A 135,791-nucleotide genomic window follows, 5' to 3' on the forward strand; every position below is an offset into this window, starting at 1 on the left:
ACATGAAACTTAACACTCTATTTTTGAAAGATTTAAATGAAAATTTAATAAAATTTTTAGATAAGTACATGGGAAAATCAAGTGTTTGGTGGTCCTCCAAAGTAATGTAGGTGTATCTAATATGTTGCACAGCAAGTGTTGAGTGATATATATACATAAAATCAGAAAAGAAAAAGTAACCGCTTCATAAATCTTATAAATTGTGCCTTTTTACACTTTTTAAAAATATTTCAGCTTTTAATTTATTTGATTAGAAGCATTTGAGAGACTGATTTCTTGATATGAAATGCAAGTACACTCATTAGTGATCATGGTCAAGACCAAATGGTCAGTTTCTGCCAGCAAACGATTAGCTTTGATGACAGATGTGTAAACCAAAAATAATTAAATTATTTGGTAATCATTCTTCCTTGCTGTAGGCATTAAATAGTATTAGATCTTTAGGCATGAAATATATTTAATCCAGTTGTTAGATATAGTTACATTTTCAAAGCTGGATGAATCTTGTATTCTCACTGAGTACAGTTCTTCAACTGATGTGTCAAGGATGATGCTTGTATCATCAATCACAGGAGGGAAATCCTCTGTGATTAATGCGTGGAGGAGAAAATACTATGCTTTTCCCTGTGGGTGCAGGGCATGTTTCTACACACCCACATTGTGTGGGAGGCAGAATGGTTATACTTGCCCTTCTTGGATTTCTTCTCAAGGCAAGACCCTGGCCTCATCCTCCAAATGCATGTTCCAGTCCCTCTCTCACATCAGGGGTGCTTATGACACTGACTTGGATAACTTTTGCAAAATATACTTGCCTGGCCCACTGTCTCCCCATTGGACATTTGCTTCATGAGGAGTATCATTTCTAGGGTAAAGGCAAGGATTTTGAAACAAAAATTTTTTTCTTTGCCATTTTTTCAGAAGAATCATATTTAATGAAATTAAAAATAAAAATAGGTGATTTTGATGTTCACCCTAGGCTAAGAGGACCACTGCTGTCTTTGAGGCATTTACAGACATATGGAAATCTGACGCATACTTAGAGTTGTGGGTTCTTTCTCTGTAACTCTTTTGAACTGGGCATAAACCTCAAATGGAGTGTAAAATGCAGAGTGTTGTCAACTTATCACTCCAAGAATATTTTTTTGCACTTTTTTAGTTTGGAAGGGTCAAATTGAGATGACAGAGGAATAGTGGATAAGAGCTATAGTGCTATTAAATTACATTCTAGAGTTGGGAAAATCGAGACCCATAATCCTAGGAATTATTAATGATAAGAGCTAACACTTTCTGAGTGCTTGCCACATGCCAGGCCCTATACTGAATGCATCATGTCCATTTTCTCATTTGATCCTGACAACCACCTGTGAGGCCTCATTTTAAAGACAAGCAAGCTGAGGCTCAGACCTTGGATTTGTCCAAGGTCACCCAGTTGGTCATTTACAGAGCCCTGATTCAAACTCTCTTTTGCTTGATTACAAAGCCATTGCTCTAAAAGATTAGATTATACCGTCTGTATTTGCTTCTGGGAGCTTATGGAATTCACTCCTATCTGTTCTCACAAGGAACTCTATTGGGTTTTGAAAAAGGCTGAAGAATTGAAAAGAAACTTTGTAGGCTGGGAAACATAGTGTCCTTTGAGCAGTGAGATAGGCTAAGCTCAGAGGACTGGGTTCTGGAATGTGGAAAGGAGACGTGTCCACTGGAGAGCAAGTCAGAACTTTCGTGAGCCCTGCTCCAGGTCCCAGGAGAAAGTGCCAGCCATGAGGATTGGAGTATTGCCTGGTAAGGAGAAGATTATTATTTTATCTAACATGTTCTTCTATAATGCTCTATATGCTAGGCACTGGTCTGCACTGCTCTAAGCACTTTATAAATATTAACTCCTTTACATCTTATAACACCTCCCTGAAAATAGGCGTTATTATTACCCCCATAATACACATGAGTAAACTGAGGTTCAGAGATGTTAAGTAACTTGTTCAAGGTCACACAGCTGGTTAAGTGCCAGAGCCAGGCTTTGAACCTAGGCAGTCTGGATCTAGTGGCTGTGTTATATTGCTTCTCAACAGAAACTTGATTTTTCTTTCTTCTGTGTTCATCATCCTTTCTCAATCACTCCTGGGCAAGTCTACTTTGCTAGCAAATTTCCCTTACCCCTTTGGCTTTTTTTTTCACCCATGAATCCTCTAATGTTTTCTGCAGCTTCTTTGATCTCATTCTTTATCCTCCACACTGCCTTCTTTGGCATCACTCATGAACGACATGCTCTTTTCATTTGCCAAATATTTTTTCCATAAATTATCCCATCTCAACTTGGGAAGTCACAATGGGAAGTATTGTTCCTATTTTGTGAATGAGGCAACTAAGGCAAGCAACTTTCCTGAAGTCTCACACAACCATCTAGTGGCAAATTGGACTAGAATCCAGATTCTCTGATTCTGAATCTAATGTTCTTGTCCATTGCATCATCTGATGGAATTTATCTATTCATTAATTTGTTTATTCATTAATATTGTAAAAATATACTGAGTGTCTTGCTGTATGTTAAGGCACTGGCTGCAAAAGTCGGTATAAAAATTGTTGCTCTTAAGCAACAGACAACACAATGAGATAAGGTCTCACCATAAAAAGTTAAATAGCAGCACATATACTAAGTGCCAACTGAGTGGTCTGGTCACATCGTACAAGAATTTTGATGCTGGCCATGTAGCATCAAAGACCGCTCTATGAGAAAGGTGAGACTTGAATTTGGCATAGAAGGGTACTTAGAACTTAGAGAAGAGAGTGGAGCAGCACTTTCCAAACCGTGGGAATGGTGTGCATTAAAGCAGTCCTTCACAACCTTTATTGTGTCATGGCATGCAGAGAAAAGCATAGTATTTGTAAAGCACACTAGGATGAATGGAGGAAGCAGTTTGACATCTAGAGGCAAGCATCCTAGGAGTTTCAACAGCACTGCCTCTGGGCTCAGCTGAGGAGAGAGGAGAAATCTCATAGGCTTAGACACTTGTAATATGTTTGGGAAGGTCTGCACTAGGTATTGGGGCACACTGTGGTCATGGTGGGTCTAAAGACCACTGACAAGGTCACAGGGATGAAATGAAGGGAATTTCCAGAGAAGCCATAGTAGATACCATTGGAAGGAAAAGTTATGGGCAAATGATGAAGGGCTGTTGAATTTTATTCTGTGGACCTACAGAATAGGTAGGCAAAATATACATAGCACTGTTTTAGAAAGATTCCACTGGTTTCCATATGGAAGATTAACTAGAGGGAAGAAGAGTAGTCAAGAGGCTATTACTGTTGTCTAGATGGGAGGTGATGTTATCTTGAACTAGATTGATAGTAACAGAGACAGAGAATGGTGGGCAGAATTGAGTTATATTTTGAAGGTAAGAAAGTCAGGGTTTGTTAATGGAATTGCACAATGGAGAGTAGAAGGGAGGTGACAAAGAGGATTTCAAATTTTCAAGTTTGAGCAAATGCTTATGAATAGTGATGCCATTCTCTAAGATAGAGAGCCCAGGAGAAGTAGAAAGTTTTTTTGGAGGGAAAGGACAAATGAGATGATGATTTTCAAGTTGACGTTTGGAAGCAAGGAAACCAGTTAGGAGGCTATTTTAAAAGCCAAGTAAGACAAGGTGAGATCCTGGACTATAATGGTAGCAGTGGGAATGGAAGGAAAATGGTGAATTGAGAGACATTATATAGGAAGAATTGACAGGATTTTGTCATGGACTAACTTCTGGAGTTGAAAGGTAGAGGAAGGTTTAAAGCCTAAGATCTCTTCTGTCCTTCATCTTCTTAGTGATGCTCTGATCTTCGTGGCTTAATATACTATCTATTTGCTGATGAGTCACAAATCTGTATCTCCATACTTATATGCCCAACTGCCTGCTGGACATATCAACTTGCATGCCTAACAGGTATCTTACCTAATAGTAATAGTAATTTACCATGTTCAAAAATGCCCCTGCCCACCACCCCCAATAAAACCTGCTGCACTCACAAAATCTGCTCCTCACAGTCTTCGCCAACTCCCTAAATACCAATTTCATTCTTCCAGTTGCTCAGGCAGAAGACCTAGGAATCAATCTTGATTTTTCCCTCTTTCATATCCTAAATTTATTTGATCAGCAAATCTTATTGGTTCTACCTTCAGAATATATCTAGAATCTGACCATTTTTTCATTGCTACTATCCTGGTTTATATCACAATGATCTGCTTCCTGGATTATATTGCACTAGCCTCCCAACTGTTCTCCTTGCTTCTGTTCTTGCCACCATCACTTAAGTCTATTATTCTCTCACTGCTTTTTGGAACCAGGATAATTTTATTATGTGAATGTCAGATCATGTCATTCCTCTGCTCAAAACTCCTCCAATGGCTTCCCATCTGACACTCAGTAAAAACAAAACCCCTCATAATGGCCCATCATGCTGTATACAACCCAGATATTGACATATTCACGTCCTTCAGGTGATGGATCAAATATCCAACTTGGTAAAATCTTCTCTGACTACCATATTCAGTATTGCAAGTGCCTTCTCGCCATTTTCTATCTGCCTTCCATGTTTTATTTCTTTATACTTTGAATACTACCAGATGATATGTGTTTATCTATTTATTTGTTTATCATCTATCTCCTTCTGCTAAAACAGGAGCTGGAAAACTTTTTCTGTAAAGGTCCAGATAATAAATATTTTAGGCTTTGTGAGTCACGCAGTCTTTAACACAACTACCTACCTCTATTATTGTTATACAAAAGCTGCCATAGATGAGCATGACTGTGTTCCAATAAAACTATATTTACCAAAACAGGGGGCAGGCTAGATTTGGCTAATGGACCATAGTGTACTGACCCCTCCTAGAATGTAAATTCCAGGAGGGCAAGGACTTTTGTTTGCTGCTATATCTCCAACATCTAGTATAGTACCTGGCACATAGTAGGCACATGATATATTTTACTGAATGAATGAATCAGTGGGAGATTGGAGAGCTGTGGAATAAAAAATATATATAACAGAGTCATTGATGGTGCAGAATCCTGAGCAGAATCTAGCTTTGGATGGGTTTGCGGCATATCAATTCTCGTTCCTTCTTTTTCCCCTCATCCCTACACTAACAGTTAAACTTGTCATATAAAGTAAAAGTTGCTTTCATTGCCTGTGCAACTCTCCTGATGTGTGAAATTTCATCTGACTTCCTTTACTGTTGTCATTTGTCTATTTAACCCTCCTGACTCAGACTCCCGCTAATAACAATAATAACTCAAATACTCTGTACTAAAACCAGAACGCTGAAATCAGTATTTTTAATTAATTTGAAACAACTGCTAGCAATAGCTTCTATTGACAACTCTACACTTTTCAACACTTAATCATATTCTGAAGTACTCCCAGAAGCTAGGCAACTGTTACTGTTATGATATGAGTTGTTATTTTCCTTCCATGCATTTAATGTGAATGGTTTGTTCTGAAAAACTTCAGCTTTCATGTACTCCTAATGGTAAGAATCACATGGTAGGAAATATGATAAATGAAGTATTTACCAGTTCTTACTGACTATTCTTTCATACTTCCCTGGATCTCTTACAGGCACTAAAGATATCCTGTAGTTATATGACTTCCTATTGAAAATGCACATTCATTCATTCATTATTTTATATAGTCTTCCACACATTGTTAACATTTACCAAACATTCACTATGTATGTGGTATTGTGCTGGGGGCTTTATATATATTTATTCATTTAATTCTTATAAAACACCTAAGTGATATATACTATCATAATTTTATAGATGAAGGAACTGAGGTACCAAAAGCTGAAGTAATTTGCTCAAGGCCCCACAACCAGCAGAAAAGGAAGTTAGTATTTCAATCCAGGTCTGCCTAACTCTAGAGCCAAGATTTATCCATTGTTTTTCATCACCTCCACAAATATTTACCATATGCCATGCAGCACACTAGGCAGTACCTACAAGGATGAATAGGGCATGATCTCCTTAGCCTTCCAGAGGTAACACTAATTGGGGCTATATGGATGGGAATGCAGTGTCAGATGCAGAAGCTAAGGAATTTTCTGTTTACAAACAGGTGGGTGAGAAAGTAGACACAGCACTGTGAATTTGTGGAGTTTTGAAAAATGGACCGAGGGCTACAGACTGAGAGTGAATAGGGCCACCAACTCTAGAATTAAGGTCAACCGATAGGGTAGAAACATGCCATTCTCAGGGGCTTAAGCTGACAAAGAAATTGCCCACTGTAGAAATGAGATTGGCTGCCCACAGAAAAGTATTTACTGATAGATAAGGGACCTCCCTATATGTCATTAAGAAGTAATGCTCTAAAATGTAATCAGTGGAAAACACAACTGTAGCCTTGGAAATGCTATGGCTGGGAAAGTCCATATAACTAAGACGGGGTTCATGATATTGTGACATGTACAAACAAGTTATTTGACCATTATAGAAAGAAAAATAAAAATAATTAGAAAGAGAAGTTGCTTTTATTACTCTGTGCCCTGGCCTACTGACACATTTATTGGCTTTCTGATAGGATGATGGATGGATGCAACAGACTGAATAAACTACATGACTCCATCTTTTCAGATCACCCAACATAATATACTATCTCTTCACTCACCAGTAATAACAGTCACCATACAACTAGTGCCTACATTGAGCCAAACACTTTACATAAATTATCTTATTTAATCCTCAAAGCAACTCTATGATATCATAGAGTTCTATTATTAGTTCCATTTTCAAATGACAAAACTGAGGCTCAGAGAGGTTATGTGACTTAAGCCCATAAAACGAAATGAGTGGTATATTAGTTTACTGTGACTGCCATAACAAATTGCTACAAACTTGGTGGCTTAAAACAGCAGATATTTATACTGTCACAGTTCTGGAGGCCAGAAGTTCAAAATCAAGGTGTTGGCAGGGCCATGCTCCCTACACAGGCTCTAGGGGAGATTCTGTTACTTGCCTCTTCCTAGCGGTTCCAGGTGTTGCTTGGCTTGTGGTAGCATCATTCCAATCCCTGCCTCTGTCTTCAGATGGGCTTCTTCCTTGTCTCTGTGCCCTGTCTCTTATAGGGACACTTATCATTGGATTTAGAGCCCACCCTAATCCAGGATGATCTCATGTAGAAATCCTTATCTTACATACATCAATCAGCAAAGAGTCATATTCTAAATAAGTCCACATTTTGCGGTTCCAGTTGGATGTAACTTTTGGGGGCGGGGACACAATTCAACCCACTACATATAGCCTAGCTGGGACTTTAGCCTATCTGACTCCAAAACTCTGGCTCTTTCCACTAACTAAAGCAGGCTGCTCCCACCAAACAAACAGCCTTTTGTCTTTATTTGGTTTCCTAAGTAGATTTCCTACTGGGATTTATGAAGATGAATTAATCAATTGACATTTTGGCTTCCAAATTATTGCCTTATAAGTTTAGGTTGTGTGAAATTTGTCCTGTAGAGCCTGATCAATCCCTGGTTAAAATGGACAAAATTGAGTTTTGGAACCTGTGAAGCTGATGAATGGATCCTGAGGACCAAAGTCCATTTAGAGTGTAAGCATCCCACAGCCTACCAGCCATACTAATTTCTTGACTATATATGTGACCATAATATAATGGTATAGCACAATATTCTGAGTCTACAGAAGAATGTCTAATCATCTAAGAGCTTACAGGGTGAATTTTTATGTACCTTTATATCATATCCAGAAATATTCCCAGTAGTGCCTACTGTATTTGTTCCCGAGCCTTAGCTCCCTGCATCAAGTCACAAGGAAGATGTCTCTAGGAGTTCATTATCACATTAAGACAAGGATTCTGTAGAAAAATGGGAATCTAGAAACAGTAGGGACTTCTTGTACCTCTACATCAGTGTCTTTGCAGGGCAATTGCCCTAGCTGACCAGTTGACACTGTCCTGCTCACACCTTAATTATGAATAAAATATTCCTAGGGATGTCTTTCTCAGATTGTGATCAGTTTGTGGGCCACCTATTGTGGGGGTCCACTGAGTGACACCTGGGGAGCTAGTTAAAAATGTCAGTTTCCTGGTCCTTGTAGTAGGCCTACTGAGTTAGTATATCTGAAGATAGGGTCAGGAGCCTGTATTTTAAAACAAGATTCTGGAATAATTCTGATACACATTCAAGTTTGAGAATCATTGCCTTCTGGTGAAATCAGGCTTCCATGACATTGAAATACAGAATAAACTCCAAATGTTCATTTGCAATTCCAGCCAATAATCACTCACCATATTGCATTCTTGCAGCATGATCTGTATGCTTTAGTTCATGTGACAATATCATTTCATATGACTTAATTTAAATGAAAGCAAAGGCAGTTATGGCAAGATTTCTTAATCCTGCTCTCCTGAGACAATTTACATAATAACTTTTGGGGAGAATGCAATAACCTCTCTCTAATATCTTAAACTGATCTCTAAGGTTCCTTTTGGCTCCAACATTCTGATTCTAAGAATGTTCCTAGGGTTTCAAATCTGTTTGTGCAAAACACATTGCTTGTTACAGACTGAACCTATTTTCCTTCTTCCAGGCAAGAAATTTCTGAAGAAAATTAGTTGCTCATGATCTTTCTGGGTGTTTTCTAATAACATATACCTTCTCACAATATTAGTACATAGAGTGAGTGAGGTAATATATGCAAAGTGCCAAGCATAGTGCCTGACACAAGGAAGTGGTTAGTAAATACGCATACTGCTTCCAGTGCGTTGTGACAATACTATCTCTTGAATTATTGAAAATATAACATCAGGAAACTTCAGCTGAAAACTAGGGAATTAGCTGTATTGACAATATTAGGTTTATTTGGCTTTAGGGGAACTAGATAGAACCGAGATAGAACCGAAATCTCTGCGGACTGGCTCAGCTGCGGAATAGTGAGATGGCCTGGGGAGGACATGTGTTGGCTCCTGCCATGCATATTGTCTTGGAGAAAAGCTGCTGTGACTCTGGCCCAACAAAGGTTTTGTCCTAAAAGTCAGCTTCCAATCCCCAACATGCTTCTTAAGCTAGCATTTCTCAAAATGTATTCCATGGAGTACTAGTTTCTGAGGATCAATGTTGACAGTATTATGTAAAGAGCTCCATGAACAAGCAATGTTACAAACCACTGGATTAGTCAAATGTGGTCTACTGGCTGCGAGAATATTCAGAGTCCTTAATAGGTCAACAGATAATGTGAATCTCCAAAAACTAATGAGGTTACTGGATTTAAAAATTTTTGTGACAGGGATGGTGGTGAGGGACTAGTGGTTCTGAGAAATGCAATTATGAGAACACTACTCCAATGTGACTAGTGACTTGCTAACAAAGTGACTTGCTAACAAGAATGGACACTTTGCAGCCCTTACATGATAGAAGTTAAGAGAACAATTATATGCTAAACCACAGAGTGCTGACCCTCAACTCCCTAGTGTCTCCATTTTCTTCTTTGCTCAGCTTAGATTCTATATCCATCCTTAAAGTCACTATTTAGCTTACACCCTAGCTTCCCTGGGCTCTCTCTGCTTTCGTGTGATTGGAATAACAGACATCCAATCGTTGTTAAATCCTACTCTCTGTATTCCCAACCTGCCCCAGCACCTGAATGAGATTGGATAAAAGCTTATAACCGTGCTAACCAGTCTTGCTTAGATTCATGACCACTAACTTCAAATGGGCCCTTAGTACTATCCGCTAACTTCACTACAGTTATTTCATCCATTCATTCCTGAATGCTCCTGGATGACTGTTTTACATCTTTCCTTTCCTCAAACTTCCAACACTTCTTTCTACATTTTCCCTTTCAGCTGCTACGTTGCTTCCTATTTCACTGAGAAAATAGAAGTTGTCAGAAAAGAACTCCCACCAACCTATTTGTATTTGTATCCACACACTCTGCCTTCCCTCTTGTCACTGTGAGTGAACTGTCTGGGATTCCACTGAATGCTGACTCCTCTACTTATGCACTAGATTTTATTTCTTTTTGCCTAATCAAGGTCATTACTCAAGTCATTCACTCCTCCCTCATGACATCAATTTTTCTTTCATTGAACAACGTCTTCAATGTTTAAAAAATCTGTTCTTTTCACCCAAGCCACAGCCCCATTTCTGTCTTCCTTAGAGCAAAAATTCTGGAATGAGTTGTCGCTGCTCATTAGTTCCAATTTCTCTCCTCTCATTTTCTTTTGAATCCTCTCCAGTCAGGCTTTTGCCATCATCACTCCACCAAAATGATTCATATCAAGGTCAACAATATCTCCTCAGTATTAAATTCAATGGTCATTTTACGATTCTCATTTTTTTTTTTCACCCAACAGCGCCATTTGACACAGTTTATCACTCTCTCCTTGAAACACTTTTTTCTTCCACTTGGCTTCCAGGACACCGTGCAATTCTTGGCTCTCTTTCTACTTCACTAGCTACTATTTCTTAATATCCTCTACAGGTATGTCTTCATTTTCCTGATAACTAGGTTGTCTGATTGGCATCTCAACTTGAAATTATCCAAGGCCAAAGTGACTATTTTCCTTATACCTGCTTCTCCCACAGCCTTCTTTATCCATTCTTCTGGTTATTTAGGCCAGCCTTGGAGTCTGCCTTGACTCCCTTTTTCTCTCACACTCCAGATCCTATCCATCAGCAATACTTTCAGCTGAATAGTTCAAAATTTATTTATTTAGAAATAGCATCTCACGCTGTCACCCAGGCTGGAATGGAGTGGCACAATCATAGCTCACTATAACTTCAGGCTCCTGGGCTCAAGGGATCCTCCCACCTCCGATTTCCCAGTAGTTGGAACTACAGGTACTCACCACAGTACCTGGCTAATTATTATTATTGTTGTTATTGTTATTGTTATTATTTTGTAGAAACAGACCTCTTGCTTTGTTGCCCAGTCTGGTCTTGAACTTCTGGCCTAAAGTTATTTTCCCACCTCAGCCTCTCAAATTGTTGGGATTACAGGTATGAACCACTGTACCTGGCCTAAAAGTATATTTAGAATCTGAACACGTCTCTACTGCTATAACCTTAATCCAAGCCAGCATCATTTCTTACTTGGATCATTACAAAATCCATTAAACATGTAAATCAGATCATGTCATGCTCCTGCTCAAAACCCTCTGTGGCCTTTTATATTGTTCACAATAAAAGCCAAAATCTTTAGAATGACCTACAGGATTCTACATGAGCTACCTTCATTCCTATTACCTCTCTGACCTCATGCCCCGCCACTCTCCTCTTTGATTACTGAGACCAGCCATATGGCTTACTTGCTGTTTCTCAGACATACCAAGAAAACTCCCAGAGGTCCACTGCTTTTCCCTCTAACTAGGATGTTTCTTCCTCATAGAGTGTCATGCTTACTCACTTGCTTCTGTCAAATCTCTGTGCAAATGACACTTTATCAGTGATACTTTCTTTACCATCTTTTTAAAAAATTGCCACTCTCTGCATGCTTCCTACCATTTTACCCTGCTTTATTTTTTTCTCCATAGTACTTGTCATTTTCTGATATAATAATATTGCTTGTTTATTGTCTATCTTCACCACTAGCATGTAAGCTTCAGGAAGGCAGGAATTTTATTTTGTTGCGTGTATCCCCAGTGTGTAATGTGGTGGCTAGCACATAATAGATGCTCAATACATTTCAACTTATTATAATAAAGAATGATTCCAAGTGCAATAGGAATTCCAAGATTCCTGGCATCTTCAGATGGACACAGATATCCTTCATCATCTACAGCAATCCCCCTTCCAGTGCCAAACTCTGTGACACTGCATGTCTGGTAGTGAGTTAATCTTTACATGAGGACTTCCAGGAAGTTCCATACATTCTTAAGCAAAGTACTCCATTATTGAAGCTATTTAATTCCTAAAAAGATCTTTGCGGCCGGGTGCGGTGGCTCACGCCTGTAATCACAGCACTATGGGAGGTTGAGGTGGGCAGATCAGGAAGTCAGGAAATCAAGACCATCCTGGCTGACAGAGTGAAACCCCATCTCTACTAAAATACAAAAATTCAGCCAGGTGTGGTGGCACATGCCTGTGGTCCTAGCTACTTGGTAGGCTGTGGTGGGAGAATCACTTGAACCCAGGGGGCAGAGGTTGAAGTGAGCAGAGATGGCACCACTGCACTACAGCCTGGGCAACAGAGCAAGACTCTGTCTCAAGAACAAAAACAAAAACAAAAACAAAAACAAAGAAAGAAAGAAAAGAAAAAGAAAGATCTTTCCCAAGGGTCCTTTTCTGATACATAATATTTTTTGAATAGGTATTAGGTATACATGATACAAAGTGCCAAATGTTCAAACAGCAAGTAGTGAAAAGTATATTCTACCACCTCCCGCTACTACCAACTTATTCCAAGCCACCAGCATTTTTAAACCGGAATTAAGGCACAATTTTTTTTAGAAACAGAAGTTAGATGATGTCACTCCTCTGCTGACATCAGCCTGGGGCATGTGATCACACTCAAGGTAAAAGCTAGAGTCTCCCTCTGCCCCCAGACACCAAGATCCCTTCCTGGAGGCAAACACTCTTACTAGTTTATTGTGAAATTTTTAGAGATAGCATATATATTATACACACATACCTCTGTGTGTATAATTCATTTTTAAGCTGTACACACTATTTTTTACATTTCTTTTTTCTCACTTTATTCTACCTCATTCTTTTTAATAGCTACAGTTGTATCAGTATGGCTACTGTATTCTCCAGAGATTCTTAGTCTGGAGTCCATGTATGGGTTTCATTGGGTCTATGAATCTCCTGAAACTGCATGTTGACAGCTGTGTGCATGTGTACGTGTACATCTTTTAGCAGAGCAGGCCCATATCTTTGATCAGATTGAAAGGAATCTGAGACCCAAAATGTGTAAGAACCACTGTATTGAGTCTGAATCTGCCTTCCTGAAACACCTACCCTTTAGCCCTATTTCCACTTTTTGGAGCAGTTCTGTCAGGACCTGGTACATAGAGGACATACAACAGGTAACTTGTGAAATGGATGAAGGGACAACATAAAATGAATCTATTCTCTCTCTCTCTTTTTAATTTTTTAAAAAATTGTTATGTATTTATTTATTTTTAAAGACAGTATCACTCTTGTCACCCAGGCTGGAGTGCAATGGCACAATATCGGTTCACTGCAAACTCTGGCTCCCAGGTTCAAGTGATTCTCCTGCCTCAGCCTCCCCAGTAGCTAGGATTACAGGCACCTGCCACCATGCCTGGCTAATTTTTGTATTTTTAGTAGAGACAGGGTTTCACCATGTTGGCCAGGCTGGTCACGAACTCCTGACCTCACGTGATCCACCGCTTCAGCCTCCAAAAGTGCTGGGATTACAAGCGTGAGCCACTGTGCCCGGCCTATTCTCTCTTCTTTATGTTAGCTTTTGGTTAGCCTGAGGAAACCATCATTTTCTAAGTCATCCCTTTTCTAAAGTTAATGACTTAATTTTCTTAACTTTTCCTAATTTGACCTGGTTTCCAAACCTGTAGGCTTTCCCTCCATGCTCTAATGTGGGTTTCTTCCTCAAATGCCATCGGGGCAAGTTGATAATTTTAAAAAGTGAAGTGGATCAGATGTGAGACAATGGCAAGTGGTGGGACCTGTGGAGTCCACCTGGCGAAGATGTTCACATTCAAACTCACGTATAACACATCCATAATCAAACAAAAAATATTTTCAGGACAGTTTTGGACTATGGGCAGGCAGCTTGCAAATCTAAAAATTTGGACCTCCTACAGTTTGTTGATACTCCTTTCACATCTTCTGCACTCTATCAATTACTTTTGTCCTCCCCATAGGCCTGACAATTTAATCAAACTAAGGTAGTGCCTGCATCTCAAATACCCCTTAAGATTCCTTGCTATTATTCCCTTGCCAATATGGCTCTCTCTGTATAAAATGCCTTTGTGGAATATTCTTTATTTGCCCCTCAAGATCCACTTTTAAAAATAGACTATTTTTTAGAGCAGTTTTAGGTTAACAGCAAAATTGAGAGGAACATAGAGAGTTCCCATATGGCCCTTAAAGATCCAGTTTTCACCTTTCTTCACCCTCTTTGTGTACCTCCCAAGACTGACCTTTATAGACTGCATTAAAAACTATTTTTAGTTATTGTGGGTACATAGTTGGTGTATATATTTTTGGGGCACATGAGATGTTCTGATACAGGCATGCAATGTGAAATAAGCACATCATGAAGAATGGGGTATCCATACCCTGAAGCATTTACTCATTGAGTTGCAAACAATCCAATTACAGTCCTTAAATTATTTTTAAATGTACAGTTATCACTGGCTATAGTCACCCTGTTGTGCTATCAAATAGTAGATCTTATTCATTCTTTCTATTTTTTGTACACATTGACCATCCCCAACTCCCCGCAGCCACCCACTACCTTCCCAGCCTCTGATAACCATATGAATTGGCTTCCTTGTCCTCTGAATTCTTCTTGGATATGGCCAGTGTAAGGCACTAACAGGGAATTGGAGATCAGAGACAGGTTAAAGTCTGGGTATTTCTTCTCCTGGCTCCCTCTTTATGGAGTGCGTGCAGCTTGGCTTCAGCCTGTTAGAAGGATCTGCTGTGAGTATAGCTACGGCTAGGTTCTGGTTAACTGCTCTCTCCCTTTGGCTCTTCAGGTCTCAGGGTGGTAAGCGCTCTCTGGGGTGCTTCACCATCCTTTCTGCTTTCCCTTGACAATGCTCACACTGTTATAAACAGTCCCTTCATTAAACTCCACTCACTTCCCTGTTGAATATGCCCTCAATTTCCTACTAGATCCTTTACTATTACAAATGCCTTCAACTCCCTTGTGTACTTGGTATATTCCCCATTGTTAAGGTCCCAGCTCCTGGGACAATGTGGTGCATTCCTAGATATCATTTCCTCTGAGAAAGTTAACTATTCCCCCACCTCCTTGAGAACATTTTTTACAACACCCTGTGTTTAGATCTTGGGTTTCTTATCATTGGGAATGAAGCCTATTCATTATTGTTTTCTCAACTCCTGGCCAAGTAGATGTTTGGTGAGTATTGGTTATCTTTTTTGCTTTGTGAGGAGGATATAAAATCAAGGAAGGAGGATATTTGCTTTTTATTTATTTCAAATTATTTGATTTTAAAAGAAACGCCTACACATTATTTTTTTAAAATTAAAATGAAAAGAAAAAAGTAATAAAAGTGGCACTGCCCTTCACATCCATGCTAGAAGTAACAGTGGTAATGGTTTTTGCTGTGCGTCCTTCCAGTATACTTTTATGCACATAAAGGCTTAAGTTTGTGTACATAAAATGTAGACTCACATATTTTTCTGTTCCTTGCTTTTTTTTTTTTTTGCTTAACAACACGGCTGTATTTCTATATCAGTCCATGTAAGTATACAGACCTACTTCGTTATATTTTATGGATGCACTGTATTTCATTTGATGAATTTGCTGTAATTTATTTAACGAATTATCTATTATTAGTTTATCTAATATTTTCACTGTTAAAAGCAACACAGCTTAAAACACAGAGACATACTGGATCAAATTTAATCCCAAAAATATATGGCTGAACTCCAGAAGCAAGAAAGGAAAACTGTCAGATTCCGGAGACCAGAGAAAACTCACAGTCACAGCAATGAGCATAAATTGAAATGTCACCACTCACAGGAAAAATGGGACCAGGTATATTCCTTAAAGGATGAGGTTATAAGTCTTCTGTAGGGCTTAGAATTGAGTTAGAATTGTTCTTCCTGCGTAAAACAAGGAGTAGAAGGATGCTGCCCCATTTATTATTTAAAAGCAGATTTCTCAAATAGTCAGGGGCACAATAATAACAAATCTTATTTAGTACTTACTATGTGCCAAGCATTGTTCTACATGTTTTACATGTATTTATTTATTTAACCATCACAGAAACCCTATGATATTAGGTACTATTATAGATTCCATTTTATAAGTAGGGAATAAAACATTTAAGTAACTTGCCCAGCTAGGAGGTGGCAGATGTAAAATTCAGACGCAGGCATCCTGACTCTAGGACCATGCCTGTAAGTAAATGTGCTATACTGCTTCTCCACAAACAGGATGTAGGTCATCTTCCTTAGGATGAGGTGGAAATAAACTCACCCATAAGAAGTTTAAAACTTTAAATCTGAGCTGCACACTAGTATGAAACCAAAATTCGCAGTACCCACATAAGGCAGGCACCCTGGGGTGAGAACTTAAGATAAAACCTGGCTCAGAGCAGGAACACAATGAAACTCTAGCACAGGCAAATGAAAAACCGCCTGTAGGCCCACCTCCATAACTCAGAGTCCAATTCTCACAGCAGGGTTCTAACAGAAAACAGTTCCTGCAGAAGATAAGCTCACATGCAAAAAAAAGATAAAGCACATGAGGAAATTGACTGGAATTAGTTAGTTGCTATATACAAGAAATGGGAGAATTATGTCCCAAGGAACTACAGATAATACAGTAATCTGAAAGGACTTTATTTTTTGGGTTTTTCCCTTCTTTTCATAGCCCTCATGTTGTATGTTTGAAGGTTTCAAGATGTAAAACAGGAACACAATACATAAGGCAAGAGCACAACTTTCCTCAGTGTGTGTACACCAAATAAATAGGCCAGAAATGAAGAATATAGAAAATTTGGGATGAGCATTGTAAGATTTTAGTTCTAGCCTCAATGAAATATTTAAAAAGCCAATTGACAGTTTAAACTACAAATACGTTATGAGTGAAGAGAGAACAAATGGAATAACAAATAGAGCTGAGATAATCATAGAATATAGCATGGCACTATAAAAATGCTAAATATGAAAGGGAAAATAGAAGACACACATGATATAACAAGAAACTTCACATTCATCTAATAAAGCTCCAGAAAAAATAGGAAGAGATAATGTTCAAAGAGAAATAGCTGTTAATTTTCTAAAACTGAACAGGACATTAGTCCTGAGATTAAAACCATGTACCTAGTTCTAAGCAGAGTAAAGACAAATTGATACCCTGTAGATGCAACAGGGTGAAACTGTAGAACATCAAAGATAAAATGAAAATCTTGAAACCTACTATAGACAAACAATGCTGCAAAATATTTCTGTAGAATAGATTCCTAAACATGGAATTTCTGGGCCAGGGTACATGCACATTAAAAAAGTGAGTATGTTTTAAATGCATGAGTGAGTGAACTAATGAGTCTAGTATTATTTCTCTCAATCTAAACATATATTTATTTAGTACAACCTGAGATTGGATCCCCCAGCTATCTATTTATTTATATATTTGTAACTGTATCACCACTATTGATTTCTATTAAGCATAAGACCAATTAAAATCCCCAGGACTTTTTCAAATGAAAGGCTATCAAATGAGGTCCTCTTTAACATGTACTTAGGCAATTAATCTTTAAAACTTAGAAGCAGGGTTATTAAGATATTGGTGAGATCATTGAGAGCTAGAGCTGTTAAAGAAGGTTTCATAAAGGAAGTAGGACTTAGGCTGCATAGAATTTATTTTCAGTGGAGGGTGCAAAGGACAGCTTCTGTGTTTGTGGGATGGAGGTAAGAAGAGTGATAAGGTGCATGAATAGACCATAGGATAGGAAATGAGCTTGGGGTGGTTATGTGGAGGGTGGGTGAGTAAAGAGATAAGGTTCAAGGGAAGGGGTGGGGCAAGATTATGGAGGGCCTAGGAAGCCAGGGAGAGTGTCTGCATATGATATTATACATGGGCAATTGGAAGTCCCTTCAGCCTTTTTAAAGGAAATTATGTGCTATCTGACTGGCCAGAGAAAGGTTAACTAATACAGGAAGGAGGAAGGAGGCTGGGTGAAGTAATGCAGGCCCCTAGTTCTCCTGTTTCTACGTTACTGGATAGGTTATATAGCAAGTAGTCACGCTTAACAAATAGCTCAGGGACACTAGGGTGACTTGATGTTAAACTGCCTGACTAGTGAGAACTAAGTGTAATAAAACTGGAATTGCAAGACTAAAAATGGTATTTAGGCAGAATACTCTACTAGCAAATTCAGGGTGCTTTAGAGCTGAGTGGGAAATATAAGAAGGAAAGATGCTGGATGTAGGGGAACGAGAGATAGAATGAGAAAGTGGAATATACACTGGAATGAGCAACAGGAACCCTTAGTTCTAGTCTCAGCTCTACCCCTACTAACCGCACAACCTTGTGCAGATTACTTAAACACTGAGGCTAGTTTCTTTCTCTGCAAACAACCTAGAATACAAACTCTAGAGGGTGGCAACCAGATCTGCCATGTTCATCATTGTATCTTTAGTCACTGGTACAGGGCCTAGCACATAGTAGGGGCTCAGTAAATTTTGGATGAATAGATGAATGAATGAATGAATCAATTAGAGCCTGCCCTGCCTGCCTCACAGAGTTATTATAAGCTTCAAATGAAATCAGGGATGGGGAAATATTACATGAACTTAAAACACTGAGCTGTCCAATGGTAAAATACTACAGCTACTACTCACAATTATTATTTTTTAAATTAAATTAGAATGCTATTTGTAGTACTTTAAGGGTGAAATCATAAGTGGGCTAATGATTTCAAGTTTTCTTAGCATGGAAAGTAAGAAGAAAAGGAAAAGTATAAGACATTTTGAGTGAGGTAAATAACACATCAGGATCTGTGTTCTGAACCATGTTCTGTCATTTGCATGCAATGTGTTCATGGTAGGGCTAATATTGATGTCAGTTCTAGTTACCATTCATTGACTACATACAGTAATGCTATGTCTTGTCTGTCCTTAAAAAAAACAAAACAAAACAGAAAACCCTTCAAAGAAGGTAGTAGTATTCTCATTTTAGTGATATGGAAACTGAGATTCAGAAAGGTGAAATGACTTGCTTAAAACCATGGTAAGGAGGTTGCAGAACCAGACATTTTCTCCCAAATCTTTTTGTCTCTGAAGCCAGTGGGAAAAAACTGCAGATAAATAGATTTCTTTACACCATAAGGATGCCTTTGCTAAGAGACAGCAATTCAAAGATGGAATGGGCTGCCTCCTGAGCTAATGAGTTTCTCATCACTAGACGCAGGATTGCTATGTAATTTGCAGGGCCCAGTGCAAAATGAAATGGCCTTATGTCCAGGAAGCTGGTCTTGACTGGTAGTTTGCAAGCAGAAGTTAGCCTGCCTCCAGACAGGGATGTCAGAGTGAGGCGTCAGCATGAGCTGATGCACAGGACCAGATGGCCTTCATCTGATACTCCATGGCTCTATTCTATTAGCACTACTGGGTTAAGGGAGCATCCCAAGGTAGCTAACATGACACTTTAGAGGCTTCAGATGAGAAAGAATTTTATAAGAGGACTCGGAGAAAGTCATGGTGCTATGATCATCTGGGACACAGAAAACATGCTCTGCCCTATGAGGCAGCACCAACACTCAAAAGAAAACAAAAAAGAAACTCTTTTAGTGAAGGTGAAGTGTAATGAAAAGAATTACACAGATGTGGGTTCAAATCCTGGCTCTGGCAATTACTAGCTAGCTATTTGCTTTTGAACAAATCACTTAAACCTCCCTGCGACTGTTCTGTCATCTAGAGTATGATCATAGTACCTGCCTTGCAGGGGTGTGGGGAAGGAGGCAAGTCAGGTGTATCTGGCACTGGGTAAGCCCTCCATAAATGTTAACTGTTGGTTGTGTTTTTAAGCCGTTGGGAGTGGCGATGGTGTGACATTGGATCATTTGCCTTTCCTTGAGCACTTAATGGACCAATAGCCAAATCTGCCAGACCCACCTAGGGGCATGGAAACCACTTCCCACTCTAATGCTGCTAACTACAGCACTGCAGTAGTGGTAGGCAGTGGGTGAAAGTGGAGTGGGATCACTAGTAGATAGTAATAACAATAAACTTTCCAGGAGAACAGGGCCCTCAAGCTTTTCTCCTAGCCTTGAAGATACTCACAGGAGATAACTGCCCAAGTCCAATCTTGGAATCCTGCTAGTTGAGTGTTTTACCCACAAGGACATTTCATGAGATCAGGACTAAGAATAAAATTCACTCATGCCCAGTAGAGCTATATGCATTAGTCACTTGGAATAGCAACAACCTTAATATCTTTCTATTTGTCTGCAAACCCCACCATCCCACCTCTTTAAAATTCTGTGAAATGGCCAGAATAGCGTAACACCGATACCTACAGTTTTCCAGGAACTTCATTGTCCCTTACACAACATAGAAAGAATGGTATGAGAACTAAGGGAACATTGCAGTAAATCACTGAATTTCTTGGCTTTCTTTTTTTCTTTTTAATAATAAAAAGCACTCCAATCAAACTAGTAATTAACTTGGAAAAGGCTGGAACCGTTATGTACTAATCCCCGCCCATGTCCATGTGCTGCACAGTATTTTCTTACTCAGGACTGGTGGAACATTTCTTTTACTTTTGTTTGAAAAATTACTTTTTATTTGGCCTTGGGCTGCTATCATAACTTCTCTTTTCACTAGATTGCATAAGCCATACATCTGCACACATTTTTGATTTGTACAGGGAGTTTGAATTTTAATATCTACCTCCATCTTGAAAACCTCTCCTCTTTTGTCCTTTTCTTCAAGATCCTGATTTCCTTGTGGACATTCATTTTGAAATCTTACATAAATCTTGCGTTATTCTGCCCATTTTTTTGGCTACAAGGCTCAGCTGTGGTGCTATAAATGTTAAATATTTCTATCATAACCTATCTTTGGGTATGGGAAGGTCCTTAATGTTGGAGGGAGGAAAAAAGTAGGTCATGGAAGTTCATTGAATAATTACTTATTTTAATAGATGTTTATTTTCATTCACATTTCTCCCTCCACTCCATCCCTTGTGGCAGTACCCTAGTTCAGCTCTTCATCCACTCTCTCCTTGACTGTTGCGATAGCCTCCTAAACAGTCACTCCACATCCAATCTCCCCATATCCAAAGTATCCTAAACATAGCTACCAGTCATCTCTCTAAACCACAGCTTTTGGCAAAAGATCCTTAAAGTTTCCCTTTTGCCTAATGAGTAACGTACTAGTTCCTCATCCTGGCATTCAAAGCTTTCTATGTTTATATGTTTGCCTATCTTTCTTTTCCACCTTCTTTCCCATTACTCGTCTGCACGTAGCTTTAGCTTCTGCCAAACGACCATTCTTTGTTTTCAGAACACACCTTATATTTTCTAGCATCAGTGTTTCTTCCATCTGGAATTAACTACCTGCCACAGAGATCTCTGTTCATCAGCCTATTCATTCTTTAATGCCCAAGACACATGCCACCAATTTCATTTGAATGGTCCTTAGAGACACTGAAATGGCGCCTGCTGTACACCCGTCCACCCTCGACTCCCGCTTCCCACTGCTGGCTCTGCCAGTCTTGTGAAACATTAACCTTTCCTAACAGCAAACACAGCTTCTCCATGGAGAAGACACTGAAATGGCACCTGCTGGACACCCGTCCACCCCCACCCCTGCTGCCCACTGCTGCCTCTGCCAGGCTCGTGAAACATTAACCTCTCCTAACAGCAAGCACAGCTTCTCCATGGGGCCTGCTCACTCTGGCCGTCTGGTCCCACCATTTTTCTCACTACTCAAATAAAGTTTGGAGACCTTTCCCTGATTTTTAAAGAACATGCTAGCTCTTTCGTGATACTCATTATCATACCACCCCCATCTGCTTTTCATTGTACCTTTCAATTGCTCTCTAGTGTTCCATTCTTGATTGTTTTCCATTTCTATTATAGTTTTCAAGGAGAGTCTTTACTTGGCCTACTTTCTTAGTAAATGGTTTGGTGAGATTCTGATTTTCATCTGATATTAATTCTTTCTCCATGAGGAACAGAGAAAAACAAAAAAAAAATCTTGCCTTCAGTTATTCTTTTCATATTCTTTGAAATTCTGAGTCACAGAAGTCTTCTGTTAGGCTGCTACCTTCATTTTAAGAGACTTTCCTCCGTGACAAATTGTGACTTCAGAACTAAAGAACATGGCAGCCTCTCGTGGCTTTCTGCTGAGCCCTATTTTTCTTTTCTGGATCCACTCCGGGCCTTCTTTAAAGTGACTCAACTTCCCAAGCTTGTGATTTTATGTATTTTAAAAACAAGTCTTGTTTTTTCAACTCATTCCGAAATGTGGCTGCCAAAGTAAATACCCAGCCCTCTCTAACACATACATACCCTCTTTCACACACACATGCACATGTAAACATACTCCTGAGGGATGAGGAAAGCAATGGTAAATGGGGAAGCAAAAAAGGACCATTTTTCATTTAGACAGACTTCCCAGTACTGATGAACTAAAATTCAGGGATTTGTGATTTGAAATGCATGGATGGCCTTTGAATGGTCTTTTCAAATCCCCTAAACATATCAATTTAATAATTTATTGAGCGTCTACCATTTGATGAGTGCTGGGTAGATGTAGCTATATATATCATATAATTTATTTCTCGCTACAACTTTCAGAAGAGATTATTATAATTCTTATTTACAGATGAGGAAACTGAGTCTCTGCGAGAGGAAATGACTTGCCCAACATCTCTCAGTCAGTAAGCAGCAAATCTGACTTTGAAACACGGGTCTGATTCCTTATCCCCATCAGATTTCCCAGGCATTCTGGTACAGTTGGTATTTCAACAGATGGGAATGGGGCAGGGTGAGAAAGATAGTATGCATAAAGGTACAGACATGGGAAAATGTAGCTACACATAGGACAGTAGTAGGAATTAAGGTCGCAAAATTGTGTTCGGGACAGAACACACAAGGATTAGAAACTTGAACTTCCTTCCATTGTCTTGAAGGGGCAGTAAAACATTTTGTAGTAGGAAAACAACATAATCAGAGAGCCAAATCAAGAATGCAATCCATTTACAACAGTCATACAAAAAAATTTAAGTACCTAGGAATACATCTAACCAAAGAGGTGAAAGATCTCTACAGGGAGAATTACCATACACTGCTGAAAGAAATCAGAGACAACACAGATAAATGGAAAAACATTCCATACTCATTAATCAGAAGAATCAATATTGTTAAAATGGCCATACTGCTCAAAGCAATCTACAAATTCAACGCTATTCCTATCAAATAACTAATGTCACTTTTCACAGATTTAAAGAAAGATTTTAAAATTCATATGGAATTTAAAAAGAGCCCACATAGTCAAAGTAAACCAAAGCCAAAAGAACAAAGCTGGAGGCATCACATTACCCAACTTCAAACTATACTACAAGGCTACAGGAACCAAAATAGCATGTTGCTGGTACAGAAAAAGACATATAGATCAATGGAACAAGATAGAGAATGCAGAAACAAAGCCACACACCTACAACCAAGTAATCTTTGACAAAGTTGATTAAAAATAAGCAATGGGGACAGGACTCTCTCTGCAATAAATGGTGCTGGGATAACTGGCTAGCCATATGCAGAAGATTGAAACTGGATCTCTAGCTATCACCATATACAAAAATTAACTCAAGATTGATTAAAGACTTAAATGTAAGACTTCAAACTATAAAAATTCTAGAAGAAAACCTAGGAAATACCCTTTAGACATCAGCCTAGGCAAAGAATTTATGACTAAGTCATCAAAAGCAGTTACAACAAAAGCAAAAATTGACAAGTGGGATCTAATTAAACCAAAGAGCTTCTGCACAGCAAAAGAAGCTATCGACAGAGTAAACAGATACCCTACAGAACTGGATAAAATATTCGTAAACTATGCATCCGACAAAGGACTAATATCCAGAATCTATAAGGAACTTAAGTCAACAAGCAAAAAACAACCCCACTGAAAAGAGGGCCAAGGACATGAACAGACACTTTTCAAAAGAAGACATACAAGTGGCCAACAAACATGAAAAAATGTTCATCATTACTAATTATCAGAGAAATGCAAATCAAAACCACAATGAGATACCATCTCACACCAGTCAGAATGGCAAAACATCAAAAACAGCAGATGCTGAAGAGGTTGCAGAGAAAAGGGAATGCTTATACATTGTTGGTGGCAATGTAAGTTAGTTCAGCCACTGTGGAAAGCAGTTAAAGATTTCTCAAAGATCTAAAAATAGAAATACCATTTGATCCAGCAGTCCTCTTACTGAGTATACATCCAAAGGAAAATAAATCATTCTACCAAAAAGACACCTGAACTTGTATGTTCATCACAGCACTATTCACAATAGTAAAGACATGGAGTCAACATAGGTGCCCATCGATAGTGGATTGGATAAAGAAAATGTGGTACACCTGCACCATGGAATACTACCCAGTCATAAAAATTAACAAAATCATGTCCTTTATGGGAACATGGATGTGCTGAAGGCCATTATCCTAAGCAAATTAATGCAAAAAAATCAAAATATCACATATTCTCACTTATAAGTGGGAGCTAAACCTTGGGTACACATGGACATAAAGATGAGAACGATAGACATTAAGGACTCCAAAAACTATCTGGGTGATGGAATCAATAGAAGCCCAAACCTTAGCATCATGCAATATACCCTTGTAATAAACCTGCACATGTACCCCCTGAATCTAAAATAAAAATTAAAAAAAAATAAACAGGTGCATTTTAGGCAGATTAATCTGATTTAAGTCTGAATCTACGCTGTTGATAGTATTTTTAAAAATTCTTTCCTAAGAATTCTTTATTCACTCCAGGCCTATGCTTTGGTCAGAATTCTCTCTTTGTTTTTCAATACTTTAGTGAAAATTCAGACGGCCATGTGGAAAAAACATAGAAGAAACAAACCACACACAAACACAAGATAATTATATACAAGTCTGGGAAGAAAGAGCACAATGGGTCATGATGAACTTTATTGAACAGAGGGTGAATAAGCAATGTTCTAATTGTACAGGAAAAAAAACAACCCAGCAACCCAAACACCACCGACAACAATAAGAAACAAAGGCAGCCAGGATCTGGGAGACATGGATGAAGCTTGTGAAAATGGCACTTTAATACTTTCTGATTCCCTTTCTTAAAATAGCAGAAGAGAAACTAAAAAGGATGAAGTGGAGAACCATGGATTTGAAGGTTAAACTAAAAGGAAAAGTAGAAAGGAAATAGGAAGGAAGGGTGTAACTCATAGCTGGTTTTGATATATCATTGCAGTCTGACAACCAAGGCCGTCTCCCTGCATTAGAAGGCCACACTAAAAGTAGATGAGTTGAGAACAAACCTCCCACTGGTCATTAGTTTGGCAAATTAGTGGGTTATCTCTTAGAGTCCTCTCTTTTTCTCCTTCCCTTTTCCTCTGCATTCAATTTGTCACCCATTCCTACAAGTCTACCCCAGAAGGGTTGCCTGAATCAAAGCCCTTCTCCCCATTTCCACTCACGGGGCCACTGTGTTAATTGAATTCCATGTCATTTCTCAGCTGGACCAGGCTTCCTGCCTCTGATTAGTTTCTTCCTTCCTCTAGTTGAGGCTTCAATCTGCCCCAATATTGAGCTTCCTATACTCTCTGGCTTATAAACCTTCTTTGGTGACCCATGGCCTATAAGGTACAGTAGAACTCACTCAGTTTTACATGATGCAGTGGGAGCGGAATCAAAGGGTTCCCCTAGACCCACGGATGAAGAGACGACTAAGGAGCTAAGTCTGGGATCAGAAACTCTTGCAAAAAGCCAACTAATAGCTTTTTCCTCCTCATCTCAGAACCACCCCTCTTCCCAGAGTGCGTGTATATGAGATGAGTTACTTAAGATTGCACCCAACCTGATGGTAGATTGGAGAAGGTTATCTGTCCCTTTCTCAGTTGAATATAAGAGGGTCTTCTTCCCAGGAGGCTTGCCCACAACAGTCTTCTTTTCCACCATGGCCCATCTCCTTTCCAAAGAGTATACATTTCACACCCTCCTCCCTTCAAGAACTCCTATCTTTGCTTAGCAAAATTCATTTCCCAAGCTTGGAGAGAGGAAAGGGGCCTTTTCCCAAATCAGGGGTAAATAAAAAGGGGCAGAATCTTACAGTAGACATCATATTAGAGCTCATTTTAATGAATTCTTCTACTGTATATAAGGTCCTCACTTTCTTATTACTCAGTCTACCACTCCAGTTTCATCTTCCACTTTTACTGCTTCTCCCCACCCCTTCACAATCCTGACATACCCTAAACTCCAGTCATACTGAACTTTCCAACATTCCTCAGATAAATCAAGCCTTTGCAGAAATTCATGCACAAGCTGTTTCTTCTCCTTAGGACATCCTTACTCTTATCTCGCCAGTAAATTCCTACTCTCCTTTAAGACCCTGCGCAACTATTGCCTCTTCTGGGAACTCTTTCCAGACTGTTCCAGATAGAATTAATTAATCCTCCTTTGAGCTCTCATAGCATTTTTCCATGTCCCTATGATAGCACCATCCTTATCATGGCAAAACAATATAACAACTAAAGGGATGGGCTCTGGAGGCAGACTGCCTGGGTTTGAGTTCTTACTCTGCCACTTATAAGCTATGTGATGTTGAGCCAATTACTTCGCCTCTCTTTGATTCAGCTTCGTCATGTATAAAACAGAGTAAATAAGATGATACTTGTAAAGCCTTTAGGACAGAACCTGACACATTGCAAATGTTAGTAAATATTATACATCATCATTTCTTCTATTGTTTCACTGTTATCATATATTTAACCTACTTGTATATGTAATATACATGTGTTATTATATAGCACTATTATAGCATTACTTAACTTTTGTTGTGTCTGTGTCTTGTCTTCCAAGCTGGTTTAAAGTGTTTTGAGGGCAGAACCGTTGTATTACTCTCTCCCCCATAGTGCCTGGTGTTAAATATGGGCTCATTAAACATTTGTTGGGGTCAGTATATTATAGTGAAAAAAGCACTGGAATCTGAGAGATTTGGGTTTGGATCTTGATTCTGCTCATAATTGTATGACCTCAATCCTCCTGAGCTCCAGTTTCCTCATCTATAAAATGAGGGTAATAATAAGAGTACCTACCTCACAGGGATATTTTAAGAATTAAATAACTTAGTACATATAAAGCGTAGCACATAGTAAGCACTCATTAAATGGTTTTTATTGCCAACTTTGTATCCCTTTGCATTTAACTTAATAAATACTTTTACTTGAATGAATGAACCCAGCCATCTTCTGGAACTTGAGGATCAAGGGATTCCAGGCAGATACTCTGTTTGTTCCTAGGAATCCAGAGGAAAATGTGAGTCATCTCCATTCTATATCATGGCTCACTCTGAACTGGGTCACCATCCTCCAGAAGGTGACAGATGTGGCTGGCTGAGTCACTATAAGAGCTTTTCTATAAGGATTTGCCCAACCCCCCACCATAGCTCATTGGACATAGTATCTTTCATATTAGGTGCAAGGTGCATACCCTTCCTGAAATGGGCAAAATAAAGAGGTGCAAAACACCTGGGGAATCAGAATGGCTATGTATTCACCCCTCTTTCTTATTCTGTTGCCTCTTTCCTTTGTTTGGTTTATTTGCTAACCAGCTTTCCACACACTCACATCTAGTGTAGCCCAAGTCTGTGCAGAGAAGACACTTTGAAAGCCTAATACTCTATCATAGTTCCAGCAGAATAATAGAAAAATAACAAGTGTTGACTATTCAGTTCCGATGTAGCACTGTATTGAAGAACATAACACTCTAGATCCAGAGGGCCTGAATTTGAATCCCAGCTCCACCACCAACTAGCTGTGAGACCTCAGGCAATTACTTTAAACATTTGCATCCCTCCATTTCTCCATCTGTCAAATAGAAACAATAAAAGTACTTACCTACCTCTTAGGATTTTGTGAGGGTTAAATGAGTTAATACATACAGAACACTTAAAAGAATGTCTGGCACGTGGTAGGTGCTATACAAATATTAGCTTTTAAAAACAGCTTTATTGAGATATAATTCACATACTGTAAAACCACAAAATTCACCTATTTAAAGTGTACGGTTCAGTCATTTTTAGTATTTCACAGAGTTGTATAACCATCACCATAATCTAATTTTTAGAAAATATTCATTACCCCAAAAAGGAACCTCATACCCACTGGCAGCCATTTCCGTCCCTGCAGCTCCCTCTCCCCCTTCCCAGCTCCAGGTAATCACTAACCTACTTTCTGTCTCTACAGATTTGCCTCTTCTGGACATTTTGTATAAATGAACTCATACAATAGGTGGTCTTCTATGACTAGCTTCTCTCACTTAGCATAACTGTCTTTTTAAAAATTGCAACTTGCATTTTAGATTCAGGGTGTACATGTCCAGGTTTGTTACATGGGTATATTGCATGATGCTGAGATTTGGGGTGCAGCTGATCCCATCACCCAGAGAGTAAGCATCCAATAGGTAGTTTTTCAGGCCTTGCCCAGCTCCCTCCCTCCCCCGTCTAGTAGTCTCCAGTGTCTGTCGTTCCCATATTTATGTCCATGTGTACCCAATGTTTAGCTTCCACTTACAAGTGAGAACATAGCATAATGTTTTAAAGGTTCATCCATGTTGTATATGTATTAGAGCTTACTTCCTTTTTAAGGCTGAATAATAGTTCATTATATGAATATATCACTTTTTTTTCCATTTTATCAGTTGATTGACATTTTGGATTGGTTCTATCTTTTGGCTAGTATGAATAATGCTGCTATGAATATTCATTTACAAGTTTTTGTGTAAAGGTATGTTTTTAAATCTCTTGGGTATATATCTGGGAGTGGAATTGCTGGATCATATGGTAACACTATGTTTAATGGTTTGAGGAACCACCAAACTATTTTCCAAAGAGCCTGCACTCTTTAAAATTTCCTCCAGTAGTGGGAATGAGGGTTTCAATTTTTCCACATCTTCACCAACACTTGTTGTTTTATTTTATTTTATTATTATAGCCATCCTACTGTGTGTAAAGTAGTATCTCATTGTGGTTTTGATTTGCATTTCCATGATGGCTAATGAGGTTGAGTATCTTTTCATGTGCTTATTGGCCATTCTTATGTCTACTTTGGAGAAATGTCCCTACAAATTCTTTGCCCATTTTAAAACTGGGTTGTCTTTTTATTATTGAGCTGTAACAGTTCTTATATATTCTGCATGCAAATCTCTTGTCAGATACGTTTGTGAATATTCTGTCATTCTGTGAATTGTTTTTGAATTTTCTTGAAGCTATTATTATTAAATAGACATTTATAAGTTCACATATAATAAAGAGGACAGATTGTATTGGAAAGAATGAGATCTAAAATCACCTGATGTACCCTATGGTACACTACCCTGCTCCTGCACTCCTTTGAAATTAAATTCAAAACAGATCAAGCTTCTCCACTGTGCCAGGCACTGTGGGGGAATAAGACCTAACCTCTATTCTCAAAAAGCTTTGTAACTCAGAAGAGAAGATGCAAACATGTGGAAACTTAAATAATTAGAACATATTTAAATAGCAGTTCAGGACCACAACAGAAAAGATGCCACAGGGCACTGTATGATTAATTTCCAAATGAATTGCATGGAAAAGGATTGCTATGGGAACTCAAGGGAGGGAGAAAGCACTTGGGGCTGAGGTGGTCGGGGAAAGCTTTAAGGAGAAGGGATCTAAGCAGTCTATAATTAACTACAGCCATGCCTGTGTAATACTAAACAAAGACTTGAAGAGAAAAAAAAATTGACTGTTTTTGAGATGAGGCATATTAATGATTAAATTGATACCACCATTTCTTTTCAACCTCTCCAGAAATCCCCACAGTCCCACCTTTCCAGTGAAGACTTACATGGCCTCTGTCTAGTCCAGAGGTTACCAATTAACAAAGTTAACAAGCCACATCTGGCTTACAGACACATTTGGTTTGGCCCAATTAAAATATTAGAACTAGCTGCTAAAACATTTAAGTGGACAAATTTCACATAAAATATTAATTTCCAGTTTCTCTAGAAAAATCAGAAGACCTGGCCACCCTGCATTGGAACATGCATTCTCTAGGACCATGGCCAATGGCATCCCTGCTTGCACCTGCAGAATTCAATTTGAGACTTCCTAACTTCCTAGAATCATAGTTCTTAGACTAAAAGGTATCTTAAGAGTGCATCTGTTTCTATTCCCTGCCTTTGGGGATGTATGGTATTATAATATTACTCTTAATTTACAACTTGATTTAGAATATCAACTAAAACCCGCAGAGATTTTGACTTGCCGCAGGCCACAGGGCTATTAACTGGAAGAGGGAGGGCTAAAACCCATGTTCTCTACTTCTCAACGGAATGTTCTTTCAACAATCTGTCTTTACAGTCTGGATGCATATTGTTCAGTAGCATTCTTCTGGCACTTCCTAATTACTGCTTTGTGTTGTTGGACGATTTTTGATATGATCGTTATCTCTCTTCAATGACATTGTAACATCCCAAACTGCAGAGGAACCCACATCAAGTTTTTCTATGAAAGCCCGTGACATGGAGCACAATGCTTTGTACTAAATAGGCACTGAGGTGATATTTGTTATTGATTGATAGGATTGTGAAGAGCTCAGTATGTAACCATCCTTCCAAACCTAGGTGTGTTAAAATGTGTTTATTGTTCAGAGACAAAGGTCTGGTACCTTTAAGAAGTCTCAGCTTTGCAATGAGTTTGTGGGGCAGCTTCTTGGCATAGATCCTGGGGAGGGACAGGGAGGAGACCATTATGCAGGCACATGTCGCTAGGATGTACCTTACTTTGTCTTGGCTGTTTTCTGAATGGTAAGAGGAAGGATGAAATAATAGCAGGTATAGGAAAAGTGATTTAAAGCCTTGCCTTAGAAGATCAGTGGTTCTCAGGCATGAGGGTGCATCAAAAGCCCCTGGAGGGCTTCTTAAAACACAGATTGCTATATCCCACCCCTGAGTTTCTGATTCAGTAGGTCTGAAGTGAGTGGGGTCCACAAATATGCAGTTCTAATAAGTTCTCAGGTGATGCTGATGATTCTGGTCCAGGGACCACACTTTAAGAACCATTGCTCTGCCAGGTAATTGGCTCAAGAGTAGCTAATTAGAGAAATCTGAGCACAGTTAGCAACTGGAAGCAAAAAGTCCATGAGGAAACTGTGTGATGTATGTAGTGGGGAGAGTGTGAATTGGCTAGGAAACCAGAATGGTCGGATTCCAGTACCAGGGGTATCATATCTTTTTAAGCAGTGTCCAAAGAATAAGTACTTTTTAATTCACATATTCCTGATTCATTTTACTAGTGTTTCCCAAAATGTGCACTGTGGAACCCTAGAAGATATTAATAGGTATGCAATGAGATTAAAAAGGATCCATAGTCAAAGAAGTTGGAACATTTTGAGTTAAAGAAAATTGAACAGGGTTCTTTATGGCTTCTAAGAGCCTTTAAAATGTGAATGAATGCACTGCAAATCTCCAAGGAAATACAGAATATGCAGTATTTATTTTATTAATTTATGCAGAATATTCAGACTTAGTTGACAAAAGATCCTTTGTTAACTGTTTTTCTGTAAAATGTTGTTTAGGAAACCCTCATTAGTTTACACCTGAAATGCCACAATATTTTATCAATAGATGAGGTTGCTTGCAACAGTGGAAACAGCACTGGACTGAGAGTCAAAACATCTGGGATTTTGTTCTGTCTCTGCCACTTAGGTCTGCCACAAGTTGGCTTGCTACCATGAAAAAGATGGGTATGACTGAAATTTATCATCCCTTTGCAAATGGTAGCAGCCAGTAGCTCCAGCCAAAATAAGTAAATAAAATCTCACGTAGTCAATTTTTTAAAATCTAGTTTACCATACCCTTAAGGTTATTCAATCTCTTTTTGCTTTTTTTTTTCTCATGTCACCTTGGGTAACAGCTATTCAACCTTCAAAGCCAGAAACATGAGAAGCTTTATGCTGAGAGTTTGGTAGAAAGGAAGGGAGAAAGGGAGAAAGTAGAAAGGGAGAAAAGGAGGAAGGGAGGAAGGGAGGAAAGGAGGAAGGGAGGGAGGGAGGAGAGGAGGAACAGCAGAAAGAAGGAAGGAAGGAAAAATAAGAAGTCAGACAGTCGGGTCATTACAGACCATGATTCCATCTGAAAACAAAAGGCTGAGAAGCATAGATACATCCTGTGTTTATTTGATTCCTGGCTCTAGGAGAAAGTTTTATTTCACCAAGGACACTGAGTCAGCTCGCTTGTTTACCACAGAGTATTGGAAGTGTGTGAAGTGTGTTTGTCCCCCAATTAACCATTAGTTGTTTTTCTTCACTTGAACAAGATACAAACTTGATCCAATGGAGAAACATTGCAAGTTATATGTGGCAGGATGCCATAAAAGATCTACATTGATATTTAAATAAAACACATGCCTACATTAAACAATGTTTGAAAAGAAACTGATGGGATTCAAGGCTGAATTATATTTACTGAATTCCTACAAGGTACATAAATATATGAAACATGGAGTCCCTTGTAGATCCATAATGAAAACCTATTTTTTTTAAACACAAGGGTCAATTCAAGTTGAAAAATAAAATAAATGTTTACAAGCTTTCTGCCTTTTTTAAAATTTCAAAGTAAAAATAATATTTAATTGCATTGAAATATATACATATATTTTAATAACTCTGATTACCTATTTGATTGCATAAAAGAATGACGAGAACATCAACACTGCTTTTAACCACAATATTTGAGAAGTAGCAGCTCAGAAGTGTTTTTTAAAATATTTTATCTTGAAATCAGATCTCATCTACGTAGGTGAACTTGAATATGCCCACAGAGGATCTCAGGGGGACTCTCCACTGCTGTAGATCCAAAAAGCAGAGGGCTAAATAGAAATCTCACATGCTGTCGTCCAGCAAAATAGAGATGGCTCTGCTGAGTTCTTAGATCATGTTTAGTTTCAGGAGGGGTTGAGCTGTAATGACAAAATTATCTGGTCACTCTAAACAAACAGTTAATTAATCTAGTCAAACAAACTTATCAGTCATGAAGGTGAAATTGTTCTTTCATCTAGAATTTGATCATAAGGGCTTCCAAGAAGGAAGCTTCTTGTGTCTCCCTTGTAAATCCTTTCTGTAGTATGCCTTTCTTTCCCACGACTGTTGAAAATTATTTATTCTTGAACCAGCTTCAGTGGTGAACAGCAGCTGGTTGCTACCTTCTCATACCCATTTTTTGGTCAACTGCAACATGGTTATTCAGCATAGCCTCGACTTCAAAAGGTGCCTGATTTACTCTGGGATTGGGAATGGAAAGAATAATTTTGAAGCTCTTTCTCTTTGCCTGTTTCCTTCCTTCCTTCCAGAACTTTGGGTTATTTTCTAGTGATCTTCAGTGTTAAAAGGTGTACTGAAAGCTCTTTTCTCCCAGGCTGATTTTCAGCCTGTCTACTGAGCTTTTTTGGGTTTGGTTTTATAGAAGGAAGTCCCCTTTTTTGGTTTTCCCCACATTCACGCTGAGGCTGTGAATGTCCACCAACTCAATTCTGAGCTACAGTTGAATAGTGTATTAAGAATACATGTGACTGCCACATGGGCCCTGGACTGCTGAATTCATGATCAAATCATTGTTTTCCCAACCATCATGCTTGGGGGCACCACATCAGTCTACAGTGAACATGGATTAATAAGTGCTGATTTAGACTAAATAGTTTTCTGATAAGTGGTACATTAAAGATTTCTCTTCCCCCTTTCTATGATTTGTATAGTAGCCACAATTTTCTCTAACATTATTGCAGCCTCCCAGTACTACCTTAATGTAGAAATCTTGCACATTCCTACTTCTGGCTTTTGCTCAGACTACGACTCTATGGCAGTGGCAGAACCGTTTTAGGAATGTCTTCTGCTGTAATTTTCTCTTCCTCCCACCACTTCCACTTTAAACTTCTGGTATATTCCCTAATCAAAGAGGCATCTAAGTTGTATTTAGTGAGAAACCATCTATATATACAAAGCCATAACATGTGAATGAAAAGGACATACTGTCAACTCTCTTGTGCCAGACACCCAGATGTTGGCAAGTAGTACTTGGACCGAACAGCCTAGTCATTGAACAGCATCCTCTTCCCCTTTTTTAATTCATCCAGATGTTTTGGCATCATAAACACATAACCAGATTTCATCCCTGATTTTGTCAAAGGCTTAAAAAACGTGAAAAATATTATGCTTCTCCTGTGATGAACAGTTACCAATGAACTCTGTTCAAAAGGGAAAACAGATAATGTTTCATTTTAAAAGACCAATAATATTGAATTAAGATAAAGTTCCCATGAGAGTATATTTTACATTCTCATGAATCGTGGATGAGTTTATTATGATCCATGCTTGTAGGAAAGACTGACAAATAAATTCATATTGATTTGACATTTAAAATAGCATGTCTAAAAATGTACAGCATCACATTAAGTGTCAAGTAATTATTCAACTATCAGCTTCAAATGTACATGGGAGAAAATGGGTCCAGAACCCAAAATGTAGTGAAAGATTTAAATGCTCACATTTCTACCACAGGTGTTTTGTTTCGTTTTGTTTTGTTTTGTTTTGTTTTTTGAGACAAGGTCTCACTCTATCACCCAGTCTGTGTGCAATGGTGTAATCATGGCTCACCGCAGCCTCAAACTCCTGGGCTCAAGTGATCCTCCCACCTCAGCCTCCCAAGTAGTTAGAACTTACAGTCATGTGCCATCATGTCTGGCTAATTTATTTTATTTTTATTTTTGTAGAGACAAGGCCTTGCTTTGGTGTCCAGGTTGGTCTTGAACTCCTGGCCTCAAGCAGTCCTCTCACTTCGGCCTCCCAAAGGACTAGGATTATAGGCATGAGCCACTGTGCCCAGCCTTCTACCACAATTTTTAAAGAAGCCAATAGCATACATTAATACATTTACAAGGGCTCACGCAAGAGTGCCTTTTGAGCCTGTGTTTGACAGGAAATTTATATTCAGATCATTGTGCCCAGGGTATATAGAGGGGTTACAGCAAAGTGCTGTACTTTGGGTTACAGTAAAGTGACTCAATTGATGTACCAAGATATTGATCATTTACACCCTTTAGGCCTGAAAAATATATTTTTCTTTGTGTTCCATGAAATTAAAAAGGCAAGGAAGCATTAAAGAGACAGCAATAAAAAGACTTGATGGTATATATATGTGAGTTTGAGTGTTTGAGCTGGGGTTGTGAGTTTGTGGGTGGATTAGAAAGCATATGGCTAAAGACATGTGCAACAGATGTAAGGGCCTGGGCTTTAGCCTTCCCTCTGAAACTTCTTTATGGGGACATGTGCAGAAACAAGCCTTGCTTCCTGGATTAAGACCACATTTGCACAATTTGCACATTGTCCCTCTTCTTGGGCCTGCTTCCCACCGGAGATTGCATCTCCCATGAAAACAAGGCAAGAACTAAAGCACTTAAGAGAGCTGATTGTGAAGTCCAACTACATGGGTTCAAATCCTGGTACCGTCATTAATTAGCTGGGTTGTTTTGGACCAGTTAACTTCCAGGACCCTCACTTTCCTCATCTACACAAAGGGCTAATAACAGTATTTACCTCATAGTTGTTATGAGAAATTAATAAATTAAGGCATGTAAAGTGCTTATCCCAGAGCCTGGCAGAGAGCAGACCCTAGTTGATCATTATTATTATTGAGCAATTACTATGTACCAGGTGCTTTATTTTCATCTCTAATCCTCACAACAGCCCTACAAGGCAGATACTATTATCTTCAGTTTACAAGTGAGGAGGCTGAAGCTCAGTGAGATAAAGTACACTGCTCAAGGTCACACAACCAGGAAGAGCAGAAACCAGGCTCCAAGCCCCTCTGTCCCTCACTCCTAAGGCCTGTGCTATTTGCCATATCATCATCCCACTGGTGCTTCTAAAAGTTTCTTCTTCTGGAGTTCATCCCTCTTCTCTCTTCATCCGCCTCTTGGCCTACCCTGGCCTGAGAACTACTTGGCACAAACCTATACAGCAGGTCCTTGAATAATGTTGTTTTGTTCAAAGCCCTTTAATTATAATGTTAATGGGGAAAATTTGGTTTTCCCCAGGGCCACTGTCCATGGACAGGATGGCGTCCTGTCCAGGGTGGTTCCCACCTTTCGTGCTCCTTGTGTTGCCAGGATGGGCTCTGGCCACCTGTGACCCCGAACTGGAATAAGCCGGTTAGAAAATAACTGAATGAGTGAATACAAATTATTGGAAAATGAAAACTTGTAAAGTACACAATGACCATACAAACCCATGACAATAAATGACACGATAGGAAAGCGCTTAGTGAGTTGCCACTTTTGTGATTCTTCTGGAAATACTGGGTGGCAGGAGGGGCTCCTTATGATTTTACTTTGCAAATGTTTATTCCTTGACCTGACCCGCCATCGCTACAACCGCTGTCACTCATTGATTCACCAAAAATTAGGAAAATAATTCTCTTACTTGTTCTTATTAATCTTTCCTAAATGTATGTGTAGCTTACACTTATTGTTAACGTTTAATTAACTTATTAATGTTTAATATTATAAGTGTTTGGATGGTTTTTGTTTATTTGGTTTTTTTTGTTTGTTTTTGAGACAGGGTCTCACTCCTCTCACCCAGGCTGGAGTGTAGTGGCGCAATCACAGCTCACTGCAGCTGCAACCTCCCAGGATTCAGGTGATCCCCCCACCTCAGCCTCCTGAGTAGCTGGGACTACAGACATGTGCCACCATGCCTGGCTAAATTTTTGTATTTTTAGTAGAGACAGGGTTTCACCATGTTGCCCAGGCTGGTGTTTGGATCTTTATTTAGAAGTTTGGTGATATTTTTTGTGATCAGAAACAAGCCGTGGGTACTTAACTCTTGTTTACATCAATTAACCTACAGTAAAATTAGTTTGGTTATTCGTTGTTTCACTTAAAGTCCAGTTCCCAAGAACCTGTCAAGGACGTTCAGTGAGGACTTACTGTACTCAGAGACAGCAGAGAGCAAAGGGCAAGAAGGCCGGGCTGAAGGACGAGGAGGCCTAGAGCCCCTTGCCGGCTTTTGCGCATGCATCTGCTCCTGGTGGATGACTCACTTAACCTCTCCGTGCTTCTGCCTTCTCAACTGGAAAATGGAATCTGTAAGTTGCGGCACCAGGGTTGCTTCTGTAACATTCTACTTGGCCTCCAGGAAGAGGAGGCCATCCCTCTATATGTCCAGCCAGCATATGGGGGATAGTGGGGCTGTGTGTGATTCAGCCGGTGGTGTGCCAGCCTCAGGCAGCCCTAGGCTTATACTCCCAGATCCTGAGCTAGCAGCTGGAGCTTTGGGATCTGGAACTGTTACAGGGCCAAAGAACCTGCTCAGTTTCAGGGCTGTTTCTAGATAACTGCCAGGGTGTGGGAAAAGCATTTGTCATGGAAGGTGGGGAGTGTGTGTAGGTTGTTTCAGGGGCTGCTTTGTGGGAAGCCAAACGTTTTGGCAATGGGCTCAGAACTGGCTTTCTTTTTTGGGTGTCCTCTAAATTTCGAGGGTGCCCCCAAACCAGAGGGTGTCCACTTCTGCTCTCCCTAGCCTAGTGGGGAGATGAATCTGATCTTTTGTCTCAAAGCCCACATTGAAGAGGACCATTGCATGCTTCATCACCGGGCTGTGATTCCGAGACCTCAACTCCTGTCTTTTCCCCTCTTCACCAGGGCAGAGGCTAGACTGTTTCCTCTCCTCTCCCTGAACAATAGCAGTGCCCAGATTTTGGAGGACATACCACCTACCTGGCACTGTGCTAAGTACTTTGCCTGCGTTTCCTTGGTAATCCTCATGTCATCCTACAAGGGAAGTACCATTTTGTCATGATTTAACAGAAGAGGATACAAAAGCTCAGAGCCTGGAGGTGACTTGCTCAAAGTCACACTGATAGTAAGTGATAAAGCGGGGATTGAAACACAGGTCTAAATTTTGAGACAATCTTTTTTTTTTTTTTTTCTCTATTTCAATTACATAATCCTGTGCATGTTTGAGGGGGAGAGACAGGTGAGAGAGTGAGATGGCAATTTGCTTGTGACCTAAGGAGGCCCTGAAATCTCCTGGGGATAAGGATGGGGGTCCTACATGAGTTGCTCAGGAAACTGGTAATGCAGCCCACACCAGAAGTCAGTGATCTCCAATGTGGAGGGCTCCAGGTCTGCCTAGCTGCTGGCCACTGGAGGCCAGTAAAAGACAGCTCCAGTGTCCTTCTAGACTGGAGGTGGTTCTTGCCTCCAGGGCTTATGGAAGAACTTTTCAGACAAAACTCTGCCTTTCCAAGCAGAAAAGTACTTTACAAAGAACATAGAGAGGTGAAGTGGGCACTTTTCAATTTTTGTCTGATTATCTAATATCCAAATGCCTTTTCTTCACTTTGGAATCCTGACTTGACCTGTTTTGTGCCCCGTCCGCCCACCACCACTGAGTCAAAGCTCAGGGCCTGGCATCCAGTATTAGTCATACTATTTGTTGCCTGAATGAATGGGGCTGAACCCTGGTCTGACTCTAAAATACATGCTTGAAAAAAGTTATTATGGAAATTTTCAAATACATACACAAAAGTAAAAAATATAGTAAAATGAACCCCCAGGTATCCATCACCCAGATTCAACATCTATCATGATTTTCTATGTTAGCTTTACCTACCTCTTTTTCTTTTTCCCTTTTATGCTTTACCCTTACATGTTTCATTATGCAACTCAAAAATAGGGATATTTTTACATACAATGATAAAATTATTATCCCCCTGTCACAAAACTAACAATAATTCCCTTCAAACCATGCTCTTGAGCACTACACTGGAGTTCCTCCATTCTACTTTCTTTCCCAGTCCCCAACAGGAAGCATTTCTCAGGCATCTCCTCTTGTACCTCCTCAGAGCTAGAATTACAGTTTGATGTGTATTGGGTACTCAAAATGTGCCCTTTTAGGTAAGCAGGCGGCCAGATTCCCCTCTCCCTGTTTTATAAAGAAGAATGGAGACACAGAGCTATTAAGGGCCTTGTACAAGGTCACACAGTCAATTAGTGACTGATAAATGGGACTCAAGCACTGTGGCTGGGTCTATACAGCCCCAAACACAGTTTGCAAGGAAATTAAGTGAAGGGACTCGTGTCCTGGGGACAGTACCATGTGTTTTCTGTTGCTGTTGAAGTCATTGCACTTCACCCATCAGAACAGCCTGATTGATGGGATCAGTTGGATGCCTATGTTTGTTTTCCTCCATCTGACTGGATTGCAACAACCACCTACAGGCAGGCTGGCCACACCCATGAGTTTTTCTCTTCTTTTTTCCATGTTCCTGGAGCTGACTCGAGAGCCCTCATTTCTCCTCTCTTTCTAGGCTTGGACTAGCTCTCTGCCAAAGCAGATGACTCCCAGAGCAGCCACAGTCTGGGACAGGGCAAATGTGAGAAGCAGAAGGACTAGCTTAACTGCTTTTCTGTTCCTGCCTCCTTCTTGTTCCAAAGACTTACTTTTATGTGCTGGGCTCTCCTGAGCTTGACCTCCATGTCTAATTCTCTAGACCTCTTCCACTCCCCTGATATCCCAGCCAGAATTTTCCAAGTAAGTCTCTCAGAGCCTTGTGTTCCAAAATACAAACTAGCTAGTGGAAAGAAGGAATCATTGCTGTTGGCGAGTAGATGACTGATCAGTCTGAGTCCAACCAGGAAAATAGAAATCACTGAGTATTTATTTAAGGGAAAAGGAATTCAATGCAGGGAATTGATTACACAGGTGATGGAAAAGCTGTGATGCCAAGCAGAGGACAATGAAGCAACCTAGAGATTAGTCACAGCAGGGAGCTGCTACTGTTCCTTGGCTAGAACCTCAGGGCTGGGACACTTAGTAGAAACTTGAGCCACAGTAACCTGGTCAGCAGAGCCAGAGCCACAAAAAGAGACACAGTCACTGCTGGGGACACCACATGAAGCAGAGGGGGAGGGAGAGAGAAATACCCTGGTTTCTCTCTCCCTTTTGCTTTCTAATATCCTAACAGTGCCTTCCATTGGCCAAACCCATCAGAGCCTGGGGAACAGCCTGCAAAGGCCAACCTGCCCCAACCGCTTCCCTGCTACAAGAGCAGAGATGTGAAAAGGAAGGAATGGACTTGGGGCGCAAACAGGCCTGAACATAGCACGGGTCTCCTCCTCCCCGCCAACCCCAAGTAACTTATTTGGATATGTTAGGGTCTATTTGGAAACAGTGCATTTGCTCAACAGAATGATTCTAAAGCTGACAAGAAAGAGTTGTAAGGAAAAGGGGGTGGGTGGAGCACGAACCCGCTTCCTTGACTACCTGCAAGTCTTATCATCCAGATTCTACCCCAGTCCTCTTATTTCACTTCCTCCTGCATGCTCCATCCCGCCTCCTCCCACGCATAGGCTGACTCCAACAAAGGCAAGTCGGCCATTTTGCTTTCTGGCAGTGTGTGATGCATTCATTGGCTCCCAGGACTGTGTAATCCCAACCTTCTTGCCTGCAGGGCTTCAGCTTGGCAGCCAGGCTCTGAACTGCAATGCTGTCAGGCAGGTAAACCTGCTGGCACCACAGTCCCGAAAACATATCTCCTGATTCCTCAGGTGTTCTACAAGCTTGAATGTGTAGGTGAAGGGAGATGGCTGGGAGGGGGAAAAGAAAGACATCAAACTACTTATGTGCTTCCCCACACCTTATTTCGTTTACTCTCCACAACTCCTCAAGGCAGATGCCCTTCTGCCCATTAAAAAATAAATTTTTAAATCTTAGAATAATTTTAGATTTACAGGACAGTTGAAAAGAGAGTACAGAGAATCCCTATGTATCCTTCACTCAGTTTCTCCTGATGTTAACATCTTACAAAATCATCTTATGTCTGTTTTTACAATTGATAAACTGGGGCTCAGAGAGGTTAGTGACTTGCCCAAGGTCATAGAGCTAGGACACAGCAGAAGAAACAGGCATAAATCCAGTTGATCTTAACTGTATCACAACACCAAGTTGAATTATTTGTTTCCAACTCATTATATTAAGTCACTCTCTGAACCTTGAACCCTTCACTTCACCTCATAGTTGGGTTGTAAACATTATCAGAGAGGATTTCTCCCATAGATCCATAGTATGTTAACACTAAAAGGTACATCTAAGACCATTTAATCTAGGGAAGGCAAATAAGTTTCATTTCATTTGCCAACTTTAATTGAGCAGTAGAGACTGTTTGGAATCCAGTGCTGAGAATGATTCTAAATCTATGTCTTTGCTCATTAGGAAAAAAATGCTATGATTGATTACTGATGCCTGCCATAGATGTTGACTAGGAGAGTGGTGGAACTCGTGTTACCTATTAGCCATCTCTCAGTGAATGTCTCTGCCTCATTAGTGGTACAGCTCAGAACAGAACTCAGGCTCCTGACTCATGGTCTCTTGTTCTTTCTGGTTTAAAATGGACTCACAATAACAATAATAATATAATACAGTGTATCACCTAATGAGTGTCTACTCATTGCCAGGTACTCTCCTAAGCATATTCCACTTTCTGTACCTTACTTTTAATTCTCACAACAACCCTTCAAGGTAGGTACGTTTATCCCCAAACTTAGAAATGCAGAAGTCTAGGCTAAGTGAATTTTTAAAACTTACCTAAGGTCCACAGTGAGCAAGTGGTAAAGCTGGAATTTAAATGTAGGCTGGTCTGGCTCCAAAGCCTAAACCTTGTGGTCTCACTTCCTGCAAACACAATGTTGAATTTGCCCTCACAGCAGGTGGAGATGACCTTGGTCCCATTGCTTCGATTAAGACTAAACTGGAGTGAAAAAAATCATTTTTGTGCTTACTAATTTTCTTAAAAAGATTTGTCCACAGGTCATTACTTAGATGGAACTGATTTCTTTGGGCTGTTTCATATTAGATGTGATAAAAATTGACATGTTAGGAGAGCTGATGTGAAAGGCGACCTGGTTCACTTACAAATAAATGATTAATATAATCTCATTGTGTGGCTAGTCCGCATTACTGATTCTCTCACTTGGGAGGCTCAGAAAAACAACAGGTCAGAGAATAAAATCCTTGCTAGCATAAGACTATAGTGTGGGATGACCATGGATGAGTCAGGGAGAATAAGACGATAATTAACTAAGAGGGAGTTCTATGGAGTTTGAAGATAATTAAAAAATGTTCCTTCTCTATCCTAAGAATATCTGACATTATTAGCAAAGGCAATGAATAAGATAAGGGGAAGAGGTGAGTTAATTAGAATCATGAGATACAACATTTCAAAGAAATTGACAGGGATCACATTTCAAAGGAAAGACAGTCAATTCAACTGACTTCATTAGAGCAATTCAACATTGATTAGGGACATGTTATGTGTGTGGCTGTGCTCTGTGTGCTTACAGGAGCTACTGAGATGCTGTAATCTTCTTTCCTGACATTCTACTGAATAGATACCCAAGTTTTGGCAGCACAGTGAAGAATCTCTTACACACAGATTTGGGTGCAATTTCTAAAACTGTTTCTGCAAAATAGTATTACGTGCCACTGAGTAGATAACTTGTATGCCAGATATTACTGTTCCTGTCAGGCTAAATGTTCAAACAACATGGAAGCCTCAGTGATAGCCAATCCATTATTTATCTACCTATATTCACTTCAGTTGTCAAAACTATTCTAAATATAAGGAATCCCTTCCTTAGAGGCCCCAATATGGTTTTCCTTACTGTTCTGAGTCCTTTCTAATTGGTTAATGCCCATGCCATATTGGTTATCATAAATTTTGAATATCATCTTTTCTCTGCTCAGAGGTGTCACTCAGTAATACCCTACCTCTTCTGACTCCTCCTCCAGTGTAATCTCTCACCAGTCCTCACTACGTCCTGAACTGATGTTCCAGCTCCACTTAAATCTGTCATGTTTTGTCCCTTAACATATGGTATTCCCTTTACTTGGAATACACTCTCTTTTCTTGTCTGCCTAACAATTGCTGCTTGTCTCGCAAATATTTTCTCTGTGAAGCTTTCTCAGTGCCCTTAGGTACCATCAGAGCCCTCCTAAATTTATCTCTATTATAATGTTTTATATTGTATGGCAAGAGTTTGTTGGATCTTTGCCCACTTGAATGTGAGCTCCTTGAGAACAGGGACTATTTTATTTATGTCTGAGTCTCTAGGGCACAAAAGAGGGATTCAGGGATTATGTGGTAAATGAATCAATGAATGTTCCCAGTTCTTCGTCATCTTTAGAGGCTACTTCCAGAGCTTTTAAATTTGGACTCCCTTTTCTTCCAAGAGGTGGTGAAGAGCAGGGTAGATGGACATGATATTTAATGAATTTCTTTTAAGTACCAGACATTGTGCTGAGCCAAACAATCATACATCTCAAGTCGATGTTTTTATTTTCATCCTCGTTTTACAGATGAAAGTGGAAAATTTAGACCAGTCACTTGCCACATTCAGAGGAGTAACAAAGATACATAGCAAGTAGGCTGCAAAGCTAGGATTTGAACCTAGGCTCCAACACCTGCATCAGCTCCCTTGCACTGTGCACTCTTCCCTCGCTTGTGTGTATGGCGAGCAGAGTCAGCTCTGGGCAAAATGGTGAAATAAGCCAAGTTTGTCTTTAGCGTCTTCAGACTCCCAGTCTGTCTCGGGGACTCGGTGCTACAGTGCCACCTACACACTGCAACACCTACTATGGCTCCTACAGCCCATCCTGCTGAGAGCGTCTCCTTCCCAACTCCTTTAGGACCTTGACCTCTGGTTTGTGTTTTCTGAAGGTAAACTGCCTTAACCTAACCTTTTCCAGAGCACATATTACATTTATTGATACCCTCCCAGAAAGCAGTCTTTAGCTTAGGAGCAGGCAGCTCCCACGGGAGGCATGTAGGTGTTTCTGTGTTGTGGTAAGGGGAAGGGGTTGCCTGGGGGCCTCTATCAAGATACACCAGGGAGGCTCCCCCTACAACCAAAAGGTGTTTGGCCCCTTTCTCAGATGGCTGAGGGCCCTGGAGTCAGATCAATAAGCATTTGAATCTTGGCTCTGCCATTCACTGATTGTGTGATTTCCCACAATTAATCTCAGTGAGCCTTTGTTTCCTCCCCTGTAAAATGGATCTAATAATAGTTCTCATCTCCTAGATGTGTTGTGATGATGACATGAGATAACACAGTTACGGTGTCCAGTACAAAATAAGCATGTAAAAATGTTAACTGTTCCCTTAAATTCATTTTTACTAGTCTTCTGCCTCACCCCCATAACCACCCAGGGCTCTCTTTGCTTCTTTGTTTCTTTTCCTCTTCTCACCAACAAGTATCTTTCTTCAAAGTCTCCCTTTCCTTTCCCAACTCCCTTCCTCCAGTATGCTCAACCTTTGGCAACCCTCTGTCCCACACTCTCCAGCTCAATCCCAATTCCAGATAATCTCTCTTGATATCCAACTGCATGACCTGATTTGAATGGGAAAACAGAGTGAAACAGAATCCCTTCCTCTGAGGAATGTTGCTATGGTCTCTCTTAGATCAAGAAGACAAGAGCTGACTTGGTGGCCCTACATCACAATCTGATGAGCACTAAGAAGGCTCACCTTGCCTATAAATATTTCTTTTTTGCCTATGAGTGATGCCAGAAACCGTCATGGTTGGCATACAATTCCTTTGAGTCAAATTGCAAGGTTTGTCTGTCAGGGTTGCCTTGGTAAGGCAGGGTTATTATTTATATCTGAGTGCAAATTCCTTGATCAGAGCCTTTCCTGTCAGGGAGAGGAGACAGAGGGGTTCCAGGGAGGCTACTCCCCAAGGAAGAGGAAGGCTGTGCTAGCATGGGTGGGGCATGTGAGTGTGGGAGCTCAGCTGACTGAGAGCTGTGTCCCCAGCTCCAATTTGCCTAGGGGTGGGCCCTGTGTGTTGCAACAGATGTGTGCTTTGGAGTCACCAAGGTTGGGAAGCCAGGCCTCAGAGGGAGTGGCTGGAGGCTGATCTCATCCTGAAATATGTGGGCTTGGATTCCCAGAGGGTGGAGAGGAGGACCAGTCCAGAGAGGAGGACATGCTTTTAGAGGGAGGTCTAAAGACAAAAAGAGGGCTTTAGTTATTTTTTTGAGCTTAGGTATAGGTGATAGTTGGGGGTAAGTGACAAAAGAAAATAGTTTCTGAAAGGGGGGTGTCTCCTTTCATGATTAGGAACAGAAGAATGAGCTCAAGGACTTCCCCCTTTTCTTCAGGAAGCAAACAACTTCTGAGGGTGTGACAGGGTTCAGTGGGTGTTCCCCTTTAAGGGAGGTTAGCCCCTACGTGAAGCTGCTTGGCTGGTAGAGGATAATTGGGTGTTCCCCAATCCAGATAAGCAGAAGCTCAGGTGCCCCTCCCTGTAGGCTTTTCAGCTTTCTTTATCACTAGCTAGGCAGGCTCTGCCATCCTTGGGAGTAGGTATGAGAGAGGGAGTTGGGAGGCCAGGCTTTCCCTGCCCCTGCTCTTCACAGAACACAGCTGAAAAAGGAAGGCCAGAGATGCGACACCCCCCAACCCCAGGGATTCCACCACACATTGCAAACCTCACAGAGGATGCTTATTCTACAAAATTTGTGGGGATATTCATAGGGACTATGGAGCTAAATAATTTGAAAACAATAACAAAACCCATTTACTGATTATTTGGTTGATAAAGACCTCATTCTTTCAAAGCATGTTGCTAGGAGCCAATGAAAGTGGACTTGACCTGAGGAGCAGCAGGGAGCTTCCTCCTACTGTATACACGGACACACACAGACATACACACACACGCGTGCGCGCGTGCACACACACACATGCACATGCCCGGCTCCTCCAAACATGTCCATGATACCAGGGCAGCAGAATTGGGGCACATTAGAGACACAGTCTCTGCCCGCATTCTGAAGCTCCCTGTCATTCCCAGATCCTGGTGCTGGGCCAGACTCCCCTTACCCAGACTCATAGTCTCATAGCTATCATTCCAAAAACCCAAAAGCTCTGGAAACTGAGAGCCTTTGTAAGTTTATGACAAACTCATTTGGCAGCGCAACTTGAACTGGCATGAGGTTATTTATAGTCTTTATTTTTCACACCCTGTGTGAATATTCATGTGTTTTTGCTTCAGAAATATCAATGTACGTGATTACTGGGTACTGCCTCAGACCCTACTGGAGGTGATATATATGTGCCATATACACCCTATCACCTTTTAAAAGTCCAAAGCATTCTGAATTCCTTCAATTATACTATGCCTCCCACTGTCTTATAATGATCTGTTTGGCATGTCTCCCTCATTAGCCTGTGAACTTCTTCTCCGGTGCTCAGTACACAGTCCAGCATGGGGTGGAAGCTCGACTAATGTTTTAGGAATGAAGAACGAACAGTCTTTAGTGATTCAGGAGACTTGTTGTCATGTTCTTTCTTACATCTAAACTAAAGTACGTCATGCTACCATTCGTTTATTCTGTGCCATCAATAGCGAGGAAGAACAGTTGGTCAGGCTCCTTCATTTTTTCCCTCTTGAGGCTAAATCGTCCTTATAATCCTAATACCTTTAACCTTTTCCCCTAGATCCTCTTTTCCAATCCCTTAATCATCTTCCTTGCTGTCTTCTGAAGTCTTTACAGGTTCTTTCCTTCTGAAATAGTGGCCTAGTGCTTAGGATAGGGTTGCAAAGAGCCCAGCTATTACACATAATAGGTCTCTGGTTTCTATGGTGCTTTTCCAATCAGTTTCATTTGGCTGGGCTAAGAAGCTTTGCCTTTAAAAATACACTTGCAGGACAAACTCTAGGGGCATGAATGACTTTCTCCTGAGCATGCTGGTTGGTAATAGGAAGGGAAAACAGCACTGTCTGATCATAAGAAACTGTAATTACAAAAGCTGAAAGCAACAGGTAACACCTGCAATAGGCACCTGCATACAAAAACCACTGTTGATAATTACGGTACCTCAGCCTATTATTTTTTACCTTGGGAGAACCAGCCTTGTTTGTGCGCATCATGTGCCTTTTCTCTAATAAGGTTCCTAAAGGCCATTTCTGACCATTTCCCATTAAATTCAGGGAGTGAACCTGATTCTGTCAGGGTTGCTGCAAAATCACCGGATTAAGTTAAACTCACTAATTAAGCCTGTTAGACTTCCTGTAACTCACAATTTTTCTTGGCATAAGTAAAAACATTTGACTCAGAAGCAAAATGTATTATATTAATAACCAGGAAACAACAAAATACACATAGTAGCATTTTCGGAAGCAAATTCTGTCATCCGCATTCTGTTGAAACTGCCATTGTCATTTCTCCTAATAGCCTAAAGTGTTTACTTTTGGGGTGGAAACTATACATACTGTGATGGAGATTCAGAGATACAGTTCTGTCAGTTACATTCGAAAAATATATTCCGGTGTGCTTGTTGCTTCCCCCAAGCATGAGTCAGAGCCTTTTGTGGGGTTTTGTGTAAATGTATTTTCTAAGAGGCACTGTTGGGATTTTGCATACAGGTCATTCTTTTTAAAAAGGTCAAATTGCAATTTTTCTATCCTTTCTTGTGTTGTTATCCCTCAGGCAAGAAGATGTAGAATGCCAAATTGCAAAGGGAGCTTGTAAAGCGGGGAATATTAAAATTGGATGACCAAGAGCTCCCAGAGAGGGCCTCAATGGCTGAAAGGAGCCCCTCCTGGGCAAGTGGGTGGCAGCATAAAGCCAAATTAACCTAGGAGAAGGTATGGAACTTTTAGAGAAACGCTTTGTTTACCTCACCATCTTACCACGTCCAGCTGGCTGTTTCTCCAAGAATGTTAGTGCTCCAGAAGGGAGGGAAACCTGTCCCCATTGCTAATAGAAGAGGTTGGAATTTTCTTTCAGAGTTTCCAGATGTCCTTGGCAAATGCTAGTGATAGTCATTCTCTGTCTTTTAATGATTATAATAAGCTGCTTTTTAAGGGAACATTAACTGTGTGACAGGCTCTATGCTAAGTGTTTTATATAAGGTATCTCTATTAATCTTCACGATGATCCTTCCAAAAAGGTATTGCTATTACCCTCAATTTCCATAGGAAGAAACTGGCTCAGAGAAGATGGACAACATGGGCAAGATCACCCAGCTAGTAAGTGGAGGAGCCAGAACTTAAACCCAGATCCACCTGACACCAACACCTGGTTCTGAACCATGGTGTGCAAGTCCTTGTAAAGTCAAACAGCCCCTTTAATAAGCTCGACTATATTTTCTCTTTTACCAAATCGCAGAACATCTGGTCTGCTTAATTTTATGAGACTGTAATTACAGTAACGAAAAGGATGTTAGCTTACTCTGAAAACCCTAGCTGAAGGGCTTTCTATTGCTTTGTTTAGAGATTTGTTCTTTTCACTCCACCTCCACCCCCTACTCCCCAAATTGGATAGTAAGTTCTTTAAGGAAGGTTCTGGAAAGTTTTTTTGTTTTTGTTTTTGTTTTTTCCTTTAAGTTCTGGGTTACATGTGCAGAACTTGCAGTTTTGTTACTTAGGTATACGCGTGCCATGGTGGTTTGCTGCACCCATCAACCCATCACCTACATTAGATATTTCTCCTAATGTTATCTCTCCCCTAGACCCCCACACCCCACAGGCCCCTCCTTGTTTCCATGTGTTCTCATTGTTCAGCTCCCACTTATGAGTGAGAACATGCGGTGTTTGGTTTTCTGATCTTGTGATAGTTTGCTGAGAATGGTGGTTTCCAGCTTCATCCATGTCCCTGCAAAGGATGTGAACTCATTCTTTTTTATGGCTGCATAATATTCCATGGTGTATATGTGCCACATTTTCTTTATCCAGTCTATCATTGATGGACATTTGGGTTGGTTCCAAGTCTTTGCTATTGTGAACAGTGCTGCAATAAACATATGTGTGCATGTGTCTTTATCGTAGAATGATTTGTAATCCTTTGCGTATATGCCCAGTAATGGGATTGTTGGGTCAAATGGTATTTCTAGTTCTAGATCCTTGAGGAATCGCCACAGTGTCTTCCACAATGGTTGAACTAATTTACACTCCCACCAACAGTGTAAAAGTGTTCTTCTTTTTGGTTCTGGAAAGTCTTATGCTCCTCTGCTTTCTATAGTTCTTATAGGGCCTGGCATACAGTGTGTACTCCATAAATATTGACTGATTGATGAATGTGTGGACGTTTCGTGCAATAGTTTTTGGGTTGTTCAACACCATTTCTTAATGCTAAGCAAATAGGTTAGAACCTTCAAGATGTCTGTTGTCTTAATCTAGCTGCTTGCACTGAGATAACTTTTTAATATCATCTCTGCACAGGAGCTGAATGCCTTCTTTGGCACCTGGATGATTGATTGTGTTTTTCTCCTTTTCCTCGGAAAGCTCTGGTATTGTGCAGATGCTGCTTTAGGTGATTAACAATGCTGCCAATTTCACCAGCCACCTTTGCAGACAATTCTTGAATTTTATAGGAAAGTGGAAACCTGTTTAAGTATAGTTTCTAGTTAATTCTGCTTCCCCATCCTGGTTTTCTCAATGCTACATAACAGATTTTCTTTGTGGAATGAGACAGAATAGAAAAAATAAAAATACATTCTTGATGGCTGAGAGAAGAGAGTCCTTAAGATTTTACCAGCTTGGTATTTCTCACTGTTGGAACTTCAACCCAGGATGCAGATTCATCCTAGTGAGCCCCACAGGAACCTCTGCTTTGGTCTAGAAGATACAGTGGAAATATATAGGATAGGACAGATAAGGTCAGCAGAAGCCAGTTTTCAGCACATACCATGTGATTGCTAGAATAATAAAGATAACAACCATTTACTAGCAGATTACTACGTGGCAGGTACTGTGTTAAGCATCTTATAGACATTCATTGTTGTTGCCATTTTTCCAGGTGAGCAAACTGCAGCTCAGAGAGTCTAAGTGAATTTCTTTGTCTTTAAGCAGTATGAGATAGACCCTGGACTTGAACTCAGGTCCGCCTGATTCCAGAGTACATAGTCTTTTTGCTACAGTGCTTTGCAGGGAACTGTGCTGGCTTCTCAAATGGTTTGGGGCTATCTGCGTGAGGCTGACAAGAAAACTATTTAAAGGCTGGTAGAAGAGGGCCCTAACAGAAGGTCTGACTCTCATTTTCTTTCTATTTGCAGAAGATAATTATTCCCTGTTTCAATATCAGAAGGGGATCTAGTTGAAGGCAAAAGGCCACAGGGTTCTGGTGAGGCACAAGTTCAAACCTTGCTGTAGTTGGACCTGTTCTACTGACTATCAACAACCTGGGTCCATGGGTGATGATAGTGTCTGGGGACTGGAGATTGGAGGTTCAGAGTGGAAGAGGTGGCATATGCCGCAAAATGCACCCTCTTGGGATGGAGCAGGAAACTCAACTGCAGCTGTTTAGTGGGGCACCCAAAGAGAGTGGCCACAACAGATACCAATTTAGAGAAGCTCTTGACTTTGGTGAAAGCAGAGGTCCTGCCCAGCCTAGCTGAACTGAGCAGGAGTAGGTGAGGCTTAGGAATCCTACCAGGTGCTAGTAGCAAGGATGGGACTCTAGTCCTTGGAGGCAAGGGTGAAGGAGTTCGGAGCCTGGGAAGAACCAGACAAAACCCCAGTCCCACTGAAACTGAATGACTAGACTGGTGGCGCTCAACTGAGACAATACTGCCCCCTAGGGGACTTTTGGAAAATGCAAGAGGATATTCAGAGGACTGGAAATGGGGATGCTAGATGTTCTCAAATGCCCACAACAGACTTGCAAAATGAAAAATAGTGTAGCATCCCGAATGATTTTTGAATGTTCTGCTGGACTTCTATGGAGCTGAAATCTGCTTTTCTAATTATCTAAACTTTTACTATAAATGTTTTATACCTAAGTACAAAGAGTTTTGCTTCCCCCGCCCCGACCTGACAGTTTTAATGAACTATTCTGTAAAAATATGGAATATTACACGGTTACAGAGGTTCATACAGACTCATTCATTCGCCATTTCAGGAAATCGTGTCAACAGTTGTGATGTTGCTTTTGGAATTGATCAATACAGCATATCAGTTTGTGTCCATAACTGTTGCATTCATGGGGATTCTATATAAAGGCACAAGCTTCTGACCACTTCATTTAATCTTTCAATGTAGTCCTGTGTGAGCATTTACATAATTAAATACATAGTGTTTTATTATGGATTGCTTTATTTTCTCTTTCTATGGCAGGACATATATCTATCTTTTTGAACTTATGAGTGTAGGTAGATTATAGTACCTAGAAATTTAATTTCAGGATAGTAAAGGGGTGAAGCAAAAGCAGATTTATTATAAAAAAGAGGATGTTAAGTCTGATAAGGTTGAACACCACTGTGCTAGCCTGATGGCTTCGTGAGGGTCAGGACCATGTCTGTTTTGCTTCCGTTTGGCCTAATTAACTGAGGTGCTTATAAATAATGAATAATGAATGTGTATGCAAGCACACAGCTGGAGTCAGGCATGTAGGTCAGCATAGTCGGGGTGTATAACACTGGCAGGAGATGGGGACTTTTAAGCACCAAAAGAGGGCAGGATCCCAGTTATCAGAAGAGAAACTGTAGTTCTGAGTTTGCCTCAAAGCTAGAGCGTCCTAATGTCAAGGCCCAGGGCTTCTTACAGTCCTCTTATCTCGAGACATGCTGGAGCCAAGGGACTGACGTCAGATGGTCCCAGTAGTGAAGAGTTGTGTTTACATTCTCACTTGCTGGTATCAATCATAGGGGCCCAAAGACCTCACTGCCTAAAAAGAGGGCTGTTTTCCAGCTTGGCTGTACCTCTTTGCATTGTTTTGTCTGGCCAAGACAGAGAGGATACCAGGGAAAATGAGGCTCGAGTATTGTATGTATAATCTGTCAATGCCCTCCATGCTCCCATTAAGATCTCAGGCTGTTTTGGCCTTCAGGCAGATCCAGCCCCCTTATTTTTCTGTTGTTGCTGCTGCTGGTTTTTTTTTTTTTCCCCACTCCCCTGATCCCATAAATAATATGTGTACTCCTTCCTTCTGGGTCCTGTCCTCAAAGGTAACTGCTAAATATCTGACAAATGAATCGCTAAAGCCTTCAGGGCTCCTGATGAGAGAATGGGCTCCCACTTAGCATGAAGGGCAGGGGGCAGCACCTCACTTAGAGATATGATGCATAAGTACAGAGGGAGGTATTGAACCGCCTGTTGTCAGGAGCAGAAGGGACCCTGAGGTCATCTGGTTCACTAGATCCCAAACCTGGCTGTACAATGGAATTACCAGGAATGCTGGTGAAATACAGATACAGTGTGGCTCCTAATCCTCAGAGTCTGATTCAGTAAGTCTGAGATGAGGACTTGAATTATCTGCATATTATTAACAGTATCACTGGTGATTTCGATGAGGAACCTAGTTAGGGCAACCACTCAAACTGACTTCCTCATTTTATGGGTAGCCAGCTGAGTCACCGAAGGGATGATGACTTGCCCCGGGTCACATAGCAAGTCATGGCAGAATTGGAAATGGAACTCAGAGTTTTTTCTCCACTGTATTGGTGGTGGGACGATCTGACATTATTAGTGTAGGAAGAAGGACCTTAAATTTCACTGTACAAGCTGCTGCTCACTCTGCCTAGAGGTAGAGGACAGAGGGCATCTTAAAGGTTGTTTCTCCTTATAATAAGCAGTACATTTACTTCAGAGTTTGGAAGTGAATCAACAAAATACCCATCAAGATTAGTAGGACAAGAAGAACTCGCCAATATCTTTGACGATGTCTATCCATAAAAAGCCAAGTGAAATAATGGAGGTAATTATCCACCTATTTTGTTCGAACAGTTTGACCGAAAATCTCCTGGTAACTGAAGGAAAATAGAAGCTTTTAAAAATTGTTGTCTCAAGTAGCCTGAATGTCATCAACTCCCACTTCACTTTTCTTTTTCTGTGGAGATGCTCTCCCAGATGCCTGTCTCCTGGGGGTAGCAGCTTTCCACAGACAAAATGTCCACAGCTTTGGGAAGTATGGAGGGAGAAGGGAAATATTAAGTGAAATGGGATGTCAGGTCAAGCTGCGTTGGTTTTGATGTAGTCACCTGTCCTTTCAAGATAACCTTTTGGATCCTAGATCTGTTGTAGCTGGGGCCTTGGGACAAGTCCCGGCAGCCTCCAAGCCACAAGCTTATCATTTTGGCATAATTCAAGGCAGCCTCCTTGAAAGGCTCCACGATGGCAGCTGCTCCATTAGCAACTGGATGAAAGCAATGCCAAATCTCTCTATTTAAAATTAGACACTTCCTATTTTGGTTCCTAAATGGCAAATTTATCTGCTCTCTGCCTCCAGTCTTCTGTGTCCAAAGCTGCCTTAATGTGAGGTATTTCAGCAGCAATCAGCAAGTGTCTGCCTATTTATAAGCAACAGAGCTGCCATGGGTCACTGCACTTGTATCTCTGAGCAAGAGAAGTCAGGGGGTCCATTGGAAAGGAAAAATGCTGTGGCCTCTGGCAGTGAACCTTGGCGTGGGTCAGGGAAGACAGTTCAAGTGCACCAGAGAATGGAGCTGTAATGAGTTCAGTTGTGTATCACTGGCATGGAAGTCAGCAGTCCCAAGATCTAGGAAGAGTTTGGTCACCACTAATTTGCTACATGACCCTGGGCAAGAGTTGCCCCTTCTTGGGCCTCAGCCTCAACATTTCTGGGGAAAAGGATGCACAATTTAATGCATGGTGCCATTTACTGTGACAACCAGCCTGCCATCAAAATATAAAGCTGAATCTTTATCTCACTCCTTATTCCAAAATATAATCCAATTAGGTCAGATTTAGATGTTAAAAAGAGAACCATTAAAAGATTAGAAGAAGGCATAAGAGAATATTGAGGTAGGGAGTCTTTGCAAAGCAACAAGAAACTGAATGATAGATTTGACTATGCAAAATTTTAACAACTTGAGTATGGTGAAAGATATCTCATGCAAAGTGGAAAGACAACATATAAACCAGGATAAAGTCACAACATAGAAGGAAGACAATGGTTTATTATTCAGAATACTCCAACAGCTCCATTGTAAGAGGTGTGTTATTTTCTTTACAGTACTTACCATGATTTGCAATGACATGATTTAGCTGTTTGCTTTTCTATTATTTCCTCTGCTTACATGTTAGCTTCATGAAAGCTCAGGCTTTGCTTACTCACTATTATATTTCTAGTGCTAGACTGGTGCCTGGCATACAGTAGGTACTCAGTAAATACTTGTTGAAGGAATGAATAAATGAGCTTCTATAGATCAGTGAGAAAATGATGAACAATTCACTAGCAAAATGCTCAAAGAATAATGAACAGGCAATTCACAGAGGAAACCCAAAGGGCCTATGCCCTATTAAAAGGAATTCCAATCAGTAATAATTAAGAAATGCAAATTAAAACAATATCGAGATGACTGAGATGTCAGTTTTTACCTCTCAAATTGGCAAACATTTAAAAGGTCACGAAAACCCAGGGTTTGTGAGAATGTGGTGAAACAGGCACACTCATTCACTCTTGATGCACACCTGGAGGACAACTGGAAATGTTCTTTGAGTCAGCAAGTCCTCTCTTAGGAGTTTATCTTTGCAAAATGCTCCATGTATAAGGATGTTCATTTAAACATTATTTGTAAATAGGAACAAATTGAAAAAACTAAATGACCTCGGTGAAGGACTGGTTAAATCATCTATAATACATCCCAATAATGACATACTAAGCATTACTATGCTAATGATTAAGAGTTTGAGCCTTGGTTAGACTGCCTAGGTTTGACTTCCTCCTCTAGCTTTTATGAGCTCTGCGACCTCGACCAAGTTTCTGACCTCTCTGTGCCTTTTCTCATCTGTAAAATGGGAAAAATAACCATTCATGAAGTTGTGAAGAGTAAATAAGATAATTCATGTGAAATATTCAGATAGGACCTGGCACAGAGCATTTAATAATTGCTATATTATATTTCAACTACTAGTATAATGACGACAATGATGATGTAGCCCCAAATAAAGACAAGCAAGGTCTTTAAATACTGATGTGCAATGACATCTCCAATGTAGTATTGTGATAAAAGCAAGTTGCAGAAGAGTAAATATAGTAGGATCTGATTTTTGTTAAGGGTATTATATGTTACACATACAGGAAAAGACTGGAAGGATAGACAGACTGTCAACACTGCGGAGTAGAATAGGAGAGGTAGATTTTCCCTTGAGCAATAATTAGAGTTGTTTGAAACAAGCATGTGTTACTTTTATAATAAACAAAAGATGTAAAGGGGAAAAAAAGCTCCATTTGGAATTCCGAGGACAGTTAATCCCACCAGGCTTCACATCCCCCAGTTCTTGGCCACAGCCCAAACGTTAAGCCTCCTTGCTCGTCATCTGTCCTCTCCCATACCATCCTCATACTGCTCAGTGCTCCCATCCCCGCCACCCCGACTCATCCACCTCCCCACTACCACCCTCTCTCACTCTTCTCAGTACCCTCTGGAAGCCTCCACCTTGCAGTAAACAATTCCCCCTGCACCCTGGATAAATTTTACAGAACACTATTGTCTACCTCGGGGCCTGAAGTGCTGAAACCTGAGTCTCCACGGCGGATCTCACGGCTTTGCCACCAGCGCCCTCTAGTGGACACTGTTCACACTCCCACAATACAGGCACCCTAGGGCTAGGAGGTGGGATCTGTGCTCTAGCTTCCCCTGTTTGCTTCCAGGCTGTTAGTCCTCCGTCCTCAGCCAAGAACTCCTCCTTCTCATGCCATCTGGCTACTTCTCTCCTCGTTGACGCTTCTTTATAACCATCCCCTCCTGGTCAGCCCCCCTTCCCCACATTCAAAGAAGAGTTCGACATCTGGCTCACTGTCTTCTTCTCCACCCCAAGTCCTGACATCATTCTGGGTGAGTTGGACATCGTGATCCATGTACAGGACACACTCTCATCCTAGCCTTACCATGCTTCATCATCAGTCAGAACCCCCTACCATCTACACCTTGCTGGCTGGCCTCAACACTCTTCTTTTTACCTCAGGAGGCTCTCCAGGTTTCTGAGCCCCCTCCATTCATTTCTTCCATCCCATCAGCCCCTTTCACCTTACTACCTTCCCTCTCCATCCTCCAAAATGATGATGATAAGAATAACAACGAATATGTATATGCCAGGCATTTACTACCCATCTTATGACATCATTTCAATAATCTCATGTTATCCTCACAATAACTTTATGAGGAAGGTACTCTTGTGGTTTTCCTTTTAATGAGGTGACTGAGGCTCAGAGAGGTTGAATGACTTACCCAAAGTCGCACAGCAGAGATGAGATTTGAAGTAAGGTCTGTTTGCTTTCAGAATCTTGTGTATATCCCCAACTCCCTTGCCCTGTGTCTTTCTGCTGCATCCATGAGGCAAAATCCCAAGTCTGGATAAGTTTAACTGACAGTTTCCTCCTCTGTGCTTATGCCCAGATGGAGGAACATTGCTGGAGAAAATCCCATCACTTTGTTGGTTAGTCCCACCAGAAAGTCATAGTTTCCAACCTCAGCGGGGCCCCTCGACTCAGCTAAACAATCCTTCTAACTAACTGTCCTGACAATAGCACTTGCAAACTTTCTCCATAGCCCTCTGGAGTCAGACTGTCTGAGTTAGAGTCTGCCTTGGCCACATCCATGCTCCATACCATGCCAGCCTTTAAGAAAGGGTGAAGTGGAGGAAAAAGGATGAGGGGAAAGGGGAAGTGACATGTATTGAGTGTCTTCTAGGTACCAGCCACTGTGCCAGGTGCTTTGCATGCAGTATTTCATTTAATCCTGCCAGCAGCTCTGCAAGGTCAATACTCCTGTTATTTTTGCTTTACAGAGGAGGAAGCTGAGGCACAGACAGGTTAAGTCACTCACTAACGTGACACAATTTGTACGTGGAGAAGCCATCTCATTCGTTTAGACCTTCCTTATCTTGATGAATTATTGTGACAAGCTGCTAAATGGCTCCACTGTTACCTATCTCACGGCCTACAATCTACCTTCCATTCTGTTGCTGGGACAATCTTTCTAAAATGCACACTTGACTGTGCTACTACTCTGCTTAAAGTCCTTCCAGAGCTTCCCCTCAGTCTTCAGAATGAAACAGAAACCTTTGATCTTAATGATTTGGCCCCCTCCTTCCTTTCTCACTGCATCCACTACCACTTGCCCATGCAGTCACACAGAACTATTTTTGGTCACCTGATGACACCTTGCTTTCTTCTGAAGAAAGAAAAAAGCATATATATATATATATGTTCTGCCTCCCCATCCTCCACACCCTTTCCTGTGCACCTTAAATGCTCCTCTTGTGTGCTTTCTCAGCATTCATGTTTATCTCAGTGTGTTATAATTTCCTGCTGTCTTGTCTGTTTCCCCCATTAAACTGGAAGCAGCTTGAGAACTGGGATTGTGCCTTAGTCATCTCTGCACTCCCCAGGGCCGTAGCACCAGAGCCATGGTGAAATCTATGTTAGCTGAATGACTGAATGAATGAATGAATGGAGTGAATGAGAGAAGAAAAAGCTCTCACTTGGAAAGTTTAGTGACATGAGCTGTATGGTATCTGATTCTTGGCTGAAGCTGCTGCAGTTTTTCCCTATGACTACAGTGCTATAAAAATATGTCTGCACGTGGATAAAGACTGGAAGAGAACTTTCCACACAAAATTAAGAGTTGTGTTAGAGTGGTGAGTGATGGATGCTTTTTTCCCCATTTTCAAAATGTTCTTTAGTACTGCTTTTGGATTGTTTTGGCAATGTAGCAGACATTGTAGAAATGGAATCTGGGGCTCCCATGGAGGAACCGACAACCAATATGTATTGATGTCCAATGTACTCTGCTGGGTTCTGGGTGCCGTGGGGAGACGGGTGGGTAAAGGCGACTCATTCTGACTCAGGTTTGCATGGTCAGGTATCTTGCCAATTAGGTTGGATTTGCTGGAATAAAATGAGAACTTTCAAGAATTTTCCAAGCTCCTGGGTTGAGGTATTTATTTTCTCCCAAAGCTGGGCCGCAAACAAAGATGGCTTTTGTTTGCAGTAAAATACTCATTCCTTCCATTTTGTCCTGCAAAGTGACTTCTACAGCTTTGGGAGTCAGGTTTGCTGAGTGGGGAAACTGATTGTCCATATTTCAGTGGTTTAGAAATGACCAAAAATGTTTGCCTTTTCTGGCTCTTGAATAAAATGTTTAGGAATTTCATTGGCAAAATGATGAAATTGTTCCTTTACTGCTGCAAGATTTCCGAAACTATATATTGTGTGTTAACTCAGAAGAGGCAAAAGATGGGAAGCAGACTCAGATGATGAATACTCTGCCTTAATTGGGCGCTTACTCACTCTGCCGTGGCAACGCACTGTGTTCTGGACTTTGGAGATATCTCATTTAAAACTCTCAACAGCCTGTGGGGAAGGGACTGTTATTGTTCTCATGGTAGAGATGGTCAAACTGAGTTTCATAGAGGCTCAACTCTGAAATCATGAGACTAGGATTTGAAGCCAAGTTCAGCTGGTTCCATGGGCATTGCTAATCATTTGGCAACAGTGCCTCTAGACTAGTCTGGCTACAAAGGGACAGAGGTATGTATTTATTTTGACTTAACGAACAGTTGTTTAGTGTTTACCATGTCCTGGGCACATGATAACTGCTTTACAAATGTTAGATTATTTACTCCTCATAGACAACCCTGTGAGGAGGTACTATTATTAATATCATATGACAGGTGAGAAAATGGGGGCACAGGGGTGTTAAATCACTTGCCTGGGGTCAGTCAGGCTAGCATGTGACAAAGCCAGAGTTACAATCCAAGTGGCCATGTTCAGGTGTGTGGCCCATTCCCTTGACTCTGTGCGGGTTAGCATGCTACCCCCTGTGCCCTGTCTACATAGCTCTGGCTCAGAAACACTGAAGACATGGGCCTCTTTTTGTGGTTTTGTAACAGATTTGTACTTTTTAAAGTATTGTCCACCATTGAAGCTCTACGTTCTGCTTCTAAGGGTCCTGTGGGGTTGGTGGGAAGAGCGAATACATACTCCGTCCTTCTATAGCAAGACTATCTTAGAGGCAAGGTTGCCCAGTGGTTAAAGCATGCCCATGGTGCCAGCTGAACTCACCTTCAAATCCTGGCCTTATTATTTCAGAGCTGAACCTCTCTGAACGTCTGTATCACTCTCTTTGCTAAAGGAAGAGGAAGCTTTCTCCCGATATCTTCATTTACTTCCAGTTTTTGGTTTTGTGGGGAGAGCTGGGTTTCCTCCACAGCTAGGCGCTGGTGGCGAAGGGCTTTTGGACTGTCACCACTTTTCATTCAACAGATACTTCAGGATAGCACCCTTCAAAGGCAGTCTGTTTGGGGTCACCAGGAACAGACGGAGTGCTCTTCCCTACTGCGCTCATCCCACCTAGTCCCATCTATCCTTCCCTACTCTGAGTCCCTCCTCTCAGCACTGCCTCATTCCCCAGAGCCAGGCCTAGACAATGGTGGCTGCTCAGCTTGGAGGGAGGGGGGATGAAGAGGCAGCAGGCCCAACCCACCAGCTTGAAAGCTTCATTTGACAGGGGAGGAGGCACATCTGGTTTGGGTTTTCAATTCAATTCAACAATGATTTATTGTGAGTCTGCCAGCTGCAGAGGTTCTGGGCTAGGCTAGGCAGCAAGAGATGCAAAGATAAGTAAAATACTGTCCGTGCCCTTAAAGGAGTTTTCTAGGTTGTAGAGGTGTGTAGACCCAAACGAGCATTTTTTTTAATGTGATAAGCCCTGTGCTTAGTAGTTTGCCTTGCCTACATTATTATGTCTTTGCATCTTCCCAGCAGGTTTTGTGATGGAGGTGGGTAAACTATTATCCCTTCATTTGACACACATGAGGAAACAGAGCCTCAGAGAGGAAGAGACTGGCCCAAGGTCACATGGTTAAGAAGTGACCAAACCAGTCCTGGAACTATTACATTCTTCTGCTTCTCAGAGATGATGAAGATGATGATGATGACAAAAAACACTTACTGAGTTCTGGAGGCCGAGTCTTGTGCTATGTGGGCTGCAGATATTATTTTATTGGCAACTTCCAACATCCCATTGAGGCTGATGTTGTTATCCCTTTTTCTAGAAGAGAAAATGGAGGTAGCCTTGGGAAGTGATGGAGTTGGAATTTGAAACCAGGTCATTCCAGTCCACCAGCCTGTACCATAAAAGAGGTAGACACGGGGTGGTATGTTCAGGGGCAAGAACAATGAATTGTGCCTGGAAAGGCTTCATGCCAGAGATGGCATTTACATTTAGCCTTGAAGGGTGAGATGGGGTTATGCTTGGTACAGTTGGGAGAGAGGGTATCCCAGTTAGAAGGGATAATCTGAGCAAAGAACCCAAAGAGATGACTTGTGGAGCATTTTGATTGAGAGGTTGTAGGTTCATCCAGCATGCAGGCTGGGGACTCTGGGTGTAGAGGAACAATATGAAGGAAACCAGAGATACACCTGATGGTCTTCCACATTTTTGTCAAGTTGAGGTTCTTATTAAGAGCAGGTACTCTGCCCCAAAGGCTTTTCAAATGATACTATCTTGCAACCCATGAGCAAACACCCTCGAGACTCTCACTGTGTAAATACTACTGTGCTGAGAGCTGCAGTGAATACGAAAGAAAACAACTCAATTCCTCAAGTGTGTGCCGAAGGCCCCCGTGTGGTTGAGGAGGCAAGATACACACAATCAGGAAAAGCAGCAGCTAGCACAGGCAGCTTGCGATGAGGGCCAAATGAGTTTTCCCAGCCTCAGATTTCAAGGAACATGAACGAGAGGAAGGCAGGCAAGCTTAAGGCCGGGTGGGGCAATCAGTGTAGCTGGCGTCAAGGGCTCTGGCGAGGCCTCCCTTCCCCCAAACTGCCTCGGTCCCCAACCATGTCTTGACCTCCCAGAGTTTGTTAGGGAAGATGGGACCTTATGGGATGAGAGACAGCCCATGGGAGCTGGGAAACCGAGCCGAATACCTGATATTCCTGATCCTCCAATTTTCTACACTTAGTCTCATTTCCTGGCAGCTCCTCCAGCTGCTGAATTGTATGTGTATGTGTGAGCCGTATTTTAAATTAAGCAGTGAGTTCTTTCAGCTCATCATAAACATGCTAAAAAGCTTCAGCCACGGCCTGAGCCCACCCCCGCTCTTTATACACACAGACAGCAGCTGGGGCCACTCGACCCCACACTCTAATGTGCATTGCCTATGACTCACCAACAAAAACGACTGTATGTTTCAGTCTCCCTGGGTAGCTGATTCCTAGTTGTGGTGGGAAATCTCAGTCCGATTTGGAAGGCAAAGGGCCTCAGCCCCGCCCTACCGACTGTGAATTCTACAACATATGGAGCGCCTACCTTGTGCAAGGCATTGTGGGTAAGTCCATTCATCTCTCTGGGCTTTCCATTTCCTCAGCTTCAAAATGCATGTACTAATCCTGCTGGCTTTACCTCCCTCCCAGGGCTGTGTGTCTTAGCCACACTGGTCTTTCCATTTCTGGAGCATTCTCAAAGTCTTTTCCTGCCCCAGGGCCTTTGCATGTGCTCCTGCCTGGACTGCCCTTCCTCTTGCTTTTGGCATGGGAGGCTCGTTCCTAACCTTTCAGTCTCAGCTTAATGTTACCTCCTGAGATGAGCCTTCTCTGACCACCCACAGTTAGATGCCTCCTGTTCCTCCCTTACATGTATTTTATTAGCAATGCTTCCTTAACCCCACTTACTGCTCTGGGTAATTATGTCTATTTATATTTGTCTTTTTATGGTATGTCTCTCCCACTGGAATGTAAGCTCCAAGAGGACAGGGACCTTGTCTGTGTCACTCAGCAATGTATCCCTCTCCTCTAGAGTGGTGCTTGGCACATAGTAGGCTGACATAAGCAAAACCATCTGGAAAATATTTTCTTCCTGAGGTTCTTGCCAGACATATGGTTGCTGAGGGAAAAATTATGGCAGAACTGTGTCATTCCATAGGAAAAAAATCAGGCTAAAAGGGAAGAGTTTGTTGAAAACAGTTCTGTTTTAGAAACCAGTCCTTTGAGTCTCATCGCCAGACACAGTCTTATGAAATTAAACAAAGAAATAAAAAGCATAAAAGCTAAGTTTTTATTGGGTATTTACTATGTGCCAGGAACTGTTCTAAGTGTTCTACACAGATTATCTCATTTAATCCTCATAATAACCCAACGACGTCAACTCTATTATTAGCTCCATTTAACAGATGAAGGAATTGAGGCTCTGGGATGTTAAGTAAAGTGCCCAAGGTCACACAGCTAGCAAGAGGCAGGACCAAAAGTTGAACCCAAGGCAGTCTGAGTCCAAGTCCACAAACTAAATCATCTCACCTGCAGCCCCTACCTCATGTTACCCTACACCTCCCACGCCACCCCCAGGCACCATTCTACTACAGCACTGGCCACATTGCAGAACAGGGGTTTGTTTACTTGTCTGTCCTTCCTATGAGGAGATTCTCAAGTGCAGAGACTGGATCTTCTCCATTTTTGCTTCCCCTGTGCCTGGAAGAGAGCTTGTTCTGGAATAGCTACCAAGGAATATTCGTTGAATGAGCAAATTAGTGAGGGAGTAAGTGGATCCATATTCCTCAATAATTTTCAGGCTTCAGGCTTATGGACTCATGTGTATTTCCCTGGTCAAGCATAACACTGGGCACAAGGGTATTCTGGTGCAAGAGGTCCCTCTCACCACAGGGTACAAGGAGGACTAGCTCTGACTGGGAAAACCAAAGCAGTGTTCCATGGAGCAAGGCGCTTGATCCCAAAGGTTTCATTTTGTCATCAGTCTAAAAAGTAGCTGGACCTGTTTAGGACTTAAACAAACTTTCAGTGTTCCAAGCCCATCTCAAATCCTTTGCAGAATGAGGCAGGGTGTGGGGAGGTGGTGGTGGGGCAGTTATAAATAAACAAATACCCACAAACCGGCTGGTTTTTTAAACAGAATTTGCTTCAGTCATTGCTGCACCACATTTTCCCAACTGGCCTCCGTCGTGAGAACAAGTGGGAACTTTCATACTGAATGGCTTTATTTTTATTCCGACCAGATGAATGGCAGGAGTTTTGGCTCGGGAAGCAGGTTTCCGATCCTCAGCACACAGTTTGCTGCCCTACTGTGCCCCGTCCATCACACACAGCGCCCTGCACAACATACCCAGTCATTGCATCTGCTGCCTCAGCCCTTGAAAATAATTGGGTCATTGTTTTATTACACCAGCGAGAGAGCTGCAAGCCTGTTAGGATTATGTCATTGATATTTGCGTGAAAAGGCAATCATGATATGCTGGTCATTTAACACAGCTGGGAATGCAATTGTGTTGTCATTGTTTAAGGTTCTCATCCAGCCCCTCTGACTTTGTTGCACAGCCCAGCCAGTGTAAATGGATCGCTCTGATGTATGTCACCTTTAAAATGCTTTCTAGCCCTTCAAGGTACCAAGCAGGATTTAACTCTTTTCATGCACTTGGACTTTGCTGCTTGTAGGCACAGCAGTCTGAAGGTGAGAGATGCTTGCTTTTCATGCGTGTGGGAGTTGTGCACCCTAGTGGCAGGATGCTGCAATACAGTGTCATTTGTTCACTAACTGCTGATCAGAGCCAAGGACAATTTTGGCTCAAGAACAAATGAGACCTAATGTCTGTGAGGGAAGACTATGTAGATAAGCCACGGGTCAGAGTTGTGTTGCGACTTGTGTTGTGTGCTAGTTTCAGTGGGACTTGTGCTTTCATTGCAATTGTCACTATGCTTAAGCAGGGGTCTCTGCTAAGTAAATTCAAGCATATTTGCATTTATCGACAGGTATTACTGATGGCAGAAAATCTTATTTCCACATAAGGCAATGAGTAACATTGATTATAGAAGTGTAAACAAAGCTCAAATTCATGCGCCATTGCAACTCATCGATCCTCTTCTACTGGCACACTAGCCTGAGTTTTATGGCATATAGCCATTAAAGTATTGTTCAGAGGAATCTGTTGCAGACACCTGTTCATCCCTCTTCTGGTCCCGGTCCTTGCCAAACCAGCTCTGTGCCTTTGCCAACCACCTTGAGTTATGACAGGAAAAGTTGACTCAATAAGGGAGTCAGCTGAAGGGATGGAGTGGCTTAGATGCAAATCACCAAATCCCAGTGGCCATGGCTATAAGGAACACAGATTCCTGAAGTTTTCTTGGCAACTAGCTCCAACTGCTTTGCCTTCTTGGTGCTTTGGTATTTGTGTTGTTCTAAGTTCCCAGTTTTGATCTGTTTTTGCCTTATGGCTGCAGCTTCCCTTTCTGGAAAATGGGGCTCTTGCTGGGATCAAATGAGAGAACACACCCAGACTTGGCATAGTGCCTGGCACAGAGTAAGTGCTCAACAAATCGTACCTGTCGTCTCTTTTTCCCTGTCCAGGTTTCTTCTGGTTCTGTTCTCTGTACCTCCAGTATTGGCCCAGAACCAGGACGTCTTCCCTCCCCTGACTGGCAAGTCAGATTACCTGGCCCTCAGACAAGCTGGGCTCCCTTTTCTGGCAGCCTTTTGTTGTCCTTACCTGTTGCCATGTGCCACTCACTGTAACCACAGGCAGACCTCTGCCAGTTGCTGACATTAACCTATTGAATCCTGGCAGAGAAGAATGAGTTTGCAGATTGGAATTTGCACGTCTGGGCCAGATACGAGACCAGGAGGCAAAGCCATATTTGCCTGTCCTCCCCACTTGTGAGCAAATCACCCACATTCTGGTTAAAACCAGATGTTTCACACCCATGACTGCAATGCCACACATCAAACAGTTGCTCACAAAGAACACAAAGTGGTTTTCACCTCAGAAATGTAACCTGCCGGTCACTTCTCAAATTTCCTAGCAGCAACTACCATGCCTGGGTATTTTTCCCTTAAAAATGACAACCGTGTTGGGTCTCCTGTAGGGACTTTAATTTGGAAGCCCTGGGAGAACTTATATGCTCTTTCCAAGAGGGTCTCTGATGGCTTTAATTCACATGGAGTTAATATATTGGAAAAGATAAGAGATCTTCCCCAAACTCAGTTGCTCCTTGAAAATGCTATTCAGTTGCCTTGGCGAATAGCCAATCCAAACATTAAAAAAGAGATAGAGAATGCAGGAATCCTAAATGCTATTCTCAGTGCATGTCCAAACAAGAACTGGGGGCTGAGGGGCAAAGAACAGAAAGAGGAGAAAAGACAGCTTTTGTAGCCTAGGCCATGAGTTGATCCCACCCCATCATGTCCTGTACCCTCCACGCTCATAAAGAAGAAAGAGGAGGCTGGGCACGGTGTCTCATGCCTGTAATCCCAGCACTTTGGGTGGCCAAGGCAGGCGGATCACCTGAGGTCAGGTGTTGGAGACCAGCCTGGCCAACATGGCGAAACCCTGTCCCTACTAAAAATACAAAAATTAGCTGGGCGTGGTAGCACATGCCTGTAATCCCAGCTCCTCGGGAGGCGGAAGCAGGGGAATTGCTTGAACCTGGGAGGCAGAGGTTGCAGTGAGCTGAGATTGTGCCATTGCACTCCAGCATAGGCAACAGAGTGAGACTTGGTCTCAAAAAAAAAAAAAAAAAAAAAAACCCAAAAAACAAAAAACAGAAAAAGAAAGAGGAAGAAGACAAAGACAATGACGAAGATGAAGACGAAGACGAAGACGAAAGAAGAAGAAGAAGAAGAAGAAGGAGGAGGAGGAGGAGGAGGAGAGGAGAAGACAAGAGAAGAGAAGAGAAGAGAGAAGGGAGAAGAGAGAAGAGAGGAGAAGGAGAAGATGTGGTGGCATCATGACTTTTCTGCTAGGGTTAATTGCTCAGCCTGAGAGGCTCTCCAGGCTGGCAGGCCACACTAGAGCCAAGAGTGAAGGGTCCATTCAGTAAGGTCACTGCCATAATCAGTTCTCAACCACTTTAACTCAGTTTTTCTGTTGCTGCTTTGTTGGTTAGTGATGTGTTTGTTTCTACCCATTTGGGAGAAGGGTAGGAAAGGAACTAAGCTGATCAACTATTCCACATGTGTCAGGCCCTGTATTTGTCTTTTCAAACATTTATTCACACTCTGAGGGACTCACTCAGGTCCAGCAACTGTGTGGCTGTGAAGCAGGAGTTTCTCTCTATGCATTCACTGGGAATGGTTTGTACTGATCACGCTATTTTTCCAGTGCTTTCAATGTTAGATGTTGCATGGTAAGAAACAGGTGGTTAAGTGTTGAGACAGTTCTTATTTGGAATTGTCTCTTCCTCCTTCTCCTCTCAGGCAGATGCTAAAGGATGTCTGTAGTTTTTTTTTTTATGGCATTTTGCTAAAGATACACTTTCATTAATTCATCAAATAGCTTTTTTGAGACATTATTATGAGTGAGGTGTTGTGCTATGATATGCTTTATATACCATATCTTATTTCATCCTCGCCACAAAGCTGTGAGGTAGGTACTATCATTATCTTAATTTTACAGTCAAGAGACTGAGGCTCAGGAAACATAATGCAAAGTCACACTCAGTTAATAAGTTGAGAGCTAGGATTCAAACCCAGGTTTATCTGACTCACTTACACTATACTTCCTCCACATAGCACACTGTGGGCCTGTCACAGCTCTTGAGGACAACATTCATTCTTAGAAAAGTTTCCTTACTCCACTTTTTGTTGATAGTTACTACTGCTGCTGTTGCTGCTGCTACTACTATTACTACTACTGCTACTGTTTCTCCTCCTCTATTTATCCAGAACTGCATTTTTCCAGCACTCCTAGGTTCTTTGAACCCAGCTACCAGTTATAGAATTTAAACCCAGGCCTGCATGAGTCCATTGCACCCATTCTACTTTTCTGCACTGCTTGTAATGTAACACAGGAGGTATGGGACATCCATAAGTCAGGTAGGTAATTGACTGCAAGCTTAACATTCACTCACCAATCATTTATTGAGCACATATTTGATGAGCAGCCTATGGATCCTGCCCTGGAGTTGTTCATAAGAACTTCCAGGCAGACAACTATGGGATGAATACATTTGAATTTATTAAATCTACATGCAAAAAACCATGCATGTAATTATAAATAGTATATCAGAATATGTGTAAATGGGGTTCTGTAAAAGGTTTGAAAGAGGCAGGCCTGGTTTAGTAGTGAGAACAAGGAGCAACAAGGCTCTGCCACCAAATAACAACATGAGTGTTGTCCCCTTAATCTCTCTGGGCTTCTGTTTCCAGATCAAGGACCTCAAAATAATAGTCATAGTCACCATTTATTGAGTACTTGACTGTTAACCAGGCAGTATGCTAGGTGGTTTTCATTTAATCTTGACAACCAGTATTGTCACTTTCTCTTTTCTATAGCTGAGGCTCAGAGACATTAGGTAATGTCTAGGTCACACAGCTCTTCAGTGACCAGTTGTTTCTATGTCAGAATCCTCTTAGAATCACTGAGTTGTATCACCTCCCTTGCCTCCTGACCCAACTCCCAAGTCAAGTTTTCTCTACTATGTCACCTGAAAATTAAAATTAAAATCAAGGATAATCTTGTTCAACTGAGCCAAGAGGATAAACATTAGAAATAGCAATTAGTAGGTAGAAATGTTGCCAGGAAGAGCTATACAAAAGCATAGAAAGGCAACCAAGGGAGTTAATGATGGGGGTGTGGCAGGGGTTGCATGTTGATGGGTAATTGAATCCTGGCCAGCTCTTACCTTCTTCCTTCACCTTCCCACTCCGCGATTTCTCAGGCTTCTCTAGAGAGCACAACCCACCTAAAGACAGCCTGTGCTGCCACAGGAGGGCACCAGGCCAGGAATGGCAGGCCTCGGGCAGTGAGGCTCTGGGCTGGGAACCATAAATAACCACTTTAATGAAAACCAGCTTTGGCCAAAAGCCTTGTCATTTCTTAAGAGGTTCTGTGCTTCTTCTAATGACCTAGTTACTTGAGACAGGCCTAGCCTAACATATACAACAACAACAACAGTTGCCCTATAATGAGTACTTACTATGGGCCAGGGCCTGTGCTAAACACTCACTAATTCATTTAATCCTCACGCAGCCCTACAGGAGCAAGTACTATTATTTCCCTCACATTACAGAGCAGGCATCAGGCTGAGAGAAGCTAAGTCATTTGCTCAAGATCATATAGCTGGTTGGAGCTGGAATTTGAAGCCTGAAGCATCTAGGTCCAGGGCCTGAGCTCTTTAATTCCTATATTTAATGAATGTCTGTCGAAGGAATAAACAGATGAATGGACAAATGTATTCATTTCACTTCACTTTAACAAACATTTATTGATTGCTCTGTGTCAGCTCCTGTGCTAGGCATTGAGGAATTACAAGTTTAGCACGCGTGCACACACACACAAACACACACACACACACACACACAAACACACACACACACACACACACACCCTGCGTGGCCCTTGCCCTCCAGGGGTTCACAAAAGCATTCTGTATTGTGGCTTGATTTCTTCTGGAGAGAAGTAATTTGAATGTCTCGAACAGCAGTTTTTAATGATGCTATTAAATTTAACCTAAAGCGGGGGTTGTGCACCGGTGACCAAAGTGTTTCAAATGAGAATGTGTCTTTGATTAATCATTGATTCAGCCAGAGAATAGTTACTACCAGAAATGGAGCTGCAACTCCTATTATATTAGCTAACTCTTCCTCCATCTATCATGTCTCTATCTTGTCGAACCCTCCCACGATACAAAAGTTATCTGTACCCTAATGGACAATTATCCCATCCATCATTCCTGCTGGTCTTGTTGATTGCTGGTAGTCTACTTGCCCACGGAGGAGACTTACAAATAGTCACGACCAATGATGCACTGGAAAACTGCTCATTTATAGACATTTTAAATCTATGTAGAATGAATTATTTTTCAGGCTGTCCTTAAGCTGCATTTGCTTTGTTGGTTATGTAAAAGGAGATATGAATTCCTTACCTATGTGTGAGACATGGCGTCTGAATATTTTTAAATTCCTCTAGGCAGCAGCCCTATACATATTTGTTAAAATGACGAAAGAATAAAGTAAACATACCTAGAGTAATTCCAGAGGAGCAGGCTTCATACCTGGAGCTTGGGTGAGTGGCCATCATGTCAGTGTAGTCACCGTCTTCCTCTTCCTTTCTAAGTACTTTGAGGAGAATCCCAAGTTGATTACGGTCAAGGCGAGGACTCCTGGTGCTGAAAATAGGGATTGAGTGGACAATGAGAGATGCCTGTTGAATTCCCTGGGACTATTGCTGAGATTTGAGGGCAGAAATGCCCTCCTCTCCCATGTCCTACCCTAAGCCTGATAACACATTTTACTTTTTGTTACAGTAACTACCATGCCTAGTAAAATTGGAGTCACTGGTTGCCCAAGGCAAAAACCCAAGAGTTGTAGTTCACTCATCTTTATTTCTCACCTCTACATTCAGTCAGTCACTAAGCCCTGCTAAGTGTATTTCCTAAGCATTGCTTGAATGTCACCCATTTTCACCATTCCTACTGCCAGGGCTTTAGGTCAGGACTCCTCCCACCTCCAGACATCTCTTGCCTCGATTCCTACAATACCTTAATATTTTCTCACCTTCTCTCCTTTCTCCTCTGTGACCATTCTCCTCAAAGTGGCCTGAGTGATCTTTCAAACATGCAAATCAAATAATTTCACACCTCCACCCCCTCCACTTAACACTTGCAAATAGCCTCACAACACCTGAGACTTGAGGCTCTCAAAATGTGGGTCCTGGGGCCAGCAACGCCAGCATCTCTGGCAACTTGTTAGAGTACGTACTCATTAGAGTACCTACTGAATCAGAAACTCTGAGTGCTCACCCACTCTGTGTTTAACAGCCCTCCAGGTGATTCTGATGACCACTCAAATTTGAGAACTGGCCCCCTAGAGCCATGGTTCTCAATCCTGGCTGCACATTCAAATAAATGGAGGGAGCTTTTAAAAGTTCTAATGCCTCTCCTGCAGACTAATTAAATCATTTTCTAGGGGTGGGATCCAGTCATAAGTATTTTTTTAAAAGTTCCCCAGGTGCTTCTAATATAGAGTCAAGGCTGAGAACTATTGCTCTATAGGATGAAGTCCAAACTCTTTAGCTTGGCATTTAAGGCCTATCTCTTTGGTCATAACCACCCCCGCTCCCATGCTCTCGCTTGTTCATTCTAGAATTGAATCACAGGGAGTCATTTACAATTCTCTTAGAGCCACACACGGTCTCTTACCTCTGTGCATTTGCACACATAACTCCCACTGCTGTGCCCATCCCTTCCTCCCTCCCTTCACCCAGCTAACACCATCTCATCTACAACACATAACTCAGAAGACACCTCAAAGGAACAGTTTTCCCTGCCCATCCAGTCCGGGTTAGATGCCCCTCCTCTGTACTCCCACAGTGTCCCCATCATAGCAATGGACACATTCTCTTGTTCTTCTCTGGTTAGTTGTCTGCTTTCTCTACCAGTCTGAGAGCTAGGATCCCCAGCGTGGCACACAGTAGATGTTCCATGATTCCGTATGTCCTGTTCCCTCTTTTTGGAGTGACCTTCTGTGCCTTGTCTGTGGCCTTCAGGATGCAGCTCAGATATCACTTCTTGGGAGTCTCAGGATTCTCTGTCTGGACCCTTTCTCTAGGCTCCCACAACAATCTAAATGTAATCTGATCCTAGCCCTTAGCACACGGGGCTATCAGGCTACCATAGTCTGTTTACTTATCTGCCTCCCTCACTGAACTGTAAGTAACTTGAGGTTAGGGATAGTGCCTTGTACATTCCTGTATCCCAGCTCCTAGCCCAATGACTAACACATTATAGGTGCTCAGTAGCCATAACCATCTGCAGAATAAACAACTGAATCAATGATGACCTTTTCCTCTTCTCCATATCTTCAGCCACTATTTCTGTCCAGGCCCCCGTTGCTTTATTGCAATAGCCTTCTGACTATTTCCCATCTCTCCTTTCTCTGATGCCATCTGAACACTCCCTGCTCTCCAAGATGTGGCTTTCTAAAACTATAGTCACCCTATCCCTCCCCTGCTCAAACACTTTCAGTCATTCCTCATTGTCTGCAGGGCAAATATCAAAGTGGAATTCCAGATCCTTCCTTCCCCAGAGTGGTCTGCCTTCCCAACCATACCTCCCCCTGATTCCCCTATGGAAGACCAGCCATATCATCTGTGGGTCCTGGTGAAAAATGAAAATGTGGAACCCTGTGTTAAAAATAATCAAGGATTTCAAGGTAGCGGCAAAGCAGAGCATTAAACCAAGCGTGGGGCACTTCTGAGTGCAGGGTCCTATGCGACGGCACAGGTCTGCCCCTATATATATCCAGCACACTGGCCAAATGCACTTGCTCCTCCTTCAACTGCTCTGTAAGTTCACTTTCTCCATGGCTTTTGTCAGGCTGTTCCATCTCTTCTACCCCACTGGCCAATTCAAAGCTTGTCTTCCCTGTAGATTCACCCTGTTCTTCAAGAATTGCTCAAGTCTCGTCTCCTACTGTTCCAGACCACAGTAGTTTCTACCACACAGCCTGCTATTAATAATTATTTTTATATGTGTATAGTCTTGCTTCTCTACTGAATTTTAAGCTACTTGAGGGCAAGGACTCTATTTTGTTCATCTTTATGTTTTTTTGTTTTTGTTTTTATAGACTTAGCATAGCACTTTGTAATCATCTCACTTGTTGAGTGACTCAGGGAAGAAATAATACAACTCCAGTCATTGAATTTGCCAAAAAACAGTAGACACTGAAAACCTGATTTAAATCCCTCATTATTAGCTATGTAACATTGAAGGAGTCACCTCACTTCTCTGAGCCCTAACTTTGCCATCTATAAAAAGATGATACTTAGAGGAAAAAGTTTTTTTTTTTTTTTTTTTTTTTTTTGACAGAGTCTCCCTCTGTTGCCCAGGCAGGAGTGCAGTGGCATGCGATCTTGGCTCACTGCAACCTCCGCCTCCTGGGTTCAAGTGATTCTCCTGCCTCAGCCTCCCAAGTAGCTGGGATTACGGGCACATGCCACCATGCCCAGCTAGTTTTGTATTGTTAGTAGGGATGGGGTTTCACCATGTTGGCCAGGCTGGTCTTGAACTCCTGACCTCAAGTGATCCACCCGCCTTGGCCTCCCAAAGTGCTGGGATTACAGGCATGAGCCATCACACCTGGCCAGAAAAAGTTAGTTTTTGTTAGTATCTTGTTCTTTGGTAATGTTTTCAAAATCTTCTTTTGTTTTTTAATACATGTAAAACTTATTTTATATTTTATATCACCTAATTGCAATACCTGAGGTCTTTGAAGACCTGATTCTGTTTTCATTGTTTCTGGCTTCATCATGTTCTTTGTAATTTTGGATTATGAGTTCATGTTCAATCTGACTTTATCCTTGGTAATCCTATGAAAACTGGGTTGTGGGCATGTTCTTCCAGGGAGGATTTGTGTTTGGTTCTTCCAGGTGCATCAGGGCACTATTAATCCAGGACTTCTTCCAGTGAATTGTTTAGTCCCAAAGGCAAGGGTCATGTCTTCTTTGTGTATATGACCCCAGGGCTTAACTCAAGGACTTGTAGATGCTCAACATATATTTGTTGATTGAGTGCATGAATGAATACTTTACCAGCTTCTCTTGAAGCCCAATAAGAACTGTGACCTCTGGTATTAAAGAACAGTAGGCACATCAGGAAAATAATAATTACTAGCATTTATTGAGCCATTATTATGTGTCAGATATCATTCTAAGTGCTTTGTGTGTACTAACTCATTTAATTCTCACCATGATGCTGTGAGGTAGGTTACTATTATTGTCTTCACATTACAGAGGAGACACCAGACTCAGACAGGCTGAATAACTTGGCCAAGGTCACATAGTGAGTGAATGGCAGAACACAGATATGAACCCAGGCACCCTAGAGACACATTTACTCACCACCCTGTATTGGAGAAGAGATCAACAGTAGTGACAGAAGCAATAGAGTGGAAATTTTCAGTACTGCCAAAACTACGGGAGCCATATAGGCCACACCAGGTATGAGAAGGAACTTGGCATGGTCTTGTGTTGTCAGTTAACCCTTGTATGTAGGGTTTTCATTTCCCAGCTAGAAAAGGAGTAGTTTGAAAGCAGGAACTATGAATTACAGCTCTTTGAATGCTCAACAGAGATTTGCTGAGTGAATAAATGACCGTTTTGAAATTAAACACAGGAGTGCTTTGAATAAATTACTTTGCATCTTGCATGTCAAACTGAAATTGGTGAGACATCTTTCACCCTGTGTTAAAAACTAAAAATCCCTAGATGTGGTCATAACAGAGCTGGTTATAATGACACATTGCATTTGTACTAGTGTATAATACTCAAGACTCCCTGAGAAAAGGAATAAAGAAACTTGGATTTTGCCTTCATAGGCCCTGAGGCGGTCAGAAACCAAGGGCCACTGTGTTTGTAATCCATTCCTTTGGCTGCTCTTCAAATCTAGGAGGACCTGGAGGAAAGGGGGGCTTTATTTTCTATCTTTGCCAAGATCAGGAAATAATTTGTGAACTCTCAGTAAACATTCTGGGGGCCTTCCCTCTAACACTGCTTTGGTGAAATAATATCTCCAGTTTTCACCAATCTTGGTTCAATATTTACTTGGGGGTTTGCAGTGATCATGGGGACAGGGCTCCAACATGAAGTGAAGGTTCATGAGAAGGAAAATGAGGGGAAGGCTGTGTGTGTGTGTGTGTGTGTGTGTGTGTGTGTGTGTGCTGGCTGAGGGATGAAGGTGGGAGGAATACCAGGATTCTGAAGCAATGAGAGCGGGATTGGGAGAGAGAGTGCATGTTGAAGAAGAAATAACTTCACCAGTTCACATGGGCTTCTTTTCAAGGGTTTTTCTTTATATAAACAATTTGCTTGGTTCCAATTAGAAGCCCACATTGGGCAGTTAGCTCCAATTTGGCAGTTCATTCTTAATTTGGCTTTCCTTATGGGTGGGAGGGAGGGCTGACCGTTAAAAGGTTGATGGGAAGAACTTTGGTGTCCTGGTGTAAAGACAGACCCCGGGATCAGAAGTTTGCCCTGATGACTTTGCCAATGTACTCATTGCCCCTGTCCTGCTGGTGGGGGGAGGGGGCATACAGCAGGCCCTTCTTTCTCATATGCCCTTGACAGACCAGGACTCACTGCTAGAAAACCCCAGGGGAAGTCATTGCTGAAGATTCTAATGTGGGGCACGTTAGGTTTGAGGAGCATGGGGAACATTTGGGCAGCTGGCAAGGTCTGGGCTACCAGGAGAGATTTGGGAGTTAAAAGCATATTAGGTGAGAGTTGACACTGTCCAAAGGGAGTATATAGAAAGAAAAGCAGAGGAAAGGGCTTGTGGAGTCATTACAGCCTGTGAGGTGGGAACAGGGTTTGGGAGTACTAAGGGTTTGGGGAGGGTTTGTGTGTTTATTCGCCCATTCATTTATTCAACATTTCTTGAGCTTTATGCCAGATGCTGAGTTGAAGAGGAAGCTGGGGATTTAAGAGGGAGAAGAGTTAAGAGGGGATCCCTGGGTGGATCCAGATGAAGGAGAAGGGAGGGGCTAAGTGCCTTGGCTCCCTCTTGCCAGGAGAGCACATCTGTTAACACAAAGCTGCATCTGTATCTCAGCCAGCTCTCTTCCATTTCATCTCCTCCTCTCTACCCACACTCACAAGACGACGAGCCACATGGTGGCTTCCTACTCCCTTGTACCACTCTACCCCCCACCGGGTTCTTTCTAGGCACTTAGCTGTGGCATCAGCAGCACCCCTTCTGAGAGATCAGGCAATCCCCAAGGGTGAGCTGGAGAAGGCGCTGTCTGTCTGGCTGTAATTAGCCCCAGCTGCTGTTGCGAGGCAGCGTTGGGGGCCGTCAGGAGTGCAAATGCATGTGTATGAACCTGTGAGCGTGGCGCCTCATTGCTATCACTCTATTTTTCACTGTATTGTGCGCTGGCTGCAGCCTTGCTGCTCTGAAACCCCTCCTGTCCCTGAGGATCCCAAAAGACAGAGTGTTCCACAGGCAGCACCAGCTTGAATCACTAATGCTATTAAGCAGGAGGACAACAAATATAGGCCCCCATATGTCCTGGATATGCAAGTCCCTGCTCTCTCTTTCCCCACCCCCGCTTCCTGAATGTTTCCAAGTGAGTGAAGTCCCAGCACTTGAAATTAGCAACACCTCACTTCTGCACAGCCTTTTGGCAAAGAGCTTTCACAGCTGCCATGTCATGCATCCTCAGACGCTTCTAGGAGCAGCATTTTATAGGTGAGGACCCTGTGGTTCAGGGAGGTGGAGAGATTTGCACAGGCTAACCCAGACAGTTAGTGGCAGACTTGTGTCCGGGAAGCAAGTCCTCGACCTCCTGGCCTGGTGGCCCATCCCCAGCAGAGCACTGCCAAGAGGGCTGCTCCCGGGTGGCTCCAGCTGCTGCTGTCTATGAGCTCGTGAGAACCTGTCAGCTGTGGCTCCAAGACCTGCCTCAGTGATTGCTGAAAACGCTGAGAGTGCTGAAAACCAGGACCCTCAAGCCGAGCCTGACCTCAGATAGTTTACTGAGTACTTGTTATGTGCCCACCGCTGTGCTGGTGCTTATGGGAGACACAACAGGGGTATTGCATAGCCCCTGTCCTCAAAGAAGTGATAACTTGAATGGGGAGACAACTCTTAGATACCAAGTCCAAAGGCCATTCCAAGGACTTTTCTCTCTTCCACTAAGCAGTCTCTTGTCAGCGACAATGACACAGGGACCCCCTTCTGAATTCATCTCTCTTATCGCAGCCCTGGGGTAGAAGGGGATGTGAGGATGACTAGGAAGGGTAATGAGGAAGGGCAGGGAGACGGGGGAAGAAAGGGAAAAACTGGAGCTCCTAATAAACACCAGGCACATTGTGAAGTTTCTATGTTATACATAGATCATTTGTATTATGTGTATCACTTATGTACGTGAACATATACACACAAACACATACACAATCACTTTCCAGGGATTGACTCATCTATTTTGCTCATTCTCAATCATGAAAAGAGCTTAGGACAGTGACACCTAGAAAGCACTGAATGAGTGTTAACTAGCCTTTCTTCTTATCATCATCATTTTCATTGTCATTATCGGCATATTATATGAATTATCTCATTTCTTTCTTCTAACTACAGGGCGTAGCAACTATTCTTTTTATTTCCAGTTTACAAATGAGGAAACCAGTACCTTATTTTATCCAAGCTTGTGAGTACTGAGAACATAAAGAAGAATTCAAGATGGTTCTAGGCAAACTTTGGGGCTTTCCCTATCTAGTGGGAGGGACCAAGGCACACATAAGCCCTCATGGTCCAAGGGTGCTGTGGTAGAGGAACCTCTCTGCGGAAGTTGAGGAAGGCTCCACAGATGAAGGAGGATTGAGCAGCATCTTGAGGGATGGCAGGTTATGTCAAGAGGAACAGTAGAGGCAGGGGAAGACATTCCAGGCAAAGCGAACAGTATTTACGGGACAGAGCCTAGTGCATGTTTCAAAGGGCAGGACAATTGTAGCTGGGTGCACCACTGGCAGCAGCAGGAGGGAAGCAGACGAGTGTTTGCGGTCAACTATTCAGAGCCCTGTTGGCCAAGTTGACGGTTTTGTTCTGTGAGCAAGAGGGAGCCACTGGAGCTTTTCATTAAGGTAGATTCGGGACAGACTAGGAAGACAGTCCTTGCCGCACCAGGGTGTGGAAGGATTGGAGGGAAGAGAGGCCAGCTGCAGGCAGACCAATTGGGAGACCATCTCCAGGGTCTGGGCAAGAAGCGGAACAGGCTCTGAACCACGACTGTGGCAGTGAGAGCCGAGAGGAGGGGATGGCTCAAGGCACATGCCAATAGGTAGAAACCTCAGGGCTGGCTGTCATGGGGTCAAGGAGAGGGAAAAGGTGACAAGGATCCTGAGGTTCCAGCTTGGGTCTGTGGTGACACTGTCAACTGAGGCAGGGAACACAAGACTGTTAGTAGAGAGGGAGAGTGAGGGGAGACAGGTGACAAGGTCCGTTTGGACTTGTTTGGTTTGGGATGCTAGATAGTGGACATGTCCAGCAGGAAACTGGGAATCTTGGCTTTGAGCCAAGGCGAGACATGGGGGCTGGACGGCCACCACGGTCAAGGGGTATTAGCTGACCTCATGGGACTGGATGGGGTTTCTCCTCTCCCATTTTACTCCTCCAAGGCAAGGGCTAGGGACAGAGCCAGGTGAACCCCAGTATTTAATGAGGGAGGTGTTGGGGGACACCAGCCCGGAGTGAGGAGATAGCCTTCTTTGGACCTTCCCAGAAACATCATCCCCTTCCCCTCATGATCATGGCCCTTGTTCTAGGGCTGCACTCAGGCTAGTGATAGAAGGAAGGGAGGGATGGAGGGAGGGAGGTAGGGAGGAAGGGAGGAAAGAAGGGGAGGAAAGAGGGAGGGGGGAGGAGGAAGGAGGGAGGGAAGGGGGAAGAAGGGGCGGAAGAAGGAGGGAGGGAGGGAGGGAAGAAGGAAGGAGCTCTGTGCACAGAACTCATGCCCGCACAGGTGCCATGAAGCAAAACAGGACAGTCACTTCAGCTCTGGAGTTCTTTAGTGTGGGAGTGTCTTCTAACAAAACCTAATAAATTGACAGCTGTGGATTTGGGGCAGCAAGGACAAAGACCACAAGTCTACAGTGACCCCTGGAGCACTCAGTGCTACTGACTGCGTCTCCACTTTTGCAGAGCTGGGAGCACATTCATGACAGCATTTTTCAAGCTCCTGTCTGTGCAAACCACAGCCGGTCTCCTAGGAGTCCTAACACTTTAATTAGACCTAGCAGGTCCCAGAACAAAATCCCATAATCCCAAAATCTATAGCAACAAGTTAGGCATGAGAGTTTTAGTTACACTCTGGATGTAAGAGAACCCTAACTGCCACTTTCTTTCTGAGTCTCTGAATGACCCTTGACTAATCCCATTATCAGAATATTTATCCAGGATGGCCTTGGTCTCTGACACCTTGAGGACTTCTACTGATTTCTCTGTTAAATCCCTGGAACCATACCAATAATAGTTCTGAACATTTTACACTCATCATCTCATTTATTCCTCACAAATATTATAAACCCTGTTTATATATATGTATAATATTTATAGTAACAAGAATAGCAGACATTTTGCTGAGGCGAGGCATGGTTCTAAACAGGTTACATGAAGTAATTCATAATTCCACACGAACAGTACTATGAGATATTATTACTGTCTCCATTTTACAGGTGAAGAGCAAATCACAGAGAGATTGAGTAAGTTGTTCAAGGTCACACAGCCTATAAGAGGCTTAGACTGAGAGTCAAAGCCTGCCAGTGTGGCTCCACTGTGCTATTAACCAGTAACGTCGTCTATAGCCCCAACTAGCTCAAAATGGTTCTAAATGAAGAATCGCTGTGTGTTTTGCACCTCAGACTGCTAGCATCGCTGATTTAGGTCTGGAGTCTAGATAACTGAAACTACTCAGGGTCTTTGTGAAGTAGCTTAGGAGCTGCTGCTTGGACAAGACAGGGTCAGGACTTCGAAGGCATTTCCATGTGCTCCTGGAGAGTCAGGATGTAGGTTGGGGTTCATTATGGGACCCAGCTGTGTGACTTTCCTCCCCACCCCTTACCCCCATTCCCCAAGATCGAGTGCACTGTTTCTTAAGGTGTGGCTTAAGGAGAGCTCTGTAAACATGCAGATTCTAGGGCTGAAGCACAAACCCACTCTGTATCTCTATAGAGGTAGCTGCCGGAATATGCATTTTAGTGAACTCTCAGGCTGAATTACTTTGAGAACCATCAAAGTCTACTTTGACAGGATATAGTCTTGTCTTCTGGTTCTAGAAGTACCATAAGCCTAACTAGAGGTGCTTCCCACTCCTCTTTCCTGCTGAGCAGAGAAGCAGGGAAGACTAGAACGCAGAGAACATGCTGAGGGCATGCCTGTACAGAAAGCTGAGCTGCTTGTCACCACATCCCTTGAAAGAGTGAACTCTGTATCCCCAGGAGAGGATGGGGAGGGACAGAGAGAGGAAGCTATGGAAAGCCTCTGGAAGCCTTAGTACCCTGGGGCCCAGACAAGGGAGTCCCCTGAGGGAGGTAGAGAGTGGGGCTATTGGAGGAGGAGAGCAGCTATGGGCCAGCAGCCTCAGGAGCTGAGAGTCACAGTGGGAGTGACCGTGGCTTCAGAGTGATGCCATAGCTGCAGTGAGCTGTACAGGAACCAGAGACCCAAAGTTTTCTGTAGGGCTCCTTTTGCTTTGTTAGTGCTTCAGGAGTTGAATCCTTCTGGACCCTGCTCTCCCAGAAGTGATTCCATTTCACCACTAGGAGGTGGGTAGCAAAGCTCAGTCTGTGGTTGGGGAAAGCCAAGGAAATGATTTCATGAATCTTTAGCAGTGAATCCATCTATTCAGTTAGCTGGGAGATGGAGCAGATCAGAACTAGCGGGAGGAAAGGCTTAGGAATGCTCTCTAGTGGGACTTGGAGGAAAAGGTGAGAGGGTGACATTAACTGAAGGAGATGGTGAGCCCCTGACCCCTGCAGTTGTGAGACTTGCACAGAGTGGGATGATCTGCTGTTATAACCTATCCTCAGGCAATGAAGCATAAGCAGAGAGCCAGGAATGTTAATCATTGCTGATTTTTGTTAAGCATTTCCTTTGTACTAGGCACTGTACTGGGCTGTACAGGCATCATCACATTCAGTCTTCACAACATTATATGATAGCTCCTATTACTGTGCCCATTTTACAGATGAGATTTAGATAGATTATACCACTTGCCCAAGGCCACACAACTAGTAAGTGGCTTAGCCAGATTTTGCACCCAAGTGGTTTTAATCCAAACCGTGTCCACTAGGCCTTAGGAAGGAGCCCACATAGAGCTGTGGGGATGCTGCATCCTTGACCTGTGGCTGTACATGGGCAACCCCTCTTCATACCTTATAGCTCTTGGTAAATGAAGTGAATCACTGTATCTACCATGAATCTCCTTGGGAATGAGTTCAGTGCTGGTATCAGAGGAAGGAAAGGGTGGGAAGAAGGTCTCAAAAGTCTAAATCTTAGTGTGGTCCCCTCCTTTGACCTACCCACTCTGGGCTGAAGAAATGCCAGGATTGTAGGGGCAGCAGATTGTTAAATCTATTTGTTCCATGTACTGAGGCCTCGTAACATTTTTGGAGCCCTTGTTCAGTGACTCAGGCAATTCAGCCTAAGGGTACCTTTGCAGGGAGTTCGCCTATCTCTTATCCTATGTTAGTACATGAGATTCTTCCTCCTTATTATACCCCGGTTACATTAAGTGGGTCTTTTCTTATTCCCCAAATCCTGAGTCTCTGCCCCAATAAGTTGCCTGTACTCCATTTTAGCAAGAATAGAATCTTCCCTTTCTGCCAACAGAGCTTCTTGGAACTTTGGCCTTGCCTGGGTCCTGCTTGCAGACTCCTGTTCTGAGGCTCATGTTTGTACCTAGAATGATTTCATGTTCCTCCTCTCTCTTTGTCCCTCTATCAGAACCTGCTTTCAGGATGGGAGATTTAAGAGACTGATCCTCCCAAGAGGTTGGCATTTTAACTGATGCCAAAGCCCTGAGTCAAAAGAATTATATACTTAAAAATGTTCAAGCCCTTGGGAGCGGATGGAGAGATTGGAAAGGCTGATGGAACATTCTTAATGCTCCTGGAATGCCGCAAGGTGGACATAAAATTCAGGCTTCCGCCAAGACAGGACTTGGATTATTTTGGTTATAATCAGAATCCGTAACCTGCCCCCACCCCAGCACTCAGGGCTTTGATCAAAAGTCTTCCAGACAATGAACCTCTATGATCCAAGCATCATTTTCTCAGAGCTCCTTAGAAGGAGGAGAGCTAAGAAACTTCATGAATTACCAAGGACCAAGCAAACAGGCGGTAGTGAAGTCAGAAACAAATTCCTCCTGAGACTCGTTTTGTCCTATAGCCTGAAAACAAATCCAGTCTCCACCAGACATAAGGTGGAATTCCTGTCTTGATTTTTTTAGTACTGATATTAACATTGTTCTTCTCAAATCCTCTTCAGAACCAGCCCTTTTAGAACACAAATTAGAAGCTGTTTATTTTGCCAATCAGAGAAACTAAAGGCAGCCAGCCTTGGCCAAAGGAACATCTTATCCTTTGCCTTTGCTAAGGACAATGTTCCTTCTATTGTGCTCTGTGGAAATAAAAGGGCAAAATGTGCTTGCCTTCTTTTATTCCTATTCATGGCTGAGGTCATATGAAAGTTTAGAGAAGAGCACAGTTTTCAGTATGGGTCATGGCAGGTTTTCCAGAAGGCTTCTTAGCCAAGATATTCCCCTCCCCTCCAAACAAGTTACGTATCCTTAAGAATGATTTGGTCTCAGTGTTAGGGGAAGAGGGTAGGTAGCAGGGCCTGGCTTTGTCATCCTGGGCTAATTTGAGGGGACTTCAGCAGTCCCCAGCAGAAGGAAAAGAAGGGCTGATTCTCCCTTTGTGAGCAGCCATTGGAGCTGCTTCAGGGACTGACAAGCCGGCCAGAGACAATGTCCTCTCTCTGGAAAGCAGTAAAAACATCAGAAATGCTCCTTTCCTAGGGAGCCCTTAGTTATTTTGGCCTCTCTTTCCATTAAAATAGGAAAGCATTGAAAGGGACCATTCGTGGCACAGCGTGGAGCCTCCCCATTGTGGCAGTATTTCTAACTGCGTTGAGAATTAACCACATTGCTCTTCCTTTTTACCATGGAGGAGTTTCTAGATTTTTATTTATACCCTACCGCTTACAACATCTTTCACTGTTTCAGCAAATGACAGCATAAAAGATGGAGAAGCCAGCAGGGGCTGTGCCCACAATAATAGCTGTGGTTGCATTTAAGACATTCAAATGCCAAGGGTGCACTTCTCCCATTAAGTCCAACATAAGAAATCAGGTGTGCACAACATTGATGAACAGAAGACCCCAAAGGACGGGTGGAGTTTCTGGTATGCTGTGGTGGGGGGTGGTGGGGTGGTGAGGTTGGGAAAGAAGGAACAGGCATTTTCATTTTCCAAACTAAGAAGCAGTTTCGGGTGAAGGGGAGCGGTGGGGATGTCAGAAATTCTTCTAACGCCATGGACCTGCCCACACCTGAGTCAGATAATGATGACCTTCCCCAGGCCCTGCTTTCTTCTCCCCCTCCCCAAAAGACAGCATGAGCATGAGTAAGCCCGGTACTTACAGGTGCAGAAGAATTTGGAACAGGAAAATGGAGCTTACAGGCTCCCGAATGCCTGCCGAGTCAGTTGCATCAGATTAGGAAGTGATGATCCTAAGAATAAGATGTTTGGAAAATCTTGTCCCCCGAAAGCCCCCTGCTTTGTCTTCTCAGCCCACATCCAAACTCAGGTCACCCCCAGGATGTCTCTCATCCTGCCAGACTGCCTGGTGCCTCCGTGCCCCTTCCCGTGAGGGTGCTGGCAGCCACACTGCCTCTTTGAGCCTGTGGCCCGGCAAGGTAGTCAGGCTCATGGGATTAGGTTGGCAGGAGCGACTGTCCTCTAAACGATTAGCCCAGAGAAAGAGAGAGAGAGAGCAAGCAAACCCGAAAACGGGTCCAGGGTAGAGAGCTCCAGGTCCTTAGCATGTTCCTGGCGTATTCCGAAAGTGGCATCCACAGCAGAGAAAGTGTCCCAAAATAGCTCAGGCTGCCAATGCCTTGCTGAAACCTGAGAAAGAATTGCTGAATTTAAAGATCTGGGTCGCTGTGGGTGTGTGATCAAAGTGCAGATTTGTTGGTAGGAGGAACTCAAGCCATGAGCTTAGGAGTGACATGAGGTCACTTGGGTCATGTCCTGCCTTCTTGTTTCCAACTTGCTGAAGTTGGTAGCAGTGTCAGAGAGCTCCTCTGTGGTGAGGCAGGGGTTTGGAAAGAGGTCCTAAGGATGCTGTTTTCATGCCCAGGTCTCTGATGCGCTAACAGTATGAAATAGCAGTGCTCTGTTTTCTGCATTTCAAACAAAGGAACTGATACTATGCAAAGGTTTCTTTAGGTTATTGCTCCATGACTGATGAAATTCCCTTTTCAGTAGATTTTTCATTTCTTTTGGCCTTTGGCATAAGTAAATGTCAGCTTCTTAAAAATCAACAGAGAAGAGCAAACAGTAGGGTCTCTGTGATTTTCTTGGGATTTGAGAAATCTCCCCTCCCTAGCTTCTGACTGGATCGTGTCTGTACATTGCTGCCTGTGGTCCTGGGAAGGATGAGGTCCACCCAGACATGCTGTCTCATTTTTATATTTGCTGAGATCTTGGGACACTGTCCTTTCATCAGGTATGTCAAAAACCTTAGGATTGTCTGCAGAGAGTGTGGTTCAGTATGTGGAAAGGTCAGCATATGTCATTCTTGGATTGGCCCTGGGGTTTAAGAAGAAAAAGCCCAGAATTTGGTTTCGAATCCCAACTCTGCCTGTCTTTTGCTGTATGAATTTGGGCGAGTCACTTCTCTTCTCTGGACCTCAGTTTCCTCTTCTGTTAACTGAAGACAATAATCTTCTTCCTAATTCTAACCCAAATGGTGTAAAGAGTAACTCAAAGAGTTGAAAGAATGCTACAAAGGGCAGGGTTTGGCACTTTCAGTAAGTGGTGATATTTTTCAGTTCTTCAAAGTCCCTGATTGGTAGCCACTACCTGCATCCATCTGCCTATAGTGAGCCCAAGACATCCCACAGTACTAGGCACTATGAGCTTCATGTCTAAGAGTCTAAATAGTTTCCACTTTCAAGTTGTGGGACTTTTGGCAAGTAGCTCAATGCTTAGCAGCTCAGTTTTCCCATCTGTCAAGTGGGTATACAAAGTAGTAATAATACAGGTCCACAATCCCTTATCTGAAACTGTTGGAGCTAGACATGTTTTAGAGTTCAAAATATTTGGATTTTAGAAAAGTAATGTGGTACATATAACATATATATCACACCTTAATGAGATCCAAGATTATACCCTGTCATCAAACTCATTAATATTTCTAAATGGGATAAATGAATAGCCTCATGTCATTTCAGGCCTAGTTTTGCCACCAAATGAGCTTGCCACAAAATTTCAGTTTTCAGAAGCTTTAGGATATCAGAGAGGCACATAGGAAATTGTGGACGATGAAAGAAGTTAATACTTATTTTGTGCATGTAATGTACCAGGCATTGTTCTAACTATGCATTAACTCATTTAGCTGGCCCAATAAGCCTATGAGGTAAGAAGTATTATTTTATCATCCCCATTTCATAGATGAGAAAACTGAGATTCAGAGGTTAAATCACTTGCCCAGGGTCCCAAAGCCAGTTAGGAGCAATGCTGGGATTCCAACCCACACATTTCCGCTCTTATCCACCTTCTCTGCCTAATCCATGGGGTTAAATTGAGGCTTTAAATGCCTATAGGGGCCGAGCAGGTCACTGAAAAAGTAAAGGTGGCCCTATGGGTACTGAGGCAAACTGGTGAGCACATGCCTCACCTACAGGGAGCAGGTTGTTCAGCTCTGGCTGATTGTTGCTATATTGGAATTTGGATCAAAGTCTTTCTGTGTGTGTGTGTGTGTGTGTATGTGCACGCGTGCGCGTGTGTATGTGTGTGTGTGTGTGTTTCAGAGAAGCCAGAAATCTAGCTTTCTATCTGAAATTTCCTGACTTTTAAATGTTGGCAACTAATTTTAAAAAATGTTAAAAACATTGTACGGGTCAAATAAAATCTGTCTGCAGTCTGAATTTAGCCTGTGGCTGCCAGTTTTCAAGCTCTGCAATGAGTAAATAGATGTGAAAGTGCTTTGGAAACTTAAAAACGTGCTCTAGAAACAGAAGAGTCTAATTTTAGGGTTATATCTTGTTTTTTCCTTGACTGTGGTCTAGTTTTTAAAAAACTTGTGTTCCTGGCCTGATGGAGATGAAAAGTCAGAATTAAATAGAGACTTCAGTGAACTTCAGTACTTCATTCCTTTGGCAGGCTGGATAAATGAGAGGCCTAGGTGTACTGGATGGACTAAGCCTCAGAATTCCTGCCACACCCACAAGCCCCTTCTAAGGAGTTTCCATCCACAGACCCTAGCTGAGGGAAGTAGCAGTTTCTTATGAATAGGTGACTATGCTTGGTACCACGTGATCCTGCTTCCCCCTAGCAATAGCCACTTGAGCCAGGAGAGGGCATCTGATCCATGAGCAGTCACTCTATAGGCTGGCAAATAGCCTATGAAGGAACCTGGGTGAGAACTTTGCCTAGCAAGTACAGTTACTGAATTTAGACCAATGAGAGTCTCTCTCTTGGGGAGTTTGAATACCAGACCTAGAAAGAGTGAGCAATTGGCAGCAAGGGCAGAAGCTGAACACAGAGAAGGCAGGCAGCAGGGACCCCGGATAAGCAGGACCAGGAGAGATTACTGAACTTCAGCTATGTGCCAGATTCTTTACACGTTGTTTTGTTTAAAACATTCAAAGAGCATGCGAGGTAGGTACTGTTATTATGCCTGTTTTACAGATGAGGAAACTGAGGTGAAATAACTTGAAGTATTGGGGTTCAAGCCCAGGCCTGTTTGAAGTTAAAATCAGAGTGTAGGAACCTCAAAGCCAGTGGTTCTGAAACTCTAGTGTTTCAGAATCACTTGGGTTAAATGCAGGTTCCTTGGCGTCACCCCAGACCTATATTGAATCTGCTCTTTGAGGATGGAGCCTCCCTCCCCTTACAAATCTGTGTTTTAGGAGTTTTCCCAGGGAGCACTTGATGCAGGGTTTACCCATCACACTTTTATTTTGAGAAATGCAGTTTCAGAGGGTATGGCAAGTACTGTGTACTGTGCTACCTTTACCTACAGAATGAAGGTCAATGTCAACAGATGTGGTTAAATTCCAATTTAAAGTCTTGGAAATGGGGCCAATTATGTAAAGAAGAGGACATTAGTTTGTTCTCTTCTCTCATCAAGGAAGTCTACATTGTTACCAGTTATTTGAGAGAAGATACGATTGAGATGAATGCCCAGTAGTTGTAAACATGATCGGATCTGCACTTCAGGGTGGGTGCAGAGCTAGCATATGTTCACTAAGCATTTTCCATGAGGTGCGTAAACTGTAGAAACTCAGTGCTCTGGCAACAAAGAACATGAGAGAAAATTACCAAATGCAGATAGACATATTGTAAACCATGGAGCTTAAAATGTAAACCTACTTGCTAGGCTGATCATAGAGGTTCTTCTCAGCCCTAGAGAATTTGTGTAAGAATCCCGTCCATGCCTTTATTTACACCATTGATTAAAAATGCTAATCAGAAGAGGATCAAGACTAGGGACCTCCTTCTAGGTTGTTGCAGAACTCCCACTCTGGCAATGGTATTCAACTGGTTTTGAATTTTTCTGCTTTAAGAACTCTCCCTGGGAAGACTAGTGGTCTGAAGTTTGCTTGGAGAGTCTCAAGCCAGAAACTGATTTGTGGTCCAAATGCTTAATAGCATCAGACACATATTCCTACAAGAGAGACATGTGGTCCAAGGGGTGGCACAGGTCAAATGTGATGGCCAAGTCCCGCCTCAGCAGGGCTTGAATCCGCACTTGGCAACTTTTATTTCTCTCTGTCCGTTCCTGTGGATAGTTTATCTGTGTTAATGTCCTCATTTAGGCTAAGGTCAAACTCTGTTCTTCTCTCTTCTGGCCAGAAAGACTTCCTGTTTTACAGGTATATGATCTTCTCTGTGTTGATATTTTAACTCTGAGTGATTCTCTAAAGCAGGTCCTTGGACAAGTGCCCATCTTCCAGGAAAATTGCAGCAGTCCACCTTGCAATGAGAAAGCCTGAGGACTAGGTAGAAAATGTTTCGCAGAGAAGAGAAATCTATTTGATGTATTATTCTTTATTCTGAGGTTATTTCCTTCTCTTTTGACATTGAAGCCCTTTCTTTTTAGAAAATGATGACTTGTGGTTGTTTTGTTCCTTAATGCTTTTACTTGGGAAAATAAAAATCTGGGAGTTCAATATCAGCCCCTCAAATTTTGGGTTGCATTAGCTGCAAGTCTGGGAACTGGTCTAATTTTGAGTGTTCTGCTAGTATCTCTAGGTACCTCCTATTGCCACTTATGTTCTAAGTGCTTATAAATTACCTGCTTCGTAATCTGCAGCAGAATCTCTCCGAGGACTGACATCAAGCTTACAGCTCTGGAGTTTACGGTATACTGGTCTGTAGTTTCCTTATTTAAGAAAATTGGGACACTGCCCATTTGCAGTCCTCTGGTATCCCTCCTGTTCTCTTTGATTCCACAGATCCTTCAGGCCGGCACCTAATGCAAGGCAGTTCCGTTTGCTCTTCTTATAATGTTCTTTTCCCTATAGAGTTGGACATGCATATACATGTTGTTTGGGGAATTTGCAGCACATCCAATGAAAGCATAATTCCCAACTAACAGTCAAATCCTTTTCTTTGGAGCTACCCGGAACACACCTACCCTCTCTTCCATATGACAGCCCTTCAGAGACTTGAAGACAGTGTGTGACTCTCCTGTGAGTTAAGAGCACTGGCTGAGTCAGACAGACCCGAGTGACAAGCCCAGCTTCACTCCCTCTCAGCGGTGAGAGCCAAGGTAAGTTACTTCATTTTCATTTCTCTGTAGTTCAGTTCTTCAGATGATTTAGAAAATGGGAGTAAAAAAACCACTTTATTGGTTTATCGTTCAATAAATAAGATGAGGTATGTAAAGTGTTTAACATAGTGCCTGGCATAGTAAGCACTCAGTAAATGCTAGCTATTTCCCCCTCTTTATTTATAAAGAGCCGATGGGCATTTTAAGTGTCAGGGCTGTGGGGGAGGAAGGAAGTGGGGAGAGTTTCTACTTCCCTGAATGATCAAGGAAGGCAGAAGATCCTAAAGTAGACCAGGTATTTCTTTAGCCTTAGGTTGTCTGTTTTCAGTTATCTGGTTGCCTATTTGCTAGGGCTTGGGGAGAGAATATTGTTGAGAATCTAGGTAAAGGCTTATTTTCAACAGCTGGAAAGCTATTTGTTGACATATTGAACCAGCTCTTGTTTATTCTTATTTCCCCGAGCAGCTAGCCATGCAATCCCCTAAACTCAATTACCTTTTGTGAGGCGGCAGGAGCATGACACCTCCTAGCCGTATTGATCAGTGCAGACTGGGTGGGACGTGAGGGACCTGAGAGATGCTAAGCAGCAAATTCTGGGCTTTTCTTTCCTTAGAAGGCCTCTCTTCTCTGTGTTCCTAGAGACTCTGGCTTTAATAGAACAGAAGTCTATGCCTCACATGGGCTGAGCAAGCAAGAACCCTCTCTCAGTAGCCTCCTTAGAAGCGGGCTGATGAAAATAGTCACAATGGGCCAGAACTTGGAACCCTGGAGTGACCAGTGCCAGCATGGTTTTCTAACTGCAGCTCTTTGCACACACTGGGTTCTGCAAGCAATTGAATGATATGAACTCTGAATGCCATTGCAGCTAGAGAAAGTTTGGAAGGAGACACACCCAACTGTGAACAGACAGAGGAATGGGACTTGCGGAGGATGGGGGGTGGGTGGGGTGGGGCATTTTCAGGACTTTAGCTTTATCCGTATGGAGGATTTCAAGTCTTTATCCTAAGACTATATTCCTAGATTACTTATGTAATTATTAAACATAAATAAAAGTTAGAGAAAGAAGAAATTATTTTTAAAAACAAACCAAAAATAAAACACAAAATAAAGTGGTACAACCATTAAGCTTGTTGGGGTAGAAAGGTTGCTTGGGTTGGGGAGGGGGGTGGATGTTGGGGATTCCTAGAGAGAGCTTGCAAGGAATGGAGTGAAAAGGGCTTGAGAAAGAACCCTAGGGAAACATATCTTTAAAAAAAAAAATTAACTTTTATTAGTTTTTCTCTTTTTGTATTATGGGTCCATTATAGACCAATGAGAAAATACAGATAAGGAAAATAAAAATAAAAAATCCCCTCTAATCCCATCATTCAACTATGGCCACTGTTGGTGTTTGGTATACATCTTTCCAGATTTTATTTTTTTTCTATGCAAAAGTCTATGTATTTATCTTTATGATAATCAGATCCTCATGTACACATTAGAATATATTTTCAATGGCTATAATAATGGCTGCTACAATTGCACCATGATTCATTTAATCATTAAATGAGTTGTATCCTAACATTAGACACTTAGGTTATTTCCAAAATTGTTGCATTAGAACATAAACAGTGCCCTGCAGCTGTGTGACATTGGGAAAGCTAGTTAACCTCTCTGTTTCTCTGGTTTCTCATCTGGAAAATGAAGGGGCTAATAGAACCTACCTTGTAGTATGTTGTGAGTGTCAAATGATATCATGTAGGTAAAGTACTTAGCACAGGGCCTGGCACAGTAAATGTTAGCTTTTATTGTTAGGTGTGTTAATAATAATAATAATAGTTGTTGTGAGGCCATTGTTAATAGAATGGCTATTCTGTGACTTTTATGTATTTAATTTTTTTCTTTGAGGGGAGAGGAGAGTGACTGGAATTTTTCTTTTGTGTAGTATACTATAGTGAGCTCTGGAGTCACACAGAGCTGTGTGCTTTTGGTCATGTCAATTCATCTCACGGAGGCTCAGTTTCCTTACCTGTGTACTGAGAATTTAAAGGATCTAGCTCACAGGGTAATTGTAAAGATCAAATGAGATAATGCTGGTGAAGCCCTCAGCCCCATTCTTGGCATATGGGAAGAGTTCAAGGAATATCAGTTGTTGTTGTTATTATTACTACAAGGATTCAGCTATTTGTAGTAAGAAAGTTTCCTTGCTTTGTGGTGTGGGGATGTGGGGGCGATGGCAGTGAGTAGAGTACTCTGAGTTTCTAATCACTTGTCTGATTACAAAGAGATAAAATTATTTTGGAAACAGAATGGCCAGGGCTGAAATCTGGGCTTTTAAAAAATTATTATTATTATTATTATTTTATGTGACTGTGGTCACATAGCCTTCTCCAAGCCCATTTCCTCATGTATAAAATGGGAATGACCTCAATGCCTACCTTACGCGTGTTGCTGGGAGGTCGGAATTACATAATGCATGTGTAGTGCTTAGCCCAAGTGCTCAGTTGTTGTTGGTTGCTAATGATGAGGTTTATAACGACCTGAATGCCTCCCTTGTCAAACTCTATATCCCTATACCTGGGCTGCTTGAACTTCACCTGGAGGCTTTGCCCTATCCAAGGCTCAGGGACCAATTCTCCTTAGACTGAGGGTTTCTCCCCTTAGACTGAGTGCACCAATTCAGGAAAACTGGAGTACTCCGGTAAACCTTTCTGCTAGCTCCACTCTGACCTTGTGCCCCAGTTCTAGAAAGCAGGCTGTAGCCCTATTTGTATGAACAAGCCCTCACCTGGTAGGCTCAAGGCTGGTATGTTTTTCTTGCTAGCTGTCTGAAATCCATGGAGCCTTTCTGTTGAATCCTAGTCCTGTGGCAGGGATCTGGTTGCTGGATTTTTCTCTGTGTCTCTGACCCTGGGGTAAATTGCCTTTGTTATGATCACCATTACAGGGCTCTGTTAAGGTGTTTGCTTGCCAGCCCCCACTGTCCATCCTCCCAAACCCTCTTTCCCTGCACCTGAACCTCTTTGAACGTTTCTGATGCTGTTCCACTCAATCTCCAGCCTCAGTTTCTTTCCCTCGAGCCCTCTGCCTGTGCTTCCACGTCATATCAGTTGCAGTGTCTGGGTCCCAGGACTCCTGTGTCTACTCAACCGCACAGGGCACATATCTTGTTTCCTGAGCTGGGACCCTTTTCATCGCATCTTTTTAATTGTGTCAGTCTCCTCTTTTCTTTGGGTAGAGTGGGGTGGGGCATACGCTGGTGGGACTGTTTGGGGTGACAGGGAAGAGGGGTGGAGTTGCATAGGCCAAGTGCTAAAGCGGAGCTTCTGGAGGACTGTCAAGTGAAAGGCGGCCAGAGGCAAATGTCAGAGCCTATATAGAGGCAGGAATCTGGGACCAGAGAGACAGAGCAAGCAGTAGCAAGTCAGGAGCAGTGGGGCGGGTGGGCGGGCAGGCTGGCTGGCAGGCAGGGGGGCGTGGCAGGGGATAGCAAAGGGATATTGCAGAGAACAGCTGTTGGTACTGGGTCTTTAATGAACTGGCTGGGCATGAGGTATAAGTTAATTGGCCATAGTAAAAGAGCTAGGGGTGCAAAGGATACTCTCTCCCTCTTCTCCGTCACTGGCAAGGTAAGATCTTTCTGGCTTTTGCCTGGTGGGAAACTGTGGCATGTTCAGAAATTTTTCTGAAGATGGGAGGTGGAGGTCTATGGCCACTCTTTTGACTCATCTTTCCCATTGCACCGATTATTACAATAACCAGGGTGTCAGCAGAAGGCCCGCATTTCTTTTGCGACAACCCATCTTGGGGTTGTCCAGGCTGGAGACAGAGGCAGGGGACTTGGTAGTGTGACTGAGTAAGGGGGAGAGGTGGATCTTTATAGCACAGCGGTGAAGAGTAGGGGGCTCTGTGGATGGAGCCAGGAATCTATGTGACCGCAGGCAAATTATCAAGCTTCTCTGGGTCTGAATTTTCATATTTGTAAGATAAAGGACGGGTACAACCGAAATCTCTTAGTGTTGCTATGGGGACCACATGAGATGATACATGTAAAGTGCCTAGCACAGTGTTTGCCAGTCAGTGCATGCTAAAGAAATGTTCACTGTTAGCATTTCTGTTGCAAGTTTTCTCATTATTATGGAATCACAATTCCATGAGGTTGATGACTTTTGTGACATTGTCCCAAAGTAGCAAGTTTTCTGCTTTTGGCATGAGCAGGCTGTGGGGACATGTCAACATTGTGTAATATTTGCATTGGCTTCCAAGTCGTGTGTCCAAAAGCCCCTTCTGGGGCTGCCTATTGGAGCAGACTGGAGGGGTGAGGCTCTGGATCGCCCACCCCCATGTCATCAGAGAAACTTGAAACTTGGACATGCTAGAGACTGGGCTCTAAGTGACCCATGGTCTAGGATGTCAGAGAAATAATTGAATGCAAGCTCAGGGATGCCAAACACTAGGCAACCCCCAGGAGGGGGTCACAGTCAATGATATACAGTTTGTTACTGTTGCAGTGACCCTATTTTAGCCTTGACCCTGGATAATCTGAGAAAGCTGGTAAAATGGGGATAATAGTATCTATTGCCCAGGAGATTGCAAGAACCAAATGGGATAATGCTTACAAAGGCCCTTATGTTATAGGAAGTTGTGAACAGTTGTCTAAAGTACAGTGCCTGGCACATACTATGTGAAGCAATAAATAAATAGTAGTAATGGGGTGGTGGTTGCTGTTATTAATAAGAATAATGAAGACAATAAGCAGAATTTTCAGTTCATGGAATGTTGCTCTCAGTCATTGATCAGATAAATGTCTCCCTTTTCCTGAGGAGAACATTCAGGGCCATCAGAGTAGTAAAATGAGGATTAAACCGTTGGCAGAATTCAATGAACTCCAGGAACTAATGATTATCCTGGGGCAAAGGACTTTCTTATTCAGGTCTGCCAGTACCTTGGCTGGCTTGTGAGGACTGCCGTGGGATAGAATACAGGCCAGGAACCTGCATTTCTCACACTTGGCCAGAAGGTGGTGCTGCTGCTTTATTTGAGTCAGGACTGCCCAGGCTCCTGGCTGCGGAGGTTGCTGGCGTTTACAGCATTTACAAACTGAGAGGCTGTGGGTTGGTTTGAAAAGGATAGAGGCAGAAGGGATATTTGCTCCAACGCCAAAGTTGTTCATTGCTTCACAGCTTCTTTAATCTGATAGCCTCACCTTCAATGCCGTATACCTGAGAACGCATAAAAACGGGTCTCCATGAGCAATTTGTCTATTTCCCGATCTTCTTGATACTGACTTTTGACCTCTAAACTTGTTTCTTATTTACAGGTTTTCTTGCCGCTTGGGCTCCTTCCACACTGTCCTGTGGCTGTGGCAGATATGTCAATACCCTTACATTCACTGCGATTCAACAATACAATGAAGGAGGAAAATGTTGAGCCCCAAAACAAGCAGATGGCCTTCTCTGGACCAATGACGGAGACCAGAGCAGACGTACAGATTCTGCATTCTCATGTACAGTTGCCTATAGTCTCAACTTCAGCCTCAGACCCTGCAGGGACATCCACACAGTTGATGACATCTCCAGCCTTTGACACCATGTCTGCACCTCTAATGGGAGTACCAAACTCTGGAGCATTGTCCCCACCCCTAATGCCAGCCTCAGACTCTGGGACACTTTCCCCATTGCTAATGCCAGCCTCAGACCCTGGGGCACTGTCCCCATTGCTAATGCCAGCCTTAGATTCTGGAACATTGTCGCCATTGCTGTCCGCTTCAGAGTATGGGGTAATGTCCCCAGGGATGATGACAATTCCTGACTTTGGAACGATGTCCACAACACTAATGGTAGCACCAGATTCTGCAGAGATATCACCATTGGCAATGCCAGCTCCATCCTCTGGAGCGATGTCTACACCTATAATGAGCACTTCATCCTCTGAGGCAATGTCCACACCATTCATGCTAGCCCCAGATTCTGGAGAGATATCCCCAATTCTAATGCAAGATATGAATCCTGGAGTGATGTCTACACAGCCAGTGCCAGCTCCCAGCTCTGAGGCAATGTCCCCATTGCAAATTACAGATGAAGACACCGAAGCAATGTCCAAAGTGCTGATGACTGCTCTAGCCTCTGGAGAGATATCTTCGCTGCTAATGTCAGGCACGGACTCTGAAGCAATATCCTCACTGATAATGTCAGCCCTAGCTTCTGGAGGAACATCACCCCAGCCAACAAGCACCCAGAACTCTGGGGGAATACCTACCCCTCTCATGTCAGACCTAGACTCTGGAATAATGTCTTCACTTTTAATGTCAACTCCAGGTTCTGAAGTAATGTCCACACCGCTACTGTCAGTCCCAGATGCTGGAGAAATGTCCACATTACCAAAGCCAACTCCAGATGCTGAAGCAATGTCCCCAGCAGTAATGACAGCTCTACCCTCTGGAGTGATGCCCACCCAAACGATGCCAGCCCCAGGCTCTGGAGTGATGTCCCCATGGTCAACACAAAATATAGACTCTGAAATCGTATCTTCTCTGCCAATGAGAGCAACAGCCTCTGGGGAGATGCCTGCACCACCAGTAAGAGCTTTAGACTCTGGAGCAATGTCCACACCGCTAATGGGAGCCCCAGCCTCTGGAAATATGTCTACATTGCAGAAGACAGTTCCAGCCTCTGGAGCCATGACCACCTCACTGATGACAGTCCCAAGCTCTGGAGTGATGTCCACAGAGCAAATGTCAACCACAGCCTCTAGAGTAATGTCCGCACAGTTAACAATGGCCAAAACTTCTGGAGCAATGCCCACAGGCTCTCTGAAAGCTGTGGCAAAACGACACACGAGAGCCACAGCCTCTGGAAAGAAGTCCAAGCCACGGAGGAGAGCTCCAGCTTCTGGAGCAATGTCCACCCAACGAGTTATGGACACAGCCTCTGAAACAATGTCCGTGCCACAATTGACAGTCCCAGCCTCTGGATCAATGTCCATGCTGCAAATGAGAGCCCCTGTCTCTGAAGCAATGTCCATGCCACAAATGAGAACCATGGCCTCAGGATTGACATCTGCACCACAGATGAGAGCCATGACTTCTGGAGCAATGTCCACCCCACTAATGACAGCCCAAACCTCTGGATCAACATCCACCCTGTTAATGAGAGACACAGCCTCAGGAGTGATGTCCTGTCCACAAATGAGAGCTCTGGCCTCTGGAGCATTGTCCAAGCCACTAATGACACCCAAAGCCTCAGGAACGATGTTCACGGAACAAATGGCAACCACAGCTTCTGAGGCAATGCCCACACTGCTAATGAGAGACACAGCTTCTGGAGCTCTGTCCATGCCGCAAATGACAGACACAGTCTCTGGAGGGTTGTCTGCGCTGCTAATGAGAGACACAGCTTCTGGAGCAATGACCACATCACAAATGACAGCCACAGTCTCTGGAGGGATGTCCATGCCACTAATGAGAGCTCAAGACCCGGGAGTAACGCCTGCCTCACTAATGAGAGCCAAAGCCTCTGGAAAGATGCTCGGTCAGCCAATGAGCACCCAAGATCCTGGAGGGATGTCCATGTCTCCCATGAGATCCATGACTGCTGGAGGGATGCAGATGAGTGCCCCAAACTCTGATGTGATGTCCACACCAACAATGAGAGCCTGGACCTCTGAAACAATGTCCACACCACTAATGAGAACCTCAGACTCTGGAGAGAGGCCCTCACGGCTCAAAAGAGCTCCATCCTCTGGAAAGATGTCCCTACCACTAATGAGAGCTCCAGCTTCTGGAGAGGTACCCACGTCTCTGAGATCCTCAGCTTATGGAGCCATGTCTGCTCCACAAATGACAACCACAGCCTCTGGAATGATGTCCATGCCACAAGTGAAGGCTCCCATCTCTGGAGCAATGTCCATGCCACTAACAAGATCCACAGCCTCTGGAGGGATGTCCATGCCACTGATGAGAGCCCCAGGCTCTAGAGTGACATCCACATCACAAATGATGCCCACAGCTTCTGGAGACATGTACACACTACCAGTGCGAGCCCCAGCCTCTGGAGGGATGTCCCCACCACTAGTAAGAGCTCCAGCCTCTGGAACTATGTCCACACCACTAAGGAGACCCTCAGCCTGTGACACTGTGTCCACAGAGTTAATGAGAGCTTCAGCCTCTGGACATATGTCCACTGCACAAACAACAGCCATGGTCTCTGGAGGGATGTCCAAGCCATTAACGAGAGCCCCGGCCTCTGGAACAATGCCCATGCCTTTAATGTCAGCCATGGATTCTGGAGAGACATCTATGCCGCTAATGGAAACCATGGCCTCTGGAGCAATGTCCACATTGCAAACCAGTGTTGCGAACTCTAGATCTATGTCCTTGCCACAAACAACATACACAGTGTCTGGAGGGATGGCCACAGCACCAATTAGAGCCTCTGCTTCTGGAGCAATGTCCACATCATTTATGAGACCCTCAATTTCTGGATCGATGCCCATGCCACTACCGAGAGCCACAGCCTCTGGATGTGGCATGGGGATGTCCATGCCACAAATGACAGCCACAGACTCTAGAGGGAGGTCCATACCACTAATGAGGGCCTCAGGCCCCAGAACAATGTCCACACCACAGACAGCCTTTGGAGTGATGTCCACTCTGGAAACCAAAGCCACAGACTCTGGAGAGGCGTCCATCTCTCACAGTAACATCACAGCCTCTGGATCAAAGCCCACACCGCACATGACTGCCACAACTCCTGAAACTACGAAACCACCACCAAAGGAAGTGCCATCCTTCGGAATGTTGACCCCAGCACTCTGTTACCTCTTAGAAGAGCAGGAAGCAGCCCGGGGCTCATGCTCTGTGGAGGAAGAGATGGAGATTGATGAGGAGAAGCAAATGAAGGGGTTTTTGGACGATTCAGAGAGAATGGCATTTCTGGTGTCTCTTCATCTGGGAGCAGCAGAGAGGTGGTTCATCTTGCAGATGGAGGTAGGAGAACCTCTCTCAGATGAAAATAAGTCTTTCCTGAGAAGATCCCAGGGCGTATATGACTCCCTATCTGAGATAGACATCCTCAGTGCTGTTCTTTGCCATCCCAAACAGGGCCAAAAGTCAGTCAGGCAGTATGCCACTGACTTCCTGCTGCTGGCCCGACATTTGTCTTGGTCTGATGCCATTCTACGGACCAGATTTCTGGAAGGACTCTCAGAAGCTGTTACCACCAAAATGGGTCGGATCTTCCTGAAGGTGGCTGGCAGCCTAAAGGAGCTGATAGACAGGTCTCTGTACACCGAGTGCCAGCTGGCTGAAGAGAAGGATTCCCCAGGCAACTCAAGCCAGGTTCTGCCAACAGCCTGTAAGCGGAATAATGAGGAGGCCATGGAGGATGAACTGAGCTCTCAGCAGCAGACTGAGGAGGTAATGAGGGGGAAATCCACCGAAGGATTTTGAGCAGAGAAATGAGGAGGTCACGACAAGGAATACATCCTGCTTCCTTGAGTAGAATCGGGAAGAGGCAAGGGGGAGGCATGGAGCTCCTAGACCATTAAACCCTAAGCTGGAGTTTCATCAAGTGAGCATGGCTCTGCAGTTATTTTGGGTATGTTAACTACTTTGAGGAGCAATGTCCTGCCCAAGTTACTGAGGACGTGGGATAGTTGAAGTACAAATTCTTCTCATTATGAGGGAACTGGCTGGGCTCAGTTCCAATTCTCCCCTTGTTCCAAGTCCAATTCTAATAAACGGGTCTTTTGGGAGCTGGGGCCCATCTACAGCAACAGGTGCTGTGGAGTCAGGTCACTAAGGAATTAGAATAGCCTACTCCTTGGTCACACTGTATGCAAGTCAGACAAATTAGCAAAGTGCCTTGATCTGCTAGGTTACAGAACTTATCCAGGCAGAACACCCCTTGTCATAGTAAGTGTGGCTCTTACCTCTGTTGTCTTTTTCTCACTTGCAGCACCAGCATGTTCCCAAACGCTGTTACTACCTGAAAGAGCACGGAGACCCCCAAGAAGGTCTTCATGACCACCTTGGACAGAGCACAGGCCATCATCAGAAGGCCCATACCAACAAGTAAAACTCCATGGAATCTTCTCCTGTGATATCTGACTCGACTGCTAACTGGAGGACTGGTTCCTGGACCCATTCCATTCAACTACATCATAAACCTTGTTGCCTTCACCCTTCAGCCTCCTGCTCCAGGCACATCCCACCTTACCTCTCACTTGGCTGATTTGACCTTCTCTTTCACCCACATGCCTATGACCTGCCCTGACAATCAGAGTGTGGACCACAGGAGTGTATGGTGTATGAAGTTTTGAACTCCCATCACCACCGAGGCCAGTACTAGTTCTTGGTCCAGGGAGAAGTCTAGGCAGGATAAATCATATCTTACCTCAACACCCCTTAGTGTATCTTGCCATGTGTCAGCAGGCAAACTTGAGGAAGCCCTGGTTCTATTTCACCTGGCAGGGGAGCCTATAAGGAGAGTGATGCCCACTCCTATACCACCCTAGTAACCCAGTAGACTTGCCCTGTATGCCCCAACTCATAGCACCTAAAATGGGTCTCCAGGGTCCTTGCCCTGTTTATAGTATCCATCCTGAACCATTCGTTTTGACCCATAATAATAATTATAGTGATAGTATGATGGCTACCAGTTATTGATAATGTATCTATCATGTGACAGGCATTGGGCTAAACTCTTGACAAGCACCATCTCACTACATTCTTACAGTAACACAACTTGTTCTTGTGTTGTCAGCTTCTGACCTCTTGATCTGTTGTTTCTGGCCTTTGTTGTGTCCCTCAGTGCGCGTTCTCCAGCTCTGACCTCTGGGTGACCCCCTCAGTTGTTGATTGCTCTCACTCCCCTTGGCTGTTGTGCTTCATGGCCAGCACTCTTGATGAGGGTCTTGGTCTATAAACAGGCATAGATAGTTAGAACATAATGTGAGCAGTGTTTGCCTTCAGGTGGTGGGGTTATGGGTAGTTTTTATTTTCTTCTTTCTACTTCTCTATACTTTTCAGATTCTCTACAGTAAGCATGTATTACATTTATAATTATAAAAGTAAATAAACTTCATTTATGAAAAAAGAGTTCATTGTGGCTCCTAGAATTTGATTTACTGAGTCCTTTATTCCACCAATATTAGTTATGTAACTTATGTCAGCTACTGTTTGGGGGACAGACAGATAAGAATCCTGCTGATATGAACATTCCATTCCAATGGAGTGGGGAGAACAAGAACACACTGAATTTAGATTGGAATTGTGAAAGCTGTGAAGAGAAGAAATCAGGACAATGGGGAATTTGATGCAAATAGGACCAATTTATGTATTCAATAGTAGTCCATATAATTGAGTTACTCAATAATCTTTCAACAACAGTAGGAGAGACATGATTAGAAACTTATTTTGGATAGTTAAATTGGCAACAGTTTGGAGACAGGATGGAGGAAGGGATCAGAGAGCAGCTGAGCCTTCTACTTCAATAGTCCACGTAACTGACTGGCTGGGTGACTTAATGTAGGGTGGTGGCAGTAGAGATGGTAATTCATGGACAGAGACCTAACCTTCTCTGAGTACTCAAGTCCACTGCTCCAGGACTCAAGTCCTCTGCTCCATTACCCTTAACTTTGGGTCTGATTTCAGGAAGAGGAAAATGATACTCAGGAAAGACAGATTGGCAGACAAATTGGCAGCCCCTTGATACTGTACATAAGAATCTGGCTGTGTGGGTTGCCTGCAGCTGCCTCAATCACCAGTGCTTTTGCCTCAGGAAAGAGAAGGTGCGATAAGTCAGGAAATACGAATTCCAGAGAGATGGCTGGCCCCTGGGGACCCAGCTTTCCCCCTCTTCTCTGGGTCTGTTGGCTCACACCTAGCCCAGTCCAAGACCGAGTGGAGTTTGGACGTCCTTTTTCGGCCAGGATTGCTTTTAGCTAGGAAAAGCACTGTCGAGTTTTCTCTTTGCTGAAAAAGAAATGGATAATATAGAATTTGCAACTTATGCCTGGAAAATGTATACAGAAAGGACAATGTCCTAAAAATGAACCTTATTTTCTTATAGCCATGCTAATGGAGAAGGATGGCAATTCTTTTATTTATTTTTCTCCCTAGCCATTCTTCTTCTTATTGTTTTTGCTGTCCTCTCCTTCAAGCTAACGTCACTAGAGATAAATGGAACAAATGAAGCCCAATCGTACCCTGCCAGAGCTCAGTCCCTGTTCTTCTACCTATCCTAAAGGTTTTATTTAGAAATGTTTCAAGAGCCCCTCAGCATCTACATGGAGCTGGGCTATTATATGCCCAAGTACTTGACACCATTTCATCTGCTATAAAATGGAGTTTCAAGTTTTTCCAGGCCTCACTGGTCCGTGGGCAAAAATAATGTCCCATAAGCAGGAAAATCTTGGATGTGATGGACCACTGTCACCACCTGTGTTACAGGGTCTCAATCCCTTGAAGGTTTCCCCCAATTATTTGTGGCAGATTTCAGAAGTTTCACATGCTCTGAGATAGTCCTCTCCTGTTGTTCTTTGACTCCTACCCTGTCCCATGGGGGACAGCTGCCCACATTGCCACTTGAGGGGAGCCACTACACCCCACCCAGATACTGGCAGGTGCTTCTGGCTGTGAGAACACAGAAACCCCTCCTCAGAGGAGGCGTGGATTCTGGAGTGTTCACAGCTGCACACCTGAGTGGAGCCTAAGTGGTGCTGCCTTCTCTTTGGTAGCCTTGGCTGACGGAACTGATGGCTCCCCCCGAAGGGTGGAAATGCCTCTTGGAATTCTGTGCCACACATTATCACCTGGACACCCAAAAAAACATTGCTTCTACCACACGTCTCAGTGAGGCCTGCATAAGAAAAACAGCTTCAGCTTCTACCTGCAGCAACATCTCCCTGCCCTTGCTCAAACGTTCAGACTTGGTTCCTGTGCCAAGAACAAAGGCCCTCAGGTCCTCTATCCAGACCCATGCTTCAGTCCCCATTTCTGTGTTCTTCTACCTGGTCTCTACTCCTGCTGAGTAGAGACTCACCCAAGGTGCTGTAAATCCAGATTTCTTCCAAATCACTTTGTTCCAGGTGATGAAATGCCAGGAACCCTCTCCACACAACCAATCTTTGGGGCACAGTGGGAGAGCAAATGTCAACCTTTCCTCTTCCTTCATCCTTCTGCCATCCTGTCACCCACCAACCTTGTCTCTGTTTCTGTTCCTCAGGGAACAGCATAGAGAACTTTCTCTTAAAGACCACTATTCCCATACAAGTACAGGCTCAGGCTCAGGCTGCTGCTGAATGATGAATGCCTCAGACAGTTTCCAGTCATTTCTGAGTTTCATTTTGGGCTCAGCCAGGCTCAGTCCACTGGACTACTGGACTACACTGGACTACTTTGATCAGATCAAATGAGGGACCCTTCCCCTCCATTTCTTCCAATACACCATTGCTTCAGACATTGAGGCACTTTCAACCTCATTCTGCCATCAGAATATTACAGATAAAATAACTCATGCTATAGAGAGACTAGTCCCCCTATGGATTGTGTGTTTTCTTCCTCCTCACATGGTCTGAAAGCAACTTGAACAATTGTGGGACAGGGGAAGCAAGCTGCTAGATCTCTTATGACCAAAGGGAAGATTTATAGAATAGATACTGTAGTAGTTTGAAATGACACTGGATGGGGAGACTTTTCTTTTTCTGTCTTTTTTTTTTTTAATTTTTAAATTTTTTTAGACAAAATCTTGCTCTGCTGCCCAGGCTGGAGTGCAGTGGTGCAATGTCAGCTCATTGCAACCTCTGCCTCGTGAGTTCAAGTGATTCTGGTGCCTCAGCCTCCCGAGTAGCTGGGATTACAGGTGCCTGCCACCATGCCTGGCTAATTTTTGTTATTTTTAGTAGAGACAGGGTTTTGCCATGTTGACCAGGCTGGTCTCGAACTCCTGACCTCCAGTGATGTGTCCGCCTTGGTCTCCCGAAGTGATGGGATTTACAGATGAGAGCTACCACGCCCAGCCAAGACTTGACTTTGAGTACTTCTGTCTCTCCCTCTAACAAGCTGGATAGTTTTAAACAGGCAGGACACTGTATCTCTTGAGACTTCAGTTTCCTCTTCTCTAAAATAGGAGTAATTATTGTTCTGCAAACCTCGCAGCATTGTGGGGTAAAGATTTGTGATAGTGCTTGGAAAAATCAAATGCAAGACATACAAATGTAAGAGCTTGTTACTGTCTGTTGAGGGGGATCAGACTATGCCATTCCCAAATGTGTCACTTTAGCATTGTGATTATTTTGAGCTGAGGGCAATTAAGAAGTGCAATTAAGGAGTAGCAAATGCAGAAAGAGTTCTTTGCACCCCCATATGCGTTAAAGTAGGACGTAAATTTCCCTTTGTGAAGATGTTTCTCCTCTCCTCTCCTGTACCATGAAAAAACAACCATCATCACTAGAGACAGAAAGTCAGCACGAACATAGGTCTGTATAAACAAACTTTTCTAAAACAACCTGTATCTTCTATTAGTTTCATATATATATATATAATATATAATACACATGATATGTATTATATATATTTTATATATAGTTTTTGAGGGTACAAGTGGTTTTTGGTTACATGGATGAATTGTATAGTGATGAAGACTGAGATTTTAGTGTACCTGTCACCCAAGACACTCATATTTACCTTCCCACAATTTACTTCCCCTAGAAGCCCAAACCTCTTTTCCTTTGTCTTGTCACTTCTCCATAAATTATCACCCTTTGTTAAAATGGCATATAAGCCTCCAGATCTTACCACTTCTTTGTGTCTTCAGTTCTTTTCTCTGAAAGCCCCTGTGCATGTAACAATTGAAATATTAATATCAAACAAAATTTGCATTTCTTTCCTCCTGTTAAAATCTGTCTTTTATTAGTGTGATTTTCAGGTCCCAATTACAGAACTAAGAAGACAGAAGAAAAGAATGTTTCCTCTCTTACATTTGCTTGGCCATGAGGGTGTTGGGAAGTGCATGGGTTAGGATAGGACTAGTTGGGACATATTCAGAATCCAATCTCTTTAGGGGTTCTATTTAAACTGTGAGGGCAGATTTACAAGTAAATCCAACACAGAAAACTGGCAAAAGCCACAGTTTAATATTAGCACCTATGGAGCACTTAACTATTGAGCACTTAACACAGGCTCAAGCGCTAGACTAATTAAATTATCTAGATTATCTCATGTAATCTTTACAACAAGCCTGAGAAGTGGATGGTCTCATTAATCCTATTTTACAGACCAGGAATCTGAGTCACAGAAAGGCTAAGTAACTGGCCCAAGGCTACAGAGCTAAGAGGCAGCAGAGCTGGGATTTGAGCACGTGCAATCTGACCCTAGAGCCTACACATGCAATGCTCCACTGTATGTACAGCTTCGTTATTCAGAGCCAGATGGCTCCTGTGAGCATTCACCCTCTTCTCCTGAACAAATTTGCCACCGAACAGCAACCGATATTTGAAGTTCATAAAGTTGGAGGTCTGAGCAAAAATGGCCCTGCTTTTCTCTTTCTCTGTCTTAGATCCAGATGTGAATCTTCCTGGAGGTATTTGGGGGAATGTCTTCAATATTCAAGGAAAAGAATCAAGAGTTGCAGAATTCTATTGAGCTCAAGAGATTCTGCCAAGGATCTCACTGTAGCCTCAGAGTGCAGTAGTCTCTGTTCTGAGCTCTGGCCTAAGAAGGAGGATAAGATTCTTTCCTAAACATCTTCCCTTTGAGCAGATACGCATCTTGGACCCAGATTCTGTGTGGAAGGGTATAGGATTCTGAAGCTGGAAGGCATTTTTATGATTACACCAATAGCTGACACTTCTTTCTCATCACTTATTTCTCCCTCCTTTTCACTTCTCCCTCAGGAAAGGGGAAATGTGGGTAAGGAAGAAAAATGATTAGTCCTTTAGATACTCCATATCACTGCCTTCCAACAGCACCCCCCTCCCACGGAAGGTTAACCTAGTTTTAACATTGAGGGGGAATACGCACACTAAAAAGGCACCAGACGTTTCTGGTTTTGGCAACTTGGTAGAGACAACCTAGAGTGGCTTTTTCCCATTGCAGACTCAGAGAAATGTTGGGTGAAGTGTGAGAAAAAACTCACAACTGAGCCTGACATGAAGAAGGAACATCCCCAGGGACAACAAACAACGAGGGATCTTAACAGCAAAGCAATAAGCTGTTGAGCTCTCTAAGGCTTGTGTAGTGGAGTGAGAAGAGATCTAGGCTAACTATATACAGTGTTTGAGGAGCAAAACTCTGGACCTCTAAATTCCATACACTCTGCTCTGCTCAACTATCACGCAAGAATAAGAATGAAACAAAAACATTTTCTGACAAAACTGAGACAATTCGCCCATTCTCAAAAAACGTGCTGTACTTTGAACTAGGCTGGGCCTGGGAAAGCTGACAAAATTTACAAGAAAGAAGCCCCTGCCCTTTGACAAACTTTGCTGAAAATTTCACTGGTTTAAGCACTGATGTGTAAGTGGATATTAAACAGACTGACCCTTGTTTTCCCACAATTTCCTCTAATGGCTTTTAAAAATTTATTATATTTTGGTAACAGCTTTATTAAGACATAATTCACATTCCATATACGTCACCCATTTAAAATGTGTAGTTCAGGCTGGGTGGAGTGGTTCACACCTGTAATCTCAGTACTTTGGGAGGCCTAGTAGGGAGGATCACTTGAGGCGAGAAGTTTGAGACAAGCCCGGGCAACATAGTGAGATCCTGTCTCTAGAAAACAAAATTTAAATTATCCAAGTGTGGTGGCACATGCCTGTAGTCCTAGCTACTTGGGAGGCTGAGGCAGGAAGATTGCTTGAGACCAAGAGTTTGAGGCTTCAGTGAGCTATCACTGCACCACTGTACTCCAGCCTGGGTAACAGAGTGATACCCTATCTCTAAGAAAATAAATAAATAAAAAGTAAATTGTATAGTTCAATGTTTTTTGGTGTATGCATATAGTTGCACGACCATCAACATAATCTAATTTCAGAACATTTTCATCACCCCAAAAAGCAACCCTATACTTTTTAACAGTGACTTCTCATTCTCCCCCCTCTCCTCAGCCCCTGGAAGCCACTAATCTATTTTCTGTCTCTATAGATTTACTTATTCTGCACATTTCATATAAATGGAATCATATTTCGTGTGATCTTTTGTGATTGGCTTCTTTCACTTAGCGTAGTGTTTTCAAGGTTCATCTGTATTGTAGCACGTATCATTACTTCATTCCTTTTTCTAGCTAAATAATATGTCCTTGTATGTATATACCACATTTGTGTATATGTTACTCAGTTGGTGGACATTTGGCTGTTTCTACCTTTTGGCTGTTATGAATGTTGCTGCTAGGAACACTCGTGTACAAGTTTTTGTGTGAACATATGTTTTAATTTCTGTTGGGTAGATATCTAGGAGTAGAATTGCTGGAGCATATGATAACTTTATATTTCACCTTTTGAGGAACTGCCAGACTGTTTTCCAAAGCAGTTGCACTATTTTACATTCCCACAAACAGTATGTAACCATTCCAAGTTCTCCACATCCTTGTCAACACTTGTTATTATCTGACTTTTTGATTATAGCTACCCCAGTGGGTGTGAAGTGGTATCTCTCTGTGGTTTTGAATTGCATTTCTGTGATGGATAATGATGTCGAGCTTTCCTCTGATACGTTTTTATTACAAAGATAACCATCCTGCAACATATTGCCATGAATATTGTTGGGAGGCTCCACTTTGGAGAATATGCTGGGAGAAGCCATGGTACTCCTTGCTCTCTAGCCCACTCTTATATATGCTATTGCCCCAAACCACTTTAGGCAATATGCTATTGCCCCAAACCACTTTATATGAAATTTACTTATTCTGCACATTTCATATAAATGGAATCATATTTCATGTGATCTTTTGTGATTGGCTTTAGGATGTTGGAGTGAGTTTGCAGGCAGATACTCCTGGCCTTGCTTAGACCCATAACAACTTTCAACTGCTGCCTTGTGCAACAGCAATTACCTGAGAACAAAGGTGAGTGTGGACTTATATTAATATTTTAAGGTTTGCTGGAGGCCCAGGAACCTGAACTGAAAAGAGAATTCCCAGGGAAATGTGGCCTCTCTCTTACAGATTCTTCCTTCTTCCACCAAAATCTAAAATAACCTAAATGCAGAATTCATTACTGTGGTCACTGATTGGAATAGGACCCTTTTTTATTCTGACACCCCTCAGAGTTTCTCCATAACTTAATCCCCCAAAACACTTCCACTCTGAGAGGGAAGGGAGGAAGAGGAAGAGGGAAGAGAGGGGAAGACGGGAGTCGGGAGAATAATAAAATGACTTAAAAATCTGGGTTCCAAATTCCAGCTGTGCCAGTGACAACCTGTGCCACTTTGTGGGAAGTTACTTGACCGTTCTGGGCCTCAGTTATCTCATCTTTACCATTGTTTGACTCTCATTTGGGAGCCAGACCAGGTGATAATTCCCTTCCCCTTTGGACATGCATCAGGTGTAGGAAGGTGTCTAAGTGGCCTGGGGAGCAGATTGCTGGGGGAAGCCCACTCTGAGCCATTGCTAGAGGGCAGCATTGTTTCAGTAATTATTCTAATAATGCTGTCTGGGGTGTGACTGGCTCAGAATTCTTTAATTTAAAAATATAGTTTCTTCCTCTTCCATAAGTGGCATTCTTACAAAGGGCAGGTAATTTCTGAAAAACTGTAGAGAAACCAGAAGAAGAGTGCTTCTGGCCCCCTGCAGATTTCATTTTCCGTTAACAAATTTAAGGCGGAAAAATAAAGATTTTATACTTTCATTTCTAATCAAACCTATTTGATTTTGGTCTCCTTTGGATACAGTTGCACAAATATATTTTCCTCTTGGAAATTTCCACCAGCATCACCAGGGAAATGCTCAAGTTCACCGGAAATCTCTTCCAGAGGTTTGCTTCACAGGTTCAGTGACAAAATTTCTTATCAGGGCATTTATTATTTTCAGGCTCTTCCTTCCTTCGCTTATATTTATTACAGTCCAATAATGGAATACTTAGGAAATTGGTTTGTTATAAATAATTATCCAGGCCAGGTGCGGTGACTCACGCCTGTAATTCTAGAATTTTGGGAGGCCGAGGCGGGTTGACCACTTGAGGTCAGGATTTCAAGACCAGCCTGGCCAATATGGTGAAACCCTGTCTGTACGAAACATGCAAAAAGTAGATGGGTGTGGTAGCACATGCTTGTAATTCCAGTTACTTGGGAGACTGAGGCAGGAGAATGGCTTGAACCTGGGAGGCGGAGGTTGCAGTGAGCTGAGATCACACCACTGCACTCCAGCCTGGGCAACAGAGGGAGACTCTGTCTCAAAAAACAAACAAACAAAAAAAAAAAATTTCAGAGGTTCCCAATTAAATCTTTTGATTACTTGCCATATTTTACAGTCCGTAAGTTTCTATATGTCAGGGTGGCATCCCAAGCCACTCAAAACTGGGGAAAAAATATACTGTGTATGGCCACAATAACTGTTCAAACCATGTATTTCTAGCTCTGTCTCCTTTGGCTATTGCAGATTCTTCAGTCACCCTCTGAAGTCATGCTCCCTCAACCTCAGTATGCACACAAACTATTTCTAGGAGATGCAGGGGTTGCCTCACATGCAATGTGCTCCTAATGACAGGTCTATCACCATTCATCAAGGGAAAGAAGAAAATACACACATTGCAACTATAAGTAGGGGGGCAGATACATTTTCACTTAACATGTACTCCAGTTACTTGGTAGTGGTAGAGCATTGTTCAGAAGGATTCTCAAGTCACTTTTACTATCCATAAGAAAGTGCAAGCAAGCAATTAATTACTAATGTCTGCTAAGAACAAGGGTGTGGGTGTATAAATTTTAAAAATTGCCATCCTTAAGGTAAAGTCATGCAAGTAGTTTTATTATTAATAATGATAATAATAATATATATTTAAAAAACAATGCAGGATATTATTTTTGAAAACCTGGGATACCTCATAGAATATCCAGGCAATGACTGGTCCTGGGGGTGGGGAGTGTACAGCTGATCCTCAAGAACTCCTAGAATCAGGCAGTTGAATGCCACCAGCATTCTTGTTTTTTCTTCCTGCTTCGCATCTCTGCATCTCTCTGAACATCGACATCTTTTCATTCTGTAGGTTGACTTTCACCACATGGTGGACCATTTAGGCCTCTAGTCCTACACGAATATGGCAACCACCAGTCACATGTGTATATTGAGCACTTGAAATGTGACTAGTTCAAATTGAGATACACTGACTATAAGTGGAAAGCATTCGCTGGATTTTGAAGGTAGAAAAACAAAGAATGCAAGAAATCTCATTAATTAAGAAAACATTGATTGCATGTTAAGGTGATAACATATTGGATGTATTGTGCTAAGTAAAATATATTATTAGAATTAGCTTCACATGTTTCTTTTTGAATGTGGCAATTAGAAAATTTAAAATTACATACTTGGCTCACATTATGTTTCTATTGGACAGCGTAGCTCTACAATGTTACAACTTATAGCTACTTGGGGAGTGATGATTGATTGAGTTCTCTGGGACCACAGCACAAAAAGTGAGCAAAAGGGGCCTTACCAGTGAAGTTGAGCCAAGTGTTCACCCCCTAGAGCATTTCTTTATGGCCCAAGGGAGAGGGTCATGTGGGAACATCGCAGCTCCTGCTGGGACAGAAAATTGGAGTGGGCAGAGAGACAATTCCCAGAAGAATAGAGGAGGCTGCTGGGTGGATAAAGCAAGACATATCCTCTAATTCAGAATCATTCTAAATGTATTTTTTTTTTTAACCCTCAAGCTCCCACAGCCAACGATAAAAAAAGTTTCATTGATTTTACCTCCACCCACTTTTCTTTGTCCTTTATATATCCACTACTCTGTTAGTTCAGTCACTGTCATCTCAGTCATTTGCAATCATTGGCAAGTGACATTAAAATAAGCATATGACAACCAAATGACTGTTTCTTCCTTCAAGATAGGCATTTGGGAAGGCATATACCCATTTGCAAGCAAGATAGTTTGAATTATGTCCAGGTTCTGCCACTCATAATGCATATGACCAGAGTTAAGTCATGTAGTTTTTCTGGTACTCAGTGTGCACATCTCTAAATTGAGAACAGTATGAACCCTACTTACCAGTGTCATTGATGATACCCATGGAAAAACTATTGTGAGGATCCTTTAATATGCAAAGTACTATTTTACAGATTGGATTAAAATGCAAAAAACAGCTGTGCAATGCCTCCTTTAGAACTGCCTTTGTTGCCAAGACACATTCACCCAATACCCTCAGCAGATCTTCTTGCTTTGAAGGTAGATTTGATTTTGGAAATGTTCAGAAATCTTTAAGAATCAAGTCTAGTGAATGATGTATGCTCAAGCTGAGTAATACTAAGTGTGGTTAAAAACAAGAGGTATGAATGTAAAGCAATGGTGCTGGTTTTATTCTCTCCCCAAGAGAGGTTGCAGACTTGTTTATTACAGTGGCATTCATTGCTAGACTAAGTGGATAATTGCTAAAAGCAGTTTGACTATTGGGGAATCCAACCTCTACAATATCATTTTATGCTTTAAAAAACTCTTTCAAAAATTATTTCTCTTGAATATCACCAACAACCCTGTAGATAAAGTATGTCCTATTCCCAATTTAGAGATGTGAAAACTGAGAACCAGAAATGACAAATAGTTCTGATGACAAAGCTGACAGAGGTGAAGCCTGGATGTGCTTAGACCATTTGGCTCTGAGCCTGATTTTCCTGTTGGACATGCTGTCTTACTGGCATCTCCATTTCTACACATGTAAATTGTAATGATTATAATAATAAAGATAAGACAAAAGTACAGAGAAGCGAAGTGATTTGTGCAAGGTCACAGCTGGTAAAGTGTTAGAGCTTAGATTTGGATGCAGAAACTACTCTCAGTCTGCCTGCTGACCTAGGCATTTCCTGAAGCATTCAATTTCTTTCACAACCAAATCTTCCTTTTTTTCTTTTTATTTTTGTATAACAGTTTTGCTGAGATATAGTTGACATATTACATAATCCACTCATTTGCAATGAACAATTCAATGGTTTTTAGTATATTCACAGAGTTGTGCAATCAATACCACAATCAATTTTGGAATGTTTTTATCACCCCCACAAAAGAAGGCCTGTACCCATTAGCAATCATTCCCCATTTCCCACCACCTCCCTAGCCTCCTGAAACCACTAATCTACCTTCTTGCCTGTATAGATTTGCCTCTTATGGACACTACATACAAATGACATCATACTTTTAGGGCTGGCTTCTTTTACTGAGCATTTTCTTCAATATCTGTCCATGTTGTAGCATGTATCAGGACTCTTTTTTTTTTTTTTTACTTTTTAGAAAAAAATTTTAAATTATAATTTAAGTCCTGAGATACATGTGCAGAAAGTGCAGGTTTGTTACATAGGTATAAACATGTCATGGTGGTTTGCTGCACTCATCAACCCGTCATCTACATTGGGTATTTCTCCTAATGCTATCCTTCCCCTAGCTTCTCAACTCCCGACAGGCAATGTGTTTGTGATGTTCTCCTCCCTGTGTCCATGTGTTCTCATTGTTCAACTCCCACTTATGAGTGAGAACACGGTGTGTTTTGTTTTTTGCTCTTGTGTTAATTTGCTGAGAATGATGGTTTCCAGTTTCATCCATGTCCCTGCAAAAGACATGAACTCATCCTTTTTTTATGGCTGCAGAGTATTCCATGGTGTATATGTGTCACATTTTCTTTATCCAGTCTATCATTGATGGGCATTTGGGTTGGTCCCAAGTCTTTGCTATTGTGAACTGTGCTGCAATAAACATAAGTGTGCATGTGTCTTTACAGTAGAATGATTTATAATCCTTTGGGTATATACCCAGTAATGGGATTGCTGGGTCAAATGGTATTTCTGGTTCTAGATCCTTGAGGAATCGCCACACTGTCTCCCACAATGGTTGAATTAATTTACACTCTCACCAACAGTGAAAAGCATTCCTATTTCTCCACATCCTCTCCAGCACCTGTTGTTTCCTGACTTTGTAATGATCCCCATTCTAACTGGTGTGAGATGGTATCTCATTGTGGTTTTGATTTGCATTTCTCTAACGACCAGTGATGATGAGCATTTTTTCATCTGTCTGTTGGCTGCATAAATGTCTTCTTTTGAGAAGTGTCTGTTCATATCCTTTGCCCACTTTTTGATGGGGTTGTTTGTTTTTTCTTGTAAATTTGTATAAGTTCTTTGTACATTCAGGATATTAGCCCTTTGTCAGATGGATAGATTGCAAACATTTTCTCCCATTCTGTAGGTTGCCTGTTCACACTGATGAGAGTTTCTTTGCTGTGCAGAAGCTCTTTAGTTTAATTAGATCTCATTTGTTGATTCTGGCTTTTGTTGCCATTGCTTTAGGTCTTTTAGTCATGATGTCTTTGCCTGTGCCTATGTCTTGAGTGGTATTGCCTAGGTTTTCTTCTAGGGTTTTTACGGTTTTAGGTCTTACGTTTAATTCTTTAATCCACCTTGAGTTGATTTTTGTATAAGGTGTAAGGAAGGGGTCCAGTTTCAGTTTTATGCATATGGCTAGCCAGTTTTCCCAACACCATTTATAAAGTAGGGAATCCTTTCCCTATTTCTTGTTTTTGTCAAATTTGTCAAAGATCAGATGGTTGTAGACATGTGGTGTTATTTGAGGCCTCTGTTCTGTTCCATTGGTCTATATATCTGTTTTGGTACCAGTACCATGTTGTTTTGGTTACTGTAGCCTTGTAGTATAGTTTGAAGTCAGGTAGCATAATGCCTCCAGCTTTGTTCTTTTTGCTTATGATTATCTTGGCGATATGGGCTCTTTTTTGGTTCCATATGAAATTTAAAGTAGTTTATTCTGATTCTGTGAAAAAAGTCAATGGTAGCTTGATGGGGATAGCATATAATCTATAAATTAATTTAGGCACTATGGCCATTTTCACCATATTGATTATTCCTATCCATGAGCATGGAATGATTTTCTATTTGTTTGTGTTCTCTCTTTTTCCTTGAGCAGTGGTTTGTAGTTCTCCTTGATGAGGTCCTTCACATCCCTTGCAAGTTGTATTCCTAGGTATTTTATTCTTTTTGTAGCAATTGTGAATGGGAGTTCACTCATGATTTGGATTTCTGTTTGTCTACTACTAGTGTATAGGAATGCTTGTGATTTTTGCATGTTGATTTTGTATCCTGAGACTTTGCTGAAGTTGCTTATCAGCTAAAAGAGATTTTCATCTGAGACAGTGGGGTTTTCTAAATACGCAATCATGTCATTTGCAAAGAAAGACAATTTGACTTCCTCGCTTCCTATTTAAATGTGCTTTATTTCTTTCTCTTGCCTGACTGCCCTGGCCAGAACTCCTATGTTGAAAAGGAGTGGTGAGAGAGGGCATCCTTGTCTTGTGCAGGTTTTTCAAAGTGAATACTTCCAGCTTTTGCCCATTCAGTATGATATTGGCTGTGGGTTTGTCATAAATAGCTCTTACTATTTTGAGATACATTCCATGAATACCTAGTTTATTGAAAGTTTTTAGCATGAAGGGGTGTTGAATTTTATCAAAGGCCTTTTCTGCAGCTATTGAGATAATCATGTGGTTCTTGTCATTGGTTCTGTTTATGTGATGGATTACGTTTATTGATTTATGTATGTTGAAACAGCCTTGGCTCCCAGGGATGAAGCCGATTTGATTGTGGTGGATAAGCTTTTTGATGTCCTGCTGGATTCGGTTTGCCAGTATTTTATTGAGGATTTTTGTATCAATGTTCATTGGGGGATATTGGCCTGATATTTTCTTTTTTTGTGTGTCTCTGCCAGGTTTTGCTATCAGGATGATGCTGGCCTCATAAAATGAGTTAGGGAGGAATCCTTCTTTTTTGGTTGTTTGGAATAGTTTCGGAAGGAATGGTACCAGCTCCTCTTTGTACCTCTGGTATAATTCGGCTGTGAATGCATCTGGTCCTGGGCTTTTTTTGGATGGTAGGCTATTAATTACTGCCTCAATTCCAGAACTTGTTATTGTTCTATTCAGGGATTCGACTTCTTCCTGGTTTCATCTTGGGAGGGTGTATTTATCCAGGAATTTATGCATTTCTTCTAGATTTTCTAGTTTATATGTGTAGAGGTGTTTATAGTATTCTCTGATGGTAGTTTGTATTTCTGTGGGATCAGTGGTGATCTCCCTTTTATCATTTTTTATTGTGTCTATTTAATTCTTCTCTCTTTTCTTCTTTACGTGTCTGGCTAATGGTCTATCTATTTTGTTAATGTTTTCAAAAAAACAGCTCCTGAATTCATTAATTTTTTGAAGGGTTTTTCATGTCTCTATCTCCTTCATTTCTGCTTTGATCTTAGTTATTTCTTGTCTTCTGCTATCTTTTGAAATTGGTTGCTCTTGCTTCTCTAGTTCTTTTAATTGAAATGTTAGGGTGTTGATTTTATATCTTTCCTGCTTTCTCCTGTGTACATTTAGTGCTATAAATTTCCCTGTAAACACTGCTTTTGTTGTGTCCCAGAGATTCTGGTATGTTGTGTCTTTGTTCTCATTGGTTTCCAATAACTTATTTATTTCTGCCTTAATTTCGTTAGTTAGCCAGTAGTCATTCAGGAGCAGGTTGTTCAGTTTCCATGTAGTTGTACAGTTTTGAGTGAGTTTCTTAATCCTGAGTTCTAATTTGATTGCATTGTGGTCTGAGAGACTGTTATGACTTCTGTTATTTTGCATTTGCTGAGGTATGTCCAATTATGCGGTCAGTTTTAGAATAAGTGTGATGTGGTGCTGAGAAGAATGTATATTCTGTTGATTTGGGGTGGAGAGTTCTGTAGATGTCTATTAGGTCTACTTGGTCCAGAACTGGGTTCAAGTCCTGAATATCCTTGTTAATATTCTGTCTCATTGATCTGTCTAATATTGACAGTGGGTTGTTAAAGTCTCCCACTATTATTATGTGGAGTCTAAGTCTCTTTGTACATCTCTAGGGACTTACTGTATGAATCTGGGTGGTCCTGTATTGAGTGCATATATATTTAGGACAGTTAACTTTTCTCGTTGTATTGAACCCTTTACCATTATGTAACGGCATTCTTTGTCTTTTTTGATCGTTGTTGGTTTAAAGTCTGTTTTATCACGGACTAGGATTGCAACCGGTTTTTTTTTTTTTTTTTCTTTCCATGTGCTTGGTAAATATTCCTCCATCCCTTTATTTTGAGCCTATGTATGTGTGTCTTGGTATGTGAGATGGGTCTCCTGAATACAGCACACCAATCATTCTTGACTCTTTATCTAATTTGCCAGTCTGCATCTTTTAATTGGGGCATTAAGCCATTTAGCCCATCTACTTTTAAGGTTAATATTGTTATGTGTGAATTTGATCCTGTTATTATGATGCTCACTGGTTATTTTGCCCCTTAGTTGATGCAGTTTCTTCATAGTGTTGATGGTCCTTGCAATTTGGTATGTGTTTGCAGTGGCTGGTGCCGATTGTTACTGTCCATGTTTAGTGCTTCCTTCAGGAGCTCTTGTAAGGCAGGCCTGGTGGTGACAAAATCTCTCAGCATTTGCTTGTCTCTAAAGGATTTTATTTCTCCTTCACTTATGAAGCTTAGTTTGACTGGATATGAAATTCCGGGTTGAATATTCTTTTTTTTTTTAAGAATGTTGAATATTGTCCCCCACTCTCTTCTGGCTTGTAGGGTTTCTACAGGGAGATCCACTGTTAGTCTGGCGGGCTTCCCTTTGTGGGTAACCCCAGCTTTCTCTCTGGCTGCCCTTAGCATTTCTTCCTTCATTTCAACATTGGTGAATCTGATGATTACGTGTCTTGGGGTTGCTCGTCTCAAGGAGTATCTTTGTGGTGTTCTCTGTGTTTCCTGAATTTGAATGTTGACCTGTCTTGCTAGGCTGGAGAAGTTCTCCTGGATAATATCCTGAAGAGTGTTTTCCAACTTGCTTCCATTCTCCTTGTTACTTTCAGGTACACCAAACAAATGTAGATTTGGTCTTTTCACATAGTCCTATATTTCTTGGAGGCTTTGTTCATTCCTTTTTCTCTAATCCTGTCTTCATGCTTTATTTCATTAAGTTGATCTTCAATCTCTGATTGCCTTTCTTCCACTTGATCAATTTGGCTGTCGATACTTGTGTATGCTTCACAAAGTTCTCGTGCTGTGTTTCTCAGCTCCATCAAGTCATTTATGTTCTTCTCTAAACTGGTTATTCTAGTTAGCAATTTCTCTAACCTTTTTTCAAGGTTCTTAGCTTCCTTGCATTGGGTTAGAACATGCTGCTTTAACTCAGAGGAGTTTGTTATTACCCACCTTCTGAAGCCTACTTCTGTTAATTCATCAAAGTCATTCTCTGTCCAGTTTTGCTCCCTTGCTGGTGAGGAATTGTGATCCTTTGGAGGAGAAGTGGCATTCTGGTTTTTGCAATTTTCATCCTTTTTGTGCTGGTTTCTCCCCATTTTCATGGATTTATCTACCTTTGGTCTTTGATGTTGGTGATCTTCAGATGGGGCTTTGGTGTGGATGTCCTTTTTGTTGATGTTGATGCCATTCCTTTCTGTTTGTTAGTTTTCCTTCTATCAGTCAGACCCCTCTGCTTCAGGTTTGCTGGAGTTTGCTGGAGGTCCACTTCAGACCCTGTTGCCTGGATATCACCAGCAGAGGCTGCAGAACAGCAAAGATTGCTGCCTGTTCCTTCCTCTGGAAGCTTTGTCCCAGAGGGGCACTCACCAGATGCCAGCCAGAGCTCTCCTGTATGAGATGTCTGTTGACCCCTGCTGGGAGGTGTCTCCCAATCAGGAGGCATGGGGGTCAGGGACCCACTTGAGAAAGTGCTGTGCTGCTCTCTTCAGAGCAGGCAGGCAGGAACGTTTAAGTCTGCTGAAGCTGCGCCCACAGCCACCCCTTCCCCCAGGTGCTCTGTCCCAACGAGATGTGAGTTTTATCTATAAGCCCCTGACTGAGGCTGCTACCTTTCTTTCAGAGATGCCCTGCCCAGAGAGGAGGAATCTAGAGAGGCAGTCTTGGTACAGCGACTTTGCCAAGCTTTGGTGGGCTCCACCCAGTTCAAACTTCCCGGTGGCTTTGTTTATGCTGTGAGGGGAAAACTGCCTACTCAAGCCTCAGTAATGGCGGACACCTCTTCCCCCACAAAGCTGGAGCATCCCAGGTCAGCTTCAGGCTGCTGTGCTGGCAGTGAGAATTTCAGGCCAGTGGATCTTAGTTTGCTGGGCTCAATGGGGGTGGGATACACTGAGCTAGACCACTTGGCTCCCTGGCTTCAGCCCCTTTTCCTGGGGAATGAACAGCTCTGTCTCACTGGTTTTCCTGGTGCCACTGGTGTATGAAAATAAACTCCTGCAGCTAGCTCAGTGTCTGCCCAAATGGCCACCCCGTTTTTTGCTTGAAACCCAGGGCCCTGGTGGTGTAGGCACCAGAAGGAATCTCCTGGTCTGTGGGTTGCAAAGACTGTGGCAAAAGCATAGTATCTGGGCCAGAATGCACCATTCCTCATGGTACATTCCCTCATGGCTTCCCTTGGCTAGGGGAGGGAGTTCCTTGACCCATTGTGCTTCCTGGGTAAGCTGATGCCCCACCCTGCTTCTGCTCACCCTCGTGGGCTGCACCCACTGTTTAACCAGTCCCAATGAGATGAACCAGATACCTCAGTTGGAAATGCAGAAATCATCTGCCTTCTACATTTATCTCGCTGGGAGCTGCAGACTGGAACTATTCTTATTCAGCCATCTTGCCTGCCACTCCAGACTTCTTTTTTTATTGCCAAAGAACATTCCATTATATATCACATGCCACATTTTATATATTTATTCACCAGTTGATGTTTTGGTTGAGTTAACAAGATTTTATTGCTTACTTACAGTGTGCTAGCATAAGAGGTAAGCACTAGGGGTGTAAAGATAAATAAGACCTTCCCTTTGAGAGATGAGAGCATAGTATAGACTTCTACAGCTTGGAGCTCATTAGCTTTCTTTTTTTATTTTTAAAATTTTTAAAAATTTCAATAGGTTTTTGTGGAACAGGTGGTGTTTGGTTACATGAATAAATTCTTCAGTGGTTATTTCTGAGATTTTGGTGCACCCATCACCTGATTAGTATACATGGTACCCAATGTATAGTCTTTTACCCCTCACCCTGCCACTCTTTCTCCTGAGTCTCCAAAGTCCACTGTATCATTCTTATGCCTTTGTGTCCTCATAGCTTAGCTCCCACTTATGAGTGAGAACATACGATGTTTGGTTTTACATTCTGGTTACTTCACTTAGAATAATAGTCTCCAATTCCATCCAGGTTGCTGCGAATGCCATTATTTCATTCCTTTTTATGGCTGAGTGGTATTCCACGGGATATATACATGTATATATATGTATATGTATAAATCACATTTTCTTTATCCACTTGTTGATCAATGAGCATTTGGGCTGGTTCCATATTTTTGCAATTGCAAATTGTGCTGCTATAAACATGTGTGTGAAAATACCTTTTTCGTATAATGACTTCTTTTCCTCTGAGTAGATACCTATTAGTGAGATTGCTGGATCAAATGGTAGATCTACTTTTATTTCTTTAAGGAATCTCCACACAGTTTGCCATAGTGATTGTACTAGTTTACATTCCCATCAACAGTGTAAAAGTGTTCCCTTTTCACCACATCCATGCGAAAATCTATTATGTTTTAATTTTTTTGATTATGGCCATTCTTATAGGAGTATGGTGATGTCTCATTGTGGTTTTGATTTGCATTTCCCTGATCATTAGTGCTGTTGTGAGTCTCCACACGCTGCTCTGTCCCTCTGAGTGGGAGTTGCAAGTTAGCCCTGCCTCCTATCCAACATTTTTCGGAGCTCATTATGTGTAGAAAAGTGCTCTCCTTTTACGGATTCTTCACTGGGAACAGGATTTATGTCAGATAACACTCCTAGAAAAAGGACTTTCACAATCAAATATTTCTAACACCTGCCTATCTACTAGCCCTTGTCATCAAACCAAAGTCCTCTGTGTCCTTGTATTAGTCTGTTTTCACACTGGTATAAAGGACTGCCAGAGATTGGATAATTTATGAAGGAATGAGGTTTAATTGACTCACAGTTCCGTGTGGCTGGGGAAGCCTCAGAAAACTTACAATCATAGTGGAAAGGGAAGCAGGCACCTTCTTCACAGGGTGGCAGCAGAGAGTCAAGTGAGCAGAGGAGGAACTTGCCAAACACTTATAAAATCATCAGATCTCATGAGAACATACTGACTATCATCCAAACAGCATGGGGGAAACCACTCCCATGATCCAATCACCTCCCACCAGGCTCCTCCTTAAACTCCTAGGGATTACAATTTGAGATGAGTTTTGGGTGGGGACACAAAGCCAAACCATATCAGTCCTCTATGTCAGTCCTCATTCTACTGACACAGCTCTCTCTGACGACCTCTTAGATAGTAAATCTGGTGACACACACAACTGCCTGTATGCACACATCCATAGTCTCATTTTAGAGTGGGGATTCAGAATCTGTGTTAGAGATCTATAACTACTGCCACAAATGAACCTGAAAGTTTCAGTTGCTTAACACAATAGAAGTTTACTTCTCACTCGTATAATAATCCAGTGTTGGTGTTCTTGATTCGTGGGTAGCTTTCTCCATAAAGTGTTTCAGGAAACACTGGCTCCTTCCATGCTGTGCCTTGACTATACAGTAAGGCCTTAGATTCTATTTCATTAGTGGAAACTAGTCACATGGCCTCATCTAGATGCAAGGAGAACAGGAAAATGTAGTTTTTTTCTGGGCAGCCGCTTCCCTGTAACAATTGTACTCTAAGGAAGGGGGAGTACAAATTTTGGTGGACTACTATCTTTCTCTTATCAGGAACGCTCAGAAATGTTGCAAGTTTACACAGCTGTTAAGTGGGGGATAGTAGATTTAAAAACAGGTCTGTCTAAATTCACAAGTTGTTCTCTTAATTACTATGCCTTCTTATAAAAAGGCAGTTCTCTTCTGATTTTTAAAAGAAAAATATTTCCTTCTTTAAAACAAATTGAAACTCAGCTAATCTATCTCATGGCCTCCAACTAGACATTTCAAGGTAGAAGTACTGGGAAAGCTGTGTTCTAGCAATGCCCTTGCTCCAGACCTCATTTTTGTATATGTGGTTCATAGTCAGGAATTCTGACATGACTGTAATGATGTTCAGAGTTCTCTTTTGAAGTTTTGATTTCCATCTTCCTTTTCCAACTGATTCTGTCCTTACATTTCTACATTATACTCTACTAGTTGCTCTGGGTCCACTAATTTTTCCCAATTTTTAGGAAATGAATTTACACTTTGTTTTCACATATACTCCAACAGGTTTGGTGGGGGAAAATAAACAAATGGCAGTTTAATGTGTTCAAATAGTTGGATATTTTTAAAAGCCAATAATTCGATGTAAACAACTGCTTAATTGCAAAATTATTAGCTAGTGGTTTAAAATTCTAAAATCAGTTATTTGATTTACCACCACCACCTTCTTTCCTCAGAAATGCTTTGGGATTCCACAACTTCAGATGTGGCCAAAAGAGGTATTTGTATTTCCATGTATCTGCGCTCTCTGACAAAATTCTCCTTCCTTTACTCACCTCAATTCAAATACTTTTTTCCCCAGAATCCTGATTAGAAAATTCACTGGATACATTAAAATAATTGAGATACATGATCTTTGATAAAAACACTTGACCCTATGAGGAACTCCTGGTGATGTCTGCAGAAAAAGTTGTAGATGTTATTTAGGGAAGGAATCCAAGTATTAACAAGACCAAGATCTCAGCTCTTCTCATGGCCTTGACTGAAGCTTTCAATTTCCCTCTGGAGAGAAGACCGTTAACCTCTTAGCCAATACTTTGGGAAGGACCAAAAAGATCAACCTTATATAGCAAGAAGTCCAATTCTAAGTTTAAATTGTGCCTGTGTTTGGGACTTAGATGTATCCTTGCATGCAACTCTACCTGCATGAGGGACTGAGAAGCATCCGGGAAAAAATTTATTCTAACTGGACAGGAACCAGGCTGGCAGGCTCCAATTACACAGCCTTAGTTGGGGAGAGAAGGATCAATCTGGAAAACACTGTTTTATGTCACTTAGATGTGTTTGTAACTCATCCCTCCTTTGACAGAGTGTAAATAAAATGAGAGACTCATTCCTTTCATTTCACCATAGAACTCCATGAAGATTTGATGCCTTGAGGACTCCAAGTGGCAGCCCATGGAAACAGAAGCAGTACCTAGCAGAGGTGACAGTAGCCAGCAAATACAGGGGTACCCAGCAAAACCCTGTTATGGAGGCAATGGAGTTGAATCTCAGAATGGCAAAGTGAGTTGTGAACTATGAAGAATAAACCACATTTTGCTGACTCTGGTCTCTAAAACCTGAAAAGGTTTTTCTGAGTGTTCTGGAGGATGCCTCATAGGTATGCACAAAGAATACAGTCAGAAACCATTTGGAGTCTGTCATTTTTCCCTTTAGCACTCTAGCAGGCTTTTGCAGACATTACCCCAGCCCAAATTCTGAAATGAGAATACAATTAGGTGCTCAGACAGGAGCAGAGGTCATTCACTAGCATTTGAATTAGCATCAGGATTTCTAGACCCTAATTAAAATGGCCACATTCTCAGGATCCAAGGTGCATGAATGTATGAACCATGTGGAAAAGCCAAATTCTTTTGAACTGGAGAGACAAATGTTGGATGAAAACTGGCCCCGGCAGAAATGGGATTGTAAGGATTCAGAGCTGCAGTTCTTGAGTATTATAGAGCCAAATGCTGATAGCATTATCTACCAAAGTAACTGCTTCATGTTGTCAATTTTCAGGGATTTTGTTTTATACCATTTGGCTTGTTGAACTAATAAGACTTCAAGGTGGTACAGAACATCAAATACTATCTTCATTTCTGACACGAGGAAGAGGAGGTCATGTGCCACCAAAGGCTGTGATGAGGCCCAGAAGTCATTGACCACACTATTCCTGCTGCTGCTGTTGCTTTCACTTGGCCTTGCTATTGAGGATTCTATCTCTATCATGGACACCTCAGCCTTTAATATTTCTGTTTGCCCAAACTGTGTTGTAGTGAAGGTTTGATCTTGACAGGACAGTGATGCTCTTTTGTTAACAAAAAAAATCTGGGCCACAGATAATTCAAGACAGAGATGTGTAGAAAACTTGAGGAAATTCACATTCAGAAACATATAATCAGCCATTCATTCATTCATTCATTCATTGGGCATTTATTGAGTGACTAGTGTATATTTGCCTCAATCGTAAGTGTTTATTGACTACATATATCACTAAATGAGCATCTAAACACAAATGTGTGACTGTGTCTCTCTTCAGGTGCTCTGAAGGAAAGCAAAATTGATTTAGCTATTTTCTCTTTGTTATGCATTTCTCCACCTAATCCCTTTGCCTTCCGTGAAGAATTGTTATAGATGATCCAGGAGAGACCCAAGTATGATAGACAGGTCAATGACTCCACAAAGATATCCATATCCTATTTCTTGGAAACTATGGATATGTTATGTTAAATGTCAAATGGGAATTAAGGTAGCAAATTAGCTGGTCTTGAGATTGAGAGGTTAGCCTGGATTATATGTGTGGGCCCAGTGTAATCACAAGTGCCTTTATAAGAGGAAGAGAGAGGCAGTAGAGGGAGAACCAGAATGATGTAGCATGAGAAGAGAAGAACTCGACTTGATGTTACTGGCCTTGAAGATAGAGGAGGAGGACCATGATGCAAGGAATACAGGTGGCCTCTAGAAGCTGGAAAAGGTAAGAAAGTAGATTACCCCCTAGAACCTCCAGAAGGAACACAGTTCTGCTTACCCCTTGATTTTAGCCCAGTGAGACCCATTTCAGATTTCTGACCTCCAGAACTATAAGGTAATAAATTTGTGCTGTTTTAAATCACTAAGTCAGCATTAATTGGTTACAAAAGCAGTAGTGAAAAAGTTTTTAGACAACACAAATCAGTTGTCTAAATCAATGGTTCCCGATTTTGATGGTGCAACAACAGTAGAGCTTTGAAAGTCCTGATGCTCAGGTTACTTCCCAGATTAATCAGAAACTCTGGGGGTAGCCTCAGGCATAAGTTTTTTTTTTTTTTTTTTTGTTTTTGTTTTTGTTTTTTTTTTAAAGCTCCACAGGTAATTCCAATGTAGAATAGGATTGAGGACCACTGGACTAAATAAAATTTTTGTATCACTATATTTTAACCGTGAAAATCTCATTTGACTGAGAATAATCTCTTCTTGCTTATTTCTACCAGTTTGTCTTCCAGCAGTACAAGGAAAAGTGAAAAGAGACAAAAGCTCCAGAATCTCTGGACCATGAGGCCCAGAAAGAAGAGCTTAATACAGCTTCCCAAACAATTGGAGTGAAAGGTAAAGCATGGCCGGATGCTTGCCCCAAGTTTCTGTTTTGGTAGATTCAGCCACTTCTAAATGTCTGAGTATGTATTTCTATATAAAATACCATTTGTTTTATCTTCAGTATGACACCTAAAAGTCATTGGAAAATGGACAAATGCTGCCAACTGAATTTTAAAGGTGACCTATCAAGACTTCCATGTGAGACAGTAAAGTCAATTGAATGCCCAACCAAGTAAATTCATCACTCACCAGAAAGCAGTGTGAGCCATAACTCACTAGTACCAGCCAGTTGGAGTTTAGAGTTTTGGATATAGATAAAGGAAGTCTGAGAGTTTTTTTCTGATGAATGAGGACTGAAGAATAGGCTGTATATGAGATTAACTGTGCCTTTAGAAGGAATGAATTATACAGACATCCCCTCTACATCCATGAGGGATTGATTCTAGGATCCCCATAGATACCAAAATCTGTGGATGCTCAAGTCCCTTATATAATATGGTGCATATAACCTACGCATCCTCCTGTATACTTTAAATCATTTCTAGATTGCTTACAATACCTAATAAAATATAAACACTATGTAAATAGTTGTTTTACTGTATTTTTAAAATTTGCATTATTTTTGTTGTTGTATTGTTATTTTTATCATTATTTTCAATTATTTTCTATCTGCAGTTGGTTGAACGTGTAGATATGGAGGGCTGATTGTACTCTGAAACTAATCCCTCCTCTTGATTCAGGAAGAATTTATTTACTCTGGCAGATTGGCCATGACATATAGATAATATGGGTACAAAGAGTCACATTAACTCTTTCTGACCACTAGAGAACATGACATTGAATTGCCAATCTATTGAGAAAGACATTGTAGATCCCCAGTTGACTCTGTTTTCTGATTTGGCAAGGGGCTGATGAATTTCCACACATTCATGGAGAGCAGAGGGTGAAGAATGTAGAAAGCCTACTTTCATTCAAGGGAGTGGAACACGTATCCCATGTACCCTGGGTTAATGTCTAGTCTTAGGTAGATCAAATACTTGCTGTAGAGTTGACTCCAAAGGACTGAGTAGGGATAAAGTGACCAAGACCAGTGTGCCGAGGCTGACTTGCAGCAGTTGATTAGCACTAATTATGTGCATCTCTTCCTAACTGCTTTCAGCGACATCATTTTGGTAGCTTAAAATCAGCCATGATGGAAGTATTTACACTACAGAAATTGGCAAATACTACAAATCAACACCCATCCACCCTCATCCTTCCTTCCCCAGAAAGGCAGTTGTTAAACATTTACCAACACATTGGAACTTAATATACAGTAAAACAAGCTGGGTCTGAGAGGTGTGATAAAAGAGCGAAGAATGTTTTACTTGGAGAAGAGAAGACTTGGATGGACATCATTGTGCTATATGGGAAGAGGGATTAGATGTCATCTTTATTTCTCTAAATGGTAATTCATAACACTGCACACGTGTGTATGTGGCAGGGGGTATTCCATGGCAACTGCTCTTAATTCAATATAAAAAATAATTTATTAATGTTCAGCACAATTTAAAGAAGAAATAAATTGCCTCAAGAGGTAATGAGCTCTCCCATCACTGGAAGTGAGCAAACAGAAGTTGAAAGCTCACTAGGCAGATGTGTTGTAGATGAATTTGAAGTATTAGATAGTATGGGGACTGGACTTTATGAAATCTAAGGTCTCTTCCAACCTGAGTTATTTTTGATTTTGAGAATATATAATTGATAGATTTAGAAGAATTTAAAGAGGTCTTAGCATTGATAAGGGTTCAAAACCAGTGTAAGGGGAAATGTTTTATAACAGCTCAAAGAAGGCTTCTTACTCCATTCATACCATTCTCCTTCCCAATTGGTTACCTGCATTCCTCTCCATAGCAGTAACTAATGGTAAAATAAGAAGAACACAAGTGTCCTCATGTCCCCACTTTTATCCTTCTTTCTCTACTACAGATTGACACTGTTAAAGAGGGTCTTGCTTCTATCAGTTGACTGTATGTATCTTAGGAAAAAGCCTTAAATATATTTTGTTTTTGCCAAGTGCCTCTGAAGCTTCAGATGCTACCTCAGAATGTTTCCCAAAGTGAATTGAAATAAGAATTCTACTCAAGGCAGGAAGAAAAAAAATTCACTCCAAATTAAGTAGGCATTGGAAAGAATTATACAATTAAGAAGAGTAGTTACATATTTATGTTGCTTGAAGCTATATTCTATAAAGTCATATCAAACATAGAAGCCATAACAATAAACATAAAAGAAACAGAGAGGAGGTTAAGTATATTAAAAATCTTTCCCGGGCAGCTCCTTTTTAGTCTACTGACTATTTTCATTAAGCCAACAATGATTTCTTTAAGATCTGAGGTACACGGGTCAGTAATGGCTTCCATGGTTTAGATTGTTATCTACCTGCATGGGGTGTTTGAGGTATTCACAGAATGAAGGCAAGAGAAAAACTGACTTTTGAAGCATCTCCCTCCTTTACCTCAACCCACTTGGCTGTTGATTGAATGGAATGAAAACTCTTTTCTCTCCCCCTCTTTGTGTGTGTGTAGCTATTAATGTGATATATGTGGGTGTGAGTGGTATATATGTATAACAGGTTTGGGGGTACTTGGACCTTGTTCATAAAATAACAAACATTTTATGATTAAAGCACTGCTATAAGAGTATTTCTGGATTGGTAGAGTAAGGACTTCCAAAAATCCACTCCTTCATAAAAGCAACAATGAACTAGGAAAAAATATCAAAATCAACCTTTTAAAAAACTCTGGAAATTAACCAAAGTTGTGATAACTATTCATTCAGGAAAAATCAATAAATCTTGACAAGAATAGTGAGCTTTGTGGCATTTAAACTTGTTCTATTTCCATGTCTCTCACCCCAGCACAGAGGTAGCCTTGAAAATCAACAGCTTCACAACTATGGCTGTTGTGAGACCCAGAAGCCAGGCAGTCATGAGGAGGCAAAATGGGTTTGAAGTTCCCCCATAAAGCCTTATTTCCAAAAAATTGTAATTGTTGGGCCAGACGCTGTGGCTCACATCGGTATTCCCAGCACTTTGGAAGGCCGAGGTGGGCAGATTGCTTGAGCTCAGGAATATAAAACCATCCTGGGCAACACTTTAAGGTAGCATCTGAGGCTTCAGAGGCACTTGGCAAAAACAAAATATATTTTAGGCTTTTTCCTAAGATACACACAGTCAACTGATAGAGGAAAGACCCTCTTTAACAATGTCAATCTGTAGTAGAGAAAGAAGAATAAAAAGCGGGGCATGAGGACACTTGCACTCTGCTTATGTTACCATCAGTTATTGCTATGGACAGGAATGAAGGCAACCAATAGGGAAGGAGATGGTATGGATGGGGTAAGAAGCCTTCTTTGAGCTGTTACTAATGTGTAGAAATTAAGCAATATATTCTTAAGTAATTAGAAAATGCTTTGAGATTAATGAAAATGAAGACACATTATACCAAAACTTGTGGGATACAGTAAAACTGTTCTTAGAGAGAAATTTATAGCTCTAATTAAAAAAAGATCTTAAATTAGTAACCTAATCTTACACCTTAAGACACTGGAAAAAGAAGAGCAAACTAAACCTAAAGTAAACAGAAGGAATGAAATAATAAATACTAGAGTGGAAATAAATGATATAGGAATAGAAAGACGATAGGGAGAATCAACAAAAACAAAAGTTGGTTCTTTTGTTGAAACAAAAATTGTGTTCTTTGAAAGGATTAACACAATTGACAAATCCTTAGGTGGATTGCACAAGGAAAAAAGATGACTCAAATTATTAGAATCATAAATAAAAGAGATGACGTTATTAACAACCTTACAGAAATAAAAAAGGATTATAAAGGAATGCTATGAACAATTATATGCCAATAAATTCGATAACATAGGTGAAATGGACAAATTCATTTTCCTTCCAACTTTTGTTTTAGCTTCATGGGTACATGTTCAGGTTTGTTATATGAGTAAATTGTGTATTGCTGGGGTTGGGTGTACAACTTATTTTGTTACTCCAGTAGTGAGCATAGTATCTACTAAATAAATAAGTAGTTTATTGATCCTCACCCTTCTCCCACCTCCCACCCTCAAGTAGGCCCTGATGTCTATTGTTCCCTTCTTTGTGTCCATGTGTATTCAGTGTTTAGCTCCCGCTTATAAGTAAGAACCTGTAGTATTTGGTTTTCTTTTCCTGCATTAATTCATTTAAGATAGTGGCCTCCAGCTGCATCTGTGTTGCTGCAAGGGACATAATTATAATTTCATTCTTGTTAATGCCTGCATAGTACTCCACAGTGTATATGTCCTACATTTTCTTTATCCAGTTCACCACTGATGGTCATCTAGGTTGCTACATATCCCTGTTTCTCCAGGATTGGTATTTTGTTTAGTTCATTTGGTGAAGTCATATTTTCCTGGATTGTCTTAATACCTGTAGATGTTTGTCTATGTCTGGGCATTGAATAGTTAAGTATTTATTATAGTCATTGTAGTCTGGGCTTGTTTGTACCCATCCTCCTTGGGAAAGCTTTCCAGATATTTGAAAGGACTTGGGTGTTGTGATCTAAGCTCCATCTGGTTTATGGGGAACCCCAAGCCCAGTAATGCTGTGGTTCTTGCAGACTTGTAGAGGTGTTGCCTTGATGGTCTTGAACAAGATCTGGGAGAATTCTCTGGATTACCAGGCAGAGACTCTTGTTCTCTTCCCTTACTTTCTCCCAAATGAACAAAATCTCTCTCTCTGTTCTGAGCCTGAAGCTTGGGGTGGAGTGACATAAGCACCCCTGAGGCCACCACCACTAGGACTGCACTGAGTCAGACCTGAAGCCAATGCCGCACTAGGTCTTGTCCAAGAACTGCTGTAACCAATCCCTGGCTACTGCCTATGTTCACTCAAAGCCCTGGGGCTCTACAATCAGCAGGTGATAAAGCTAGCCAGGCCTGTGTCCTTCCCTTCGGGGTGGTGAGTTCTCCCAGGCCTGGGTCCCGAGGTGCTGTCTGGGAGTCACGGACTAGAGTAGAAAACCTTAGAAATCTACTTGGTGTTCTATTGTACTTCAGCTGAGCTGGCACTCAAACCACGAAACAGTCTTTCCACTCTTCCCTCCCACTTTCACAGGAGGAGGAACCTCACCCTGTGGCCACTGCCACCACAGGCCCACAGGACGTACTTCCAGATTACCACTGATATTCTCCTAAGGCCCAAGGGCTCTTCAGTCAGCTTGTGGTAAATGCTGCCTGGCCTGGGACTCATCTTTCAGGGCAGTGGAATCCCCTCTGAACCAGGGCAGGTCCAGAAATGTCATCCAAGAGCCACATCCTGCAATCAGAAACCTCAAGAGCATGCTTGCTGCTCTACCCCACGGTGGCTGAGCTGGTGCAAGACAAAGTCCCATTTACTGTATCCTCTGCTTTTCTCAAGCAGAAGGAGTCTTGGACGGGCCTCTAGATTGATTCCATGTCTTTGTTATGGTGAATGGTGCTATGATAAACATATATGTGTATGTATCTTTATGGTAGGATGATTTATATTTATTTGGGTATATGCCCAGTAATGGAATTGCTGGGTTGAATGGTAATTCTAAGTTGTTTGAGAGACCTCCAAACTGCTTTCCACAGTGGCTGAGCTAATTTACATTCCCATCAACAGTGTGTAAGCATTCCCCTTCCTCTGTAAACTTGCCAGTATCTGTTATTTTTTTGACTTTTTAATAATAGCCATTCTGACTGGTGTGGGATGGTATCTCATTGTGGTTTTGATTTGCATTTGGATAGAATTTGCATTTCTCTGATAATTAATGATGCTTAATGATGAAGTGTAGAAAGGACACTGAGAAGAATGTATATTCTGTTGCTTTGGGGTGGAGAGTTCTGTAGATGTCTATTAAGTCTGCTTGGTGTAGAGATGAGTTCAATTCCTGGATATCCTTGTTAACTTTCTGTATCGTTGATCTGTCTAATGTTGACAGTGGGGTGTTGAAGTCTCCCATTATTATTGTATGGGAGTCTTAGTCTCTTTGTAAGTCTCTAAGGACTTGTTTTATGAATCTGGGTGCTCCTGTATAGGGTGCATATATATTTAGGATAGTTAGCTCTTCCTGATGAATTGATCCCTTTACCATTATGTAATGGCCTTCTTTGTCTCTTTTGATCTTTGATGGTTTAAAGTCTGTTTTATCAGAGACTAGGATTGCAACCCCTTCTTTTTTTTTGTTTTCCATTTGCTTGGTAGATCTTCCTCCATCCCTTTATTTTGAGCCCGTGTGTGTCTCTGCATGTGAGATGGGTCTCCTGAATACAGCAAACTGAAGGATCTTGACTCTTTATCCAATTTGCCAGTCTGTGTCTTTTAATTGGACCATTTAGTCCATTTACATTTAAGGTTAATATTGTTATGTGTGAACTTGATCCTGTCATTATGATATTAGTTGGTTATTTTGCTTGTTAGTTGATGCAGTTTCTTCCTAGCATCAATGGACTTTACATTTTGACATGTTTTTGCAATGGCTGGTACCTGTTGTTCCTTTCCATGTTTAGTGCTTCCTTCAGGAGCTCCTGTAGGGCAGGCCTGGTGGTGACAAAATCTCTCAGCATTTGCTTGTCTCTAAAGGATTTTATTTCTCCTTCACTTATGAAACTTAGTTTGGCTGGATATGAAATTCTGGGTTGAAAATTCTTTTCTTTAAGAATGTTGAATATTGGCCCCCTCTCTTCTGGCTTGGAGAGTTTCTGCCGAGAGATCTGCTGTTAGTCTGATGGGCTTCCCTTTGTGGGTAACCTGACCTTTTTCTCTGGCTGCCCTTAACATTTTTTCCTTCATTTCAACTTTGCTGAATCTGACAATTATGTGTCTTGGAGCTGCTCTTCTCGAGGAGTATCTTTGTGGCGTTCTCTGTATTTCCTGAATTTGAATGTTGGCCTGCCTTACTAGGTTGGGGAAGTTCTCCTGGATGATATCCTGCAGAGTGTTTTCCAACTTGATTCCATTTTCCCCATCACTTTCAGGCACACCAATCAGATGTAGATTTGGTCTTTTCACATAATCCCATATTTCTTGGAGGCTTTGTTCATTTCTTTTTACTCTTTTTTCTCTACATTTCTCTTCTCGCTTCATTTCATTCATTTGATCTTCAATCACTGATAATCTTTCTTCCAGTTGATTGAGTCGGTTACTGAAGGTTGTGCATTTGTCACGTAGTTCTCATGTCATGGTTTTCATCTCTGTCTGTTCTTTTAAAGTCTTCTCTGCATTGATTATTCTAGTTATCCATTCATCCATTCTTTTTTCAAGGTTTTTAGTTTCTTTGCACTGGTTATGTAGTTCCTCCTTTAACTCTGAAAGGTTTGATCGACTGAAGCCTTCTTCTCTCAACTCGTCAAAGTCATTCTCCGTCCAGCTTTGTTCCATTGCTGGCAATGAGTTGCGTTCCTTTGGAGGGGGAGATGCACTCTGATTTTTTGAATTTCCAGCTTTTCTGCACTGCTTTTTCCCCATCTTTGTGGTTTTATCTGCCTTTGGTCTTTGATGCTGGTGACATACTGATGGGGTTTTGGTGTGGATGCCCTTTCTGTTTGTTAGTTTTCCTTCCAACAGTCAGGATCCTCAGCTGTAGATCTGTTGGAGTTTGCTTGAGGTCCACTCCAGACCCTGTTTGCCTGGGTATCAGGAGCGGAGGCTGCAGAAGATAGAATATTGCTGAACATCAAGTGTTGCTGTCTGATTCTTGCTCTGAAAGCTTCGTCTCAGGGTGTACCCAGCTGTGTGAGGTGTGATGTGCCGGTCTGCAACTAGTGGGGGATGTCTCCCAGTTAGGCTACTCAGGGGTCAGGGACCCACTTAAGTCTGTCCATTCTCAGATCTCAACCTCTGGAGAACCACTGCTTTCTTCAAAGCTATCAGACAGGGACTTTTACATCTGCAGAGGTTTCTGCTGCTTTTTGTTTAGCTATGCCCTGTCCCCAGAGGTGGAGTCTACAGAGGCAGGCAGGCCTCCTTGAGCTGCGGTGGGCTCCACCCAATTCGAGCTTCCTGGTGGCTTTGTTTATCTACTTAAGCCTCAGCAATGGCGGGCGCTCCTCCCCCAGCCTCGCTGCCGCCTTGCAGTTAGATCTCTGACTGCTGTGCTAGCAATGAGGAAGGCTCCATGGGCATGGGACCCTCCAGGCCAGGTGTGGGATATAATCTCCTGGTGTGCCATTTGCTAAGACCCTTGGTAAAGTGCAGTATTAGGGTGGGAGTTACCCAATTTTCCAGGTGTTGTATGTCTCAATTTCCCTTGGCTAGGAAAAGGAATTCCCTTCCCCCTTGCACTTCTCAGGTGAGGTGATGCCTCGCCCTGCTTCAGCTCTCACTGGTTGGGCTGCACCCGCAGACCAGCATCAACTGTCTGACCCGCCCCAGTGAGATGAACCTTATACCTCAGCTGAAAATGCAGAAATTATCCATCTTCTGTGTCATTCATGTTGGGAGCTGGAGGCTGGAGCTGTTCCTATTTGGCCATCTTGGGCGCCACTCGATATTCCCAAACTTCTTTGAGGTTTCATTCATTTTTAAAAATTCTTTTTTCTTCATCTGATGGATTGGGTTAATTCAAAAGCCTTGTCTTTGAGCTCTGAAGTTTTTCTTCTGCTTGTTCCATTCTATTGCTGAGACTTTCCAGTGCATTTTGCATTTCTCTAAGTGTGTCCTTGATTTCCAGAAGTTGTGATTGTGTTTTATTTATGCCATCTACTTCACTGAAGAATTTTCCTTTCATATTCTGTATCATATTTTTTATTTCTATTGGTTGGACTTCACCTTTCTCTGGTGCCTCCTAGATTAGCTTAATAATCAACCTTCTGATTTCTTTTTCTGGCAATTCAGAGATTTTGTCTTGGGTCCATTGCTGGTGAGCTGATATGATCTTTTGGGTGGGTGGGGGTGGTTAAAGAATCTCATTTGATTATATTACCAGAATTGCTTTTCTGTTTTCTTTTCATTTGAGTAGACTATGTCAGAGGGAAGATCTAGGATTCAAGTGGTGCTATTCAGACTCTTTTGTCCCACGGGGTGCTCCACTGATGTAGTGCTAGCCCCCTTCCCCCAGGGATGTGGCTTCCTGAGAGCTGAACTGTAGTGATTGTTTTGCTCTTCTGGGTCTAGTCACCCAGCAGAGCTCCTGGGCTCCAGGCTGGTACTGGGAGTGTCTGCAAAGAGTCTTGTGATGTGATCCATCTTCAGGTCTTGCAGCCATGGATACCAGCACCTACTCCAGTGGAGGTAGCAGGGGAGTGAAGTAGACTCTGTGAGGGTCCTTGCTTGTGTTTTTGTTTAGTGGGCTGGTTTTGTGTTGGTTGGCCTCCAGCCAGGAGGTAGGTACTTTCAAGAGTGCATCAGTTGTGGTCCTATAGGGAGGAGGCAAACTTGCCCTAGGGATACCTGGTTAAGCATTCAGGTTTCTCAGGTGGTGGGCAGGGTCATAGAGCTCCCAAGAGATTTACCAGGGCAGGTATAGAAAGACCACCAGGTGGGGGCAGGGATAGGCATGTCTGAGCTCAGCCTTTCTTTGGGCTGGGCTTCCTGCAGCTGCTGTGGGGAATGGGGGTGTGTTTCCTAATCCAATGGAGTTATGTTCCCAGGGGGATTATGGCTGCCTCTGCCGAGTCATACGGGTTGCCAGGGAAGTGGGGGAAAGCCGGCAGTCACAGTCCTCATCCCACTCCCATGCAGCTCACAGTCCTAACGTCCAGTCTCACTCCCACTATGCCCCCTCAACAGCACTGAGTCTATTTCCAGGTGGCTGGTGACCAGGGCTGAGAACTTGCCCCAGACCACCAGCCTCCCCGCTGAGAAAGCAAGCAGATTTACAGGTTTTTGGCATCTCAGGGAGCCTGCAGCAGTGATCCTGCCCTTAAAAGGGTCTGTGGATTATCTCGACTTTTCTGGTATGTTCCTGCGGTAGTTCTTGGAGCAAAAGTTAATGATGTAAGTCTGCACACACTGCTCTCTCTGTCCAGGTGGGGGCTGCAAGCTAGTCCTTCCTCCTATCTGCCATCTTAATCCCCTCTGATATCTTAATGATATTGAGTCTTCCAGTTGTGAACAGGGCATGGGATGTCTTTCCGATTTTGGAGGTTTTAAAAATTATTTTTCAGCAATATTTTGCAGTTTTCAGTGAAAAAGTCTTTCACCTCTTTGGTTAAGTTTATTCCTAAGCATTTTATTCTTTTTGATGCAATTGTAAATGAAATTGTTTTCTTAATTTTCTTTTCTAATCGTTCATTGTTAAAGCAACTAATTTTTCTGTGTTGATTTTGTGTCCTGCAATTTTGTTGAATTAGTTTATTAGTTCTAACAGTTTCCTTAGGGAATCTTTAGTATTTTCTGCACATAAGATCATGTTATTTTTGAAAAAAATAATTTTATTTTTTTCTTTTCAATTTGGATAGCATTTATTTCTCTTTTCTTCTTTCTTTCTTGCTTTCTCTCTCTCTTTCTTTCTTGCTTTCTCTCTCTCTTTCTTTCTTTCTTTCTCTTTCTTTCTTCTTCCTTTCTTTCTTTCTTTTTTTTTGAGACGGAGTCTGGCTCTGTCATCCAGGCTGGAGTGCAGTGGCCGGATCTCAGCTCACTGCAAGCTCTGCCTCCCGGGTTTAGGCCATTCTCCTGCCTCAGCCTCCCGAGTAGCTGGGACTACAGGTGCCCGCCACCTCACCCGGCTAGTTTTTGTATTTTTTAGTAGAGACGGGGTTTCACCGTGTTAGCCAGGATGGTCTCGATCTCCTGACCTCATGATTCGCCCGTCTCGGCCTCCCAAAGTGCTGGGATTATAGGCTTGAGCCACCGCACCCGGCCTCTTTCTTTCTTTCTTTCTTGCTCTTTCTTTCTTTCTCTTTCCTTCCTTCCTTCCTTCCTTCCTTCCTTCCTTCCTTCCTTCCTTCCTTCCTTCCTTTCTCCCTTCCTTGCTGAATTGCTCTGGCTGGGACTTCCAATACTATGTTAAATAAAAGTGATGAGAAAGGGCACCACTGTCTTGTTGCTGATCTTAGAAGAAAAGCTTTGTCTCTCACCGTTGAGCTTGATTTTAGCTGTGGGTTTTGCATATATGGCCTTTCATATGTTGAGGTAGTTTTATTTTATTCCTAGTTAGTCCAGAGTTTTCTTTTTATTATGAAAAAATATTGAATATTTGTGAAATGCTTCTACTGCATCAATTGAGATGATCATATACCTTCTTGCCCTTCATTCTGTTTATGTCATATATTGCTTTGATTTTCATATGCTGAACCATCCTTGTATTGCAGGCATAAATCCCATGTGGTCATGGTCTAAAATCCTTTTTATATGTTGTCGAATTCGGTTTGCTAGTATTTTATTGAGGATTTCTGCGTCAATATCCATGAAGTATATTGGTTTGTAGTTTCCTTTTCTTGCAGTGTTTCTCTAGCTTTGATATCAGGGTAATAATGCTGGCCTCATAGAATGAGTTAGAAAGCATCTTCTCATCTTGAAGTTTTTGGAAGAGTTTGAGAAATATTAGTGTTAATTATTCTTTAATGTTGGTAGAATTCATCTGTGAAGCCATCTGGTCTTGAGTTTTTCTTCATTTGGAGGTTTTTGATTACTGATTCAATCTGCTTACCAGTTATAGGTCTATTCAGATTATCTATTTCTTCATGATTCAATCTTTGTTGGTTGCGTGTTTCTAAGAATTTGTCCATTATATCTTTATTATCTACTTGGGTTGTTCTAGCAGAATTTTTCATACAATTATTCACAATGCTCTTTTATAATCCTTTTTTGAAAATCAATTTTCATTTATTTATTTTTATTTATATATTTATTTTAGTTGGAACCTGTGTCTTGAGGGGGTTGTCCTGGAACTTCAGTCTGCAGGGACCTGCCTGGCACCAGAGTCTGCTGAGGTGACTCTTGACCCTGTATCTGCTGTATCAAGCCTGAACTTTAAGACCATTGATTACATAGCAGTACTTTTTTCTTTTGCCCTTAGTTTTGATACTCTTTGATTTATTTCATTATAGTTATAAAGTCTATTAACTTTTTATGATTTGTTGTTGTTAACTTATATGCATCATTCTTTCATGCATATAATACTGTAGATGTGGTATTGCTCTGTGGGTTTTTAGTATTTTGTTATGACACTTAAGACTAAACATCACCACACTAATTGAATAGTTATTCTGCTCATCTCTGAGAGATTAGACATGCAAAGTATCACATTTAGAGAGGACACAAGAGTCTCCCCAAAGTGACCATATTGTCTTAAGTGATGAAATCCTAAACTATGATGTTGGTGTGATGAATAGAAAGTATGAGTAAGGAGTGTATGTCAGAGGTATCAACAAAATTAACACATGGGGCTAAATATGATCATATTGATGAATTTACTTACATGCGACATGGAGGTTGAAGGGGCCATTCACTAAATCATATGGTCAATAGTAAGAACTAAGACTAGAGGACTTGAATGCTGCTTGACTATGACACAAGAAGAAGAAGAAAGAGTCAAAAATGACTCACTCCAAGATTTCAAGCTTTGATGACTGGGGAGACAAAAAAAGGGAACAATTTTTTGAGAAAATCATGGGTTTATATTGAAATAAGCTTGATTTTGAGGTGACCAAGGACCACTGACACGGGCCATATAGAGCTGGAGAAATAGGACTGTAGTCCCAGGGAGAGATTTCTGCTAGAGCCAGAGTTGGGAGTCATGTATATGGGCGAGTATGGAGAGAAGAAAAGCTGATGGCTAGGAGAACCATGATGATGGATTAGATACTTGGGAGAAGAGCTTCTCGAAGAAGAATAATACAGATACCAAGAGCGGGCAGATTGGGGAAAAGAATATATGTAGTGAGACACCATGGTGAGGACAAGAAATCTAACACAGAATGAAAACCACATGAAAACACAAAGATTATACTATTTTCTTCAAAAGTGTTATTGCCCTCCAACTATTCCTTTGTGGATGACTGGGACTGAAGCAAGCCAAGGAAAATCAAGATTCTGCTGGAAGAATCTATGGAAGACAAATTACCACAAGTATCTCAGAAGAAGAGAAGACTCAAATGGTAGAAGGACAATGAAATGTTCATGCTTCATGGAAGGAATACTAAAGAACAAGGCTTTTTTTGGCTTTTTTTTTTCTCATTTCCTAGAAGAATGCAGTAATTAGGATGTAGTCTGACCTTTCAGTATATATGTATACTTAACGTTGGTGAAGAGTAACTGAATTGGCCAAGGCCAGGATTCAATATCTAGGTCCATTTCTTTCTTTCCTCCATCAACTTTTAAAAAATCCTCTTGAAAAGCATTTAAGCAGTGTGGCAAATACGTAAAAAATTATGGAAATGCAGGACTCAAATTGCATTAATTTGGATTATGCATTTTCTCAGTGTGAAGAATGTGTCAATATTTCTGTTCTGTACTTCTATCTTAATGGGTTTATTATTTGGCTTAAAAACTAGACTTTAGGGCCGGGCGCAGTGCCTCATGCCTGTAATCCCAGAGCTTCAGGAGGCCAAGGTGGGCGGATCATGAGATCTAGGAGTTTGAGACCAGCCTGGCCAATATGGTGACACCCTGTCTCTACTAAAAATACAAAAATTAGCGTGGTGGCTCGCACCTGTAGTTCCAGCTACTAGGGAGGCTGAGGCAGAAGAATTGCTTGAACCCAGGAGGCAGAGGTTGCAGTGAGCCGAGATGGTGCCACTGCACTCCAGTCTGGGTGATAGAGTGAGACTCCATCTCAAAAAAAAACAAAACAAACAAACAAACAAAAACCCAAAAAACAAACAAAAAACTAGACTTTAGGCTGTAATGTAGAATATTAGGTGTTGACTCCAAAACAAA

General features: G+C 42.0%; 1 protein-coding gene across 3 annotated transcripts; it reads left to right on the top strand.

Annotated features, from left to right (window-relative positions):
- Positions 1-1,625: 1,625 nt before the first annotated feature.
- RTL9 (retrotransposon Gag like 9) lies at positions 1,626-98,506 on the top strand. 3 transcript variants are annotated; one of them, XM_077987362.1, is made up of 5 exons: positions 1,626-1,782; positions 61,131-61,264; positions 87,316-87,431; positions 92,731-96,825; positions 97,367-98,506. In XM_077987362.1, exons 4-5 carry the CDS (start codon positions 92,782-92,784, stop codon positions 97,484-97,486), a joined length of 4,164 nt encoding a protein of 1,387 aa, XP_077843488.1. In that variant the 5' UTR covers positions 1,626-1,782; positions 61,131-61,264; positions 87,316-87,431; positions 92,731-92,781; the 3' UTR covers positions 97,487-98,506.
- Positions 98,507-135,791: the final 37,285 nt, after the last annotated feature.

Source organism: Macaca mulatta, chromosome X (genome assembly GCF_049350105.2).
Source record: "Macaca mulatta isolate MMU2019108-1 chromosome X, T2T-MMU8v2.0, whole genome shotgun sequence".
Classification (NCBI taxonomy): Eukaryota; Metazoa; Chordata; class Mammalia; order Primates; family Cercopithecidae; genus Macaca; species Macaca mulatta.

What these genes read in the sequence shown, in the direction of transcription:
- RTL9 (XM_077987362.1), top strand. Translation starts at nt 92,782, where the DNA reads ATGTCAATACCCTTACATTCACTGCGATTCAACAATACAATGAAGGAG. An exon ending in CTCAGCAGCAGACTGAGGAG is followed by an intron (nt 96,826 to 97,366) that starts GTAATGAGGGGG and finishes TCTCACTTGCAG; the next exon opens with CACCAGCATGTTCCCAAACG.